At 37.6% G+C, this 144,179-nt stretch overlaps 5 protein-coding genes across 13 annotated transcripts; 2 read left to right on the top strand and 3 right to left on the bottom strand.

The window, feature by feature from the left end:
* The first annotated feature begins 43,091 nt into the window (after positions 1-43,091).
* On the top strand, positions 43,092-48,550 carry LOC117416921 (rhodopsin kinase grk7-a-like). The gene is made up of 4 exons (XM_034028408.3): positions 43,092-43,801; positions 44,235-44,672; positions 46,243-46,514; positions 47,687-48,550. Exons 1-4 carry the CDS (start codon positions 43,199-43,201, stop codon positions 48,018-48,020), a joined length of 1,647 nt encoding a protein of 548 aa, XP_033884299.2. The 5' UTR covers positions 43,092-43,198; the 3' UTR covers positions 48,021-48,550.
* Positions 48,551-55,901: 7,351 nt separating this feature from the next.
* LOC117417279 (sodium/potassium-transporting ATPase subunit beta-3-like) lies at positions 55,902-69,858 on the top strand. Its single transcript, XM_034029307.3, has 7 exons — positions 55,902-56,235; positions 61,627-61,755; positions 63,807-63,905; positions 64,422-64,612; positions 65,196-65,246; positions 67,686-67,775; positions 68,486-69,858. Exons 1-7 carry the CDS (start codon positions 56,127-56,129, stop codon positions 68,654-68,656), a joined length of 840 nt encoding a protein of 279 aa, XP_033885198.3. The 5' UTR covers positions 55,902-56,126; the 3' UTR covers positions 68,657-69,858.
* A 2,580-nt stretch (positions 69,859-72,438) lies between these two features.
* LOC117417278 (transcription factor Dp-2-like) lies at positions 72,439-102,244 on the bottom strand. 6 transcript variants are annotated; one of them, XM_034029303.3, is made up of 13 exons: positions 101,507-102,244; positions 97,603-97,693; positions 96,176-96,242; positions 89,920-90,017; positions 86,653-86,774; positions 84,518-84,565; positions 81,353-81,518; positions 80,494-80,640; positions 78,927-78,995; positions 77,795-77,946; positions 76,800-76,966; positions 75,047-75,155; positions 72,439-74,513 (listed from the first exon to the last, which is right to left on the bottom strand). In XM_034029303.3, exons 2-13 carry the CDS (start codon positions 97,627-97,629, stop codon positions 74,318-74,320), a joined length of 1,368 nt encoding a protein of 455 aa, XP_033885194.1. In that variant the 5' UTR covers positions 97,630-97,693; positions 101,507-102,244; the 3' UTR covers positions 72,439-74,317. The 6 variants fall into 6 exon arrangements, with proteins under 6 accessions (XP_033885194.1, XP_033885195.1, XP_033885197.1 ...); XM_034029304.3 differs by having other exon boundaries at positions 80,494-80,637; XM_034029306.3 differs by lacking the exons at positions 96,176-96,242; positions 101,507-102,244.
* Positions 102,245-104,526: 2,282 nt separating this feature from the next.
* LOC117416721 (putative glycerol kinase 5) lies at positions 104,527-120,469 on the bottom strand. The gene is made up of 16 exons (XM_034028097.3): positions 119,657-120,469; positions 116,540-116,633; positions 115,935-116,010; positions 114,699-114,792; positions 114,053-114,184; positions 113,692-113,767; positions 113,493-113,554; positions 113,062-113,135; positions 112,814-112,874; positions 111,774-111,900; positions 111,328-111,432; positions 111,006-111,100; positions 109,847-109,950; positions 109,421-109,480; positions 108,201-108,334; positions 104,527-107,764 (listed from the first exon to the last, which is right to left on the bottom strand). Exons 1-16 carry the CDS (start codon positions 119,780-119,782, stop codon positions 107,616-107,618), a joined length of 1,569 nt encoding a protein of 522 aa, XP_033883988.2. The 5' UTR covers positions 119,783-120,469; the 3' UTR covers positions 104,527-107,615.
* Positions 120,470-121,717: 1,248 nt separating this feature from the next.
* Positions 121,718-143,760, bottom strand: LOC117417028 (5'-3' exoribonuclease 1-like). 4 transcript variants are annotated; one of them, XM_034028677.3, is made up of 43 exons: positions 143,329-143,760; positions 142,216-142,448; positions 141,958-142,055; positions 141,600-141,709; positions 141,366-141,476; positions 141,065-141,150; positions 140,542-140,629; positions 139,554-139,722; positions 139,328-139,395; positions 139,047-139,178; positions 138,633-138,702; positions 138,422-138,527; positions 138,161-138,250; positions 137,815-137,971; positions 137,575-137,694; positions 137,231-137,400; positions 136,984-137,101; positions 136,779-136,874; positions 136,021-136,124; positions 135,822-135,953; positions 135,238-135,400; positions 134,814-134,927; positions 133,524-133,622; positions 133,164-133,279; positions 132,918-133,064; positions 132,571-132,660; positions 132,081-132,216; positions 131,941-131,997; positions 131,552-131,684; positions 131,140-131,209; positions 129,235-129,448; positions 129,038-129,136; positions 128,835-128,927; positions 128,432-128,531; positions 127,984-128,027; positions 127,558-127,668; positions 125,082-125,207; positions 124,810-124,957; positions 124,427-124,608; positions 124,082-124,195; positions 123,882-123,936; positions 123,444-123,607; positions 121,718-123,224 (listed from the first exon to the last, which is right to left on the bottom strand). In XM_034028677.3, the coding sequence occupies exons 1-43, from the start codon at positions 143,401-143,403 to the stop codon at positions 122,913-122,915; spliced, it is 5,220 nt and encodes a 1,739-aa protein (XP_033884568.3). In that variant the 5' UTR covers positions 143,404-143,760; the 3' UTR covers positions 121,718-122,912. The 4 variants fall into 4 exon arrangements, with proteins under 4 accessions (XP_033884568.3, XP_033884565.3, XP_033884566.3 ...); XM_034028674.3 differs by having other exon boundaries at positions 123,882-123,993; positions 143,329-143,759; XM_034028675.3 differs by having other exon boundaries at positions 123,882-123,993; positions 129,038-129,133; positions 143,329-143,759.
* Positions 143,761-144,179: the final 419 nt, after the last annotated feature.

The raw sequence follows: 144,179 nt of genomic DNA, 5'->3' as shown, positions 1-144,179 counted from the left end.
AAAGTGCTGAAAAAAACAATGTAAAGGACCCACAAAAAGACAACGACAAAAAGAGAACGACTTGAGACACAAGCGCCCTGAATATTTGAATTTATTAACTGTTTATATTGGGGACTATTTGTAAATATCTACGTTTTATTGTTAAGTTGTCATCAAAAGTGTACATACCCCAAATATCCATACACTGGGCTAAGTAAACTTTTGACGATAACTTTTTTGCTTTGTTAAACAGGTGCAGACGACAGTGGACGTCAAAGAAACAAAAGTGTAATATTTGAGTAGATCGGTGAGGATTATTTAAAAAAAAATGCTATTAAAAATCATTTTATACAAAACTATACTTGATTGTGTTTTTCCCAGTTATTTTATTGTAAAACACTTAGTTATTGGTTTAGTTTCAAACACACCCGTCTTTTTGTTGTTTGACTTTGTTTTTATTTAAATACATATTTTGATTGTACCCATGATTAGCTTAAGAACAGTGAATATTTTATTTTTATAACCGTGGCGTGAACTGGGGAGAGCAAGAAAGCACAGCGTTGTGGGTCGAAACTCAAATCCACAATGCACTAATTGTCTGTTGTCTCTCAAACACTGTAGAAAAGAGAGACCTGTGCAACCTCTCAGCACTTTTTGATTAAGTTGATCTGTTACACAATTGTGTTTTACATGCTATTGTTTTAATTATTTGTGGTCCCTGTCATTTTGTTTTTTAAAAAAAGGAAGGAAACGTTTTGAATAATTACAAACAATTTAGATATTGTACTTATATAAGAAATTATTATTATTATTATTATTATTATTATTATTATTATTATTTATTCATTTGCAGTAGTAGTATTTGTAACAAGGCTAATTTGAAGGCTGTTTCTTTAACCACTGGACCACACAGCCTCCTTATGAAAACAAAAGGGTCTTTATTATTACAGTAATAAGCAGCAAATGTATTTATGGTGAAATCCTTCACACAACAAATGGGTCAGGAACAAAGAATAGCGAGTTCACACAGGTAGCCATTTACAACAACAACACGCACACTCTAAGCATCTGACCAATCACACATCACTTATTTGCATATTAGAGACCCGAGATGCGCGCAAGCGTGTGTGTGTGTGTATATTTTGGAAAACAGACATAGTACTGTATTTGATTTGATAGTGGAGAGATCTTTCAGGGACAAAATTCTGATATACTTACAAACTCCTTATTATTTATTGCTACATTTTTGCTATATTTATTTACTGCTATATTTGGATCCACCGGTTACAGTAAGTTTTACTGGGGACCCCCTAAGTGGCTGGGGCCTGCCGGATTATGGTAATGCATTAGTGTTGAAAACATTTTTAGGGTATTTTAGAAATTATGTAACTTGTGAACCCATAGTAAAATGATCAAATGCATCCTAGGTCTTTATAACATTTGTACACATGTTTACATTTGCTGTTTTGTTTACCTAAACAAGGGGCATTTATAACATTCCCTTCCTGTTCAAGCAGGAACATGTGGTGGTTTTAGATCAGATGAGTGACAAATTGGAAGAAGCTTGCACACCTCCAGCTAAAACTGCAAACAAACTGGAATGGCAAAAATGTCTTGTTGAAAAGCGTGACTAAAACATATTAACCAATGAATCATACTTCATTATTTATTGAGAATAATCGTGATACACAGAAACGTTATAAGGAATACAACATTATACAGTGATATTAACAGCTATACATTATTATTAACTGGCATTTTAAGGCTAAGAGGTAGATTTGATCAATCCCTTACAAAAGTTTACCATAGCAAAAGCATAGGAAAGTGTAATAAAGCATTGTTAAAACCAAAGCATATTCGAAAACATGGTAAGCCATGCTAAACCATGGTAAATGCATAGGAAAAAAAATGAGAAAAGCATGGGAAAACTGCAAAAGTAAAGAGCAAAATGATTGTGGTAAGTTTAAAGGATACCCTGCGTTATCCATGAACCATTGTCATTCTATAAAAGGCATTTTTTCAATTGCTTGTAAGGAATTACATTCAAAAGCAGATAAGCTATATAATGCTGTTCTTTGATTTGTATTTTTTTACTGGACTGTCTAATGATTTTACAACCATTCATGATGGCAAGGAAAAAGAAGGAGAAGAAAGGCAGAGCAAATGCAAAGAAGGGGAATCAACCACAGATGTTCCCGTCCTTCTTAGGAGGTTCATGAAAACTTATGAAAAGCATTGCATCCAGACCCAGAGCAACGTCAGCACCGCGATCAAACAAAACCTGCTGTGGTGTATTGAACAAAGGTGATCCACACTTTAACCAAAACAACATTGTATGCAAGAAATAAGAACCCAAATGTGTGGATATTTTGTGCATGTTGACCCTTGGAACATGTATCAAGCTGGCACTGGCCTACCCCTTCCAGACGTTTCACGCTTGGAACTCTAGAAAAGTATTATACGATGTTGGTATGATGACATCAAAACTCTAGAAAAAGAAGGTTCCATTTTGGGTGCCAGAAGTTGTTTTAAACATACCTATGTCATACTATACTGTATGGCACACATGCCAGATTCATAATCATTTATTTATGTATTTATGTTGCTAGTTGCAGTTTGTGCTATATGCTATATTAGTATAGGACCTGATCAGCTGTTTTCAGTTCACAACATATTACAGTGTTTATCATTACAGTTTTAACAAAGTCTGGTAGTGATTATGTTAACTTCACCCATAGTATGCATCACTATCCTTAACTGCCACATGCACAGGTGTTTTCTACATTTTTGATGGACGTTGACAAATGCTAAAACAAGAACTGGACCTTTTTTTGAACCCCATTCATGTTTATAGGCAACCAACAATGATAACACAGAGTTTCACAACTGAGACACATCTTTGCTGGCACATCCTCTCTTTTTAATTTGCATCTGCTGTGGCCAGGGTTCAAAATATGACATACACTGCAAAAAACAATCTTAACAGCAATCAAGGTGAACATGTCAGTCTTTGTATCTCTCACTCTGTCTGAGAGATGCTGTTATAATTCTTTACAGGAGACCATAGTGAAGTACAAAAAAAGGTTTTATATAGAACTTAAAATACAGATTTAAAAAAAAAAAATTAAATTCACTAATCAGTGCTTTTCGTTCACAGGTACTGTGTGGGTTTATTTGATGTCCAGATGTTTCTAGTGCATTGCCAGTTGGATTTTGTGTCTGTGAAAAACAATACTTCTAACAGTATTCAGTTGCTGGCAGTAATGCATAATGTATGAACCTGTTTATTTTTATTTGAATGCATTACTTTAATGACTCATCCTCCCAAACGCATAATAACCTTTTGCAGTACAGAAGGGAGAGTTTACACTAGAGAGAAGATCCTTCTAAAAAAGAATGTAAAAAATAGCTTTCTTTATTATTATTATTATTTTTTTTTGGAAGTGTCTATGCCTTCAGATAAAACTACCTTCAGTTATATAATCATTGGGGTCTCGTGTCTTGTTGAGTAAGCTTTGCAAGCATGTAGAAAACAGTCACCCAGGAATCATATTTCAGTATGAGATAAACCATATAGGACAACATCTAGTGATGTAATTCCAAGAAAGCAAATTGAGTTCCAAGACGGCATTACAGCTCTACAGGTTTAATTTTATTCTAACACATGCATGTTCTCAGACTGGCCCTCCTGTTCTTATATAGATCCTGCTGCAGCAAATCACACTGTACACAACCATACATTGTATGTTCATATCTTCATATTGGAAAAGATAAACCTTGTTCCAGCCACAAGGGGAACTGTATTATTTGAATTATATAGATCATTATCCTATAAGAAATTAACCAATCACCATGACATATGTGTCAATATTCCAGTACATCTTATCCTGTGCAAAGACCATAGCGCAATTCGAATTATTAATTCAGCAGAAACAAGTATACATTTACTATGGTGCTTTCCTGTCCCAGGTCTTGTGCTGAAGATGCCCCTCCAGTTTGCCTTCGACCATTGCTCATGACAATTAGAGATGAGAGATGCATGTTCGGAAAGGAGCTGTGTGCCTGGAACATAACCCTGAACAATCAAGACATTGCAAATCTTATAAGTAACAAGATAACAGTTGTTTTTTGTGTTGTTGTAAATACTGGTAATCTCTGATTTATAAATCCCTTTGCATCTACTGATGCATCTCAGAGTGATTTACAAAGTAGGTGCACATTAAAATGTTACCGCCCTGACTGGGGCCACCTTTACTCTGATACTGCAGGTAAACTTCATACAGAGATGTAGTGTACAATTTGATTAAATCTGTAATTCAAGAAAGAGGCGCTGTTATACAATGATTTTGAGTTTTTCTTATTATCAATATTTTAAAAAGACATTCACTTATTACAGGGATACAGTATTGATCTTTCTCAACAACCTGCTTCCCTGCCCTGGATTTTTGATTTAGTCTGCTTTCTCAATATGAAAAAAAAGAAAAGAAAATAAATTGTTGTGGACAGAAAATGCATCTAATCCCAGGACACCATATGTCTGCAATTTTAGATAGAAATATTACTTGCATGATTTTTGTTTTGATGGAAATCGAATTGCTAACACATTAAAAGAAAACAATGATGTATAATGTTTGTACAGTTTGCTTAAGCATTTATGATCTTGAATAAAAATTCTGAAATATGTGTTACAGAATAAGCCAGGTGTTGATATCTACAGTATATAATTTACATAGAGTTTCGATGCAGCGATCCCCAGAGAGAATTTCCAAACAAAAGAGCTGTGTGCTTTGTGATTCTTCTCTGTGTGAGAATCCTAAAAGCAACATGGGGGTGGGAGAGTGTTCTTACAAACATGTTGAAAGGCAGGAATTTTCACAGTGAGAGACAAAAAATGCAGTATATGATCCAAAGAAAAACCCCAACTATTGGTTATGCCTCTAACTAACTACAGGTTATGTTTGCATTATCCAACACAGAGTTTTGTATTTTTTTAGAGTGTCAAAGAGGGGCTAACTTCAGAAAGCATCTCACTCAGAGGGTATGACAGGAGAAAACCCAGCATTTTGATAATACTGGAGCTGGCTTGCGTGTCTGATCAACACATATTCAGCCACCAGATGGGACAGAGGCAATGCAATCTGCATATTCTAGAATGATAGATACATGTTTAACAACACAGGAAATGCAGAATAGACTTTTAGGATTTTAATGTCAGATTCACATCAGTGGTAAAACAAGGAATGTTTACAGCTGGTAATACAGGGTATTGAGGGAGAGGTAGGGGGTGGGGATGATCCTGTATGTCAGGGCAGTGTTTTTGGAATGTAATGTTGCTAAATGTATCATAAGAGCACAGACACAGGTCAACTATTTAGTTTGTGGCATCAGTGCTTATTTCTATCAGGAGAGGCCAAGGTTGCTGTGTAATGTGGACTTCTTATGCATCCAATGATCTGTCTTCCCCTTCCTCCATCTTTACAGCAATACAAATGGTTCTGCCTCATAGCATCCAAATTCAGGCACATTGAAATCAGGAAACAGAGAAGAAAAATATGTCAGGGTGCAATTGCAGCCTACTGCATAGAAGTGTGACTTAAATTGACTTAAATCAAATGTATTTCCCATCGCTTAAAAAAAAAATCAACACAATTGTAGATTGTAAATTTGAATTCAATATGGGAATATTATAAAAAAAAAAAAAAAAAAAAAAAAAAAAAACTATCCTAGCCAAGTTTAAAGGATTTAATTTAATTTTTAACATAAATACTGGTATGCTGTTTCGATTACATCTGTTATCTGTTAGCAGTCCATAATTGCTACTCTGCTGGGACTATAATAGTCTACTTTCAAAGTGTATCTTACAGTAAATGACATGACATGCACCTGTTTTAATGTGTTAAAATGAAGAGAAACCCAGAGGGTAAATTAACTTTAGCTTTGTTCTTTCTGTCAAAAGAGAACCCCAAAGGAGATCTCCCATAAATACTGAAAATTACTTTATTATTATTATTATTATTATTATTTATTTCTTAGCAGATGCCCTTATCCAGGGCGACTTACAATCGTAAGCAAATACATTTCAAGTATCACAGTACAAGTAATAATACAATTCAGAGCAAGATAAATACAATGACTTTGGTTCAAGCAAGTACAAGTGTGACCAAATACAATTCAATAATACAGCAGATAAGTGTCAGTGATAGTTACATCAGGATATGATTAAATACAAAATACTACAGATTAAACACTTGGCAGATTACAGTACTCTGAAGTACAGGATTAAATGCAGTAAAATACGGGGCAGATAAGAGCAAGTAAAGCGCATTTAAGGAAGGGTGGTAAGTGTCCCAGGGGAAAAACAGAGGAGTTCTACAGGTGCTGTCTGAAGAGGTGAGTCTTGAGGAGGCGTCTGAATGTGGTCAGGGACTGGGCAGTCCTGACATCTGTAGGAAGGTCATTCCACCACTGCGGAGCGAGGGTGGAGAAGGAGCGGGCTCTGGAGGCAGGGGAGCGTAGAGGAGGTAGAGCCAGTCTTCTAGTGCAGGCGGAGTGGAGAGGTCGAGTGGGGGTGTAGGGAGAGATGAGGGTCTGGAGGTAGCTGGGTGCAGTCTGGTCAAGGCATCTGTAGGCTAGTACAAGAGTCTTGAACTGGATGCGAACGGTGATCGGGAGCCAGTGGAGCGAGCGGAGTAGTGGAGTAGCGTGGGCGAAGCGAGGCAGAGAGAACACCAGGCGGGCAGCGGAGTTCTGGATGAGCTGGAGTGGACGGGTGGCGGACACAGGGAGGCCAGCCAGGAGGGAGTTGCAGTAGTCTAGGCAGGAGAGTACCAAGGCCTGGACCAGGAGCTGGGTGGCGTAGTTGGTGAGGAAGGGTCGGATTCTTCGGATGTTGCTCAGGAAAAATCGGCAAGTGCGTGCCAGAGTGGAGATGTGCTGGGAATAAGGGAGGCAGGGGTCCAGGGTGACTCTGAGGTTCTTAGCAGAGGAAGAGGGAGAGAGTGTGGTAGATTCCAGAGGAACAAAGATAGAGAGATCAGAGGAGGGGGAGGAGGAGGAGGGAAAGAAAAGGAGGTCAGATTTAGAGAGGTTGAGTTTGAGGTGATGCGAGTGCATCCAGGAGGAAATAGCAGACAGACAGGTAGAGATACGGGAGGGGATGGTGGAGTCAGAGATGGGGAAGGAGAGGAAAATCTGAGCATCATCAGCATAGAAATGGTATGAGAAACCATAGGATGCGATGAGGGGGCCCAGGGAGCGGGTGTAGAGAGAGAACAGGAGAGGACCCAAGACTGACCCTTGGGGGACTCCAGTTGAGAGAGGGCAAGTTGTGGAGGTTGCTCCACGCCAGGTTACCTGGTAAGTGCGGTTGGAGAGGTAGGAGGAGAACCAATTGCACCGTGGTAACGCTTACAAGGAACGCACCTTTAAAAGATGGGTATAGAGCAAACCCTGGTCTGTTAGGGGTCCCAGAGGACTGGCATTGCGAATCACTGAGGTATGTACCTTTAAAAGACTGGTATAGAGCAAACCCCAGTCTGTTAGGGGTCCCAGAGGACTGGCATTGCGATTCACTAAGGTATGTGCCTTTAAAACTGGCAATCATGGGGTTTCCATGCGGGTCAATTTACACATGAAATGGCGATGCGCGTGCACGTTTGGGAGAATTACTCGTGTAAATCAGGTTTGTGGCCGTAAAAAAACAGCCAAAGTGAGGGATAGGGTTAATCTCATTTACTCGTGTACATGACGAAACACACGGGAAAATCCACTGCCAGTTTTGCATGGAAACCCACATTTCACGTGTAAATGTTAATGAGGGTGTTATTCCTTGATTACACTATGTAACACAATTTTTGTTCCTGAGTAGTAAGTGTTATTTCCTAATTGCTTATGCCTCAAAAGTATAGAAAATGGCTATTATTCCCCACAAACTTTGCTTTTGTGACCAGGACAGTGATATTTTGAAATTTACCTATTTCCAATGAGAAAACGGGCGAATTTGTGTCTTTTCGTTCACATAAAGTCCGAAAAAAACAACATATGAATCCAAATGAACATGTATTTATACTAAAGTAATACAAAAATGACTACAAAAGATTTAGAAGTGAGTAGTTTTTCGAGATTTACGATTATACTGTAAATCACTTTCACGAATCAGCCCCCAAATGTAGTCTCCCATCATGTTCTCGTTATACTGTCCTTGGTAGCGGCGTTCAAAGTCCAGTATATCCTGGTGGAAGTGCTCGCCTTGCTCCTCCGAGTACGCTCCCATGTTCTCCTTGAATTTATCAAGATGAGCATCAAGGATATGGACTTTGAGGGACATCCTACAGCCCATTGTGCCGTAGTTCTTCACCAGAGTCTCAACCAGCTCCACATAGTTTTCGGCCTTGTGATTGCCCAGGAAGCCCCGAACCACTGCGACAAAGCTGTTCCAAGCCGCTTTCTCCTTACTAGTGAGCTTCTTGGGGAATTCATTGCACTCCAGGATCTTCTTTATCTGTGGTCCGATGAAGACACCGGCTTTGACCTTTGCCTCAGACAGCTTAGGGAAGAAGTCTTGAAGGTACTTGAAGGCTGCCGACTCCTTATCTAGAGCTCCGACAAATTGTTTCATAAGGCCCAATTTGATGTGCAGTGGTGGCATCAGCACCTTCCGGGGGTCCACCAGTGGCTCCCACTTGACTTTGTTCCTCCCCACAGAGAACTCGGTCCGCTGTGGCCAGTCCCGCCTGTGGTAGTGCACCTTGGTGCCCCTGCTGTCCCAAAGGCAAAGATAGCAGGTAAACTTGGTAAAACCACCTTGGAGACCCATCAGGAATGCCACCATTTTGAAGTCTCCTATGACCTTGATGCCATCTCAGAAAAATGCAGATATGTATCCACTTAGGCAGCTGGAACTAAACTGAACTGGTGGGCTTAAGGCCCCTGTATTTATACTACTATTTATATTATTGGAAAGTTCTAGAAAGTTCTAGAAGTTACTCCAAGTTTACTCAGCACTGAATCTATCTGGAATGTTCTGGAAAATAGGTAAATTTCAAAATATCACTGTCCTGGTCACAAAAGCAAAGTTTGTGGGGAACAATAGCCATTTTCTATACTTTTGAGGCATAAGCAATTAGGAAATAACACTTACTACCCAGGAACCAAAAAAAAAAAAAAATGTGTTACACGGTGTTATCATGCACAGCTGTTAAACTCAATGCACTGCTTAAAAAAAGAGAGAAAACTGCTATGGTAACGATATAGGGGTATGAAAAAAAAAGAAAAAATTCTTTGGAATTTATCTGGGAAGTAGAATTTACAAAAACATTTCAACTGTACGGTCAAATAATATGAATCAAGTATATAAAATCAGGTTCAGAAGCCTTTTTATTTCATGTTTTCAATGTAAGCTCGTCTAGTACGCCTCCAATTATATTTGTATCTTTTAAAAGAATTTAGAATGCTCTGTTTTAGATCTGTTTAAATTGTTTGATCCTGTGTTTCATTAGAATCTTGTCTCATGGGTCGCAGTCAAAAGGGTTCTTGTCTCAAAGTGAATATTTCACCCTGTCTCTAGCTTAATACTTTCCTCTACAAGCATACTGTATTCGGCAAGTGTGTGTACAGTACTAGGAAGACAGAGCAGAATGATTCAAAATGCAAGCAAAAAGAAGTCAATCTAAAGTTAAAAGAAAAGCACACCCCTTCAGTGAAAAATAACTCAACCACACAGTTCAAACTACATTGGTTTAAAACTAAACAGCAGTAATTATACAGATTGCCTGCATTTTTTAAATGTTTTTAATAAGCAACATTACAGTGCTTCAATGTCCAAACTTCATGGATTTCTTTCAAATACTTCCAAATAGTAATTCATTACCCTTCAGATTTCATTAAGAGACACATTTTATGAAGGAGTTTGCACGACTTGGTGGTGTTGCAATCTTAGTCTAAAGATTTCATTACTGATGTTTCCAAGCTGACTAGTTGTAACCATAATCTTATCCTCCAGACACTTGCGTGTCTAAGACTGCAAGGGTTGACAAGTATGTTGCCCTTAAAGGAGTGCTGAGGTTTGAAAACATATTTTTGTACTTCTTGTTACCACTAGCAATATGCAAATATTTCAAAGACTGCGTTATAACATTGTTACTGTTGTAGTGTTGTAGTTAAACCTCACTCCAATGGAGGGAGCAGCACTTTATCTATAGCCTTGTGTGGCAAAGTGCCCCCCTGTGTGTGTTATATGTTACGTGTTGTGTGTAAATGTTGGTGTATAGGCATTGGTACACGGGATATAAGCGGTCTGTGTTTCACGTGTGTGTAAATTGTATATTTGTATTTAGGCACGGGGATGGCACATCACATCACGTGCAAGTAAAAAGTAATATGTGAGCACGGGGAATTGCACTTTAATTAATTCACGTGCAGTTGTACCGAGATTCCAATTGAATGATTGACTAGCAATCGAATCTCGGTACAACTGCATAAAAGCTGCATGTTTTCACTCACTGGGGGTTGGTGTTCGGTGAGTGGAGAACGGGTTAGGAGACGGAGGGTATTGTAAAAGGAATAATAGTAAAAGAAGCTCACCGTGTTTGTCTGTGTAGTCCGTGTTGTTTGTCTCTTTATTTTGGCTCAAGTGCCGTGTCCTGTTTTTTGTGTTTTGTTACAAACGTTTATTTTCTGTCTGTTTATTCATTAAATGCTCCACCAAACTCCACATCTCTCTGTGTATTCCTTCCTGCTTCCGGTCTGACGCCACCCACTCTGGCCGTCTTTGTGACACGTGGTGTCATCGTGGGATAGCCGCGCCTCCAAGCGTCAGACCAGGAGGGGTCTGGAAAAAAAAAAAAAAAAAAAAAAAAAAAAAGGTCAATGGCAGAAGACGCCATCAAACTGCGGGGCTGGTTCCTAGAGAATGCTGGGCTGGAGGCCCAGTCTCTGCCCATAATCGTCCGGGCCCTGTGGATGATGGACAGTGAGAGATGGGAGGCCTATCAGGAGGAACACACCCCAAACACCTTGGAGGAAGGTGTGGAGTTTCTCCTCAGCTACCTGGAGGCAACGATAAAAGGAACAGCAGCCCAGGTAGCAGGCCCACCAGCAGAGGGTGAATGCCTGCTGTCCCCATCTCCACCAGCAGAGGGTGAGTACCTGCTGTCCCCATCTCCACCAGCAGAGGGTGAATGCCTGCTGGTTTTGCCTCCACAGCCCAAATGGGAGGAGCCTGAGCGTCCACAGCCCAAATGGGAGGAGCCTGAGCGTCCACAGCCCAAGCGGGAGGAGCCTGAGCGTCCACAGCCCAAGCGGGAGGAGCCCGAACGTCCTACGCCTGAGTGGGAGGAGCCCGAACGTCCTACGCCTGAGTGGGAGGAGCCCGAACGTCCTACGCCTGAGTGGGAGGAGCCCGAACGTCCTACGCCTGAGTGGGGGGAGCCCGAACGTCCACAGCCCAAGAGGGGGGAGTCGGTGCGTCCACAGCCCAAAAGGGAGGAGTCGGTGCGTCCACAGTCCAAAAGGGAGGAGTCGGTGCGTCCACAGCCCAAAAGGGAGGAGTCGGTGCGTCCACAGCCCAAAAGGGAGGAGTCGGTGCGTCCACAGCCCAAAGGGAGGCAAGTCGGGGCTTCCACAGCCCTGGGACCCAAGCCACCAGCAGAGGGAAAATGCCTGCTGGTTCAGCCCCAAGAGCCGGAAGGGGAGGGGTTACAGGCTCAACCCCCTGAAAATTTTTGGGGGGGAGAAGGGCAGGATGCTGGTGTCCCCCAGCAGCCTCTCGCTATGCTGCTGAAGGCAGCACGGCGCGCACATGCCCAGCCGCCACAGCAGAGGGAGCCAGCACCGCCAGGAGCAGAGGAGCAGGAGCTGCCTCTGCCTCCGCCACCACCACCGCAAGGAGCAGAGGAGCAGGAGCTGCCTCTGCCTCCGCCACCACCACCGCAAGGAGCAGAGGAGCAGGAGCTGCCTCTGCCTCCGCCACCACCACCGCAAGGAGCAGAGGAGCAGGAGCTGCCTCTGCCTCCGCCACCACCACCGCAAGGAGCAGAGGAGCAGGAGCTGCCTCTGCCTCCGCCACCACCACCGCCAGGAGCAGAGGAGCTGGAGCTGCCTCTGCCTCCACCACCGCCAGGAGCAGAGGAGCTGGAGCTGCCTCTGCCTCCACCACCGCCAGGAGCAGAGGAGCTGGAGCTGCCTCTGCCTCCGCCACCGCCTGGAGCAGAGGAGCTGGAGCTGCCTCTGCTGCCCGTACCTCCGCAGGGAGTACGGTGGCCGGAGCCCCAGAAAGGGGAGCTGCCGGCCACGAAGAAGGGGGATGAGGTCTGGAGACCACTTTCCCCAGCAGCAGTTTCGCTGCAGGAGTTCTTGTGGCCGGAGCCCCACAGGAGGGAGCTGCCGGCTATGAAGAAGGGGGAGGTCGGGGGACCACCTGCCCCCGCAGCTTTTTCGCTGCAGGACGGGACCAGCATGCTGTCAGCCGTGCCACTACCGGCAGGGGAGCTGACAGCATTTCCAGCCATGGGCCCACTGAAGCCTCCCTTCCCAGCCCGAGACTTTTGCCTGGACTGCTGGGTATTTAAGGGGGGAGGTGGCCGTTGAGGCCATGTGTGCGTTGCACAAGGGGGGGTATATGTGGCAAAGTGCCCCCCTGTGTGTGTTATATGTTACGTGTTGTGTGTAAATGTTGGTGTATAGGCATTGGTACACGGGATATAAGCGGTCTGTGTTTCACGTGTGTGTAAATTGTATATTTGTATTTAGGCATGGGGATGGCACATCACATCACGTGCAAGTAAAAAGTAATATGTGAGCACGGGGAATTGCACTTTAATTAATTCACGTGCAGTTGTACCGAGATTCCAATTGAATGATTGACTAGCAATCGAATCTCGGTACAACTGCATAAAAGCTGCATGTTTTCACTCACTGGGGGTTGGTGTTCGGTGAGTGGAGAACGGGTTAGGAGACGGAGGGTATTGTAAAAGGAATAATAGTAAAAGAAGCTCACCGTGTTTGTCTGTGTAGTCTGTGTTGTTTGTCTCTTTATTTTGGCTCAAGTGCCGTGTCCTGTTTTTTGTGTTTTGTTACAAACGTTTATTTTCTGTCTGTTTATTCATTAAATGCTCCACCAAACTCCACATCTCTCTGTGTATTCCTTCCTGCTTCCGGTCTGACGCCACCCACTCTGGCCGTCTTTGTGACACCTTGTATTTTATATATTTGTATATATTGTCTTCCCCAACCCTGAGTGGAACTCTGTTAGGTCGTCGGCTAGGTATGACGAGTTGTGCGTTCTTTTATTGGTCTTTCGGCACCAATGTTGTACTGGACTGTCAGTTGATTAACTGTTGCTCTGCACAATTCGTGTCAGCTTCCTTTGGCCTCTATCATCAATGAGCCGTTTTGACCACTGGCCTGCCGTTGGCTAGATGTCCTTTGGGTGGTGGACCATCCTTGATACACATGGGAAACTGTTGAGCGTGAAAAACCCAGCAGCGTTGTAGTTTTTGACACACTCAAACCGGCGCGCCTGGCACCTACTACCATACCCCATTCAAAGGCACTTACTGTAAATCTTTTGTCTTGCCCATTTACCCACTGAATGGCACACATACACAATCCATGTCTCAATTGTGTCAAGGCTTAAAAATCCTTCTTTAACCTGTCTCCCCTTCATCTACACTGATTGAAGTGGATTTAACAAGTTACATCAATAAGGGATCATAGCTTTCACCTGGATTCACCTCGTCAGTATATTTCATGGAAAGGTGTTCCTAATGTTTTGTACACTCAGTGTGTGTGTATATATATATATATATATATATATATATATATATATATATATATATATATATATATATATATATATATATATATATATATATATATATGTGTGTGTGTGTGTGTGTGTGTGTGTGTGTGTGTATATTTGTTAGGATACTAGGATAATATCTTCTGCAAAGGTAATTATTAGATAGATAATGACCGCAGCTGCAGTTAAGTCTCCTGAGCCTGTGGCTTATTTATTTGTTCTACAGAATCTTACTTAAATTGTGAGGAAGTTCCCTTCGATGCAGTGGCCTCTAAGCCAGAAATCTACCGGATATGCTAAGTAAGCATTTCAATCGGCTCATTTGGGAGGGGGTGCCTGTGAACTACTATAGCAGGCAGTCTCCTAGGAGTTATTGCATGATTTGATTGTGTTCAAAATCAGCAGTTAAACACTAACTTAGATGGATGACTTTGTAGCATACCAAACAAAATACCAAGCAGCCAAGTATCTGTCTTTTTAATAGTAATTTATATCAACAGTGTTTGGAATATTGCTATTGTGCCAAATAAAAAAGAAAATATTTTACACTAACATATTTTTTAGCATCCCTGTGAGGGGCGTTTATGGGGTCTACTCAATTGATCTATGGGACTATAAATGGTACTATAAACACTGCATACTAAATGTCTTGACCTAATTATTATTATTTATTTCTTAGTAGACGCCCTTATCCAGGGTGACTTACAATTGTTACAAAGTATCACATTACAAATTATCACATTACAAGTTATCTCCTCACAAATTATCACATTATAGAATATCATATTATAGAATATCACATTACAAATAAGGGCAAAATATGGAATACAGTAAATAATTACATTTAAGAACGAGTTTGAATAAGAGCAGTTAACTTGTAGTAAAATATTTGCTTATATGAGTAGTCTAGTAAGAGCATGTGGTAAGTATGATAAATGGCTGAGAACAATTTCAGCAATTAGCAATTAGAAAAAAAAGGAACTACAGATATAGGAGTAAAATTAAATACAAGATACAGGAAGTAGTTATAATTAAGAGCAGTAGTAGAATGTGGCAAGGTATGGAGCAGTTCAGTACAATTACAAGCTGATGTAAGCAGTGGTACAAGTGGGTGCCATATAGTCCAGTATAGTTAAGAGCTACCAATGAGGATATTGTCTTACATCTATTTGGTTAGCTGTGGTTTATGCTTTTCTGAGTTAAGTTCGCACGGTAGTGTTGTGCAGAAAAGAAAAAAAAAACGTTTCACCTATAATGCAAATATTGGACTTGGTAAAAACCTACCCTGTATAACACTGCACATGCATTTTCTTGTTTGGAATTTTGTTTCAGCCATTGTTGAATCGATCTACTACTTGTCTTATGCGCTAAATATACTTCATTAATATATATATAATTTCAACATTATTTTCCCCTATTACTGACTATAATGTAAAGTATGTAAAAGAATAAATAGCACTGCTTTTGAAAGATGCTAAAGTTGTGTCACTCTGCACAGTTTCAGCAACTTCCCAGGTGTTATTTGTACAGACACTTGGAAAGGCATGGGAACAAATTCATAACATTATATCACAGTGTTATAAACCTGTCTTCATAATGTTATTTCATTTCCAAAAATACTGAAATACATTTTTAAATATGGAGTAGGAGAGGCTCCATCAGCAGGGTGCTGAATAGTTCCAGATGTTTGTTTGTTTTTTCAAGCAGATGCAGGAAAGGAATATGCAACAAAAAAAACAACAACCTAGAACTCAGGCCAGGATTAAATCAAAACTATGGCAGTGCCATAGCCATTATAAAGTACAGCTTAGGCGGGCTCAGATAAAACCATAGGGGTATTCTGTTTACAATAGGACCTCATTGTCAAAGGGAAGATAACATTACTAGACAATATATTTAGTGATGCACAAAAAAAACGCAACACTCAGGTCTAATGGATTTAATCAAATATTTAAAACATAGATATCAAACCAAATCACAGAATATGTGAACAAAAATACATATCAAAGAATCATGTTAAGTTTTCAGTATGAAACGTGACACACTGTCAAAATGAAAACATTACAAAGTTAGTGTCAGGTATGACCTCCCTGAGCATTAACACAATCCTGGCAGCGTTGACGCATAGACCTGATCAGTCTCTATTGGACTCAGGTCAGGAGAAAACGCTGGCCACGGCAAGACCTTGACATTGTTTTCTTGAAGTCGTGCAATTGTAATCCTAGCACTGTGTGGTCTTGCATTGTCCTGCTGGAAGATCGACACTTCCAGATTGGCTTGCAGGAACGGAAAAACTGTTGCCTCGTGGAATTCGTCAGTGTATTGTTGAGCAGTAAGGTTGCCCTCAATCTGCACCAAAGGTGTTCTTGTGTTAAAGGAGAGTCATCCCCACATCATCACACTTCCACCGCCCCACCGGTTGCCTTGAACAACACAACAGTCAGCATAACGCTCACCACGATGTCTCCACACGCGTTGTCTTCCGTCAGGTCTGTCAAGGGCAAAACGGCATTCATCGGTGAATAAAACACTCCACCACTCTCTGTCGCCACCTCAGATGTTCTCAGACGGCGAGCTACAGTCATTCTGCTGATGCGCGGGTTATTTCTTCCTGGAATTTCTCGTGCTGTAGCCACTGCAGTCTGAAAACGATTACGCAGATGGATCAGTCGGATGTGACGGTCCTGGGCCGGTGTGGTGACCCTCTGTTTTCTCTGGACTAGTCTGCTGATTGTTGAAGCAGAACATCTCATTCTCCGGGCAACTTCTCTCACAGACAGGCCGCCTTCAGTCATGCCAATAGCAACCAGACGATCTTCATTACTCAAGCGGGGCATGGTCGTATCTTTCACTCTTCTTGCATTAATTAAAATCATGTCTTTTCGAATGGCTATTTATACAGATTCTTAATCAATTCATTTTGGCAATTTTAACTCAACTCAAATAGCAAACACTGAGCACCTGGTGTTTTTATGAAATCACATAACTTGAGCTCAGTATTTTGTTATCCCAAGGAACAATACTACTCAAACAATCAACAAACCTATCTGCTCACTATTTAAAATGTAAATAACATTATGTATGTGCCCAATGAGCTATTGATGTAAAACTTAGACTGTGGCGTTTTCATTGTGCATCAGTATGTTATCAGTTATTATTATTATTATTATTTATTTCTTAGCAGACGCCCTTATCCAGGGCGACTTACAATTGTTACAAGATATCACATTATTTTTACATACAATTACCCATTTATACAGTTGGGTTTTTACTGGAGCAATTTAGGTAAAGTACCTTGCTCAAGGGTACAGCAGCAGTGTCCCATACCAGGGATTGAACCCACAACCATCCGGTCAAGAGTCCAGAGCCCTAACCACTACGCCACACTGCTGCAGTTCTTATCAAAGTGTTAAAGACTTTTTAAAATCTGTTTGTATCTATCAGTGAATACTTTTTTAAATGTACTGTTTTGTATGTTTTGAGTTTCGTGTATTGAACTTAGTACTGTCTCTAAATCTTAATGATATTTTTTTATACCTGCAATGATTGCTGATATTGTAGTACAACACATTGTATGTTTGCTAGAATTATGTACTGTATGGCTATGTTTTATTTTCTAATGCATAAATATAAACAAAAACATTATAAGGTTAATTGGGCCAAACAGATTTTCTCAAGTACATGCATGTATTTATGTACGCAATAAGGAATCACAGCTGAGGGTTCGTCAGACTGCCACATGTAAAAAAAACATGTGGTGTTGCTCTGGTGGTGCAATATAATAATAAAAAAAGTAATTTATATATTAAAGATATTTGTTAACAAAAAAATAAACTATATAAATGTCTACATCCTGCATAATCTTGGCAGGCTCAACTGTGAAGTATGCAGTTATCCAGCAATATCTGGTAGGGTATCCTAACCATAGTTTCCAAACCGTTTTTGAGGGGCACAGTTTGAACGAAACTGGTATGTTCATGATTTACTGAACCAAAATAACAAGACTTAACGTTATGTTCAATTTATGACCAACCCAAAGAGGCATTTACAAAATAACTGCTATAACAAGGCTGAGCTTGTGGTTTCAAGGGAAGTTCTGAAGCATATATCATGTAAAGCTATCTTGAATTTTTATTTTATTTTATTTTTTTAACGTATACTATCCAGGTAGTTCAATACCCTGATCCCTTGCAGCTGCAAGGGGGCTAGGATGGCATCCACACATTTTGAAGAAATCAGGGAGAAGTGCTGATTGTAGCACGCCATCAAGGTATGCCGTTAGGAGACCTGACGTGTTTGCCAGTAGCCAAAGCTGAAGGGGTAGCAGCTATCCCAGAGTAGTCGACTCAACAGTGGGCTCGACGGAGCCGGGTCTCACTGGAGGATTACGTCTCTCTCTCTATTTATTTATTTATTGATTTTTTAAAGCTGCAAAAAGCAGAGTAAAAAGACAGAACACAGGTAGCAAGCTGCAAGGTTAGTGAAAGCAGACTACAATCACTAGGTGATGTAGGCTGTTGAAATATATATATATATATATATATATATATATATATATATATATATATATATATATATATATTACAAGGGAACTCCAGAAAACTCGGATGAGAGCTCTTTTAAAGACTCTATCACAGCCCTGGAAAGGTTAGTTATACCTACCTTACTTACCTGGTTGTAAGAAGCAAAAGAGGAAGTGAGCTCCGCGGAGTGACTACTTATTCCCTCGGTAGGCAGGACCGAGGACGTCACTCCCCAGAGGGGCCTATCAGCAGCTTTGACATGAAATGCTCGGTAAATACCTGACCTGTGGCAGGCATATCCCAAAAGTACGGTTATTGGTCATCTTCAAAATGAAAGGGAACTTTTAAAGAAGGGATCTTTGTGAAAACCAAAATCTCTCTACTAACAGTGTTTTGAGTCTCTTTTGATTAGTTTTGACTTTAAAAGTAAAACTGAAATGCCAGGTTTGGTCCTATTTTAATATTTAAGTGGTGGCAGTATTTAGATCTTCCTCTGTTTAGATCATTTGCATAAATTGTAGTATTAGTTTTAGTATATTTTCAAGCTAAAACTATAATCCTTTAAATTACTACATTTGCTGTTTTTGATATTGTAGTCAATAGTTCTGGAGCTGAGGGGTCGGTCTTCCTGTCCATTCACTCATCTGGAGCTACTGGACTGTGGGATTGATGCTTGGTCTGTAGAGAGGCTAGGTAAAGCAATCTGTTTCAGCTCACTGGCCTCGCTCCATCTGGAATACAAGGACTAAGTGCTTGCTGCATATATGAGAATCATTCTAAATTATTACTTAAAACAGTTAATGTTCATTAGAAAGTTTGATGTTAAAATGTACGGTTTTCAAAGAATTAAAACATAATAAGGTAAGTGATTAGCAAGTTAATCACTAAAAAAATGTTATTTGTGCCTTTATTTGGACTCATTTTCTTACCTTACCTTGTGTAAGCATTAGCAACATTATTACTGTCCACTCTTGTGTTATATTTATTGTAGATTTCTCAAATACTTCCAAACTTTTGAAAGCATTCTCAAATGTTTATAAAACCATCGCTATAACACTGTTTCTGTCCTAAGTAATATGAAATATGTTCTAGGCTGTATTTATCCGCCACATCTATACCAGTATAGCTTAATTGCAAGACCTTCTTGGTAGTGACTCAAGCCAACTGTTTCTAAACCATGTTGTTAATTGAACTTTTAAATGCAATTTGGTTTCATAAGTGTTACAAAATATAGATGGAATTCATATAAAGATCTTTCACCCGCATCAATAAAACTGTTGATCTTTTCCAAGCATCCACCAGTTTTTTACTCGTTCATAAAAGAAAACATGACTTGTAATTGAAGTTTTTCCAATATATATATTTTTTTTAACAAATGTACTAGTATAGTAATTATGCATTTAATTAGACGACTGATGTACAGTTTATAAATTGCTTGCTTTACTATACTTTGATACTTGATCCAAGGTAAAATTCCTTAATGGAAAACGACATTGAAATGCAATCCTGGTGTCTGAGTAATCAAATGTTAATGGCTTTGTAATTTAATCCAGGCAAGGATAAGAATATTTTTGAGGACATTATAATTACACATTGTTTAGTAAATTGCATTATAGATGTTTTCTAAAGGTTTTTACAGTGTACATAATGATATTTATAGTGTATATAATGCCATTTAAAATGTTGCTAGATTTTTGCATATTTTCTTCTTTGGAAGATAGCACTAAATAAAATAAATTACATATTTCTGTGCCGTATACCTTTTCTTTTGTATGCATTTACTTTGGTTAGATATAGACATTGTAAATCATGTTGGCTTGTCATTCTTCACAAATAAACTTTAATTCATAAAATATTCTCCAGTTGCCTGCATTTTTTTTTCAGGCAGACCGTTTTGAGCACTAAACTATTAAACCAGCAAATGACTCAGGACTTTTGTTCTACCTTTACAGTTATTGCAAAAATGTCAAGATACAGACGTGTATTTTTTGTACTGCCAAGGAAATATTTTTTGTGTTGTTCTTGAACATATACTATACCCTCCAACCATTACTGGGTCGCAGGCAGTTGGAGGGTAGTGTACTGTAATGTACTGCATATATCATCTCCACCCTGGGAGCACAAACCAGTACAATTATATTGCAGGCTTTTAAGTGTGCAACGAATCAAATGCCAAAAATGCTTTAAAAATGTGGCTGTTTGTATTGATGATATCAATTTGTTGTTCTCAAAATGCTGGTGAACTTAGGACGTAGAAAAGGGTAGCCAGTGTTTCAAAATCCAGTAGTGGCTGATAAAAAAACCCAGGGCTCAAACTCATGGTGTGGGGCAGTTAGCCAGGCTCACAAACCATTCTGACAGGATACACCACTAATAAGTTAAATATATATATATATATATATATATATGTATATATGAAGGATATATTTTCATTCTGAGCCATTAAAAAAAGGCATAATAGCACAGTAGTGACGTCAAAATGTCATAATTCCTCTAGAGGAAAATATACTTGAACCCATTCAACTTTTTAGGCACTTTTAACAAATCTGTTTCTGTGAAGATTTACAATCATCCTTAACCAACAGGAGCACCAATCAAGCGATTGACACATCTCTTTGACTGACAGCGATTCTTTAATATTGACTTAATGTACGTTATTATTATTCATTAAATTCACTTGCAATTTGACACCCTGGCCGACCAAAGCCCCCCCCTCCCGGGAGGCGCTCGGCCAATCATTTGCCATCCCCACTCATGCGCCACTCGGGAGCCCTGTCAGATCATCTACTTTTATAACATAATAAATTGCAAATCCTGCATATGCATTATTTAGTATTATGTAATGCCATTAAAAATTATTACTGTGGTCTCAACTAACATAGCCAAGTGATTAAGGCTGCTATATTTACTTATTTCAAAATGATTTTCATATGTTTCTGGGATAATGGAATAAATGCCATGTACTTTACAAAGCATAATGCTGGTACCATACAGATAATTAAAAGTGGTCTTGCATCTATCTGTTTGAAGCATAAAGTAGATCTCTTTACTACCCTTTCCTAATCGTATCACATGTATTTGCATATTGCAAAGACAGCGCAGTATGTTAATATGTAAGGTTTTAAACTTTCAGCAGGTCTTGTCATACAGGCAAGTTCAAAGGTTAATGTAGACCATATGGTTTAATGTTTTCATTCCCCTGGATATCATCCTGTGTGTATTTCGCATCAAAGATTCATCAGAGGAAGGACTATCACTGTTATATACAGAAGCCTGTATTATGCAAAGCTAGAGGCTGACAAGTTTGATCAGGTGCTAAATGGTTATGAACTTTATCATAACATCTTTATTGCCAGTATTTCCTTTTCAAATATCTATGGGCATTTACATACATTTTCTCACAGATTTACTACATGAATTTTCAGTTTTTTAAAACAAGATTTGCTTTAGTGGGATTTCATCAGGGAACAGTGTGTACACTACTGTACTTCTCTTTCCAATACCTCTGCTGTGGTGGCAACAGTGCTGTTGCTTTTCCAAATCATTATATAAAGTTACATTTTTATTCCAGATTTGGAGAAGAGAGAGTAAAAGGTTTGTTAAATGGTCTTGAGGGAAACAACCAAATGGTCTCATTAAGCCTATGTTACTGTAACCTGCGGCCATCTAGTGGATCCTGGCTGGGTGCATTTATTACACAAAGTGCCATAAGGTGAGGTGGTGCTCTTTTCTAATATTTCAATAAGATCTGTAACATGAATGTTGTATTTTACGTTATGTATATTGATGTTTTAATACAAAATGATTACAATTTGAAATATTCAAATTCCTAAAGGCCATTGAACCAAACGCTCATGTAAACGTTTGCTTGAGATACTAAACCTAAAGTTTAGGACCCTTAGCTGTAATATCAACCCATCAGCTCAGGTTTAATTGTAGATAGTTCAGGTATGTTAGGGTTCTTAATTTTACACACAGCATATATTGTAACCTTATGTGTGGTTATTTATACCCTGGGTTGCATCCTTATTCTTTGACTTGCTTTTTGTTTTCCTCCATCCTCCCCTCCTCCTCCACTAAGCCGCTCCACCTCTGCAACAGTCTCCCTCTGGGGGCAAGTGAAGCTCACTTCACAACCTTAGCAGCCCAGCTGCACTGGCCTCATCCACCGCCAGGAAGGTGAGCCAGAGGAGACTCTGGCCAAATCTATCCAAACTCTTTGTTATCCCATTCTCTCTCACTCAATGTTTCCCTTGGGGGAAGTATCAGTTGCTTCTCCCTCTTTGTATATTTCTTTCTTTTTCAGCGTTCCTGTCTCCCCGCGAGGGAAGTGAAGATCACTACACAGCCTCGGAAGTCCAGCCGCGTAGACCTCCCTCAGTGTAGGCGACCCCAGTAAGCTGGGGAGACTTTTAGACTTCCTTTCGATTCATCTATTGCTCTTTTCTTCATTTCCCCTTGGAGTAAGTAATACTTGCCTCCCAGTTCGGTCTCACCTCCGCGAGCCAAGGAAAATCGTGTCCTCTTTCTAAAGTCACAAGCACATAATCCCGCTTTCAGTCCCCCAGGTTTTACTCTATGCAGCCTTACTCCTGCTCTGCGAACTATTAGCTGGAAGTGTCTACTTTAACTGAGAACATAATGTGATATGTGAGCATAATAATATTATTTTAAATAAATGCAATGTTTAGCTTATTAAAGTAACGTTAAAACTAATTGTACTATACATCTATAACCATGATATAATGCATAGTGGATAATTTGAATAATCTCAATCTAATTACCTGTATGTTAATGGCAATGTGTTACAGTGTGAGGGACGTTAGATTTAATCAGGCAGATAGCTGAATATGCAGAGAATGTGGTAATCAGGAAGCTTTCTGAACAGAATCTGAAAGGTAAAGGAACATTTTATGTCTTTCAAAGTAAATTCCTATAAAATAGCAAAAATCATAAAGTCACTTCACCAGTAAAATGACAGAACTTGCATGTAGGTGTTTGTTTTGGCTCACCATTTTTTTTTTGTCATATTTTACGTAATGTAAATAATTTGTGATTGATGAGGTGAAAAAAAGTTATAAGAAGGAAGTGCTCTATATGTGGAATTGTTTTTCTTCTCCAATCAGAACCTGACACTGAAGTTGCTAACCTTACTATGAAGTCTGAAGGAATAAGCACTGCTGGATCGGGATCCTCAATCCAAAAAGATGAAGGGAAAAAAATGTACTGATTGCAGTGGCAACAATGCCTTTGCTTACGTCATAAACCTAATGGTGACAATCCAGTAGCATTATTCAAAAATCTGATGTTTATAATGTTAAATGCAGTGTATTTAAGGGCACCTTTCTCAGAATACACGTTTCTAAAAACACATTATACATCTGCTCACATATTGAGCAGGACAGCAAGTGCACAGTACATTGTTTTTAGGAATCTTGCCCAAGACAGTAGTTATACAAAAATATGTATTATGTGTGGAAATTAAGATGACAGAAATCTGCACCCCAGTGATGTTACATTTCATAATTGCTTAATAGCTTCTAAATTATCCTTAAATGAGATTAAACAGTAAAACAATTGTCATGTGTTTTAAATTAATACAAGCTTTGGTTTCTGCAAGTACTAGGATTATACAGAAACCCCAGGGTCCACATGGAAATAAACTTAATAGGATTATGTCTGTTTGATTAAGCTTTGATTTTTCATTGAAAAGTTCACGTAGAGTGTAGCCATTGTGGGAGGACCTTATCTTACATTTTCCTTATAATAACTTACACATTATAAACTAGTGACATTATAGGATAGTGATGGGTCTTTATGCAGTAAAGTACATTACATGCAAATTACACAAGTAAAAAGACATGACAATGCATTAACCATGTATTGAAAGCAAGTGTAACACAAAAAGCAAGTTGCCTTTAAATGTTAGCCTTTTTGCGAGATTCGGGGGGCAGACGCTGGGGCCCTTAATTGCTGTCTATCATTACCAATTTCCTATTTAAACCCGAATTACACACACCTTCCCAGTCTAGTGTTTTTGTTTAACAAATGTTCAGACTGCGTCCGAATCGTGACGCAACCTACAACTTGCTTAAGATATGTCGAAACAGCGTCGTCTTGCTTCTTCGTCCGAGTTCGATCAATTAATCTTTGATCCTACCTGCACCGAAGATAGTTCTCGTCCATCATTCTTTTTCTTTGGCTTCAGCCGTATCATTGCCCGTCAACCCTGCGACTGTCCAGTCTCCAGCTCAGCAGCCACGCAGTTCGAAGCGCCGGTCCCATACTCAGTCTCTGCTGTGCCTGCACTATAAAGATTGGCCCGTCACCAACCTTTTAAAAGCATCAACACTCCCGCCGGCAGTGATTGCCTGGCTCTATTCAGTTTATACTGTGCGCAATACCATATACATCCTATCCCGTTTAATGAACAATGGATCATAGCCTTTATTGTCTATGCAACTGATTCTCTCCATCTGGCTCCCGCTACCATTAAAGAGTACATCTCCGGCATCCAGTACTTCTACCTAGCCTAGATTTAGCTTGCAAACCAGGATGAGGGCCAGCCTTTACATATATATGAACACAAAGCAGACTTAGGGCCGCCTTTTCATATCACATGGCCAATTTGGTTACATCGCTCAGTACTAACATGCATGCGAAAGGTAAATAGAAAGGTGAATGCTCTGATAGGCAAGATGGCAGTGGATCAATATTGAAAGGTAATTATTTCTACACCATACAACTTTAATTAGAAAAATATTCAATTAAAAAAAATCTAGCAGGTTAACGTTCAGGTTGTTTCTTTCACATAATATATGAGCTGCAGTGCATTCATAATTAAGCTTAATTTGTCACAATTACTTTTCTTCCTGTTATTTAGTAACTAAACAGGAAATATAAAAACTGCAGGATTGTGGATCTCAATAATGATCTGGCTTAAACACTGAAAATGTATAATCAAAGGGGATTGTGGCAGGATGGCTTGCAGTGGTGACGTCACGGACCAGGAAGTAACTGAACCAAAACAGTGGATGGGTGGGTGAAGCTGAATGCTACAGCGTTCAGCTAATTTTATTAAATAAATAAACAAAACAAAAGATTTGAACAAAACAACAAAACAGAAACCAAAGGGCACGTTGGCCAAACAAATAAACAGCAACAAGTATATCTAACTGTAGCAATTGTTTGTTATATTCTCCTCGCTCTCTCTCTCCGCTACCCGTACTCTCCTCTCTACACTCAACCTCGCAGCACGGACAGCTGCAGGTTCTTATACTCTGGCCGAGGGGTTAACTAGCTGTTAATTATCTTATTACCCCTCGGCCACAGTCTGCACGCATTTAGTAAGGATGCGTGACTGTCAGCTAGTTAAATAATCAGTAGCTGATCAGCCACGCATCCTCACAAGGTTTTTAAATTATAAAAAACAATAAGAAAAGACGCAGCGCTTTTATCCGCGCTGCAAACAAAAATATAAATAATAATAAATAAATATATAGGGGCGGGGCACTCCGCCACAGGGATATACCATTTTGTATTGTAAAGAATAAAATAATAATAATAATAATAATAATAATAATAATAATAATAATAATAATAATAATAATAATAATAATGATACTATTAAGAAGAGCAAACCTGTTTGAAATATGGGTTAAATCAGAATTAAAATAGACTGTAATCTCTAACAGTAATACTAATATTAACTAATCCAAACCAGCTGGGGCCAGACCCTGTTCAGAGGGATGGTCATTGTTATTTTATGTTTAAGTTACTTTCTAATGATAACCTGCAAGGTAGTCCCAAATAAATGATTCCAGTCATTAAAATAGAATGATATCTGCAAGATAGCGATGCATGTTAAATAACCGTTTCAGATAGTTTAATTGCATTTTTGTGCTTGCTTTTTTAATTGAAAGGGAAGAAGAAAAAGACAAAGCTTCCAGAAATCTTGCTGACAATGGAATAGATGGGAATGGAGAGGATGGGAGAACAAGCCCATTGACATTTACAGCAATGCTGTGTCGGTGAGCTCTGTGACCACAAAAACAAAGACCAACCAGAGCTGCATGAAAAAGTAGATCAGCATGAACTACAAGTTTGACACGCAGACAGACAGATGTGCCTCTTTATCCCTCCAGATTAAAAAAATGCTGTGTCCAAACTAAGGTTATGGGTAATATTCCACAAAGTAGCAAACATTTTTTAAAAATTATTATTAGTATTAATACACACTGTAAAAATTGATGCTGTTAGTGTGGTGTCTGTTTAAAAAAAAACGCTTTCCCACGCATGCTGTATTTGGGTACTGTTCTTCCCAATTAAACCATTCCCTAGTATAATTTAATTATCTTAGCTGTGTTTATCTCATTACTGTGTACAGCCTTATTATTTGTGTTTGACAAAGGAAGAGTTGATGAGGGTATATTGGTAATTGCTTCCAAATGTCTTGCTTTGTATGCCTTCAATGCCTCTTCCTCTTCCTAAAATCACAAAATCCCATTAACGTGAATGTTTTTAATTTATCGTACTGTTTATTAAGATAATAAAGTTTTCGGATCACTTGACAGAGATTGATTTAGACGATAACTGTACTGGAAAGCTCATTTTGGAGGCCTTGCAGGAGAGGAAAGAAGCTACAGCCAACGGCCACACAAACATTTAAAAGGACATTTTCTTTACACTGTGCAAACTGTAACATGTGCCTTTGCCACTGTATTTACAGCTAAACTGACTGGTTTGAAAGTCAAAGTTAATATATTACTATTATGTTGCATGTTTACATCAATTTGATGTACTTCACATAAAGAAGAGTTATAATAAGTCCCTTGATATAATGTTACATTCATAATTAGTATATATCTAACCCTTTACATTTTGTGTTAAAAGTTTCGCCAGATGGTTTTTCCAAGGGCATTATTCAAAGTAATCCTTGAATAGTTTTCCCAAGATGATGTGTTTATTGAAAAGGATTAACCACTACTGCTCTCTGAAACTAAATATGCGTTCCCAGCATTGGTGTCAAGAGGCAACAGAGAGAATGTAATAGAACACCATATATGCATATCAATAAAGCAAAATTTCACATGGATAAACATGTGCTTTAAGGTAGATAAATAATACAATTAAATGTCCTCAGTTTACAGCAACAAAATGTTGACCATTTTCTGTGTAGGGGTGATATTAAAATTGTACCAAGATTTTTTTTATAACATTTACTTTATAGACAGTCTTAATACATTAGTTATATTACCCATAAACCAAACGGCAACTGATATAAAGTATGATATTATGTTTTTTTATGATTTAACCAAATAAAAAGTAATAAAGACGTTTGTTTGCTTTTGCTTTTACCTTGGTATCCATTGTAAACTTTTATAAGCTTATAACTTGTGCATTTATTTTAGTGGTACATTCTTAATAATTTATAGAAATATGTGGCCTAATGCCTTGTAAATATAAATCAAAAAGGTTTATGGAGAAAGGTATACAATTAGACTGCAGATTAAGTGGTTTTAGAAAATAACCTGAATTAAAAGTTACACATCACATTCTTTATGTGTGAGTCACTGATTCTAGGTCTGGAATTAGATTAAGTTTTATGTTGAAGGGATTGTATGGAAATGTAAGCTTTCTTTCAATTATACAGTGGCACCAAATATTATCCAGATGCTTACCCTAGGTTTCAGTATTGTATTCCAAATATAAAAAAGCCAAGAAAGTAATGTTGAAAAAAAAAATCTTAATAAAATGTAAAAACATTTAACTTTTAATTGAAGATTATCAACCATAATGAATGAAACAAACCAGGCTAAAAAAAAAAAAATTATTTAATTTCTTCATGAATGAAAATGATTCATGAATACGGCTCACCAAATGAAATACAACAGTTAATGAATCACAAGGGACTCCATTTAAAAGAAATGCATCATCTTTTGATAGGTATTTTCATGTATCCATTGGTAGCTGTTTGCAGAATATTCCCAGACATTTAAGCTTTGATGCAGACCAGGCTTACAGATAGGATTTATAGCCTTGGCTTGTGAGCAGGCATGACTTTTGCGAGTAAATACAGATTAGTTCAAAGTTAAAAATAAATACGCCCCACCTCCCCCACCCCCAACCCCACAAACCCCACATCACCCCCACCCCGCTCCTCTATAGCCTGCCAATCCATTCCTTTCAATGGTTGATTATATTTTCAGTATCAATGTAATAATATACAAAAAATCTCTTTACATATCAACTTGCAGTAAATGTAATTTACGGATTATAAGACCAGTACTGAAAATAAACAGTTGTGCTTTCCTGTAGGTTATAAGACTTTATCCTTTAGTGTGTGAATCACATTGTAATTACAGTATCATTCAGCAAACCCATTGTAAAGAATACAGTAAGTAGCTGCCAAGATTTTAATATCAAACATAAGGTGGTTTTCCATTGAATTTGCTCTTTTCACCAAGAGTAAGGCTAGCAATGAATTGTGATGCATTAAATTGTTATGTGAGGCATTTTTCCACCCATGTAACATATGTAGTAGATCTCCTCCTAGCAGCCAATGATTTAATAATACTGACATAGGTGTAAGACACGTACTTGCCTTTAGAATACAGAGCTTGCTCTTTAGTTAAATGGTAATATGTTTGTTTTTTTACCTGTGAAGTCAATGGTCTGCATCCAGCCAGCCCACTGTAATGGCTTGGCATCTTAGACCACTGAATTGAATGGAAAGACATTTTTATTACTTTGTATAAAGTAATAAAGACGTTTGTTTGCTTTTGCTTTTACCTTGGTATCCATTGTAAACTTTTATAAGCTTATAACTTGTGCATTTATTTTAGTGGTACAATCTTAATAATTTAAAGAAATATGTGGCCTAAAGCCTTGTAACTATAAATCAAAAGGTTTATGGAGAAAGGTATACAATTAGACTGCAGATTAAAATTCTTCCCCTACATCAAAGCATCTAGCAAGCAAACACATGATATTATTAAGTAACTTAAGCTAAGACATTACTAGCCGACAGCCAAAATTTATCAGAAAATAAATCATCAAAATAAACATTAAATATTTGCTACAATTACATTTAAATATTTTTGGCTCAAGTCCTTTTAAAACCCATAAGTTAATTGGGTTAATTGGCATTGAAATAAAAATGGTGCATTGCTGTGTGGTTCGCAGCAAATCACAAATAGACTGTGGCTCACAGACGCCTGTAGCTGTACTAGCTAATTTGATCCAGTATTGTCATGCATTGGGCAACAATAAGCCCAGAAGAGCACAATACCTATTAAGTGGTGTGTAAGAAAAACAACAGTTTGTAAACCTCCAGCTTTCTGTTGGCAGTGCTCTTCAACTGTTTTCCCTCGAGATACATCATCACTTTTCCATGACAACCTCTGCTAAATTTGTATTATCTTTTTAAACTCCTTAGGAAAAATCTTATGAGAACCCCTTCTTGTTGTTAAAATGTAAACACCTTAAGTCATTTATAGAAATAAGGTTATGGCCAGGTGCATCAAAAAATAATCCTGAAAATGATCAGCGCCTCCCCACATGCATTTCTTATAATTTTAATGTTCTCTCTGCCTCATTTCTCCCACGCAACTCCACTGCTCCGCTCACTCCACTGGCTCCCGATCACTGCTCGCATCCAGTTCAAGACTCTTGTACTCGCCTACAGATGCCTTGACCAGACTGCACCCAGCTAGACCCTCATCTCTCCCTATACACCCACTCGACCTCTCCACTCTTCCTGTACTAGAAGACTGGCTGTACCTCCTCTACGCTCCCCTGCCTCCAGAGACTGCTCCTTCTCCACCCTCACCCCGCAGTGGTGGAATGGCCTTCCTACAGATGTCAGGACTGCCCAGTCCCTGACCACCTTCCGGCGCCTCCTCAAGACTCACCTCTTCAGACAGCACCTGTAGAACTCCTCTTTTCCCTCTGGACACTTTATCACTCCTACTTAATGTGCTTTACTTGCACTTATCTGCTCCCTATTTTACTGCATTTAATCCTGTACTTTACAGAGTACTGTACTGTAATCTGCCAGTAGTGTTATTCAATCTGTAGTATTTTTGCATTTAATTGTATCCTGATTTAACTATCACTGACACTGTTATCTGCTCTCATATTGAATCGTATTTTGTCATATACTTGTACTTACTAAAACTGAAGTCATTGTATTTTATCTTGCTCTTAATTGTATTAATACTTGTACTGTGATTCTTGAAATGTATTTTTTGTTTACGACTGTAAGTCAACCTGGGTAAGGGTGTCTGCTAAGAAATAGATAATAATAATAATAATAATAATAATAATAATAATAATAATAATAATGGATTTGATTTTAACTAACTTTGAACATAAAATTGCATATATAGTATCTGAACTGAATGATACAAATAATGTTATATCTTTGCCAAGCACCCTGGCGTTTTTCTGTGGTTTTGTATTGCTGAGAAACACTGATCTAGAGACTTAAAACCCTTTACAGGGCCAGCTGCTTAGTTTGATGGAACGAGCAAACTCAATTTCAGCAAGTTAAAACAGGGCATATATTGGTATTTGTGAAGTGTCACTTTTCACACTGCTGGTTTTGTGCCAGGCCATACCTTTCTGTTCACAAAAAGTCCCTATGTGAGATATTGAATGAGTTCAAATAGTCAATACAGTCACTGGGGGGGAATAGCCCGACTAGTATTCAGACTCTGCCAGTTAGTGAAACAGCCTGTCATCTTGTGGTTCTATACAGTAGTTTACATCATACCTACATTGTACATCAGGATTGTATTTTCCTATTTTATTTAATTGTAATGCCTTGTTAACATGTTCTATATATATAGAAAGTAAATGACAGATGCCTGTGTGGTCAGCTGAGAATGAAGAAATACCGTTAGTAGTCCAAGAAGATGCACAAATGTTTTACAATTATATTATTCAAATACAAAATTGGTATGTTTGCAATATTATAGAAAAAAAAGCATTTTAAAAAAATTGTTTTTTATATATATATATTAGAAGAAAACAAACAATGCAGTATTAGAAAAGATTTATTGACATACCGTATGATTTATTTAAATAATATGTACGTTCTTAACTATTTCTCAATACAGCTGTTAATAGAAATAATTGCAGATCATGTGTGTTGTGTTGTTTTTAACGTAGGTAACAAAAATGTTAATAAGGTTCAGCAAATAATTTCTATTATTTATTGCAATGCATAAGAACATAAGAAAGTGTATAAATGAGAGGAGGCCTTTTGGCCCATCTTGCTTGTTTGGTTGTTAGTAGCTTATTGATCCCAGAATCTCATCAAGCAGCTTCTTGAAGGATCCCAGAGTGTCAGCTTCAACAACATTACTGGGGAGTTGGTTCCAGACTTCCACAATTCTCTGTAAAAACAATGCCTCCTATTTTCTGAATGCCGTTGCTTTCTCAATGCAAGATGCATTGTAGGAATAGACAGTGCTGTATAAAATCCCATGATGTACTGTATTATTTCCATTATGACGTTGTACTGCCGAAACGACCAAGAGACAGCTGAATTAACACATGAATTACACTGAATTATTTCGGCCCTGAAAACATTAGCATTTCTGTCATGGAAAAGACAACAGTGAGTACTGCACACATTGTGACTAGCCTGTGCAGCAAGTCGAAATCGCCAGATAAGCAGCTGGAAGGTTAACGTTTCTTAAAAGAAAAAAAAAAGGAAATAAACCGCACACTTGCAATCCCTTTAAAAGAAACACATTTATATTTAGCCAACGATTATCTTCAAAATAAACCATTGGGGATAAAGGTGAACAAACAAATATTTGTTTTCAGTTAATTATTTTCTGTTTCTCCACTTTGACCGTCTCAAAGCAAGACATTCCCGGTGTTAGGCAGATTTCTGTATTACCCGCATGATTCCATGCCTGTGCAGATACAGTTTTTCAAAGCTGGATGTGTGCTTGATATTCTTGTGTCCGAGTCCCGCTGTGTTCTCAAGCACAGTCATTTAGTTTGGCTGCAGTTTGCAACAAATATTGAAAACAAGAACAAACAAATTCTGTAGCAAAATCAAACAGCCCATTTAACAACACTGATTTTCTACAGTACGCTCAGCCTCCTGTGTTGCTCAATACACGAAACCCTTGATTAAAAGTAACCTTATAAAACTGTATATTTATTTAAAACACTGTGGCAGTCTGGCTCGCAGTGGTGTGGTGGATGACGTCACGGACCAGGAAGTAACTGACTCCAAAACAGTGGATGGGCGGGTGAAACCGAGTGCAAAAGCACTCAGCGTATTTAATAATAAACAAACAAAATATTTAAACAAAATACAAACAAAAGGGCACGAGGGCCAAACGAATAAATAAACAAACAAGTAAGTGCCGTGCTGGATAATCCAGCACGTATTAGCAATTGTTTTTTAAATGTTATTCCTTCTCTCCGCTCCCCGTACTCTCTACTCCAACACCCCCAACATCAAGTGCAGAGAGCTGCAGGTTTATATACTCTGGCCGAGGGATTAACTAGTTGGTAATTATCTTATTATCCCCCGGCCAGAGTCTGCACGCGTTTGGTAAGGATGCATGACTGTCAGCTATTTAAGTAATCAGTAGCTGATCAGCCATGCATCCTCACAGGGTTTTTAAATAATAATAAAAGACGCGGCGCTTTTACCCGCGCCGCAAACAAAAATACAAATAATAATAAATAGGGGCGGGACACTCCGCCACACATGCCCCCCCTTGTGCGCAGCACACATGGCCCCAACGGCCACCTCCCCCCTCAGTCTTAAAGTCCCGGAAGAGGGGGAAGCAAGTTACTTCTGGGGGGTGGCCATGGTGGAATCTCTGGCACCCCCCCATTCTTCGTGGCCGGCAGCTCCCTCTTCCGGGGCTCCCGCCACACTCTATCCTGCCGCGAAAGTGCGGCTGGGGGAGCTGGTCTCCTGACCTCTCCCCCCTTCTTCATGGCCGGCAGTTCCCCTCCGTGGGGCTCCGACCACATGATCTCCAGCCGCGAAAGTGCGGCTGGGGGAGCTGGTCTCCTGACCTCCCCCCCTTTCTTCATTTCTGGCAGCTCCCTTTCATGGAGCTCCGGCCATCGTGTAGCGACCCCAGGCGAAGCAGGATCCCTGGCGACCCCAGGTGAAGCCGGACCCTCGACGACCCCAGGCGAAGCAGGATCCCTGGCGACCCCAGGCAAAGCCGGACCCTCGACGACCCCAGGCGAAGCAGGATCCCTGGCGACCCCAGGCGACGGCAGCAGCAGCGGACCCTCGGAAGGCGACGGCAGCAGCAGCGGACCCTCGGAAGGCGACGGCAGCAGCAGCGGACCCTCGGAAGGCGACGGCAGCAGCAGCGGACCCTCGGAAGGCGACGGCAGCAGCAGCGGACCCTCGGAAGGCGACGGCAGCAGCAGCGGACCCTCGGAAGGCGACGGCAGCCGCAGCGGACCCTCGGAAGGCGAACTCGGGAGGGGAGCCCCTGGCCATGGAGGCGGCAGCAGGAGCTCCACTTCTCCCTCGTACCCTGTGTCCTGTGGAGAACAAAAGGCAGCCCCAGGCGATGCAGAACAGCCATCCCCAGGCAATGGCAATGGTGGGAGGGGAAAGCAGTCCTCCCACAGCGGCTGAGACGGAACCAGCAGGTATTCACCCTCTGCTGGTGGAGCTGGGAGTGGCAAGCAGTCCTCCCACGGCGGCTGAGGCGGAACCAGCAGGTATTCACCCTCTGCTGGCGGAGGTGGGAGGGGCAAGCAGTCCTCCCACGACGGTTGAGGCAGAACCAGCAGGCATTCACCCTCTGCTGGTGGAGGTGGGAGGGGCAAGCAGTCCTCCCACGACGGTGGAGGCGGAACCAGCAGGCATTCACCCTCTGCTGGTGGAGGTGGGAGGGGCAAGCAGTCCTCCCACGACGGTGGATGTGGAACCAGCAGGCATTCACCCTCTGCTGGTGGAGGTGGCGGAGGCAGAGGCAGCTCTTGCTGCTCTGCTCCTGGTGATGGTGGAGGCAGAGGCGATGGGGCGGATGCTGGCCACTCAGAGGGAGGCTGTGGCGGTGCTGGCTCCCTCTGCTGTGGCGGCTGGGCTGGTGTGTGCCGTGCTCCCTTCAGCAGCATAAATAGAGGCTGCTGGGGAACACCAGCATCCTGCCCTTCTCCCCCCCAGAAAAATTCAGGGGGTTGAGCCTGTAACTCCTCCCCTTCTGGCTCTTGGGACTGCAGCTTGGGTCCTAAGGCTGTGGAAGCGCAGACTTCCACCTCTTGGGCTATGGACGCACCGACTCCCCCCTCTTTGGGCTGTGGACGCACCGACTCCTCCCTCTTGGGCTGTGGACGCACCGACTCCTCCCTCTTGGGCGTAGGACGTTCGGGCTCCTCCCACTCGGGCGTAGGACGGTCGGGCTCCTCCCACTCGGGCGTAGGACGGTCGGGCTCCTCCCACTCGGGCGTAGGACGGTCGGGCTCCTCCCACTCGGGCGTAGGACGTTCGGGCTCCTCCCACTCGGGCGTAGGACGTTCGGGCTCCTCCCACTCGGGCGTAGGACGTTCGGGCTCCTCCCACTCGGGCGTAGGACGTTCGGGCTCCTCCCACTCGGGCGTAGGACGTTCGGGCTCCTCCCACTCGGGCGTAGGACGTTCGGGCTCCTCCCCAGGCTGTGGAGGCGAAACCAGCAGGCATTCTCCCTCTGCTGGTGGAGACGGTAGCGATGGCTCCTCTCCCTCTGATGCTGGAGACGGCAGCGATGGCTCCTCTCCCTCTGATGCTGGAGACGGCAGCGATGGCTCCTCTCCCTCTGATGCTGGAGACGGCAGCGATGGCTCCTCTCCCTCTGATGCTGGAGACGGCAGCGATGGCTCCTCTCCCTCTGGCGCTGGAGACGGCAGCGATGGCTCCTCTCCCTCTGGCGCTGGAGACGGCAGCGATGGCTCCTCTCCCTCTGGCGCTGGAGACGGCAGCGATGGCTCCTCTCCCTCTGGCGCTGGAGACGGCAGCGATGGCTCCTCTCCCTCTGGCGCTGGAGACGGCAGCGATGGCTCCTCTCCCTCTGGCGCTGGAGACGGCAGCGATGGCTCCTCTCCCTCTGGCGCTGGAGACGGCAGCGATGGCTCCTCTCCCTCTGGCGCTGGAGACGGCAGCGATGGCTCCTCTCCCTTTTGTGCTGGAGATGGCAGCAGCAGGGTCTCTCCCATATCCGCAGCCAGGTAGTTGAACACCATGGCTGCGATGTCTGGGAGGGAAGCTGGGTGGTGTTGCTGTTCCCAGGCCTCCCAGCGCTCCCCATCTCTTGCCCACAGGAGGTTGATCACTGCAGGGAGGGCTTCCTCATAATCCCTCCCCGGCTCCACCAGCCAGTCCCAGACTCCCTCAGAGGAGAGTGCATTCGTCCTCTTTGGAGGATGCAGGTCCTCCCTCACTGGACGCTCTGGCTCCTCTTTCTCCTGCCATGGAGGGGGTTGGTCGGGTGCTATGTGACCCACCTCCCCAACAGCGAAGCACCACTCCTCACCTTTCAAGCAGGTGGGGCAGACGTCCAGCATGGTTGAGCTACAGTGGGACCTGCGACCGGCCCCACGCTGCTGTAGCTGCTGCTTCCTCCGTCCGCTTCTTCCCATATTTTTTTTTCCCCCCAAAAACACACAAAAAACACTTTGAGAAAAAAAAAAACGAACAAAAAAAACGAGCTTTTCTTTCCTGGTCCGGCTATTGGAGGCGTTTGTTTTGTCCCACGCAGGACACCATATGTGGCAGTCTGGCTCGCAGTGGTGTGGTGGATGACGTCACGGACCAGGAAGTAACTGACTCCAAAACAGTGGATGGGCGGGTGAAACCGAGTGCAAAAGCACTCAGCGTATTTAATAATAAACAAACAAAATATTTAAACAAAATACAAACAAAAGGGCACGAGGGCCAAACGAATAAATAAACAAACAAGTAAGTGCCGTGCTGGATAATCCAGCACGTATTAGCAATTGTTTTTTTAAATGTTATTCCTTCTCTCCGCTCCCCGTACTCTCTACTCCAACACCCCCAACATCAAGTGCAGAGAGCTGCAGGTTTATATACTCTGGCCGAGGGATTAACTAGTTGGTAATTATCTTATTATCCCCCGGCCAGAGTCTGCACGCGTTTGGTAAGGATGCATGACTGTCAGCTATTTAAGTAATCAGTAGCTGATCAGCCATGCATCCTCACGGGGTTTTTAAATAATAATAAAAGACGCGGCGCTTTTACCCGCGCCGCAAACAAAAATACAAATAATAATAAATAGGGGCGGGACACTCCGCCACAAACACACATTTTAATTTTATTACATGTAAGTACTGTTCAGAAACATCAAGCGTTCACGTATAGCGATCTTCATTTACGCAGGCGTCAAATCTAAGGGGATACAGAATACTATGGGGATACAGAAATCTGCGTAACACGGCCGCCTCCCCTCATCCTACGGATACCTACTGAAACTGTAGCAGGTGCCGGCTGCTGCATCCTTGGTCGCTGTCATACTGACAGTGAGACCTTTCCTTTGGAGTGCCCATATACTCAAATAAAGGGTGTGTAAGGCGTGCAGCATTTCACGTGCTATGATGACTGGCAAATGAATCAATTAGCTCGCCTTATTCGTGCATATTATTATATTAGTGAACAGAGCGCGCACGCCTTCCTTTTTGCGCGCAGTATGTGTTTCTATTACCACGCAGTATTTCAGGTAATTTACCACCGTTTGGTGCATGAGGCCCATAGTCTCCGTCATTTTTATTAATTTTTTTTTCTAGAGTAAATACAATTCATTGTATTGGCTTATTAGTTTATTAATGTTATTGTACTTGAAATGTGCAAATAATTGTAGTCTATGTGTAATTATGAAACAAAACAAGTATAACTTTGTATGCATGTACATTAAAAAAAAAAAAATTTATTAGTGGTATCATGAAGAAATTCCATGTCAACCTTTGCAAACATCTATCAGTCCCATATTTCTGAATTAAATAGTTTTTCTGAAGACTGTGTGCCTGATCTCTTTGTGTAACTTTATTATGTGACACATGAATGATATAAAAATTGCAACTTGATTGTTCTGTAAATCAATTCCTCCTTCCACGAGACAACACCACCACAAGATATAAGTAAGATACCTTGACAGCATTACAAGCCCAGGGAAAAACCAAGGACCAATTTGGTATGCTAGGTATTACCAATAACCATATAAAAAATGTAATCATTCAAGAAGCTTTCCTGGTATTTTTTTTTTTTTTTACCCAATTTGAAATGTGCAATTCGAATATAACCTTACTGCTGCAAGCCACGTACCTATGAGGAGGACTGAAAAACAATAAGAAACCTTTTCGTTTCTGCTGTCAAGCCAATCCAATCCTCTTTTCACCTACTGAACCTAAGCAACTGATGCATTAGGCGATTGATCCCTGAAAGCAAGGTCCCAGCCTGGGATGTCTCTGTGTAAGTATGGTGAGGGAAACTAGTCCCACCCGATTGTCCTGCTAAACACAGCAGGAGCGCAAAGACCAATGCAACACTAAGTATAATGTTTGTTCCAAAATAAGAAAATGTTACAGATGGTTTGCAGTTCTTTTTTTATATTAAATGGAAATAATCTGACATATCTGTATTCTAAGTATAATTACTGATGAACTGTCATTGATGTGATGTATGACAGATTGCAAAATGTGTAATTAATTTATGGGCTGTCCAGCAGTGTGGAGTAGTGGTTAGAGCTCTGGACTCGACCAGATGGTTGTGGGTTCAATCCCCAGTGGGGGACACTGCTGTTGTACCCTTGAGCAAGGTACTTTACCTAGATTGCTCCAGTAAAAACCCAACTGTATTAATGGGTAATTGTATGTAAAATAATGTGATATCTGTATAATGTGAAATAATGTATAATGTGATATCTTGTAACAATTGTAAATCGCCCTGGATAAGTGCGTCTGCTAAGAAATAAATAATAATAATTATAGAGGACATGTTTGTACTGATTACTATTATGGTAAACTACTGGAGCTTGAACTTTTTTTCCATGACAAATCATTGCATTGTTATGGTTTTGTAAGCATATTCTAAGCCTATTCCTATATTAGATCATCCTTAGATCAAAGTCTGTCGCATTACATGCAATAAAGATGTGCATTCAACAGCAAAGATGCAAGTGTTTACAGGTTGGGCTGCAATTGAGGACTATGTTGTGTGTTCTTTAATCATGCAAACAAATTACTATTAAAAACTAATTATATTTATTAAGCACAACTCTTGTACATGTTACTTTTTTAAATTGACTTGACTTTGTTTCTTCGTGTTTTACCTCAAAGTAAAGTAGTCTTCAGTCTACAAAGTGCCCCATTTGCTGACTTTGAAATGGTTGCCTTATCATTTTACATTTACATGCAGTCTAGTGGTTGATATAGAACATTCTTCATATGGTATGGTCTGAATTTGTACCGCTCTAAGTAACTCCTTGAATACACACCAAAGCGTTTGTTTAAAATGCACAGTAGTTTAAGACAGACTAAATTTTCCTTTACTTTCAAAGTTGCACACCTAGAATTCTTATTTATTTCCATGGCTGCAAAGATAAACACTGTCCCAAATTAGGGTGAAACACAATATAAAAATGGCATGTATGCTTTAATATAAATAATTACTGTACATGAATCTCAGAAAGTGTCCCCAAAGCTTTTTAATAAATTGTTGCTTGGATTACTTCTAAAGAGACCGAGCAATATAACCTCAGGTCATTTGTCTTCAAAGGGTTTTCAAGAACCTCACTTGACTCGGATTAAAATAAAAAAAAACAAAAAAACAAAACAAACAAAAAAAACGTTTAGTTTGTTTACCATATGACAAATGTAAACCATGACTATTGTCCCAGGCCTACCATGTATCAATGGATTGGTTTAGCAAAGATAATCCTTACAAAGAATTGTATACCAAAGTTTCAATCTTTGCTAAGTAGAGTTGGTTAGAAAACACTTTGCAGAATGATACAGGGGTAGATACAATCACCAAATGTAGAAATACATTTATCAGGTTCTCATCATAGCCTCTCCAGTTTTGATCAAAATCCAACTGTATGAACCCAGAAGTGCTGATAGAAGTACATCAGTCCCTTTTGCACAAACTAGCACATTAACTGTTGTCAAGCATCAGCCAACCCAAAATCTAACAAACAGTTATTTCAAAACTAATTGAATGTCATACTGTGTCTAATTTGTGGAAACCATTATTGGTGGCTGTACCAAAAGTACATCATAAAATGAATTGTTCCATCGTAATTTCAGGAACTACAGGAAACTTTAAGAAATGTCAACCTGCTGTTCACAACGCCTTAATAATTTATTTTTTTTTAAAGGTTCTTTTTTGGAAGTTGTTTTTTTGTTTTTTTCCTAAGGGACGGCGGCATGAATGTAGCACAGTTTGCATCAATGGCTCCAAGGCAAATTATTTTGTTTGAACTATTTCAACACTGCAAACCACATGTCTAGCAAAAAATAACAAAGCAGTAAACTGATGATCTAATATACTATGTGTATATCTATGGCTGTTTTCTTTTTTTTCCCCCAGTATGGAAACTATTTAATTATCCTAGGGTAGTGTAACTCTTAGTGCTGAAAGACTTACTGAAATTGTACCTTGTTTTGGGCAGTATTACTTGACGTTTACTATATAAATGTTCTGAAAACGGATTGTTAGAATGTGTGAAAGCTTATTAATATGTTTTATTGTTATGTAGAGCCAACACATCATTTTGTTCTAACTGGAACTCCGTGTGATTATTACAGCAGCCGCCCCTGGTCGTTTCTGGTAATGAATGTAGAGATCTAGTAGCTTGATCCAATTGACTGTTTTCTGCCAAAAACACCATGTGACTCTGTCAGCAACGGTATCTGTAGTTTTCTAGAATATAACGCCGGATTTTTTTTTTTTTTTCCAGCCCTGCTGGTAACCTGAGAACCTGATGTAATTGTCAAGAGCATGTATACATGGCAAAATGATTTTGCAGTGCGGAACACAACGTGCAGCAATAAACTTCACGGAATTCACAATCTTGTTCACATACCTACTCTGTACAGTGCATAATATGAATAACCTAATTGCAGCATAACATTTACATGGTCTAACAACTGTATTTGCAAAACGAAGAAACACAAAAGTATGTAAATATTTGCTTATTAGCCTAGTTTTAATATCTACCCTAAAACGTTGGTACAGTATAACATCTGCAACTAACAAAAAAACGAGGTATTGTCCTGTAGTGACTCACAGTTACGCGGTGGATTGCAAATCAACCCTTTGCTTGTATGCAATACGTTGGTTCCCCACAGAGGCCAAAATGCTTAATTGCAGTAACTGCACGTGTTATTTGTGTTCACGCTGGTTATGCTGAAGAACTCGCCTCTTTGGCATAGCTGTTATTGTTTTTGTTTCTTACAGTACCAAATTAATTAAAGTAATTTGCATGCTGGGCTACACCATACGCTTCATGATTAAACAAGCCTGTGTGTTGGCTGAGTATGTTGCTATTATCTGTGAAAATAATGTACCAGCTATGTTCTTAAAAAGCCACCAAAAAGGATTGCCCATGTACAGTATCTTGTTTGCAGCAAAGTGCTATGTATTAAAGTCATTTAAATGCAGTCACCAGATGAGTGTAGTGGGAGACCCCCAAGTTTCTTCAATCCTTTTGTGTGAACCCATAAAAGGTTTTATTAGATCATTCTTTTTCTACACTCATCTAGCAGTCTGTGTAAAACAGTGCAGCTTATTACACTAAACCAAGTACCACAGGAGGTAATGAGAGCATGCAACTGCAGAGCCAATATGAATTCGAGTGATCAGATAAATAGTAGCCTGCTTTACCTCTGAATGCAGAGCAAAGCTACTGGAAGGAAGGAGGGGCTGCAGTTGGCCTTATTGATTTTTGTAATCTAGGAGCCTATACATAAATTAGGCAATAGCAGGTTTATTCCTCATGGCCTAAGAATGACCAGCTAGTGATGTTTTCTGGAGTCATTTTAATGCTCTAACTGGCTATTACCTCATCAGACAAGGCATACAATATTGTATACTGTGGACCGCCAAGCATAACATCTTTAAAGGAGTTGTTTTATTTTTAGCTCAGTCAATCTGTAGTATCTGCAATGTTGCCATGACATCATTTAGGGTATCTATACTGGTCTTTTGATAAATGAATACCACAGTAATATTTTGAACACAGTCACTTTAACAGTAAATACATTTCAGTATTATTTGTATATTATATTGTAGCTCTTTATGTAGAGGTGGTGCTCGTTGTTTCTTTTTTCTTTTTTGTTTTACAGAACATATTGTACCAGCATTAGATTTTATGCATTTCTATATTAATGCTAGTGCATGCTGTTGTAGAACAACTTTCGCATATAAGTCAGCGTTTAGAGAAAGTTATTTAAAATATGAAAAAAAACAACATTTTTGTATACTACTGGACGAAACTTTCTATACATATCGCTGAAAGACAGTAAGCCATGTTTGTTATGCACAGGTGGGCAGCTCCGTTCCTGAATATAATACAGAACATTATTCTACTCCAACAAACTGGCTGCTACAACAGGTCCCATCGCAAGACAGTGATTCTTTATTATGTCAAATTCAATAGAAATGCAGGAATGTGGCACTTTGATAAGCAGCTTTGTAAGTTGGCATTTCTATTGAGTCCCAGGATGAAGCAGCTCGTCTGTCATGTGTCTACAGTGCTTTATATTAAAAGGAGATTGCTTACTGCGATCAGTTTAATCTGCATCATCTAATACTGTATCCCTGGCACTGGCTGAGTTGTGTGCTGAGGTTTGTTCTTTTAGATTCAAGTTTACTTATTTGTTTCTGCTTTATAATCATCAAAAGAATACTGGAAACTCTATGTCTCTTCATATCGTTTAGAGAGATTTGTAACTGTCATAAATCTCCAGTATTTATTCAAATGTGATGTTCTGTACTGTACAGTGCTTCGTTTTGGTTTTCAGTACAAAACCTAGCCAATATGTTACAATAGATCCAGTCAGCAAACCTATTTTGTATTCTGTTGGTTGGTTGATTTAATGGTTTAAGGACATTGATGTGTAATGTTACCAACACGCTGGCCGATTTTTTTGTCATATTATGTAAAAAAATGAAATACCTCAAGAAGAAAAGAAAAATGTGCATTGTTGAGATAACTCCCATAATAATGTACTGGGCAGAACTCACATTTGGTGGTAAGGCTTGTAAACTCCTTAAACACAAACTGATTTGAATTTCTTTTGACACACCCTAAAAAATTTCATGTTTCTGCAATCTGTGTACCTGCAATAGGAACATTATTTCAACACTACAGGGTTTTAAGTGTTAATCATCGTGATTATGTATTAGCCAAAACTGGCCTAGATGATTTAATTATATATAGATTCATATTATTGGGCCTATATTCATTTACACCATAGTAGCCTTATATATTTACAGTAAGCTTACATTATTGATATTTGACCCCTGTGTACTAAAAGGTCAGGGATTACTGTTGAAGTAGTTTTAATGTTATCAGTTGTATTTTGTAATATTTCCTTACATAATAGTGACTTGCACTTTGTCCACATGTGCTGGCCTACAGCCGGCAACTAAACATAGAAAGTTTAAAGCTCCTTAGCAGATAAACCTCTTATAAGTTACTTTCCGTGAGTAGAACACCTAAAGATACTTAGCGAAAATCCTTCTGAGGTATTTAATTCTAAATGAGTAATTACTTGAGTGCCAGAGTATCTCTTGCTACCACAGCAGGCTTCAGATCCACTCAGTGCTCCTCAGAGTGGTGGAAGGATATACAATACAGCCAACTTCAGTGGCTAGAGAGATTTTACAAAAGCAGCCAAGATGTGTGACATGGGAGGTCTGGACAATTTGATAGCCAACACGGCTTACTTGCAAGCCAGGAAAAGCGTGGATGGCGACGCCAAAGAAATGCTAAAGAGGCGCAGGAGCCTGTCCCTTCCCAGCCCCGATCAGTGTGCGGAAATGAGACAGAAGATCTGCGTTGAGTTTGAAAGTGTCTGTGAGCAGCAGCCCATAGGGAAAAGGTTTTTCAGACAGTTCACGCAGACAGTCCCTGAGTATCAGACTGCTGTCGCCTTCCTGGATGAGCTGAATAACTGGGAGCTGGCAGAGAATACCGGGAGAGACAACCTGCGCCAGAACATTGCCACCAGCTTCCTCAAACCGGACTCCAAGAACTTCATCTCTTACATGAGCGGAGAGGTAGCTGAAAAGTGCAAAAATGTGACTGAAAAAGACTTTGAGGAGGTCATGGCACTGGCCAAAGAGGAGACCAAGAAGTTTCTTATGGGCAAACCCTTCCAGGAGTTCCAAAGTAGTGGCTTCTTTGATAAGTTCATGCAGTGGAAAGTATTCGAACGGCAGCCAATTACTGAGAAATATTTTTATGAGTTCAGGATTCTGGGGAAAGGAGGATTTGGAGAGGTAAGATTTCTCTGGTGTTTGTATTCCCCAGTACTTGATTAAGCCTGTATCTTCAGTCTGACAGCAATACATGCATTGTTACAAATATGTTATAAAAGAGGAATTCAAATTAGCAAATATATTTTCCACTAGTATACAGATTGATTTATTTATATATTTTATATCTTGTTTTCCTAGGATCTGGATAGTGGGTCAGTTTCCTTTCGAGGTTAATATTGTTAACCTACAGTACCTAAGCAGTCCCTTCAAGTTCATTAACATGAAACTAAGAGTAAGCTGTAAAGAACACCTATTGCAATTAGACATGAGATTCATACTGCTAGGAAAGGCATCGATAAAGTATACGATATCACGAAGGTAGGTTGCATTGTAGTAAAGCAGTCTGAAAGCTGTTGTGTAAGAAACCTGATAGCTTTATCTTGCTCTATTCCAGGTCTGCGCTATCCAAGTAAAGGTTTCTGGACAGATGTACGCTTGCAAGAAACTGGACAAGAAGAGATTAAAAAAGAAAAAAGGAGATAAGATGGCCCTGCTGGAGAAAGAGATCTTGGAGAAAGTCAACAGCCCCTTCATTGTCAAACTGGCGTACGCTTACGAATCCAAAACCCATCTCTGTTTGGTGATGAGTCTCATGAATGGAGGCGATCTGAAATACCACATTTACAACATCGGGGAAAGAGGTATAGAAATGAACCGTGCCATCTATTACACAGCCCAAATAACATGTGGCATCTTGCACCTGCATTCAATTAATATAGTCTACAGAGATATGAAGCCAGAAAATGTACTTTTGGATGACAATGGGCAATGCATGTTATCTGATTTGGGTTTGGCAGTTGAAATTAAAGAAGGAAAACAAATCAACCAGAAGGTAAGTCGAAGAGCAGTTGCACCACAGACGGTACAGACCTGATCTTAAACCCGAAGGATTTGCCTTGACTAAAACCCTTACAGTCGATTCATAATACAAAGTGACAGCTGGTTAAGGATTTTACTAGCCACTACTATTCTGTAGCCACCAATATGCTGTGTTTTCTTGGCATTGTAAGCACATCGGAATGTCTTCAACATTTTTTGTTGTAGTGTCTCGGCAGTTGACATGAATTTATAATCACTATAAAATTAAAAATCTGAAACAAAACCGAATGAAAGTGATTTACAGAACAAATAAATTTTGATTAAATTAGCTCATTTTCTAGTTTGAATTGGAACTTGTATTGTGGTAAAGCTTCATTTAACTGGAACACTATGTAAAATTCATAACACAAAAAAGGCTACATACTCTCAGTAGCACTTTTGTTAAACTTGATATTAACTTTGAAAACTCATATAACATACACATAAAGTATTCTAGCAGATCCACTAAGCAGTATAAATAAGAATACTTTAAAAAGAAAACTGTAAAAGAAACTGTTTCACTTATTGCTCAGAATATTTCCACAGGCAATAGGTGCTAAAATGTACCTTAAAAGTTATAGCTGTTTGAGGCGAGCCACTGAAACAAACTGTATGCTCTAAATATACTGCATCTGTGTAATAGGCATATTGAAGAACACATTACATCAGAGCAGAGCTATATGTACATTTCCCATGCAATTACTCTTTTTTAGATTATTATTATTTTTTCTTTTACATTTAATCGAATTAACTAATGCCCGTCTATAGTACAAGCTAGGCAGGTCTAAGGCATCGCTGGCTTTGTGAACGTAATCTTCTCTAGAAGGCTTTACACAAATCTGTTTGGATGAAATACTGTGAAGGGCGGAGTCTTCATTACAACAATCTAGGACTAAAAGTAACAGCATGAATTATAACTCAGCTTGCTTTGCATCTACCTTAAATATGTTGTCACTGTTAAATTAATAAAGCCAAAAAGTTGTTGTGATTTAACTCCCCTAACTCAATATAAATAGTGTACAAAATAAATAGTACTGGATGTGTGTAGCAATTTGTCATGCACAAGAATGGGTTGGGACATAATCCCTGAGCTAAATTGTATTGTCTAAGTACTCAAGAATATAGTGAAATGTGTACCTGTTTTATATAAGCCACATCCCTACAATCGCTACCAGTTTTTTTGACCTTTTGTGGCCCTCTTCGAACTTTCCATCAATGTTTAACTTGAACGTGGTACTGGATTGGCCACTTCCTCTGCTGTTTTAGACTAATTATGTTTTAGATACCAACAAAATAATGTCAATATGATAATATACGTTATTGCAGGAATTTACAGATGCTTCCAATATTTTGAGGGTTATTGTATCATATTTTAAATGCTTTTTTTTACTCTTACTGTTGCTGTACAAACATATGCTGCAGGATATATTTCTCAAAAGGTGCTTTCATTTTATTACCATATCAATTCTGGGTCATTAAATGAACTTTTGGAATGCTATATGGCACAGTTATGTGATATGTGTTATCTAACTTTGCTGAATTAGGCTGGGACCAGTGGTTACATGGCTCCAGAAATCCTGAATGAAGAGAACTATACCTACTCCGTGGACTGGTTTGCCTTGGGCTGCAGTATCTATGAGATGATCGCCGGCCGGACCCCTTTCAAGGATTTCAAAGAGAAAGTCAATAAGGACGAAGTGAAGAGGAGGTGCCTTGAGGACGAGGTGAAGTTTGAGCATGCAAACTTCAATGAACCCACCAAAGATATCTGCAAGCAGTTCCTGGTCAAGAAGGTGGAGGAGAGGTTAGGATGCAGGTACAGTGTGCATGATGATGGTCAGAGAGCGTAGTCATATCATTTCAAATGAAGGCTCACCTGTTTAAAGCTCAGCTGTGTGGTGCGCAGGGTGTCACGAAGTAGACCAGTCTTCACTGGCTGTAGCGCTCCCGTGGGTTAGGGAGACAAAACCACCCAGTGAGTTCAGAGCAGACACCTGCATGGCTGGCCTCCAGAGGTCGGTAGCTTACTGACATCTGCTCTTGTGTTCCTGGGTAAAAAAGGAAACTGGCTTGGTCATGAGATCGGAGAACACCCACTGAACCTTCAGGTCACCATGTGGGTAATTGCTGCGGTGAGGAGAAAAGCGATTGGGCATTCCAAATTGGGAGAAAATGGGGGGGGGGGGGGGGGGGGGGAGGAAGAATTGGACACCCTACATTTATAAAAAATAAATAAAAATAAAGCAACTTATGTGTGACCCAATTATCTGCATACTAATTCGACAAAGTATTAGGATTGGGGGACACTATTTAATATAATTTGTACAGCTGTACTGTAATGTGTTGTCCAGCAGGTAGCAATGATTAATATACATTAATCATTGCTAATTATATAAGTGATTATGCTATTACTGACGACTGCTAGGTCTGCTCTTTATTTTAGAGGTCAAAAAAATATAGCACTGTGAAAGATGATGGATGAACTGCAGTCCTCTTTTTGGTACTGACAGGCAAGTCTATGTCTGACAAAAACAAGAAGACTTGATATTATTACTGTGTTAGGTTATTGGTCTGCTTTTCTTGTTTAGTGCTGTACCAGATCTGCTGGAAAGTGTAATAACACAGAGGGCATATCAAAGGCAAGCATAATAAGTGTTCAGAAGAACAGACGTAGCAATTAATGCAACGGCGGACTTTTAGCCAGGACTGTGGAAATACAGGGTGTCCCTTGTAATAGAACAGGGCAGTAATGCAGTGCAAAAAAACATTCATTGCACCAAGTCTCTTTTTGGTTGTGATGTAGTACAATTCCTCATGCAGATATATACTGTGGATTGTATATTCAGTTTTATAATCAGGAAAGGTCTTCCCTGATTAGGAGAAGGGTAGTTTGTCTCATATACATCATATACATTTTGTGGAATGTTATATTTACATGGTATCCCTGCATGGTTTCTTATTTGACTATATCTATTTTTTGTCCTCTAGAGGAGCAAATGATGACCCGAGGAAGCACCCATGGTTTAAATCCATCCAATTTCATCGTTTGGAAGCTGGTCTTGTAGACCCACCCTTTGTGCCAGACCCCTCTGTTGTCTATGCAAAGGAGATTGGGGACATTGCAGATTTCTCTGAAATACGAGGCATCGAGTTTGATGACAAAGACAAGAAATTCTTCAAGAGGTTTGCAACAGGAGCCGTCCCTATCCCCTGGCAGGAGGAGATGATTGAATCAGGCCTGTTTGATGAACTGAACGATCCCAGCAAGGCGATGGCTGCAGATACTGGGGAAAGCAAATCAGGTGTCTGCTTGCTTCTTTAAAAGACAGAGCCTCAGTAAAGAAGGACTGACCACCACCATTTAAAAAAAAAATGTTTGCAGTTAGGGTTTGTGACGAAGACCCCGTTCAGAAAATGTGTGCGACAGCTTGCTTGAGTTTGTTTGTCTGAGCCCCCCAAAAATTAGCAATGTGCTTTACAACAGGACTTGGCACTGCTGTATTGAATTGTGTAATGCATAACTCGAGCCAGCAGATGCCACCAGAAACTTTGGCTTCCCTAAGCTATACTCCCATGCAAATGATGCCTTTTTAACTCCTTACCTGTCTAGTCGAGAAAGCAGCTTCAGAAAGCATCACACTGACGATATATGTTGACTGCTGGAAAGCAAATGTGTTTGGTTACACCAAATGCTTCTGTCAAAGGCGTTGAATGTCTAGTAGTTAATCGTATTTCATAGTTAACAAGCTGTTGTGTGTAAATGGACAAAAGTGACTTCTATTGACAGAGTCCTTCCAAGCTTTTAAACAGTGTTTTCAGAAGTGCTTTAAAAATAAAATATGTTTGTAATTATTTAATGTGTTAAATATATGTATAAATACATATTTTTAAAAAAGGTAGTTTTATTAAATGGGATTGAATACTGGTATGCATTTATTTACAATAGTTTTATAATAGTAAATGGTTTTGAGGAGAACTTTATGAATTGATTTTTTGTGGTTATGACATTGTAATAGGTATTTCTGAAATTCCATTTGAACCTGGATAAAATGACTTAAAACAATGTATATATATATATATATATATATATATATATATATATATATATATATATATATATATATATAGAGAGAGAGAGAGAGAGAGAGAGAGAGAGAGAGAGAGAGAGAGAGAGAGAGAGAGAGAGACTTTTACTGTGTACAGTATATAGTTCTATTGTCTAAGAAATCTGACAAGCACCTCAGCCAATGCTTACCCTATGATACATTTTTCATTTTGTCTATTTTTAAAGTAATATTAGAATGCATTCTTGACTAAAAGAAAAAACGCAAGCATTTTGTTTTCAAATGTCAGCAAAATGTGAAAAAAAACTAAACCTGTTCCTTAAAAAGCAAAACTTGTGTAAGTAAGATTTCTTTTTTTATACCGATAACTTTTCTGCTCCCTCAAGTTCTATGTAAAGTAAGACTCAAAAATATAGTTTTGAAAGACAAATAAATTGTCTAATAATTTAGGAAACCTTCTGGATCCCAAAGACCACACTTAAGCAATCAACACCATTAGGATATCGACCTTCAAAAGCTAAAGATCAAAAAGGAAGGAACCACTTGTTCACAAATAAAACATTTGTTTTTTAGCCATGGCTTATAAAATGTTTGCACATGTAGTTGAACAATGGTTGAGTTTCCTCCTGTGATTCCTGTTTGGGATCATACCTACACTACCCTCTGCTTTGCTTCTCAAGTGTGACATTAAAAAGACTTGTACAACCATAGGCGGTAGACAAAAGGGGAGAAATGCAACTGTGCTGGACAATCAAAACCTCTCTTTATAAACCTATAATAATAATAATAATAATACTTCAATTGTTAGAGCACATTAAAGCGCTAAAAAGAATAGCAACATAGCTAAATGCAGTCCTTAACTTTGTGACTAAGCTCTAAATCAGCTGCCAGAGATAATGTCAGTAGGAGGAGGCCCTTGTGTTAAAAGTTCAGGGTCTACAATTATGTCCACGTTTCGAAAAGCTAGTTATCAGCTTTCTCACGGTTACAGTCCATATATATCTCAAAGAGCCAGCTGCCCAACGCTTCGATATGTTGTACATGCCTTTCTCAAGGGAAATATATATGTTTCGTCTGCACTTTGTAGTTCTATTTGTAATTTGCATCTGTTGATTTTACCATGGCTGCACTCCATCATCACTCAATTAGTGCTATACTTACTACTTCCTTAGACAATTTTTTTTAGAAGTATTTGTTGCCTCTGTTTACAGTCGTAGACACACTTAGGCTCACCAAAACTCCTGGACAACCAATTGTCCAGATTTCATTTATCCACATTTGCTGAGGATTCCAAAAGAACATTTAAGATAATTCTTCTGATACTTTATTTACTTCCCCAGCTACATTCTATGTAATGAGGCCAATATATTTCTTTCAATAAAAAATGCAGGTGGAAATCTAGTTAAAGAAATGCTAAATTAAATGTACAGTTCTTAGAAGTCTATGGGACTGTCTCCTGAGCTTTCCCGACCTCATGTTCCCTATCTTTAATTGGTCTGAAGCAGTCGTCACAATATATCCTGTTTTATCAAGGCATTGAGAGTTCATGCCTTATTAGCTCTGCAATGCAATTGCATTAGCCGCTGCATCAGAAAGGCTTATACTGTCACCTTTACGCATTCAGAGCTCCATCATAGAGGAGTAAGCATGAGTGTGTCGCCAGGGGAGCATTCCATTCACGACTACGTGGACTGACTCACAGAGGGACATCAGGAATGGTCGTTCCATTTACAGGAAATATTGTTCCCTTTTAGATTTGGACTTCAAGAGTATTAAATGGCTTATATTAACAAATTCTCAAGCAATGCACTATACATATACAATGCAATATAAATATGCGCACACACACACACACACACAAATTAGGGTAATAATTCAACAAGGGACAAAAAAATGTTTTTTTTTTATTTTATTGAATGTAAGTGGACAATACTAATATATGACATTTTGGATAGTTTAATATAGCTTGTAGCAGCCTCCAGTCACTAGAAATCTTGTTAAAAGCTACTGTGTAGATTTAGATTACTCTGGTAAATAGTCCTTTTCATGACATTTCTCTGCCGTTTGTTTATTCCCTGCTCTCTGTGAATGTCTAATATTTATACTCATCTGTAAACACAAGATAGTTCACAAGATCCCATACAGTAGCTTCCTAGTGTTCCTACTCTGCAATTACTTTGAACATTCCATTTTCTAAGGATGGAAATAACATAAGATGCTGCCAGATTACACATTCCTACTTAAATGCAGGAACATGTCACAGTCTTTGACCTCTGTTCTATCTATTATCGATGTTAGGAGAGTCCAATCTGAAGGAGATCTGAAGTTCTGAATCTGCAAACAGAGGGATGAATAATACATTCATAAATGAGAAGAACTGAAAAGCAATGGGAATAAACCATGTGGACACGTTAAATCCATAAACAGGGAAGACAAACACAAAGAAAGAAACAACTTCGAGGAAAAAAACTGTTAAAATCATTACAGTGGTTTTGTAATCATTTTATGAAATCTGCCTGGTTTTAGTTCATTTTTCTTTGGACGATATTGAGATTTGTTTCTGTTAAATAAAAAAAAAATTAAAAAAATGATTGAAAAAAAAAATGATTATGATTGACCATTTAGCACCCAAATACTTTAAATATGGTACAGGTTTCAATGGTCTCTTTAAAAGCCTACTTTGCAAAAAAGAAGTGTTATTGATTATTGCCATGACTTCTGAATAGGATAAAACAGCAGGACCAGTCCTGATCCTACAGCTACCATGGCACAGTGCTACAAATACATTAGTAATAGGAGCAGAGATTGCCTTGCGTGTGACAGCTTCAGGAAATTCCAATGCTGGTCTATATGGCCATTAGACAAGAATGCTTTTCCAATGTCTTTGGTCCTGGGTAGCTTTGGATGGAGATCCCAAAGGTTTCTGATCTCCTCATGCACACAAGTACAGTCATGCCAACTCAAACACCACGTCGATAAGCATGCCATTTTTGAAATTCATGATACTGCTCTACATTGTTGTTGGGTTCCTTGGCCTAAACTACAGGTCAGAACAGCTGGGTTATATTTTTGTGTAAGTTAAGTATGTCATATATACAGTGCCTATAGAAAGTCTACACCCCCTTGAACTTTTTTCACATTTTGTCAGTGCCTCAGAGTTTCATGCATTTAAATGAGGATTTTTTTCCCCCACTTATCTACACACCATAATCCACACTGTTAAGGGGAAAAAAGTTTTTATTGAAAAAAAATTATATATTAAAAATACAAAACTGAAAAATCATAACTGGATAAGTCTCCATCCCCCTGAGTTAATACTTGGTGGAAGCACCTTTGGCAGCAATTACAGCTGTGAGTCTGTTGGGATAGGTCTCTACCAACTTTGCACACCTAGATTTGGCAATATTTGACCATTCTTCTTTACAAAACTGTTCAAGCTCTTCCTTGGGGAGCGCTGATGGACAGAAATCTTCAAGTCATGCCACAAATTTTCAATTGCATTTAGGTCAGGGCTCTGACTGGGCCACTCAAGGACATTTACCTTTTTTGTTCCTTAGCCACTCCAGTATAGCTTTGGCTGTGTGCTTTGGGTCGTTGTCATGCTGAAAGGTGAACTCCCGTCCCAGTTTTAGCTTTCTTGCAGAGGGCAGCAGGTCTTCCTCAATTCTTCTCTGTACTTTGCTCCATTCATTTTCTCTTCTGTCCTGACAAGTGCCCCAGTCCCTGCCGATGAGAAACATCCCCATAACATGATGCTGCCACCACCATGCTTCACAGTAGGGATGGTGTTCTTTGGGTGATGTGCTGTGTTGGGTTTGTGCCAAACATAACGTTTTGCATTTAGGCCAAAAAGTCCCATTTTAGTTTCGTCAGACAACAAAACTTTTTGCCATATGTCTACACAATCTTCTGAGTGTTTTTTTGCATACTTCAAATGGGATTCAAGGTGGACTTTCTTGAGTAATTTCTTCCTCCTTGCCACCCTACCATACAGGTCAGATTTGTGGAGTGCTTGGGATATTGTTGTCACATGCACACTTTGACCAGTCTTGGCCAAAAAAACCTGTAGATCTTGTAAAGTTGCCATTGGCCTCTTGGTAGCCTCTCTGATTAGTCTCCTTCTTGCTCGGTCATCCAGTTTGGAGGGACGGCCTGATCTAAGCAGGGTCTTGGTGGTGCCATACACCTTCCACTTCTTAATAATCGTCTTGACTGTACAAAGGATATTCAAGTCCCGATCTGTGCCTTTCAACAACTTTGTCCCGGAGTTCTTTTGAAAGCGCCTTGGTGCTCATGGTTGAGTCTTTGCTTTGAAACGCACTTCCCAGCAGGAACCTACAGGAACTGCTGAATTTACCCTGAAATCATGTTAATCACTACAATTTAACACAGGTGGAGGCCACTTAACTTGGTGTGTGATTTTGATGGTGATTGGTTACACCTGAGCTAATTTAGGATTGCTATTACAAGGGGGGTGGACACTTATCCAACCAAGCTATTTCAGTTTTTATTTTTAATTAATTTTCTACAAATTTCTAGAATATTTTTTTCCCTTGGAAGTTGTGGGGTAGGATGTGCAGATAAATGGAAAAAATAACTATTTTAATGCATTTTAATTCCAGGCTATAAGGCAACAAAAGGTGAAAATTTGGAAAGGGGGTGTAGACTTTCTATAGGCTGTATATATATGATATATATATATATATATATATATATATATATATATATATATATATATATATATATATATATATATATCATATATTTTGTTTTCTACATATTATACCTACATACATAAAAGTATGAGTTCGCTTTTATATGAATTCATATAAGGCAGAATATAAAACATATATTCTATGTATGTGCTGCGTATATTTTAAATTTTACATGGGATTAAAAATAGAAAAAAGAATTGACCCTTTTTAATGTGTCTATCTTTGTATGAAAGTGAATATACACACACACACACACACACACACACACACACATATATATATATTCAACATTATAATCTTGTTTTTCATGTACAAAGTATTGTTTTTTTGGCAACAATATGCAGCAAAATGTAAAATGTCCTTATATGAAAGATATTAAACATAAAGCTTCTGGGTTGGAATTAAATTAATTATGCAAATGAGATTCTGGGCTGCTGCAGATAGTTCAAAGAATTTGCAAATGTCACCATTAATTGTATATCATTATCCAACAGCTACACAGTCAGTACCAGTGTAACAGCCTGCAGATTCCAGCTGTCAGCATTTGTACTGTTGCAGGACAGAGCTCACTAGCAATTACACAGAATCTAAAGATGACGGAAAAATTGATTCTCACAGATCAATCTGGCCTTTGCACTTTTCACTATAGTCATTAAAAAATGACTGTTCTTTTGATTTAAATATACTCATCTTAAATGCTGTATGGTTACACTAGCCTGTCACAAATTAATACAAATTAATAGTAGGCATGCATATAGTTTAAGCCAATCACTGGATGAACTTTTATAAGCAAAGCCACATTGATGGCTCCTGAAAGGTTATGGCCAGTTCATCATAGAACAACAAAAGTGCCTCGAGGTTACCGTGTCATATCACTGTTCAGTCTATCTGCATAGTTTCAAAAAGCTTTTACCAATCTAAAGCATTTAAATAACTCAGATGCAGCATGAACTGATTGTGGCCTGAAGTTGCTGTGCAAACTGAGCATCGTTCAGTTGCACACCACAAATGGTGTCAATTCAGGATTTGTAAACTTGGTTGCTTTTCTGCAAGGAGAATCCGCCCATAATCAACAGTCATCAGCAAGCACATAAAGACTCTGTATGTTATTCTCCCATGTTGCTTCTTTTGTTTCGGCCGCTCAGTGAAACACTGGGAAGCCGAAACGGGAGTCGACCGCTTAGAGCCTGGAGGAAGGGCTGCCCTCAGCCACGGATTCCCTGAGGTTTCCCCCTAAAAAATTAAAAATATGTGAGTAGGGTGGTTTTCCTTACCTGAGTGCTGAGCAGTTCGTATTTAGTTCTGTGTGGTCGGGCTGGAGAGGCTGGGCTCTTTTTCCCCCAGCGCAGTCACACTCTGGGGGAAGGGCCGTGTCTCAGCTGCTCATCTTCATTAATTTCTTCAATATTTGGGGGGTAGGTGGCAGTGCGCCACTGTGGGGTGCGGTAATCATTTATTATTATTTTCCATTCATGGTTTGGCGACCTCGTCTTTTTGGGGGGAGGTGGCCCATAGCCACTTCCTACCTCCGGCACTGGGATGCATGGAACTGTTCATGTTTTTACAGCCGGCCTCACGCAGGTAGCCGTCAAGCACCCACGGACAAGGCCTCCTGCCAAATTTATCTTTCACTCTGGCCCTGAGCGCCCATCACAGTCATCGGGCCCTGAGTGCCCATTGCAGTTCATCAAATCATCTGTAATTGCAACCATTCATTCATTGCAGATCCTGCAAGCTAAAAGGACTGCCTTTCCTTTCAATCCCATTCCTGCACTGGTCTCAGAAGGGCATCTTGAAATCATGTCAAGCCAAAGCACAGCCCACTGAGCTCAGTATAACCTTTAAAAAAACAAAAATGTATCCAATGTTTTGAGAAAGCTGGGAGGTAGCAGTACAGTATCTTGTGGTTGTTTTTGTATTTTGGCCCAACAGAGATTTCATACATTAATGTTACCCTTCAAAATAAACGTTGCATATGTACCAGCTTTATACAGCCAGAAACAAAACTGAATGGTAATAACTCACTGCTGAAATAGGCCTAACAACTTTCAAGATTTACCTTTTTAAAACTGAGAAATACATTTCGCAAATAGAGTAACAGGTTTTGCTGTTTTCATTATGAATTATCCAACAAGCTGAGATTCATTAATTAGGGGAACCCTCCTGCAAATGGCCCCTCTTCTTTCTTAAGATGACTGCTCCTTCGCCTATCTTCAAGGGACACATTACTGATGTTTGAGAATATTTACACAACACGTGGTGCAAATTAAGACTACAGTACTCAGCAATGACTACGGTTACATTCCTGGGAAACCAGTGTATAAAACAGACCGTACTCAGTCTCCTGATATCACATTTTGACTTGAGGGTCTCCATCCAACAGCTCTAAACGCGCAAGCCAATCTTCCCCTCTTCAGTGCGACTGCGCAACTGCTTCAAATACTCTCCTTTGAGCTAAATAATCTCTATTCGGTTTGCGGTGACGCTGAGGAGAGGCGAGACCTGGAGCAGCGTTTGGTAAAAAAAACGTCAGAGAGCCTTGTTATAAAACATCCCCTTTACAAAGTCGGCTTCATCATTCGCTACACATACACACATATTATTCCGTTACACCACATTGCCAGAGGTCCCTGATAAACCGAACCAGCCATGTCGAACAAGGAGGAAAAGCCCGCAGACCAGAACCAGTCCACCTGGAAGGATTTTATCTTCAACCCGCGGAGCGGCGAGTTTATGGGGCGCACAGCCAGTAGTTGGGGTAAGGAACCGGCTATGGGAAGGGGGATATCGGTGGTGGGGGAGGTGGTAAATACAAAAAGAAATGTACTTGTTCTTGCCACATCAATCGCCTAGGAAACGAAAAATGTCAGATAATTCATTCATGATGGGCTTACTGCGGCTGCTTAGTGCAATGTAGCAGCATGCGTGACTTTATTATTAAAAACAAAATGTTTTTTTTTGGATGTAATTACAAATTATGTTTAAATACAGAGGCTTGCGCACATTGTTGTTTATTTGCAAGTTCTCTTAAATTGTGTGTCGTACAGATGTTTCTTTGCAGGTATAGTATTCTCGCGTCAATTTTTCTTTATATTTGTTCTGTTTTGTTGTGTTGTATGCTGTCAACCCCATTCTTTCTCAAGTACGAGCTTCCAATTTGTGACATTTTTTGGAAGTGGCTGGTTGATTGTCGAATTTTATTATTATTATTATTATTATTATTATTATTGTTATTATTATTATTATTATTATTATTATTATTATTATTATTATTATTTAAACTGGTATCCTGAAATGGTGACTATTCTTTCAGACAAGTGGCTCCAGACTAGTCATATCATCCGAATTATGCTTTACTGATATTTGTAGTAGCTAAATCAGAATAAGGCAGTGATTCGAGGTAATAAATAAATATATAAATACATAAACCGATGTAAAAATGCCATGCCTAAAATAATGCCCTAGATGCTGTTGTTAATCGTAATAAAAGTACAAAAAAATGTCATTTTGATCAATGGACATGAACTATTTTTTTAGTTTCGTTTAGACTTATTAAATGCAAGTTATGCAATGTAATGCAATGTGACAGCAGCTTGACATCTCGGGGAGAACCAATGCATAACAGGGTCTGTAGTCCGTTATGTTTTCCTTTGGCAATGTCACATTTGTTGCATTTTGTAAAATTGACCGTAGAGTTACTGGGATACTATCGATATTTTTTGCATTACACGATACTCGCAATTAATTAAATGATAACCATATATTTATGATAATAAAGAGTACTAGTAGGCTTAATTGATTCTCTATAATATATAATAACCGACGTATGCACAATAAACTGTAAATCGTTTCCCACAATATCTCTTGATTTTATTTCTTTCCACCGAAAATCGCAAATGCAGTGTAATGTATATAGTACTTTTTTGTGACAGATTCTTGTTTTTTTATTTCTAGTAATTCATCAGTGCATCTTGACACTGGTCACTGAAATTCCTGCTGCTGTTGAAAGTGAAAGGGAAAGGAGCTGTGCCAGAATAGGAGGGTTGTTGCTGGGTGAAAAAAGCTTGGCTTGTAAAAGCCTTGTTGTACATGTAGAAAGACCTTCTGGTCTTGCTTGTATAGGCAACTGCTGCATTTTGCCAGCCTCTTTTGACTGTTGGCCTCCACATCAGGATGAGCTGTGACGTGAGCCCCATATTAATTGATTTATTGATTTCAGCTCCATTCAATCCCACCTCCATCCAGTTCCACCATTGGTAGTTTTTTGTTTTGTTTTTTTTAACCCTTATAAAAGTTTGCCCCCGTAAATTAACCAGTATTTTTGCAGTTTCCCCATAGTTATACTATGCTTTTCCCATAGTTTATCCTGGTTTCCCCATAGTTATACTATGCTTTACCATGCTTTCACTATGCTTTATTCCACTTTGCAATGCTTTTACTATAAAACAGTTTTAAAAGGGCATGTCCGGGCTTTAAATGTTAAATATAACCCTATCTTGCTTATCCAAGCCCAATAATAAATCCAGTTCCCAATTTTCCCAAATTCCTATGTAGTTGCCCAAAGATGGGTATTTGGATTTGCCCTGTATTTGGTCTTGTTAAGATGAAGAATAGAAAATAGAGTTGTCTTAACAGATTCAGATAATTCTCAGCCTCACTTATGTTTTTTGCCATGGAACAATGAGCTACACCTTCAAACGCCTTTGATTTCAGTCCTAGGTAAGGTACATAAGGCTGCACTTACGTCATATAAATCACTGCTATTGATTGATTTTGCTACTTCCAGCAATTACTTTAACTGAGTTAAAGTAATTGCTGTAATAGGAAATAGGACAGTGCAGCTCCAAATATCCCAAAGAGATTCACTTTCATTTTGGTATTAACATCTGCATGACGTGCTGGTTAGAATCACTATGCTTGTACTGGGCATTCGCTCACATGGTGTTTCTTTTCAAAACAAGAATCTTCTTTGATGAGTAGTCATTTTTATGACAAAAACATTCAACAACCTTCCAACATGGGCAGGTGGAGTGCTTGTTGCCAGTTTGCCTGTTTTATCTGAAAGGTTGCTTGCTTACTTAATATCTTGGTATATGGTACCGGAATATCAACAATCAAGCTGTTACAATATATATTTTGTAACTCAAAAAATTATGGAGATAAACTGATACCCAGAACCTCTTTAAGGGTCAAAAGAAAATACCTTACTTGGGAGGTAATGAAATGAAGGTATTATACCAATTTTACAGGAAAGCTGATTATTTTACAAAGGTTACATTTTAATATCTCTGTTTTGCACCACATTTTAAATAATAATAATAATTCATGAATAAAATGGACCATACATGGCAGGTATTGTGTATGTCTGCATTAGAGTGATTGCTTGAGATATCAAGGCCTGTGAAGACAGGGCTATGGATGGGTGGTACGATCTGTTTGTTCATTAATCATAAGGGTCCCAAATGTGGATAGCAGTCAAAAATAGAACATTGACACTCATCAACCAATAGAAATCTCAATGTAAGACAGACACAAGGGTGGTAGGGTGCTGTTCTCACATTGCATCAGTGGATATGCTCACCATCTGCCTGGTACAATATCGAATCCTGGAGAACAAAACCATATACATGCCTGGGACATCCCAAAGCTACTGGAAGCGGATTCGTGGTTGGCATCAATGTTACATGGCGAAGGAGTCTGAAAAAAAAATAAAATAAAATAAAACTATGAAGCATTTCAGGGGTGTCTCATCTGAATTCACTTCCATATTAGTATTTGTCTTGAACTGGTACTATCGATAAGGTTGAGTAGCCAGTTGAGGTGAGGAAATCTTACTTTATGGGTCCAACCATTGGTAAATGGTTCATGCAAAAAAAATAATGACCTAATTTGATGGCAGGGATTTGAAATAGTGGGACTAATGGAAGAGAAGTTCTTCCAGGGAGGAAATCTAGGGAGCCTCATGGATATTGCAGTAGCTTGAGTTTATGCATTCTAACACCATTACAGTTTCCATGCACTGATATTTAGGCTAGATAGTTTGTATTAATTATTCTGTTTGCAATTAATTGTAATGAGGAACAGATTAAAACAAAAATCTGAACTGATACAGTTTTATTTCTACCATGCAATAGCAGTGTAAATCTAAAACCTGCAAAGGTTGGCTTTTAATAAGCAGGGTGAAATTAGCATTCCTGTTTTAATGGTTGATGCTACCCCAGCAGTAAACAAATAAAAAGAGCTCTGGTTAAGGTGATGGTGGTATTTGAACATGAAAATGGTAAAAATGTGTTCATGAATAAAGTATCATTCCTTTATTTCATATGAATGTATATTTCCATTCATGCAATTGTGTATCCTATTTTTTGTAATTTAGAAAAATATGTAGAATACAGCTCTAAATATTCCTCCGTTAGCATTCTTTGTACTGCAGCATCTTGTCCTCTCCCACATTCTATTCTTTGTACTGCAGCATCTTGTCCTCCCCCACATTCTATTTATAGCAACCATGTACCTTGGAGACCATAAGAAATGCATCTATAATGAACTTATTTCCTCAGAAACAAGCTAACACTTAATATCTGTTACATGAAAATAAAATCTTTTCCACTGATATGACATACAGTATTCTCTCAATAATCCATCTGGTCATAATTCTAAGTAGGAAAAGGGCTTCTATACTTTTGTGCTTTAGAACAAATGCAATTACAATTAAGGTTAATGTAATGCACTGACTATGCTGAATAGAGTATTATATATTGGTATTGTATATAGATATTTAACAGGCATGTGGGGTTTATTTTAATAATCTAAGCTAATATAAATGCCTTTGTTTTTAACACATTACTACATGCAATAACAGGAATTCAGGTTTATATAATTTAGGTATGTGGTATTACGATCCGCCACACTGGTGTGTGAAATTGTATTGCCCCCCAAGGTGATTCTTGTAATTCTATTCTGTGACGTTACATGACGTGTTTTTCATATAATGGCTCTGACGAAAGATACTGACATAAATTTTTTAGGCAAATACAGACAAATACAAATACAAAAATGCAAATACAGTGTTATAAAAACTGACTTGACTTAAGGGCTTGTCATAATATTGCGTTTGCATGGTTGCTTTTAAATAAAGAAGGTACAAGAAAGCATGAAATCTGAATCTTTTGTTTTCTTTTGTAATAATCTGATCATCCGCATCTACAGTAGCAACTTTTTGCTGCAAGCCATATCTCAGGGCATTTCCTTTTATCTTCAGTTACCTTGACAACCATTTGGATTGGTGCAGTATGTGTTAATCATCACACTACTATTTTACTATGCATCTAATATGCTTATACCATGCATTTTCCATCTGTTACCATGGCTAACTAAGACAGGTTTACCATTCTTACCAATATTTACTATGGTTTCAATGGACACATGTTTTACTGCAGTTGATAAACCCATAGTTCCTTATGTATGATTGTACAGTATGTCCATTTGCTTTTTCACATACGTAAGGCTTAGGATTATAACATGCCCCCTGTGTTTAACTGAGATTGACTGAGCTGAGGTACATATGTTGTATAATGCCTACTGTACTTGTTTAATGCTAGTTTTATACCACATTATTTTACTTTGTTTTATTCTTTGCTTTTAAAATAGTGGTAACAGTACACCTTTGTGTGCATCTCATTTCTGTAACTGGTAGCATGAAGTCCCCCGTGAGCATGCATGCAGAGCTTGTAATGGATTACCTGTCAAAATAGGGTCAAATATGCATACATTTGTAGGCTAGTACGTGTGCAATAGGTGAAAAATTGTGTTTTTCTGTCTACCTCAAACATTGCACATAAATAGCTAGGGAGATAAGGGTGGGTAATTTTACATAGTGGTCTTGTATGTGCAGTATTACATTATAGATCCAACTACTTCAAAGTGAATAGTCTGGATTGTTTTATGTTTGTTACACAATAGAACATAAGGTATTGGAAGATGCAATTAAATGGGTAATGGAAACACGCAACCTAACTAAAAGAAGCAGCTAAAACATCACTGATATGGTAGTATGCATTTTTGCTTTGATACACTGTAGGGGTATAACATCTGAGATGAAGTTCATGTAACAGAAACTGAAAATGTATATCTTTCTCTTTTTTTCCAGCTCTGATTCTTCTCTTCTACCTAGTTTTCTATGGTTTCTTAGCTGGACTCTTTACACTCACTATGTGGGTCATGCTTCAAACACTGGATGACAATGCTCCAAAGTATTGTGACAGGGTCCCAAGTCCAGGTAATGTATGCATATTTGAAAATACAAAACTCATTCAGTAGTAAGTACAATACATGCATGATTGCACTCAGTGACAAAATGGACTGGGGCAGCTACTTAATGATCAGGAAGGATCTTTGTTCCATTGCACACTGGTGGTGTCCCACAGCGTAACCGGGGCACATCCAGTCCTGACAAGCTGGCACAGTAGGAGACTCTTTATCCTGTGCCCCAGGGACATGTCTAAACTTGTGGCGAAAAGTAAAATTGCTATGGTGTGAAAAATGAAGTGCTGTAGAACTATACAAAGAAAAAGCAAGGTCAGGAAGAAGGAGAGAACTGCAGGTCAACACCTGTATCAAAAAGCCTTTGAGGCCACTTTTTTAAAAGGACCCTGACCCTGCAGAATTTTGACCTTTAACAGGAAGAAGAGAACCACACTATTTTAGTCATTTACACAGATGACGAGAAAAAAGTGTCATTCCCTATTGCCTATTTATATTACCCCCAATGCTGAAGCTGAAGCTTCCTCAGACAATCGTCTGTCTTGTCTAGAAGGAATTAAAATATTTTTAATCTGCCAACTTTTGTGCAGTATTCAGCTGATGTTAATATGCCTTTTGTTACCATAAAAAATGTGCCTACTTGTTTTCAGAAGCAACACTACCTCTTCTGTGTCACAGTAAAAATGACAACCTTACACTGTTCAATTAAAACCTGCAGTGTGAAAAGAAGGGGTCGGCTGACAGCACATGCTTTGGAGGATAGCTTGTGTTTGTCTTCGCCGCACCCGAGTCAGCACGGGGTTGGTAGCGGTGAGTTGAGCCTAAAAATAATTGGCTATTCTAAATTGGGAGAAAATGATAAAAAAAACAATTACTGACTACTTATTATTATTATTATTATTATTATTATTATTATTATTATTATTATTATTATTATTATTATTAATAATAAAAAAATAAACTTGGAGAAGGGAAGGTTTCCCAGTGCTTGTAAAATCAAAACCTGAATCATGAATTGTATGCAGGCCAGGTATCCTTTAAATTTAACAAAAAAATAATTCTGACCAAATGGGCTCCTACATTACAAATGTAATGTTCTTGTACAACAGGAACAATGATTTAAAACCTTGGTTTTAAATGTGTAAATCCGGTCATACAAAAAGCTACTGTTTCCCTAGAACAGTAATGAAAGGTAATGAAAATAGAACTGTCATTTGAATTGTTTCACTGTTGACTTCAAGGTGGTGAGGGAAGGTGTTTTCTGGTAGAAAATTCTAGATGCCTTGTAAATGCCGTAGCACAGCCCTTCGAAGCCCGATGCAGCTTTCTTACTTGTGAGGGAAAATGCTGGTTTTCAGCTGTGTGCCAGGAGAGTTATCTGACTCTTTCCTGAACCACAATAATGTTTGTATATTTTCCTCATTTGATATTTACTCCTGTTTCCCTTTGGATTGGTGCTTTTCAATAGATCCTCGCTTTAGTGGTGGTAGTTCTGATCATACCTTTGATTTGAATATAAGGTTAGAATATAGCTGAACATTTACTGGTACCTCAAATAATTATTTTTTGTAAAGTACAGTTACCTTGCCTTTGCACATTTACAGACCCTGTCAGTGTTTTACCATTTGGAAATATCTCCAGAAATACCTTCAACAAAAATAATGTTTATTCTTAGTACCAACTGTTTTAATCTCTCCCAATCCATAATGATACATAATTGAATAAATCCTTGTGCTCACCGCTGATTCGTGATATTGAATAGATCTAATTTGCTGAAGCTTCTTACTTTACTATAAATTACACTGCGTCAGACAGTTGTCTTTATTCATATAGTCAAACATTTCATTCTGGCTTATTCATACATTCCCCCAAACTTAGGTATTTTGCAATATAAATTCAATATGCTGTATTACATACAGTGTTAAAGTTTATTAGCATTTGGGTTTCTGATCTTGCCATCAGCAAAACCACCTGTAATTGGAGACTTTGGCTCTGCATGTAAAAATATATACATAAAGTATAAACAGACATAGCTCTCAAGACTAACATGTTTGTTCTTTATTGCAGGGCTGGTAATCAGGCCAAAGACACTGGATATAGTGTATAACAGATCTGACTCCTCAAAGTATAGCCACTACGTTCAGCATCTTGAGTCATTTTTACAGAGTAAGTACCAATTGTAATTTCAGTGAAGGTAAAGGGTGTACTGTAAATATGTATTCTATAGCTGGGCAGAGAAGTCAGTTGGGTGTAATGATTCTAGAGTGTGTTGACAGTAGATTTCAATGAAATAAACGAAATGCAATTATATGGGGATCTTTTTCATAGGAGGGCTCTTTATAGAAATTCCTAGTAGCAAACTTTAAAGATTGAAACTTATCTGATATCCATAGCTACCTTCATGTTATAATAGTAAATGATCAAATCACAGTATTTAATGTCTTTTACAAAGACCTATCCAACTTGGATCTGGGATGTGATAAATGTGTGGTATTTTGGGTCTGTGGGTGCAATTCATATGTTTTCTTCATTTTGCTAGTTACAATAAATATTCTAATTCGTAATAATTTTTTTAGTAAAACCCTATTTCGGCGTAATGCAAGATGAAGTCTGTGAATACCACTATCATTAGGCCCATCAGTTAGGACCTTACTATTGTATTCTTTTTATTTTCTGTTGCAGAGTACAATGATGTAGATCAAGATAAAAAGCAACCATGCGTTTCTGGGTCCTACAGTATACAAGATAATGAGACACTTCCCAAAAAATCGTGTCCGTTTAAACGCAGTCTGCTGGGACAGTGTTCTGGACTACGTGATCCCAATTTTGGCTATTCCGAGGGAAATCCTTGTATACTTGTGAAAATGAACAGAGTACGTATCACTGGTTGCTTAGAATACTTGGAAGACCTAAACAGGCGGATGTAAATACTGCAAGTGTTTAAGCCCATATTGATCAGTATTATTGTGCTTATAAAATGCCCTATAAAATATAGTATGCAAAATATTTATACATTTTAAATATATCAGTGTGATGAGGTTAATTGTTATATGTAGTTAAACACATTTTATTAAATAGATTTGTTGTAGACATTTTTACAAAATGCATATGATATTTTGCTCTTTAGAAACCTATTGTCCCTACGACCTAACAATTCTAGTTTGTAAAACGGCAGGTATGCCCAGACTGACAGCTGGCAGTAACAAAAACAGATAAGACACCTTATCACTTGTTTGTCTTTTATATGTATGGGAAGCCTAACTCTCTCACACCCCTGGGGGAATGTGCAGACTAAACTAAATCAAATCCAATATTTGTGTGGGAATGATTCTTCTATTTCCAAATCTGTTCTTGTTCTCTGAGGTCACCGTTGCAGTAGTTTTAGTGTAGTATTTTTGGTATTTAAAATTAATTTAAAAAGTGTGTGTTTCCTGTTTCCCTCCTCTTTTTTTCTAGATTATTGGACTCAAACCATTAGGGGATCCTTTTATCAATTGCACTATTAAGGTTAGTAGTTTAGTTGTTCCAATTCAAACCCAGATGAATTGCCAAACATCTTTCATTTAAGTTTTATACATATTTTAATTGTTTTGTGTGGCCTAATTTTAAAATGGAAATGCTTTAAGTTGTAGGAATGATGAAAATCTCTCTCTCTCTCTCTCTCCCTCTCTATATATATAAAACATACTTATGTTCCACTATATTTCATATTCCGTAAATATTCTTGATTATGAGGATTAATACAATGCTATATGATATTTGTTAGGTAAATGCAAGCAATGATATTTCAGTGATTTTTGAAATTTGAATAGATCATCAATCTAGGAAACTATCAGGCTCCTAAGGAAACCTTTATAATAACCTCATACCAATATAGTCATTTATAATAAATGTTGGTTTTTTGTAATGTTTTTTCAGTTTGTTCCCCTTGTTCATTATGTCTGTTTTCACTTGTGTGTTATTTTATTTCTCTTTATTTCTGCTGCAAATAGAGCCTTAGCCAGTTTTAACGTTGGTGGGTAAGATACAAGTGCAATGTGTGTCCTAGGATTCTGAAGTTGCTACATTTTCCTGAAAGAATGTCCAGCAGCTATGCTATTTTAGCAATGCTTTGGTAGAACTTTGTGTAGTGCAGTGTATTTCTTTACAGCTTAACAGGCATTTGTATTATACCTTCTGTTCCTCAATTAAAGCCGGTGTGATTGTTTTCACATTAAGAAAGATAGTCAAGTACTAGGCCTATGCCACTAGATAGACTAGCTACTAAATTACAGAAAACAGAAAACAAAATGCATTGTTGACTTACTTAGTATTAGCCATATTGGTGCACAGTTTAACAGCCACCAAATGTAACTTTTAACCCCCCCCCAATTCTGCCTAGTTATTAGAACTGGTTATTGTGGTCAATGCAGCATTGCCTGAACTATTTTCTCAAGCCATTTTCTACTGATAGAAATACAACTGCATATAAAAAAATAAAAAAAAGCTGTTTTCAATTGTCATTTTTTGTTCAATACATGAATTATATCGGATATGTTGGAAGGTATACAATAAATGCCTTTAGCCCTCCCCCCCTTGAACACTGTGTTTAAAACAAACCTTTTAAAACATATGTGCATAATACGAAATTATGCTAACGATTTAAGTACCTGTACACATACTGAAATAAACTGTAGTCTTACTTGCTGTTCCTTCATTTCTTTACCCTTTTTATATTATTTAAATGTGTTTTGTGCTCATTCCTCATGCCATTGTCACTGGGTTATTTCTTCCATAGAAAATAATTAGAATCCAGTTATTAGATATCAGTGCTGGATTGGGTGCACAGTAATTAGTGTTTAATCTGTACAGCAGATATTCAACTCTGTTGGGCAAGCTTTACACTCTAATCTCCACACTGCCTTACTGTCCTGTGCTTAAACTGACATGTTTGGTTCCAGTCTGTGCTTCTTTTACTGCTGTTATGGTAATGTGGACTAATCTCCACTGGCATTTAAGCAGGAACCACAAAAATGATTCTTCTGTTACCAGAACTAAGGGAGTGGGTGTTACCTGTGATGTAAGGCTGGCACATTCCATGCTGAAAGCAGTATTTTGTTTTCAGTTGCACCTTGCATTTTAACTGAATTATGTTATCTTTAATGGTTTATGTCACATCTGGGGTAACCACATGGTGAAGTAAGTGCTGTTAAGGATGGTTGAGCTGGGGAATACTAAACATGAACATTTCATAGAAGTTTATATAATCAGTAACCACATTTACTCTGTGTAAGTAATATACTCATGAACTATATTAGGCTGCTAAGCTTTTGCAGAGTGTTGCTGCAACTTGAGCATGCATTTGATTGTTTTGGTAAGAGATTATTCTGTCTTTTTTAATTCCTTAAAGACCAGTCTTTTGCATTGCAGTATTTTGCTGAATAGTGCATATAAGCAGCTCATATTAGATCATCAGCTCCTGAACTGGAGATTTAAAACATATCTGATAAACAAATGCACAACATAGTAGCACCTAATCAGTCTGTAATGGGATTTACAGGTTTAATACAGATTGCCAGGGAAATGGTTTGCAATTTATTTAATATATGGTCTTTAAAGAGTTAGAGACTGTAACCTGTAATTTTTTTGCCTTTTTCTGTTTGTTTTTAAGTAACCTAACAGCATTACATGCATATTGTAGATAAGTGGTTACTGTGCAATCATTTATAATAGAGATTAACAAGATTCCACATCAATGTTGCTGCCTGCAAACAGTAACAGAACATGCAAGCATGGCCTTGTCCTCACATTAAACATATTTACAGTAGATGAACTAATTGCTTTGTTTGCAGTGTTTATATTTTGGAGTTTAGCTTAGACAGGAATTGCTAGATACTTGAAATAAATGGACAAGTTTTATGCATGCATATTCAGAGTATTAATGAGCTTTCTTTCATTTCCGTGCAGAAAGAAGGTAGCGATTTTAATATGGTGTATTTTCCTGCAACTAAGAATTTCGATCTTATGTACTTTCCATATTATGGAAAAAAAGCTCATGTAAGTATTGCCGTTTTATTCATTATCCTTTTAGCTTGTTATTTTTGCTGCACATAAATAGATCTTGTGCAGTACTTTAACTGCAAATATAACAGTTAAGGATGTTTTATATTTTAGAGACATAGTTTTGCACGATTATTTAAATATGAATTTATAAATATGAAATACAATTCTGTTAGATACTAAGACTACTAACTACGAATAATCATGATATTAAAGGTCTTACAGAATCTCATTAGAATTTTAGAATTGCATGATAACTTTTGAATAGGATTTATCCTCCTTGTATTTTTGCATTGTCTGTACAGTACAGTACATTGTTAAGTGTATGTTTGGGAGAATTGCTGTTAAGCCATTACATGAAATGTTTGTGATTACTTAGATTAATGAGAATTTGCCTCTACAGTTGTCTATCCTTAAATATCACACAGTAATCCACAGGTTTTTGTGAACTGTAATGTCATATCCCATATCCAAGAGATGGATTCCTGCTTGAGCAGTTGAGATTGGAATTCTGGATTCTAGGTTGCCATCTGATCTATCAGTCCTGGAAACAACATAGTCTGAGCTTTAACCATATTTAGGCAGGCTACATTTTCCTATGGAAACTGCTGTAGGCATCAGAATAGAGAGTCTGATTTGCTTAGCTTGGTTATACACCCTCAAGGTTCAGAATGAGAATGTGAGAATCTGTTTCTTCTTTGTAACAGGAAACATACGTGCAGCCTTTGATTGCTGTAAAACTGATGCTTGAAAAGAAAGATTACGATAATGTAATAACATTGGAGTGCAAGATAGAGGGATCTAGTAACCTGAAGAACGATGACGAGCGGGACAAGTTTCTGGGACGAGTGATTTTCACTGTTAAAATTACTGAATAGCAAGAGCTGGAGGTCTGCATGATGCCAACATTGTTTTGTCATTTAATTTTTATCAGCTGGACCTGCCATTCTAGGACATAAGACCACTTTGAAAGAGGGATTGGAGTTAGGTGGCATTCATGGTAGCATGATGTGCTTCCAGATGTTAGTTTTTAACCCCTAATGTGTCGCTGCCTGCCTTGCCCTTGCCTTTGCCTGCCCCCCCCATCCCTCTCCCCCACCTAGCCCCTTCCCTGTTGGGCCAGTACATGAACATATTAAGACATTGTGTCGTATTAGGGACCTGTAAATAGCTGTACTTCAACCATTTAATAATGTGGTCTTTTTCCTATTGTGATGTGGATTTTATCCCCAGTGAGTGTTGCTTTTTGTGCTGTTTTTATGTACATATTTAATGGATTTAACACTGGTTTACCTGTCATATTTCACAAGGTCAGAACATTTAAGGGATCAAATTAAAAAATAAAATGAAAGAAAAAAAAAAAGGTACCTGGCCAATGTTTTAAATGATTTTATAACCTCTGCAAGAATATTTATTTGTGCAGATGCCTTAAGACCTGTATGGAAAAGAAAAGAAAAAAAAATCTTAAAATAAAAGTGATTTTAAACAAAAAAAATTCCATTTGATATATTAAATAAAATAAAATAAAATAAATAAATAAATAAATGTATTGTAAGGAGATCACACAAAGGAGTTTATTTATTTAAATTACTTAAACAGAGTAGGTTCCTGATACAGCAAAACTCAAATGTAAAAACCTGATGTAGACCTCATTTCAGTACCATTTTTATTGTTAATATGTGGGTCAATATTACTGGTTATGGCTTAAAAAGCTTTTTTAGAGTTTCCATTCCCACATAGGATTTATTTTAACTGCGATTTTGTTTTTGTGACTAGGTCAATCTGTTAACGCAAACAATGATTTAATGCAGATTGATGAGTCTAAATGTCTGTATGCTAATTACATTTGAGGTTTAACGCATGGTTATTTTGAACAAAGAACACTAGGGATATGGAGAAAGAGACAAATAGCCTCACTGATAGAGAAGTGGACCTTATAGGAGTTCGGTGAGACCTTTTTTTTAAACACTTTGTGACTATCTTTCATTGAAAAGTCTCAGTTTGGATTAATTTCCATTAGTTGATATGCTATTTATTAATGTATGTATTTATTTATTTAATAAAATATTGTTTAGCTACATTGTTTAGTCCTAGCTCGGTAACAGTAACAAAATAAAAATGATGCATTCAGGCAAATCAGGCCCAACATGCAGAAGAGGCAAGTGAGTCCCAGCAAACAGTATTTTTTTTTCATCATTAATTCATGAAACATACAGTAAAGAGCTTAACACCAAATCACAAAACATTCTTTGAAGTGGTATTCCTGTGTATGAAAAAGCATTAGTTTAAAAAATAAATACAGCCAGAGCCAGTAAAAAAAAGCGTGCTTTATATATTGAGAAAGCTTGGAGTCACTGGGTTGAAACTACAATCAAGCCACTTATACATGCTTTACATCACTGCTATTTTTAACTGTTGTGTGTTGGCTGCCACTTCACTGTTGCTAAGACCCTGTAGAAATGAGAAGAATACCTGCAGGGTCTTCTCCTTGTTAAACAATGAATGAATGATACATGTAAATCCACAAGATTACCAGATAGTGGGACAGTTCTACTTAGATGACATATAAGCCAATATGTCCTGAATTGGGAAATGGACATCTTAAACTACTCATGAGACAGCTTTCATGACTGATTCATTATGAAATCTCAATGTCACACTACAAGGTGGTTAAGGTACCTAGCCTAGCCTCGCTTGTGTCTAGTCCTCTTTATTCTTAAATTGAAATACAGTACTGAATGTCATGAAGAGGGACACTATAGCTGTCATAGAATACAAACAAACACAAATATAAAGCACTCTGATGTTGTTGTGGTGTGGCTTTGATATTGTGCAAATTAAACTTTGTTAATTTTAATCTTCTTTAGCGTCATTTTAATCTGTTCTTTTCAAACAGATTTCACTTTAAGCAGCTTTCTACTGCATGATTCACAGAGATTAGCAATGCCCCAGTTTATGTCCACTTTAAAAGTAAAATATGTTCTAGTTGCACTGCAAATAATGTGCACACTTGTCCCAAAATCTTAAGTTTACAGACTGGACCTGCCAACCAGATGCATTCAGGTTTTAATATATTTGATATCCTTGACATTGTTAACCTTTAGAAAAACATTATTGTTTGTAATTATCTTCGACGAGGTGTTCTGTTAAAGGTTAATCAGTGTCTTCACTGGTCTTATTAAAGAACTGCATTATGGGGCTCCTGGCGCATCCAGTAAAGGTGCTCCGCGTGGCGTGCAGGATGTGCCCTATAACCTGGCGATTGCAGGTTCAATATCATTGCCGACCGTGATCGGGGGTGGCGCACAATTGGCCGAGTGCATAGGGAGGGCTAGGTCAGCAGGGCAAGCCACGGTTCACCGCGCACCAGCAAACCGTGGCTGACAAGCCGCCTGCGGGTCTGCAGTGTAGCCATTCAGATCCGTGTTGTCCTTCGGCACTATAGGTCTGATGGCTTCGCTGTCGATCCGCAATGCGAAAAAGAGACGGCTTGGCTGGGACACGTTTCGGAGGACGCGTGTCAGCCGCCGTTTCCCCGAGTCGACCGGGACTAATAACACAATTGGCAATTTTAAATTGGGGAGAAAAATGGGGTAAAAATCATTGGCAACAACTAAAATTTAAAAAATAAAAAAATTAAAAAAAATGCATGATTACAAAAACAGTTCTCCAGAGCAGACACAGAAATCAACTAAACAGCAAACCATGCCACTACAACCGTGGTACTCAATTGTTCCTCTTTCAATCCATTTCAGTCCGGGACTGCGTTCCATCTGTGTCCTTAATTATTGAATTGAGCATCCCAGATCCCATATATATAATTAAACTTGTGTAAAATGGATATAAGAACTAAGCGAACTTACTAAAACTGAAACCAAATTGAAGAAACCGATGGAAGACTGCTTTAGTAAACGCCTTGGAGTGGTGAGAAGAATACATACCAAACCTATTTTTTAACCCTGTCTATGACACACATCTCTACAGTAGACTTGGTTTCACTTACAACTAGATATCTAAACTATCATGTCATTTTTAATTTTTCACTTTACCCGCATCCCCACACAAACACACTAATTTTCTTCTATCAACATAACTCACCTCTTTTGATACTTTTATTCCCCAATTCTCAAGGGCTCTGCATGCATAAGCTGTCATTGCTTGGTGGAGACCACAAAAACTAGACTAATTTATCAGCCCATGGAAGTAATGTAACTTCAATGTCATATACAAAATATTATGATAATATGTAAACAGTGTATAACATACAATATGCTTCACACTTGGGAGGTAAACGGTACAAAAGGGGGCCCAAGTTGATGTCTGGCTCTTTCAAGAGGGGGAAAAAAACACACACACACACACACACACACACACAGAGGAAGGCACAAGGCCCACTGGCTTATCCTATAGTTTGGTAAATGTTTAACAACCACAGTGTCTCTAGCTTTTATAATTCTTTCTACAAAATGTCCTCTTTCTGAAGAAAACCACATGAACCTGCAAATACAGGCTGTGTACAGCTGCAAAGTTTATCAAGGCCGCCAGGGTACAAAAAAAAAAAAAAAAAAATCAGTAAGCGCATATAATACAAAGCCCTTGTCTGGCTAGCTGTGTATGCACTTCAGAAATCCCACCTGTAGCACAACACAACTCTGATGAATTAAATACAGTACAGCTTTTATTAACATGGTATAAAAATAGTGTGAAAAAGAAACGGGCTACTATTTACAAATTAAGCCAATGAAGATCGTTTTTCCTACTAGTGCCACCATTCTGCAGTGTTCATTAAAATAATTTGCTGACCAAAAAAATTGAATTAAATTTTCTTTTACCCATCAGGGGTGTGAAACCTTCCACTGCAGCTCTCTGTTTCAATCATGTTATACATTTTTTTTTTTCATGTAAACTGGACCAATTAAAACTGCATCAAAGCCCTAAAGTATTTACTTTTTTAACTGTATATAATAAACCTGAAGGGGAATGTCCAGGACCATAATTGGGCACCCAAGCTCTATATGGATAGGTTTAACCAGGATGTGCCAACTTGCTATTAGCAAGAAGCAGTCCACTGGTTGGCAACAATATCGGTAGAAACTAGTTACTTAGGACTCCATTTCCTTCAAAGTCCCATAATGCATTGTCACACAACTACCATCAAATGGATTCCCATGGGATCACTGTCAAATATGACATGACATTGTTTTGAATACCTAATAACATTTCACAGAAAACAAAATACATTAACTACATAAACTAATCCAAAATCAGGTTTGAAAAAATAAACTTCTGTGCCACATTACTGGACAGAACTTATTATTGTTCTGTATTATTATTATTATTTTTTTTTTTTAACCATTTCAGGTCAACATGTAAAAATGTGATTTATAAGACTGATAAGGAGTAAAGAGGTGTATAAATGTGCTAAATACAAAAATAACATCATATTTTAAAGGAAAAAAATTATATTATACATTTACATTTTTTGCAGCAGGTACACACACATGAATTTTGAAAAACAGCAAATCTGTGCATTGTTTCTGAGAAAAGCTTCTGATCTTAAACAGTTTTAACAGGGAACAAAAGAAAAAAAAAAGAGAGGGGGTAGTATAACATGTATTGGTTGCCAGCTCAAAAGAAAAGGCAATGGGGTACAGGAAGGTCTGGAGTTAGCATAAAAGAACAAGGAGGAAGGAGGGGAGAACACAGCAAAACCCTCCAGATTAAGCTTCACCTTTGTATTTTAATTAGTTTCACTCATAGCTGCATAACTATAGGGTTCTTTTCACACACTACAGACTAGTTAGCTCAAATATTAATCTGACACATACAAATAAAAGTTTTCAACTGATAACAAAAGAAATACTGTAAATATTATATTCATTATAATATTAATAAAATCCTTTTTTTTTCTTTTCTTCAAATGGTTGATTTTCTTTCTTTTTAAAAGGAAGTTTGAAGCCCCTGGTTTTGGGATTCTTGATCTTGAGTGATTTTTCCCCCTCATTCTTTTGTTTAGTTTTTTTGTTAGATAATATAGAAGATTTAAGGGAGGACACAAGAATCAAACAATAAAGCAGCATTAAATCAGCACAAAAATAAAACATAAAATAAAAAAGATTCTAGGTCAGAATTAAGAAGTCAAAAGACAGTCAGGTAAATGTTCCTTAAAAATACTTATACAACTACAAACTAAACAGAAGACTCCACAATCTGTCTCATTTTGAATGTAAGGGGAATTATGAGAAGTTTATGACATGCGAATACCAGATTTAAGCCTTCAGGAGATATATTTAGGTTTGTCCCCTTCTGCCCACCCACCCCTGTCCTCTAACTACAGGAGCAGTTTGGTATTTGCTTGCCCTGATAATGTCCTTACTTTCTAAATACTGCACTTTAATACTTTTACTATCAAACCGCAGTCTTTCAACTATACTGTGAACACATAGCTTTCAAAAGACGACAAACTGGGAATGGTGACAAACAGCTTAAAATAAACCAGAAAAGCAGCTTAATTTCTTCTTCCCAGTCATCTTCTCTACTTATTCTGGAGACGAGGAGTCTTCATCTTCATCTTCATCCTCGACATCATCGTCATCGTTGAAGGAGCATGGCGTCTCTCCACGCGACTCTGAGTAATGGGATGTCGTTGTGCTACTGGACTGACGGCTGCTGCGGGTCAGGCACTGTCCGGTTGTTAAGGCCACTTCAGTGTTGGCACAAAGTTCTGGGTTTGAGCTGTGGACATAACAAAAACAATCTGGTTTAGGAAAAGAGATATAGGCACCAATTCAAGTAGACAAATGCCTCCATCGGGTGAAAAAAAGCAAAGCAAAACCAAAAACAATTTTTAAACGTTCAAACTGAGCTAAACAGTCTATACAATTAAGAACAATCTAAATAGAGCAGAAATAGTTTGGTATTTATATAACAGTTTGGCCTAACAAAAAAAAAAGTATAACTTGTGATGGTTTGTGTGGGGAATTTGTTTTACTCAGACTGGCGTACTAATTATCTTTGAATCCCAGAAAAGATCATTGTCCGCTAACCAAAACATTAAAAAAAAAATTTAAAAAATCCAAAACCTATGGAGTACTGTAGTAATCTTTATACATATGTGCACTAATATACAAACGTAAATGTTTGGTTTTTAATGTCTAAAACGTAGGGAATTAAACAGAATATACACACCTGCATTAATAACATATAGATCTGAAACAGCAAAAGCTTTTAAGGGTTTTCTTTGTTGAAACACCTGTTAAAAAGTGTACCTTATATGAGCTGTGGAGGCAGTGCTTCCAGTGACCAAGGCTGTCAGTGTCGGTTCTGAATTACCAGTAAACTGGTCGTGATTTAACCAGGATGGTCCAGCAGTCATGCCTAGCGAAATAAAAACTTCTTTGTCAACACATTTCCAGCTGTCCCTATTTCAGTCTAGCAAAGATCCATGAATTATAATCAATATGCTTGCCAGAAAAGGATGTGCAGATTTTTATTTCTGCCATGTATCCTCTTGTGCCTTTATGCTGTCCTAGTTTTATTTTGAAGACATATCTGCTGCAGGTTGAGTTACCTGATGTTCAACACCAGTTGAGATCAGAACCTGTGTAGTGGAAACACAAGAACGCAGATGCATCTTGTGATGAACTGCATGGATGCTAAAGCATATGGAAATAATTACATTACCACTGCAGACTAAACCACTATAAACACTAGAAAAGTGCTCCTGCTGCAATCTCTACAGGTATGGATCAGTCCCAACAGTGAAAAGATAACAAAACTAAATCTTTTTTTTACCTGTTTTTTTTTGCGCAATCCACCCCTTTCTTTATCAGAAACTATCTAGAATAGACCAAACACTTTTGAGAGTTTGAAGAATGTATGAAACTCAGCTGTAAAGATAGTTCTAAGTGAACAAAATGTTCGAACTAAATGCACAGCTGCAAGGAATGCTGCTAAATAGATTTTTTTTTTTATAACTGAGAAAATGTCACAGTGTGTACTTGATAGTTTACATAAACATTCCCATGATTTTCTCTCTTTGTTAGCGTTACAGCAAGCACAGCAGTTCTGCTTATTGAAGTAATCCTCATCCTACCATTAGCCTCACAGTAATACTAGCTGTTTTAATGGACTTGTTTTCTAGCAGGGGATTTAAAAGCGGATTTTCAAAAACTGTGTGCATGAGCACCCAAATAAAGTGAGTACAGTAGCTCCCTGTAAGTGCTGAATAAAAGCAAATCACTGCCAGCCGAATGGAGAGAAGCAAGAGGGCTTAACTTGAATGTTAATTAACGATGTGTTGCAAATGGTGGTCATGGAAACTACAAGAAAGTCTTCTGCACCCTACCAGTCTGCAGAGAAAATCCAGCACAAAACGGCACGTCTGAATGGGTTAAGATTTATAAAGCTGGTCCTTATTTTTGTCATTGCTATGTATTCTGGGCTTTGTTTGAAAAACTAAAAACATACACATCTTGCACCACACCTACAGCATGAAGAATAGCACATTATAACAGCCAATGCATGACTTCAACAGGAATGGAAAAGTAGTTCCCCAATCAGGCATTTTCACTGCAAGTGACCTACATTTTCAATATGTGGAATAATTTCTTGTAACAAATGCTGAGCTATGTTTGATCAAATTCATACAAGCAGTGTTTGCAACATATTGTCTTGAAATACTCAGGAAATCAGGCCAAAGCAGGCAGAGTAACACATTTTTTAAAAGTTTATTATTTATTTTTTTTCATATAAACTATGCACCAAATTAAATTATTAACTAACAAGACCACCTAATAATAATAATAATAATATTAAAGCTAATATAGTTAATAGTACAGGGATGCATTGCAGTCTCACCTATTCCAGGTTTTAATATAAGCCAGCTGTGTCTTAATAAATTCTAAGATCAAATAGATCAAACTGCTTTGCAATGGGAGTCCTATTTCCATCCCTGTAGTATATTAAAAACGGTATGGAATTATTCACAACAGTAATAAAAAAATAATAAAACATACCAACCTGTGACATAGCTTTCCAAAGACTTTGGCACCAAGGATTTTGCAATTTTCAGGTTCTCTGAAGAACATTTTCCAGACTCCAAGCCAAAGGACATTCCCATCCGTTTGAGCACCTCGATATCATCATGAATCTCAAACGTGTTGTCAAAATTAAAGAGGTATTCACATCTACATTGAAATAATGAATGGCGGTTCGGGACCAGTCAAGCACACTAGCTTGAGTAATACAGTCATTTTTCCAGGTTGACATGCCAGAGTGAAATGTGATTTGCATTCTAAACTTAAGGATAACATTAATTATGGGGCTAAACAACAACAAAAGCTGTACATCTGATAATATACAGTACACAAAACCAATTATTCTTCTTTATAATAGTTTGTATCTGTTTTTAGCAACGTCATTATGCTCATCAGTGGAGGAAGTGCCTTTAAAACACAGACACATCTTATGTATACACACACCGTTTGCTGAAAACCAACGCCATGGAAATTAAATAGCAAAGTTATACATAATGTTTGGAATATAAATAAAAATGCAATATTTTGTAGAATGTGACTTAATCCAAACTCCAAATGTTCTTTCATAATATGTAACTTGTGCTATTAAAAGCAATTTGTGGAGCAGTGTGGAGTAGTGGTTAGGGCTCTGGACTCTTGGCCGGAGGGTTGTGGGTTCAATCCCCAGTGGTGGACACTGCTGTTGTACCCTTGAGCAAGGTACTTTAACCTAGATTGCTCCAGTAAAAACCCAGCTGTATAAATGGCTAATTGTATGTAAGATAATGTGATATTTGTATAATGTGAAATAATGTATAATGTGATATCTTGTAACAATTGTAAGTCGCCGTGGATAAGGGCGTCTGCTAAGAAATAAATAATAATAATAATAATTTCTTTGGTATAAATAGCATTTAATATGCAACACAAACCAATACGGTCAATGCCACACACAAACACATGTTGCATAATACTGGCGGATAACAAGCGGTTACTCACTTGTCACTAGAGATGCTGCAATCAATGACAGTGCGCACGCTGGTGTTGAGAAGGATAAAAGGCAGCTGGATCAGAGAGTTTTGTGGCGGAGGACTCTGGTTCTGTTCCTCAGACCGTTGGTTTCGTTGCACCAAGTTCTTAAAAGCTATTTGCTGTAGAATTAATTGACCACAACAAAATACATGTTACAAAAGGTAAGCCACACATTTAAAAACATTAAAATGGAAAGAAGCATTGCTAATAATAAAAAAAAAAAAGTGAAATCACCAGTTTGTCCAAAAATTTCTTTACACAACATTTTTCTTTTTTTTTTGGCATAAATTTGGATTGAACTGTTTTGGGCCATATATTAAAGCAAGCAAATGTTCAAAAAGGAATAAAACAGTAGTTGGAAGAAAGAAGTTTCTTGCATTTTGTATTTATTTTACCCTTTCCAGTAAACTGCCTTTGCACTTGCTTCAAAATAAAGCATCAATAGTTATGAATGAAGACTATAGTTCCAGAAAGATGAGAGCTACATGTGAAGAGAATCATGCAATGAAACCCACTCCAGCGCTGGGTTCAATTCCATTTTTTCAGTTCCAATTCTAATCCCAATTCCCTTTTAATCAATTCAAAATTCCTATTCCAATCATTTACAACAAAGGCTTTATTGAGCAAACAAATACTGTACACAACTTAATGAACTTGTCAAGTAACCTGATAAAGCCTATGGCATAAACCTCAGTAAAGACCATGCAGTAAAACAGAATAGGAATTGGAATTGTATAAAAGGGAATTGGAATTGTATAAAAGGGCTGGAATTGGAATTGAAAAAAATTGAATTGACCCCAACTCTGACACATTCTATTGTGAATCCACTACGTTATAAAACAGATACTTCAACAGCTGAAAGGAAAGAAAAACCCTTATGTGAGTGGACCTTATAAATGAGTGCCGGTAAAGACAGACTGCTAAAGACTTCCTTATTATATTATTCTTGCCAAATTCAGGATGTATCATTAGCAAGGGGTTAAAAAAGTTCCTGTTTTCACCTGCAAATGAGAAGCTACCTCAGGTCAAGTTTACAAAGTTCTAGCACTCATGATGTATTTCACATTACAAAGGCGGCTTTTCTCTCTTTTTTGTTTACCTGTAATATCAGTTCTTGTAGCTGGGACCGTTTCTGTTTAATTCTCTCCATCCTTTTCTGTTTTTCCAACTGAAATAGAATAAAAATGGACACAGCTCAAAAATGTGTTTTGTAGGTTAGATCATATTAAATAAAGATGATGTACAGTACTCAAGACATACACAGAAGGACAGGTTTCTCCATGAAACAGGATTTACCCCACGTGTTGTATGTGATAAAAAGTGAGAAGAACAAGGTGAAGGCTGACAAAAACCGTACTGTATGTATCCCTGTGACAAGGCAAACAAAACTACAGGCCAATACATGATTTTTGTTCTCCAAAATAGCCATGCCAACTAACAGTGTGAAACCCAGTATGACTTCTTTGGCATTATATAATCAGATAATTGTACAGTATCTTGGCCGCCTTATCAACTTAAAAAAATAACTTTAAACTGTAGCACTTTTTTTAAATAAAGATATGCAAGGCTCTTCTCTTTTGACATCTTGGTTATATTGTTATTTGTGGAAAGGAGGATAATAAAAACCTGTCTATATCAGCTAAGAGCTAAGTATACAACCATCACCAATTATTTAAAAGCTTGCCAGTCCACCCACTGAAACAAACAGTTAAAGGAGTCGTAAATTATTCTCTAGAAGAAAGCTACTGACTTTTCCCAGTCCCTCATTAACAGACAGTCAAATGTCTTCAATGTACCGTTAAACGTCCTTCACAAAACAATGAAACAACGCAGCGCATACATAAACTAATCAGTGTTTCGGATATTCAATAGTATGCTGATACATGCCCATAAAAATCTTTACACCATTCTATGTTCCAATGACGAAAAAATTGCACTGGGAATCTAGTGAGGTCATAATGAAATTAAAACTGCATATCTACGAGAACACGTTTATGCCCAGCCTCCTTCAGTAGCATAATGCTTCAAATATCATGGGCAAGGATCTCTCAAGGGAGTGTCTGGTTTTAATTAAAATTATATCTGCTTCAGTTCTCTGACTGCTTCAATCAGGCAGCAAACAAAAGGAGTAGGAGGTCAATTTGACGCAATGCTCCCAACTCATTTTTATCAAAACAGGGTTTAAATTATTACAAATAAACAAATACATCCATACATAAATACTAGGCTTTTATTTGTTTTTTGTCAGCTTTCCCCATTTTTTTTTAGCAAGCGATAACTCATTAAATGAGTCCTTTTGCATGTGGATAGACGGCTCGTCTCTAGAGCAATAGCCTCAGGATAAAACGCTTCATATTTTTAATATTGGCCCTGTGGTATTGCATGCCAACGGGATCAGTTCTGATTGCAGTAACTACACTAAAATAGAAGGGATAGACTGTTTACAGTTGTTAACTTGCTCTGCATCTGATTCAATTCACATTACAACCATTGAGGGAAAGGAACACTGGGTTGTTTAAACCTCTGTGGGAGAAACACACGCATCAAAGACGACAAAAAAAAAACGATTTGCTGTTTTTTTGGCTTTTTTTTTGATAATACACACATATATATATATATATATATATAAACAGGATTTCATTACAGGCAAACACAGTACTCCGTACCTCTAAATTCTGACATTCCTGAGCAGAATTTGTAGGGAGCCCAATCCATTTTATTTCTTTTTTCTCCTTGGAGATAATGTTCATAGCCATGAGTACATTCAGAGCATCATAAACTCTGCGCCTAATGTTTTTCTGATCATAAACCTGCTGGGGAAAAACAAAAAAAAAAATTACAAGCAAATATAACAAGCAATCTAATCAGAGCAGCTTATACCAGATTAATGGCACAGTAAATTTTCAGACTGTAAGGCTTTCACAATCATTAGGTTCATTCATGGTGTCCAGTTTTTGTAAGTATTTCTGCTGCTATTAATTACCATTTCATCCTTTTAGCAGTTGGTATACTGCTATGTAACAATGTGATCAATTTGCTATTGATTTTTGAAGTGATCAATTAAAATGACAAAATATGCAATCATGATCTTTGTACTAAAGCACATATACTTTAAATAATCCAAACTAAAAGCAGGCAGTAAGTTTCCTTAGATAAATAGAAAGATAATCAGATATATTAAACCTCTTTTTATAAATCTTTTTTTAATTATAATTTAAACATTCCAGAGAGAATAATCAGATTAATTATCCACAAAGCCATTTCAGTCAGTCAGTCATTCTGTAGAAGCAATAATGCTGAAAAGTATTTGTTGGGGTCTTTCCAGAATTTGTTGGGAGCTCAACACACAAATGATTTAACCCTTCCTTTTCCTAAATAAAAGAATAAATAACATTTTAAAAAATCAGCAGAGAGGCCAGATCAATACATTTGGAATTCTAAATATTTTGTTCAAATGTTACTTAGCTCCATGCTGAACAAATCTCAGCCCCAAATACAGGAAGCTACACTTAGAATTTTACTTACAGAATCAGCAGCCAGGAGGCTGCTTGAGTTGGTGAACTCAGCGACAAGTTCGTCTGCCACTTCATTGTATGTGGTGGTTCCTTTTTTCTGCACCTTTTCACACACCTTCATTGAAAAATGTCTCAGTCCTTTCCCATTCTTTTCACCCACCTTTTTCATTCTTTTACTACAGGATAAACAAACCAAAAAAGGTTTAATATACAATGACAAATCATCAAATGCCGACGTTAGGTGATGACAAATTGCTTTGGTCCCTACAGGATGATGTGCTTAATTAGATGCTCCTTCTCTTATCTAAGCAGGGTCAATAAACAAGCTTATATATATTTTTCTGTTGAAACCATGAACAGTAAGATCGGCGGTACAAACAGGAGGAACATATTCATTATAATTTCATTATTATTTGTTTATTTAGCAGATGCCTTTATCCAAGGCGACTTACAGAGACTAGGGTGTGTGAACTATGCATCAGCTGCAGAGTCACTTACAACTATGTCTCACCCGAAAGACAGAGCACAAGGAGGTTAAGTGACTTGCTTAGGGTCACACAATGTGTCAGTGGCTGAGGTGGGATTTGAACCGGGGACCTCCTGGTTACAAGCCCTTTTCTTTAACCACTGGACCACACAGCCTCCTATAATTCATGGGATTAAACTGGTATTATTTTAATAAATATGCATCTCTTAAAAGCACCAACCAATATTAACAGACCATTACTAAACAGCTCTAAAAGCATGCTGAAGTGGATTATTTACTCAATTATTATTAGGCCTGCATAGAATTACCCCCCCCCCCATCAAGTCACAATGTAACTTGTCATTTCCACTACTGACATGCTATACACAATTATTTACATCTCATTATTCACAATTATTAATATGAATGTTTCTGCTCCTCTGACATGCTAATCAATGCACATGATTATTTTACTTTAGATCAATGACCTGCAAATAGCATTCTCCAACAGCCAAGACAGAAAATGCTATCTCGAGAGTACATATAAAAGAATAGTCGGTGCTATGCACATAATTTAACTTGGAAATCCTTTATAATATGTTTACAACAATATTAAAACAAAATCAGAGCTTTACTTTTAATTTTGAAGGAACTTCTAACTCAGTAACACTATAGCTGTTAATCTGGTGATGGGAGCCAAGAATCCATTGATCTCTATTAAATCAGGAGTTCTTAGATTTATCAAACTGCAGCAAATACAGCGTTTGGTGAAAAGGGGACACATTAGTTGAACTAGGTTGAATACAGCATCCGTGATTTATAGGTACAGCCAGCAGAAGCAGCTCCCCTACAATGAATCAAAAAGGATTGCAGTAGTTGCTAGGTGGCAGGCAAACCTTTCCAGCTGTCAAAAAGAATTACTCCCACATTCCCAGTCTGAAACAACTTGGAAGTAATGAATGAAGGCAAGCAATAAAATGGCGACCGGGAGTGCAAGGCAACGTTCCGAGGAAAAAAAAAAAAGATAAGGTTACATATGTGCTGTGCCTGCATTTATATGCAATGCTGAATTGTGGGAGCAGCAGATATTGTAGGATGAGGGGGTTCCCTCCGTCTGTGCTACCCCTAAAGGTGCAATAAAACAATGACAATTTCATATGCACAGCATCGTTCCTGACCATTAATGGCTTCACAAATCAATAGCAAATCTCACAGCACAATTCTTACTGAAGCCATCCGTTATAAATGTCATTCGGGTAAGAAACAGGTGTCTTAAATCAATCTAATATAATGACTGTTTTAGTAACTCTGGATATATTTACAATGCAACACCTTTGAATAACTGTCTTCCTTTATCTTCTTTTAAAATTATTTTTTAAAAATAAATAAAGCACACAAATCCTTTTTTTTGGTAATCTTTAGGGCGCAACAGTCTAGAATTATTCACGTTCACATCCGTCTCCCCCTCCCCCCCCCCCCATACACTATCTCTGTTATACACAAGAAAGGCCTAAACATGCCAGCCATTCAGTGGATTTCACTATAGCCATTTTGTACTTAATCTTTTTGATCAGTAGCATTTGCAAGACTCCTAGTCAAAGACGCCAAGTTATCTGTTCTTGTTAGACAAGCATTAAAACTAGTTTTATTTAGAAAGATTTATATAAATGCAAAAAGATGTAGGCTTATCTCATTGGCCACAAGGGGTAACCCCCCCCCCCCCCCCCAACTTCCTCCTGCGTTTTTTTTTTTTCACAATTAACAATCACAGCCATTGTTTCGTATCATGACAGATGCCATTTTACAGTTAGACCAATTAAATCACTTTTTTTAAACCAAGCCTGTAGCTTGAATAGAGGACTGTAGTTCAGTCTTTAGCACAGTTCATGCACATGGCATTCACCAAAAAGAACAAAGATTAAATTTGCTTGTGCGCCAAGATGCACATTATCTAACATGGTGGAACATTTGCACACACAACCTTGGGCCTAAGCAAACGTCGAGGAAATTAGTGACTGTCCAAAATGTTATATTTACTCTGTGGCGTTACACTGACAACACCACAAAAAAGTAATCCTTGCTATAACCATATAAAAAGATAAAAGTACTGCTAAGGAACCTGGCATTTTGCTTTTTTATTTGTATAAATGCAACAAATGTAAGGTGGTGCAATACTGGATGGTATGGAGACTGAACAGCTTCCCCATCGCTTAGAAAGGCTCCCAGTGTGTCAATCACCATTTATGTGCACCAATATTAAAATCAATAGAATTTAATCTAACTGGGGGCAATATAAATCTGATATGCAAAACAGAGAAACTCATTACCTAATGAGGTCAAACATGCAGCTTAAAAACAAAAGATCATTTTAGTACAGAACATGATTCAAACATCAGGGATTCAATTAAGATAATAAAGCTAAAATACTGCGTTTTGAGCAACACATTACATTTTAAATATGAATTACTTTTTTTGATATATATCTTCAAAAAAAAAAAAAAACTATAATTTGGATATGGCCTGTGCTTAAGTATCCACTGTTGTGTTTATATGCAAGAAGGATACTGACCTCAGAACAAACCCAGCTAACAGATTAATATGGACAGGCCATGGTGCACAAGAGAACCCAATATCTGTTTACATAATCATTTTAAAATGCATACCTAGGAAAAGACAGATAAGATGCTTTAAGGCAGAGGAGTCACTTACCTGTCTGAAAAATCAGATTCTATAAATTCATGAGTGCGCTTTCTGACCCTATGACATGAAGAAAATGCAATATTAGCCAACCTATTTTTTTCTTTGTGACTTTGCACATTACTCTTATTTACTTACTGGTATTATAGCTTCCTTGGAATGCTTTTTATTACTTAATGTCTGTTTAACCAGAAATAATGATAATACATATATGATAGTAACAATAATAAACAAGTTTTAAAATAAACACCACACAGGAATATAGCTCGATTGACAGAAAGTATAATTGGGAGGGAAAAAGCAATTAATGGCCTAAAAAGGGATTTGTCCACCAACACACCGATGATCACTCATCCAACTCGTCCAATTAACTGTAAAAGCCCTAATTTAGAAATAGTAGGAAATGTGATTTAGAATTAGGAGAGGTGTTTTTTAAAGGGGGGGGGGGGGGGGGGGGGGAACAGCTGAAGCTTATTAAATATTGAATTTCAAATCTATACAGTGTTTATCATTACAATAAAAAAGAAAAGAAAAACAGGTTTTCTGAGCCCAAGAAAAAAATAAACAAACAGATGCTAAATTTCACACACACAGAAAAAAAGCCCCTCAAAGATTAACTGGATTTCTAATGACAGAAAATGCACACAAAATATTTGTACATGTTTTACAGCATGGGACTACCACTAATTGTAGCATAAGTGGATCAAGGGTGATACACTACATGCTGCACCAGTTTGTTTCAGTTTTAAACATGGTTTAACCACAGGAGTTTCTGCTGACAGAAAGAAACACATTCTTTCTGCTTCACTCGAGAGCAGACAATTTATTGCTCCCAGTTCTTTTCTTGCAACTGCAAAACACTTGTGTTATACTTAGATGTTACTGCTAAATAGATTAAACATTACATATAAAAGGGATATGAGAAACAAATACATATAAAACAGGATGGTTAGACCAGCAATGTACCCTGGATTGCACTGAACTCAGCAGAACCAATTCATCAATTCATATCCAATCTACAGATGGGTGCAATTGAAGGGATATGGGATACCAAGATGAGGTCACAGGACCCATTTGACAGCATAGCTTTTTATTATTTTTATTTGTTCGTTATAAAAATATCAATTAAAACACTTGGGTCTGTTGCTGAATCTTCACATTTTCAATTGACCTGGCCTTTGAACATGTTGCTATCACAGTCATCTCATGAAGCATCTTCTAATGGACATGGTAAAACCCCTAATTAATTTGTGCAAAGATAACATGGCAGTAAATAGAGGTCACTTAAAATCCAGCTGCACTTCAAATGGCGACAGAAGTCTTCACCACAACAGCCTTCCTAAATTCATTCCTGTCCAGGTTATTTCAAATCAAAAAGAGTTGCTAATCAATGGATATACCCAGTTCATAAAAAGAAACAAAAGGGGGGGCGTCCCACATACCAGCATAATGTCTTGTAGTCGGATTTAAATCAGAGGCATTGGACAATGTGTTGTTAGCATCTGTGCCCTTCTGGTTTGAAAGATTACAGGTTGTTGGACTTTAGCTGAACTTAACAAATAGCTTGGATGTGTTTATATAGAGCAGCCTGTACAGAGGCAAGGTTAGAGATCAATCCTCCTGGGTATCACCTACAGCTGCTTGATCCCTGCGCTCCAACTAGAGAGAAGATGGCTGCTGCCAACAGCAGAATAATAATCCAACAGAATTACAGCTCACACACACACACACGCACGCACACACCCACACACAGAGTTCTACTCATGAACAGAAGAACCGAGGAGGAATGTTCATTGACAATTATAGTGAATATTATTTATTTTAAAGTTATTTGACTGAATACATTTCAAGTAATTTCTGTTTTACAACATACCAGACTGTCAACTGATCTCGTCACAAATAGACCTCTTCATAGGGCAATATCCTTGATTACCTGTATTCACCTGACTCTTTAAAAGTTACCCAAATCCTTGTAATGCAAGTATTTCATGTGATGAAAGCAAACAAGGGAGATGAGAGGAAACCAAAATACAGTATCACATCAAACCACAAGCCTAAAAAATGCATCCATTATTAACATAATAAAATATATACAACAGCCGCTGTTTATATGAAAGTAGGGAAGGGAACACAAGGCAAGAACTTACCCAGGAACCCACCCTGATGCTTCTGTTATGTGACTCTGGGTAACCATTGTTGAATTGGGAGTGTATGGACTCCCAATGAGAATGTTGCCCGAGTTCTGTACTCGCTGAGGTGTGCTTATAATCTGTAAAAGAAAGGCAACACAAAAAAAATAGATTAAAAAAAATAAATGAAAAAAACACAACATGCTACTAGTATTGAAAATTTGCAAAACCCACAATTTGGGAGTAATTGCTGCCATCAGTTTTTCTATTTATTAGATTACACATGAGCGGTATCATTTTAACTGAACAACAAAAAATTCCTGGCACATCCATTCTAATTCCACATCCTCTCTGATCCACCAATCACATCTTTTAAAATCCAGTTCACTTGGATCAGAAAGTGGGTGTACAGTATGTACGTAGCTACAGTAGGTTATATTGTCCTTTGTGCTCTTAAATACAGATGCTTTGCTGTATGTGTGAAGGCATTAAGTGGCTTCTGATGGCTTATGGAACCCATTACATAAGGGGCCAATATGTCATTAGCAGCTAAATCCATATCCTAATATGCAGACATGCTGTTAAATGGCTTAGTTATAGCTAAAAAGATTTAATATAAATTCAATCAGAGATCTGCATCATGTAGCCTAGGAGTAGTAGAAATAGCCAAGTGTTTTGCCAGGTGATCTCTCAGACTGCAGCTCGTAGGACGACACAGAGCCTGTGAATGATACTACCTTCCTCTACTCTACTGCATTAAAGGGTTGATATGCAACTTAAAGGCCCTTAGAAAATGTGTGTAAATCATACATGTCAAACAGGAGAATTACACAGCAGAACCCAATTACAAAAAAAAAAAAACAACAACAACTATGTGGCAACATACTAAAAATACTGTGTTGTTTTCTCTCGGTGTGACATAGTTGGTTAAAAGGCTTTACATTCTTCCCAGGTGAATAGATTTAGTTCAACCAAAACCAAACTGTCAAAGTATGATTGCAATTAGGGAACACAGTGGCTGAAGAATGCCTAAAACACTGATGGGATTTCTGAGGATGGATGCTATTGCTGTACTGGTGGTGTCTTGTCATCACAAAACAATATTTCTCTCTGATAGACCAAGCATGGCATGAAAACACATGATCTGTACAAGCTTATATATAATGTAGTTACCTTTTAATGCCATAGCATGAAAAGTGACTATTTTATTTGCTTATGTGCCTTATTTCCTTCCAGCAGTTAAGGGGTTAAGTGACAGAAAGTCACTTCTACTTATTCATGATAAGGTAAAACCTAATTGTTCGACAAACAGCTTCAACCAAATAAAGTGTGATTGCATTTCAAAAGAGGATTTGCATTGCAGTTACATTTCATTCCAAAAAGAAGAATAGTAATGGATTAACAAGTAAAACATAAAACACATAAAAATAAGATTTACAGGTACAGGTAGTTAGAAAATGAACCGTTTTTAGATGACTTGGTGTCACTGATGTTTGAGAGCTTATACTTAAGCATTTTATCTAGTGACATACTGCCATCTACAGTGTCCCATGAGAACTTCAGAAGATAAAAAAGGCTTTCCTGCCGTGTCACTGAATATAAAACATGACCTCCACAATGTAAACATAATTTCATGTCAATCTGTTGTTAATGGAGCAGTTTCCTGACACAAACATGTATTTGCACTGATCAGAAGCAAGAATGTATCCCCCCCGAAGGTTTAGAAGTGTAGCAGCATGAACTTAAGTCATGTGTAAAATAAATAAATCACTAAACATGCCTGATGTGATGAAGGAGCTGACTTGTGCTACAGTTCCTATTTTTGGTAAATCAGAGTGTGCTTGACAGAGCATGCTAACCGAGGCTGTGGGAAATGCCCGAGGAGGAATACGATTCCCTCTTCTAGGAAGAAAACTGAATTTCAGAATGTTGGTATGAGGATTCGTTTTAAGCTCAGTGTCAGGACAGAATGTTCAGTGTGGGGATGCTGCATTAGATTATGCTATATTTTTAGTTATTAATCTTTATTATTCTATGTGTGTTTTCATTTTTCGGTATTGGGGCATCCAATTAATCTTAAATTTCAATTGTAGCATAAACAAATACTACTACATTAGATGTTAAAACTACATAAACATATACATTAATACATTTAATTTAAAAAAATCTATATCTTGAGGTTGAAAACAAAAACAACATGCTGGACATTTGCTTACAGTTATAAACAATAGACTGCTTTTAAATAGAAGAACTACAACACCAGTAATAGAACTGAATGGCAAACAGATTTGAGTTTCAATCTCCATAAAGAAACATAGCTTGCTCTTCCCATTTGCATGCATCAGTTGTTAACCCAAAACTGAATTATCAGAAATCTCCCAGAGATTAGCACTGGCTGCTGTTCAAAAGAACATTTGCATAGTTTTAACAGTAAATTATACAGGCTTTTAAATTGATTAATCCAAGCAATTCCTTTCTTGACATGCATAAGACAAGTGCAGAGAAATACATTCTAGAGTGAAGGTGCATTAATAATCTGTGTCCTGAAGCCTAATACATGCCAAAAACAGTAAGGCGACACGCTTCCAATATCTGCTGGGAGAGTGAGAACAAAAAAAAACAACACATTATACACATATGCCAGATAGACTGAAATTATTACAGGATTTTTGGCGACAGCTGATCTGGACAGATGCCAAGAAAAACACAAATTAAAGCAGCAGTTTGAATCAGTTTGTACAGTTCTACTCGTTTCTTTGAGAAAAGGGAAGGATGCTATGCCTGCCTATAGTGTAAACTAAACGGAGGGAAGAAATTTAGCACAAGAAAGTAGCGATAGATAGGATACTGTAGATGGCACAGGGTCACTTCGAGGGCTGTTAAACAGTAACTATTTTACTACTGGTCACACGTTGTTTAATTGGGTCATAAAAATGAAAACATCACTTGAGCCAACAGTGGATGATCTAAATACCACCACTGTTTAGATAATTAAACACACAGCCCTTTGGATACCAGCATTATAAAAAATCAAATATCTACTGTAACTACATACAAGTCTCTTCAGACCTGCCTTAAATAAATAGCTAGGATGGATCCCATTGTGATGATTTAAATGACGAATCTATTTAGATCCACTGCAATTTATCTTTTGGGGTTTTGGTCCTGAAAAAGAAACAAAGGGAAAAATATATACATTGTGACGTGTTTATATTAGTATAGACAGTATCAGAGTTAGCTGGGCTCAACAACATGTTAAATGTCTACTTTACATTATGAACTTACCATTTGGGGTCCCACATTCACATTTATTGGTGCTAAAGTAATCTTTGCTGAGGAGTACAAATTAGAAGAAACTGGGACTGCAACCACTGAAATATTGCCTATAAGAAATACAATCACAATAAAAATGAATGACAAACAAACAGAGCACAAATGAAAAGCCCGTCAAATACACAGCCAAATTAATAGTGCAGCATCTGTACGACAGTTAAATTAAGAGGTTAAGTATTAACTAAACTAATCAGTGTTTGAGACAAACATTTTTAAACTTCTTATGAGCAGGGGCAATACCTGGATGGATGAAGGCTGGTTAAATGGAATCATACATAGCTGTGTACCAACTATGAAGACAGTATCTCAAAACGTGCTGCATCATGCAGAAAAAGTCACAACCTCAATACGGCAACCATATTTGGTCCAAGGTCTCCAAATCACTTTGCATGTAGAGTTTACATAAACCTGCAAATATGCAGTCAGTACCTCAGATGGTCTATATTGAAATTTGAGGCTTACAAAGTGTGGTGGCAGCTGTTTTCTAAAACTACTGCGACAAAATGACCTGGAGAATCACAGAATACAGTTGTGTACCCAATACGTTGCCAGAATCTTATGTTAAAACTTACCACAAAGTTTGGTTTGGTATGAAATGGTCAATTTACAATGCAGCATACTTTCTGTTAAACTGTGTATTGGGGGTTGAGGGAGATTTATTGTTAAAAAATAAATAAATAAAAAGGCCACTAACACACACAATGGAAATCGTATTACTAGACATATCAGATTTCAGTTCATAAAAGGATAGCCTATCCCAGTGACAGGTGGATTGGGCACCTGTACAGAACACACCATCTGGTTTTGTGCATTCCATCTGCTGTTACTGAAGTACTGTATGCATTCTGTATAGTTTTGTGTACGTGAGAATAATGCTCCAGTTCATACAGTATGACGAAGACCTGCAATGTTTAACTCATATTACATACTGATTCAGAACATAGTGAATACATGCAATTAATTTTTTGTTTAGCACACTATATTTTGAAATTTTAAAAAGCAACCAACAGGAAAAAACTTAAATCATGAATTCTTACTTTTGTAATTCTTATCTAGTTTATGCTTTGGCACTTTAATTGAGAATTGTTTTTCAAAGTCATTGTACTGTACCCTGAGAAAGCATAAAGCAAATATTAATCTTTCCTTCTGCATATGCAAAAGGTGACCACAATTTCAATTGGCAACTCACATTAAAAATGTATGCTTTTTATTGAACCTTCTGAACAGCTACAACAAAGAATGCTTTATCATACCTTTTTCCAATCTTATTATATATTTTGTTAACAAAATTTAAATTGATAGAATCAGATTGTCCCTTGTATGTAAAAAAAAAAAAAAAAAAGTGCTATTAAAATTACTGGCAACAATTGCATCAATATTCTTGTTCTCACTATTAACTATTTAGTGTTTGTACACATTTTTATTTGTATTCTCCCCAAATCAACAAACTCTACAGTATGCAACACAATTGATGCATGCTGTCATAGAAAGGTGTCAAATGAACTTTGCCATGGTTGTTTTAGTAGAATCCACAGATATACACACGTTTCTACAGCAAATTGTAAATAAAAGAATGAATGATGCACATTTCATTAATATTTTTTTTAAACCTTTTTTTTATAACACAGTAAATGGGACCCACACAATGTGTATTAAAGGTCTTAAAATATATGAATATTTGAATTAAAGAAACAAAATCTAGATCTTATGGAACATATCACTGCTATATGACCTGCAGGTATCTGTAGCCTCAGCCTCAGCTCTACCCTAAGCTCTTACTTGCCTTAGTTCTATAGGCATACATCTTTATGAACCACTAGGCTTCAATGGGTTCTTACTGCAAGTGCGACAGGTGCTTGTCTGAGTATGCCACTACAGTACAGATATAATTGTAAATGTTTTTATTGCCATTGTTTTAAGTCCTTGATTTCTGCACTGTTACTGCTCGTTTAATGAATGACTATACTACTTAGCTACTTATCTATTGGGCTGTCCCGTTGAGTTTATAGTATGCAGGCTTACAGTATAGCTGGAAATTAACTTCACCTGCTTCTGAAAGTATGCCAATCAAACTGCTTTAAAAACAAGCAAAAAAAAAAAAAAAAAACATTCACTGAATTGTTCACAGGACAACCACACCTGGAGGGAGACATTACATAGGACAGTGGGCAAACTGCATTATGGGGGAAGTGTCAGATTATAGGTTTGGATAGGGGTGTCTTAGCTATTTGGAGGGAAGTATGTAGGTGCTTGTTGGGGAGTGGGGGAGACTATGGCTGAAGGTTTGCGGTGAATGCACTTAAGATTATGGTTGGGTGACTTGTGTGATGAATGCATATGGGATGATGAAGGTAAAAGCCTATTACGGTTTGGATGAGCTATCAGTTGGGTTATGGGATATGGGTGTGACACAGTGATGGTGGGCTATATGGGTTAAAGAGTGGCTTTGAGAAGATGAGAAGGAGTGAGGGATGATAGGAAGCTGTTCCTGGAGTTTGCGGGTGTGGGATTTACTGGCTGTGGGTGTGTGGAGAGTTGGGAGTGTATGGTTTCCAGCTGTTAGAGAGGGGCGTGGGTGGACATGGGAAGAGCATGTGTTTGTGTGCATGATGGAGGTGGTGGGGTGTGTGGAGGTGGGTGCAGTTGTGGGAGGACAGCTATCCTCCTGCACTATGCACTGCTATCCTTTGCATGCTATCTTTTTCATACAATCATTCATAAATTTTGTTTTAAGAACCAATACAAACTTTTCGCTGAATGCATTTCAGGCAGCGTTTGTTTTGAATATTTTTCCCACATGTAAAAATGTCAGTATGGTTGATAACAGCGGAAGCCCCAAACATACAGTATTATCCCCATGTTTAACTGAATAGTAAAACATCAATGTGGTAGAAAAAAAAATATCTGGCCTGGTATTGCAAGCCTGGCTTCTCTTTTACAGCTATGCATTGGAGTGGGCAGCAGGTTACGCAGATCCTCAACAAATCAACAATATTTTTCTTAGATAGATTCAGATAACTTCTCTCGCTGGTATTTACAGCAGGAATGTTAATGATAGGCTAATACATAGCCTGTCTTGTTCTATTATGCAGTATGTTGTTTAACATCTGCACTTTCAAACCGGTCTCCATCAAAAAGCTTTTAATGAATGCAAATCACGATATACAGCTGCACTGTACATTGCCAGCCTGTAAGGTAAGATGAGGCTTTTGCAGCTTTGAACAACATGACAGCATGCATTGTTTACAACACAGGTTTACGCAGCACCACTTTGGTTTTAGATACTGGTCTTTCCTGCCAATCCCTCACTAACACAATGACAGCCTCTGCCCTAAGTGGCAGACACTAAATGTGTCCCCCACACTCCAGAACACAGTGCCTGATAAAGCCATAAAGCAGTGGAATGCACCGGCCCCTTTATGAACAATGACTAAACATTATAATACATTGGACCACCATTCCAGAAAGCACACTTATGTATTGGCAAGTACTGCAAACCAGTGTAAAAGAAATACAAGTTATATTAAAAAATAAAAATATTGATCCCTGTACTTAAACCAACTATAAATGAGCATCATTTATTGGGTATCATTAAACAAATAGTATATTTTTTTAAGATGCGTTTTGAAAAAAAAAAAAAAGTATATTAGTTTTGTGAAATTAAAATGATCAAATAAAACCCAAAATGTATCTATTTTCTCATTTGATACAACTCCAAATAGAAAGCACTTTGTAGTACCAGTACTGAAAACAGTTTTGAAGACTCAGTAACTTAAATTAGAAACTTCTGTACTAAACTGACTTCACTCTAATATTTTTTTACGTTTCAAAGCAGCAAAGAGGTTGAATACAAAAACAACATTTAGCTTTGTTTTTTGTAACAATGTTAGCATTTAAACCAAGTGAATAAATCCTGGATTTTGCTATTTGCATTACTTTTTTATATCACTTCAAATCCTACACATGTCCCCCATCTTATGAAATATCTTATTTTATCTGCATTGTCCTCCATTTATTTTAGCAACAAAAGTAAGCTAACTTTGCCCCTCCCCCCTACACCATGCAGTTTCTCAGACTGAAACTTCCAGTATGGTTAGAATCTAGCATGGCAGAGGCTGTTTACTACTTGAGAGACCTAGGATAAGACAAAACAGAACCAGCAGGAAATACGCAGAGCAAATGCAATGCAATAATCAGGAGAATTAAAAAAAAAGAAGAAGCTGTAATTTACCTGGGCTAGAAAACCATGCCTCTGACTCCCTGCAGGACTGACTATACACTCTACTGTCTTTGTTACCATTCAATGGAAACTTGAGAGTTAGTTAGGCATTGCCAGAGGAGCTCAGAGATCATTCACCCACTACCCAAACAAAGTCTGTACAGACATCATGCATTCGCACTCAGTGTCTTTACAGCCATGCCGCACTGCTTGTTCCCCAAAGTCAAAGCAATTCAAATGAAATGATTCCAGTGACAATATGAACCCTCATGTCAGTTCCTCTATTGTTTGCTTTGGTCTTGCTGAGCAGAAGGAAGTGTACCCCTGAAAACAAGTGTTGTACTGTAGTGCTTTCTGAGGATCTCTGTGTGTGGAGCCTTTCAATTGAGAGATTAAAAATACTGTACTGCTCATTTTGGCACATATTAGCCCTAGAATGAATGAAAAAAAATAATAATATTATATATCACAAACACAGAAATTACAAATTATATATATATATATATATATTTTTTTTATCTAACCCTATTACAATGAGGAGAGAAAATAAATGTGTTATATTGTCATAAAAACCTCATAGCACTAATTCATAATAAAACTCGGAGATGTAACTGAATTAAGAACAAAGAACCAAAATTCATGTTAAGGATTTCCACATACATACAGTATACAAACAGCTTTTTTAGATTGCCACACATTAAAGAATAGTTAACATGTCTTATATTTAAGACACCGGCCCCTGAAATGTACCTATTTTTTAAATTCCAGGAGTAGCTTATTGATATTAGTTAGCTTATGAACTCTAAGAAAAAGATAATACTGCTTGTTCTTATGAGTAAACGTATTCTCAACTCATAAAGCCAAATGGATAAAGGTGTCTGCAGAATGCATTAATAATAATAATAATAATAATAATAATAATAATAATAGATATTGGGACCAAAACAAGGAATTAATTGGAATTCTTTTTGGACAATCATGTTTGTCACACATCCTGAATACTAGAGACCATTGCAGGGAACAAGTGATTAAAATATTGATGTGCAGTCGTTAGAACTGCCCTTTTTCCAAAAAAAAAAAAAAAATGAACAGCTTTATTTGAAATGGAAAGCATTTTTTGAAGAGATAAAAAAATGGAGCTCCGTGTCTGACATGCAAAGGAAACTTGGGTCAGTGCCTGGGCAAAGATAGGAATCTTATCCCAAAAGACATGTGTAGCTATTTCATACAGAAGAGCCTCAGAAATACTTTAAAATGCTGCTGACACTACATTCTCCATTTAAGGCTGTTGCAATTGGGTACAACTATGATTTAATTTCATCAATACATTAAAACACATGAAAGTAAACCGAGGTTGTGTAATTCTATGAGACATATGCAAATGAGATCTATTCAACAAGTGAACTTCACAAATGTGAGTTGATAAGTTAATATCAGTAAAGTGATTTTAGACTGTTGGAATCCATTCTGCAAGCTTGCTTCAGCAAGTTTATGAAAAGGTACCTGAGATCACACTAAATACTGGCTGCAGTCACAGTGAAGCTAAAGTGAAATACAGAATGCCACACAAAACATCACGTGTAGTCTTTTATACTGTTTAAAGCAATCTTTACGATCTTTATATCATTTTCAGCCAGCATGGGGGACAATGTAGAAATACCTTTACAATCTAAGGTAAACAATGACAACTTAAATGGTGTGGATTTTCCATTTTCCTTTTTTTTTTCAAGTTAACCCTGCAAATATGCTATCTTAAAATGTTAGAAAGGCTATGCATTTTACTTCAAGAAAAAGGCTTATTTTTCTTGCACAATTCCAAAGAGAATCACAGAATACAGTTGCGTACCGAAATGCAAAATATCTCTATCTTCTTAACAGCAAATACGTCTAAATAACTGATGGTTCAAACATTTTAAATACTCTTTCTAAAGCACTGTTCCTCCTATTTACTGTTAATTCTTAATTATAATGCTAAATGTTCTTACTTACTTCTGGCAAGGTTTTGGTTCTGGTCTAGAAATGCTTTCAAGTCTCCATTGATGTTTGCTATTCCAACCTAAACAAACACCAGTTACACAGAAATACAAATTAATGTTTGTTTTAAAATGGCACATCTTACTACAGTCAGGGTGCTGTACTGCTCTCATAACATGGAGATGCAGAGACTACACAAATGTCATTCCAATCGCTACTCTGTTATGTTGTTTAAATTGTATTGTAATTGTAAGGATGTATATGTTCTCTGCTGCTTCTGCTAAAAGCCGTCTTTAAATGAGTTTATGTATCTTAGCATGGTTTTCTTTTGATGAATATTTCAATGAAATAAAACAGCATAAAAGGCACAGCAGCTACCCATGTTTGGAGATGACAGTGGCAGGGTTTCGCTCGTCTCTGGTGATGGGGTTAACACTTGTGATCCGGGGGAAGGGAAAATATGAGAATGACTGCAGAGCTGTCACTGCAGACTGCACAGCTGGCTGCTAATTAGCTGAGGGTTTGGCAAGCATGGGTCACAGGAAGCACAGAGGAAAGACTATTGCCCAAAGTATGTATGTAAAAAAAATCAAGAGACGGCGATGTTACACGTCTTGCTGGATGCCTCAGACTTGTGGTTATATAAGAGCATTAAGCCACCATGTATTATTACTCAAGGTGATTTTTCTTTTTATATAAAAACAGACATTACTTTAATTCATTCAAATGGGATAATAGCCAGACTTGTATATGTCTGTATTCTTTTGTCCAGCAAGATGCATCTGTCAATGTAACTTCTTCAGCAAAACTTTTTAAAGAAATATGTATGTAAAAAACCCTCAGACAACAAAATGGACAAGATCTAGCATGTATACTAATCTGTAAAATGTAAATTTGAATGCAGTCTGCAGTGCTTGGTACTATTTAGTGTCAGAAAATCCATGAGAACTGCTGTAAAAAAAACGGTTACCCATAAATAAAGCAAGGATATGGAGCAATAGAGAAATGTTACCGAATCAGTACGACCAGTCTAGAAACCCTACTTAATTTATAACAAAACTAAATCTGTAGAAAAACAAAAACGAGGAAACAATATTGTAAGACTCTGTGATTAACTGCTCAATATGGAAACCATTTGTCTTTAAGGGTGCCAACAATACAACACTTTTTGACATGGCATCCTTCAAATCAGTCAGCAGCTTAGCATAATGGCCAACTGACTATCAGGATATCAATTAAGTCTAACCTATTAAATACAAATGTAAAATTAAAATGCGTAAGTAATATCACACTTTATGTGCTTACATACAAGAAAAGGTTATTTACATCAGCCTAGTTTAACTGTTAGGATGTGTACAAGATTATGCTCAAACAGTAAGATTGGTTGAAGTTGTGCCTTGTCCATACACAAAATCAAAACCTGATGATTAGTGTTTACTTACAGTCTTTGCCATCTTATTGAATGCCATGTTATGCAGCTACAGAACAATCTTTTGGCACCAAAACATTGAAGTATCACAAGCTTGATATTTCCTGCAGAGAATACACAACAAATTAAATGAGCATATATTATATATAATAAAATTGTGCTGTATTTCTCATTTTAACAAAAGTAGTGTATTTGAATTAGCAAAAGCACTCACTGAATACAATACATATTTATCCTGCATAAACATGTTGTCACATTTTCAAAACTAGTTGTGGAATGAAAGCTGATGATTAAAGCTGAAGAAAAATAAATAACAATGCATTGTACTGGTTCTGGTTGAATATAAAGCAATGCAATGCATCTGCTTTTGTAATTATGAGCTGGAGGTAGATTCCCACCCTTCCCCCATTCCTATTCCTCACCGGATGTTGAATCTATTCAATTTCTGTAGAATGAATTAGAATCAGAGGTCATGACACTAAAGCTACAACCTGCATCCCCTTCATGGACTCATCCATTGATTTGCTAGAAGAGGCCGTGGAGAGGATGCTTTTGGTCTCAAATTGCTTTCGATCATATACAGCGATTTGTTAAACTTTAGTTACATCCATACATAAATACTGTAAGCCTATATTCTACTTAATAAGAGCAAATTTTGTGGGAGGTCAGGATGTATTTCCATAAATCACAGCCCTGCATTGTTTTACTGAACTGTAAGCAGTTCAAATTAAAATGTACTACATTCTCATTGGTTTATGCAAATTAACCAATCAGAAACCATGCCACATGTTGTCTTAGTAATGTACTCAAACTGGAGTGAAGAGCGCTGACCTGGAACGTGCAATGCAGAGTTAACAACTGCACAAAGCATTCAGCCTTCAGACTTGGGAGGTGGTGAAAACAATTGCGGTCTTCATCCCATTCCATGAACAGCACACTTCATAAAGCTTAGAAAACCATGCATGCTGACCTCACCATCTGCCATGACCTCTTGCTACAGCTCAAAGGAATAGGCAGATGGCTTGGATTCTAATATGAGACTTAATGCGGCTTCTATCGCCAGACAGCTTTTATTTAAATATTGCTATTTTCTTAATGAAGAACTTTCCCAAAATACATTAAGGGCTAAAATAAAATAGTAGCATATATAACCTCTACAAATCTAAAAAGGGATGTTGTTCTATAAAACATGCAGACACTTAGAGAAATGTTTTCTTTTTTTTTTTTTCTTGGAGTAAAAAAATCCTTTCATTAAAACACCAAATACATGTTTTCATTGTAATGATCCGCAAAGCTTTTGGGAAAGACAGCACGTGGTTGAAAAATGTCAGATTTTAGTTTTGTTTTCAGAATTGACCTTACACCTGATTGATACACCACTAGAGCAAGTGGTGACAGTGCTGAAAAGCAACAAATACCATGTTTCTTAGTGTATGACAGTGGAATTCTAATTGTGAGAGAATTGCCTGTTTACATATGCGCTCAAAGTAACCTGAATACTGTTTCTTTCACCTACAGTAACATACCTACCGTATTAAGAATATACCTTTGATTTTGTTGATGCAGTTAGTATTAGTCAGTGTGTCAAAGAAACTACTGTAGTGTACTTTTGCTACATGCCAGACTGTGATCTTTGTGAATACACTTACCAAATGTTACAAGACTTAAGCTGCTAATTTCTTAACGTGCATGTATTTTGTAAATATGTCCTATTACAGTGTCTGCATAGGAAGATAACAAAAATCCAATAACAGCAACAAAGTTTGGTCCTGTACATTACATCACATGTAATTAAACACTGCTCTACAGGCAAGAAGTAAATGTGCATGGCTTTTTTGTAAGGGATGTAAAAACTCTGAACAGAATCAGCACTTAAATAATAATGAACTGATTGACAGATTCTTGTAATTTTTAACGTATCTCAAATAAATCCTGCTGTAGCTGACACAATACTTTTAAAATCATGTTTTAGTCTTAACCCATCAATATCTGCAGAAGTGCAGAGTGACAAATGCTTAAGAACACCTGTCGCACATATGCTGCAACACAAGTGTCTCCGTTTTCAGGGCAGAAACACTCAGGGATTACTCAGGCTGTTTGTAAAACCTAAACAGATGTCTGCTCAATATTCATGAAGTACAATCTACAAAACCAAATTTTTCATAACAGCTTGCTGTGCTATATGTAATTTGAACAGCTCTTAAAGTGGTTATGTAAAATGTTGGTATAAATTATTTCTGCATTATTTACAAGTCAACACAGAGATGCACCCTCTACAATACAGAGGGAACCCATGGGGTTTGTGGCAAACATTTGTGAGTGCCAGTGTCCCAGTCACAGACTTCAGAATAACCAATGTGTGACCAAGGGTGGATGGGCTATTGTTCCCCGATTTCAAAATGTAAAAAAAAAAAAACACATTTAAACTACAGTGCAATGTGTGCACTTAATCTGCTATCCAGCTCGGGAGCCAATCAGTTAAAAAAAAAAAAAAGAATATTTATATATATATATATATATATATATATATATAACAATCACTAATCTACTTACAGCTCCTAATTACAAAATGAGATGCATTGCATTGCTTTATATTCAACCAGAACAATGCAATGCTATTTATTTTTCTTCAGCTTTAATCATGGTTTCATTCCACACCTGGTTTTGAAAATATGACATATTTATGCAGGATAAATATGTATTGTATTCACTGAGTGCTTTTGCTAATTTATATATATATATATATATATATATATATATATATATATATATATATATATATATATATATATTACACACAGTCGCAGACAAAAGTATTTGGGCAGTTAAAAAAAAAAAAAAAAAAAAAAAAAAAAAAAAGAGAAACCATGCTTGAATACTGGTGCTGCATATAATCACGGTAGATTTTCTTAAATTTACATTTGCTAGAGGGCAACATGCATTTGCTGCAGAGATTCGAGTAGCTGCTCGGGGCACAGAGTCCATTTTAATGGGACTTAAGAACTTTTTCTTGTTGTCAACATGCTTCACCAATGTGCTGGAGGCCTGGGTAATGATTTAGGTACCTGAACACAGAGATGACCCTGTGCTTAAGATCACAGCAGCTACACCTGTGTGCCCTACTGCCTCCAGTTTCCTACTAACAGTAGGCTTGGAGATGCCCATTGTCACAGAAACAATGTAAGCATATTACCATCTCACTCTTTTTAAATCCTGCCCTAAAGCCAGGCTTCTTTTCAACGATTTTTTTCTGTTTCAGCATGCAGTACTTGCTCCCTCTCAAACAAGACATGCAAATTGCATTCAAAATATGGTCATGGGTGAGGTAGCCCACATTTATCCAAGTTTTGCATAGAGGTGTGTGTGATGTATAACTCTCAAAATCTGTCTCATGTCTGCCTACCTTATCTGAAACTGACCCGCAACAGAGACATTGAGATATATAGATAGATATATATATATATATAGATATATATATATATATATATATATATATAGATATAGATATAGATATATATATATATATAGATATAGATATATATATATATATATATAGATATATATATATATATATATATATTAGATTACTGTACAGTTCAGGGATGTTACAAACTAAACAGTGACTGGAGGTAGGTATTTCATTTTTTTTTTTTATCAACACGTCATACTGTACTGTACGTCACGAGTCTGCATATCAAGTTGCAAATGTATGTACCAAAAGTTCCCCTTAATCAAATTCTGCAAACGTCTTCTCTAGCTTGTTTTACAACATGTATTAAATTACAACAATGTGCCAGTAAGTTTACAAAAAAAAATTCAGCATGGTATTATGTGACATTTATTTGACTTCCACTAAAATACCTAAACAAATAATGTGTTGTAAATAACAATAAAACAAAGTGAAAACAAACACTTACCATTTGTGTTGTGTAAGAACCAGGTGACGCGAGGTTAAAAGTTACTTCCAAAACTTGTCCAAAGAGTTTCGTTTTCTCAATGCGCAATTCTACATCTACGTTACACAAAATCTAACTAGGTCGTCTTACGCTTCTTAACAGGCTATAATATTTAGAACAGAAATGTCCCAAACTATTTAAAATTAAATCACAAACCAAAACCTTCAACGCAAGATTATCCACGTGTGCAATTAAAATAAATTTAATTTAACTTCCGATTACATTCGCTATAACTGGATAATATAATTCAGCAGCTTGAGTCAACAACGCATAATTAACTTCAATTCAAGCCAGCCTATTTACAAAACACGTTTAAATTAAGAACATTTACTTGAATGTCTAAATACAGAAAAACATTTTAAGAAGCACTGTTTTCACCCCCCAAAACAATGTTTTTCTCATCATTAGTTTTGCGTTAATTATCCTTTCTTCTACCAATAACGCATGTTCACAGCTACATAGATAAGCAAATATTCATAGTGGAGCTGCTGTAAACGAGTTATGAACAAATATGCCTCCTGTTCAAAGAGACGCTATAATTAAGTTCTGTGAAGTTCAAGTTCATGTTATTAATGATAACTGAAAGAAAAACAAGCTCCCCCTTCTCGTCTCTTCCTGCCTGCACAAGCTCCGCACACAAGCTTGGCGGTGGCTGCCAGCTATCGTCTCTGATTGGACACGCATGAAGGTGATGTTAGACGCCAGATGGAAGCAGATTGGGTGTAGATGTGTGTGTATATATATATATATACACACACACACACACACACACACACAGAGCTGTGCAAAAGTCTTAGATATGTTGTGTTTTTCTTCTCTGATGCATTATGAGCATCGACATATTCACTCAAAGACTCCACTAGTTTTCTACTATTATAACAACCTTGCATAAAGAAGGTAAAACATTGCGTGAAATAGCGTGCATCACACAATTTTCAAGGTGTGGTATCCGAAGCATAATCAACAAGTACAGAGAAATAGCATCTGTAATTGACAAACCCAGGACTGGATAGACAGAAGAGCGTTGAATTAACAACAGAACTGGCAGAAGGCACAGGTGTCGTTGTCCATCAGATCAACAGTATGAAGGTCATTCTTGAAATAAGGACTTAAAGGATGTGTAAGAATGCAACATGTCTAATACTTTGCACAGCAGTGTGTGTGTGTGTGCGTATATATACACACACACACACACACACACTTCTGCATTATTACTGTAATAAATTGCAGTGTCATTTATCATTAGGACATCAAATATTGCAATAGCATTGGACCTTAAGTTACGATAGTTGTATCAAAATGGAGAAGTAGTTTCCAAGATATACATTAACTTTCAACAGCTCTGTGAAAAAGTTAATCATTGTGCTGCGAAATGCCAATGCAGCAGTTCATCACAGCTGGAGTGGTCAAGATATAGGTAGTCATGTATGTTTTAGCAGGCGAATCCCCTTGGAGGATAAATATATTGAAATACCTCTTGAAGCTGTGCTGCTGAACGTAGAAACTTCTGTGTTTCGATGTCTCAGACGTGGATAGCAGTTAACATAATGTACTACATGAAAAATGACCTATTTTTACCAGTAGATTTCACATGAGATCTCAATGTTTTAATTTCTGACTGCCAGAGAAAAGTTCCAGTCTGAAAAGGTCATAATGATTCATATCCACATAATACTGCCAAAGCTTAGACTCATAACATAGGGATGCACACACTTCAGGAACTGGGAAAAGGCACACTGCTGTTAATAGTTTAAGTGCTACAGCTGTCGAGGCTAGAGCTTATATTGTCTGAGTTATTGCTATGAGTTCATACATATCAGGGTTTTGGTGTTCCACTCAGGAATGTGTTATACAAGGTGTCTGCAGGTCGGTTTCAACATCCCAGAGAGGAATGAGAATAGCAAAGGGGTGGTGTTGTACATTCCAACTTCAGCTCTGTTCTTGTTGTGGTGTGGTCTCTGCCACCCTTATATCTCCAGTGCTGGCTGTGTAGGGCATATTTGCATGAGTGGTTGTATTGTAAATACAGTACAATATGGACATGTTCTTTTCTGTGTGAGTGGAAGCAAGAGAAGTGGCACTCAAAACTATGGCAACTACACTGGCACTATATTACCACAGCTTTCTAATAATGGGCAATCATTAAAGAATTTTCCACTCGTCTAATTTCTTATATATTTTGTATATTCTCGTGCAGCACAACAAATGGCTCTTAAGTGTGAATATTATTGTCGTTTAACTGTACAATTACAGCAGCTGGCACTCTTTTTGGGATGTATAATAATGAAAGCTATTTCCAAAGTTGGCTTATTGTTTGTATGAATGGAGTGCTATTATTGTCTTACACATCCACAGTTCCTGCAGTGGTTCGCAGCAGATCTATTCAGTGCAATTTACTGAACGGATGTTTTCTGACTGTTTGTGGTTCTACCAGCCTGTAAACTGTCAGGACTCTGGTGTTAATGCACCTGCTCTTCTGCAAAAGTGTGGCGTGGAATCATTACGGTATGATAAGCATCATGATCTTGGCCGTAACTAGCTATGAGGACAACGAAGTTATGTACCTGGTTATTTTTTTGCATCATATATGCTGATGCTCATGTAAAAATTCTGGTAAAGTATAAAAAACTTCATTTTCTGTTGGTTTGCCGTGTAATATATATTTGGAGGTTGAACAGTAAATACCAGACAGTCATATAAATACTGCAGCTATAGCTTGAAACCTAAGTTTGACCTCGGTAGAATGTCAGCTCTGGTTATGGCCCTGATCATGATCTTACTGACATTTGCACTGTCCTCCAGTCTAATACCATGCTGTGGCACTTGTTAGGTTCTGGCCCTAAAGGAAATGTGCCCTCTAGTGAGACACCTATAGCATTTCACTTGGTGTTCCTAAAGTACTGTATCCTAATTGTTTTGACTTTTATGAAGAGCCTGCTTCCCTCATTTGTTGAATAATGAACAGAGAATACAGTTTATATTATACTCAGTTTATTTTTATTATTAACATTCATTTTAAGGCATTTTTGGGCTAGATTAGATTTAAGCAATTTGACCTTTTTTATGACTTGAGTCCCCTGTGTTTTCTAAAAATGAGAAAGTTGCCTCAATATGTAGCACAATACTAAAGCACAACTTTCAGCAATACAACCCATTTGTATTAATACAGAAATGCATTTGTAAACATACAGTACAATCAATAATACACGGCTCTAGAGTACCATACACGAGCATGATTCTCATTTTGTTCTGTAGCTCTCTTTGATATAGTTAACAGATTTAGCAGATGCAGCACTTCTTATTACATTTGTTCATATATATTGCACAATACAGTTTCCATGGTTTGGACTGCTCATTGTCATGTATCTGAAGACAGATGATTATCTATTCAATAATGCCCCATCCCCCAGTTCTTTATCCATCTGCCCCAATACTTACAGTACATGATTATATATACAAAGAACACAGATGGAAATGTTAATGCAGTATGTAAAATGCCCATGCAATAGAGAACACTCCCATTCACTGCATTCAAACAGGTCTTTCAAGTTGTTAAAGAAAAGGTTGGTTCTTATTTCAGTTTCATTACCAGGTCAGTAGATTTTCTAATCAGCAAAAAAAAAAAATAGTAACCATGTTCTTTTCCTGTTGTATGACAAGAGATATACACACATATACACATTATATATAGTTTCAAACACACTTGATAAAGGTATGTTAAATATACCGAAACGTTGGGAAGTTGGCTCTTTGAGCAAAAACTTATATATCATGTCACTGTATATACTCCTGAGTTGACACAACAGTTGTGTACCATTTGACATGTACATATATGCAAAGATCTAGTATACAGTAATCTAGTATACAGTAATTGTGAAAAATATAATCTTTTACCTGATAAAAGTTTACCACAGTATTTTTGCACAGTAATATTGCAGTTTTCCCATGGTTATACTATGCATTTACCATAGTTTATCATTTCTTTTAAATATGCTTTACCATTCCTGTCTGGGTTACATTTTGTAGGTGATATTCCCTATAAACTGATTAATCATAAGCAACCTGATTAATTAATTGCATGAAACATTAATAAGACGTTAAGGGCAACATTGACTATACGGTGTAAAGGGTTGTGTGCTATAAGCAAAGAGAGACTCTCAGGAAGTGCCATAGAATGACCTGGAAGCACCTGGCAGCAGCAACGGAAACTGTGCTAACAGCTAACAAGAGGTAATCACTGCTCCTTTTAAGAAACACAGAAAAGGACATTTCACATGAGCAAACTATAGCAGGGAAAAGTTGTTAATATTAAAAAAAGCTAAGGATCTTATGACTGGAATTATATACCTTATATTAAAACTCAAAAGTAGCTGTAGACGTGGACACAGCCTGAGAGACTAAGGACCTTGGGGGGGAGAAGCGGAGAGGCCGTGTGCTAGGGTGAGAGAGATACCCTGCTATGCATCAACAGGGACTGTTCAGACAAACACATCTAAGTCTACTGGACTACAAAAGGTCCAAAAGATTGTGTTCGGCCATATTGGTGGTTGAAGAATTTAAAAAGAGGACTGTGTTGTTGATCCCGTTGGGGACTGAAGAATCCTTGTGGACCGAACATCATAGGACGATTCAACTAATCAAATTCTACAACCAGATGGCTACCAAGTCAGAGTTGCCCAGGACTGTTGAATATAAACTATGTTACATTCTCCACATAAAACCTAATTACATTACATATAGTTACACTGAAGGCTAATTGCATCACTGGTTAGAGTTACATAGTTTGTGAAAAGTAACTTTTAATGAACCTTGTTAAGTAACTATGTTATTATTATTATTATTATTAATTTCTTAGCAGACGCCCTTATCCAGGGTGACTTACAATTGTTACAAGATATCACATTATTTTTTACATACAGTTACCCATTTATACAGTTGGGTTTTTACTGGAGTAATCTAGGTAAAATACCTTGCTCAAGGGTACAGCAGCAGTGTCCACCACCTGGGATTGAACCCACAACCCTCCAGTCAAGAGTCCAGAGCCCTAACCACTACTCCACACTGCTGCCCATGTCTGCACACAAAGAGATTTTAAAGTAAACATGCTATTTGTAGACAAGTATATTGAGCTAAGCTATGTTGAAAGTGTGGTGCTAGTAGTTACCTCAGATGCACAGCACACACTTCATTATTATTGCTGACTTTTGAGATTTCTGTTCTTTAATATTTCTGTATTCAATATACTGCTGCTGTTAATTTAACTTTCCTTGTGTCTGGTGTGAGTGTTCATTGTAAATCCTTTATCTCTCCAAACTTAAATAATAATGGAACTAACCAACTTATAACATATCAAATAATACACTAAAATCAATTGTTCCTACAACTTACATACTTAAGAAAATTGCAATAAAAACGACAGCTATTATGACTATCCACAAAGCAATAATGCTTCAATTGAATACTTTTCTGGAAAATACAGGATCATTACCATGGGCTGCCTTTTATGGATATTGTGAAAATAGTAACAACTCGTTAATTTATATTATAGGTTTACTCAATATTTGCCCTTAAAGAGTTTAACTGGTAAAGATTTACCTAAATAGGAATGCACCACTTCACATTAATTAGACCCAAACCTCCCCAGTTTCATGAAAGAACATGAATTTCCATTATTACACTCTAGCAACATTGTGGCTTGCAGACTGCCTACAATTTTTCAACTCTTAGTTAACTGTATCTGTTGTTCTTTTGGACCTGATCAATATTTAGTGTTAAGACAAACTACTTTAAAAAATGCATTTTGTTTAGTAGCATTTTGTATAAAATATCCAATTTTCTTTTGATCTTTTAGAAATGCAATTTCTTAATGTTTTCTTAAGAAAAATAATTGCACAGATGAAATATATAATATCTGTATTATTATTATTTATTATTATTATTATTATTATTATTATTATTTATTATTAAAAGCCTGCACAACTGAATTGGCAGAATGTGTTGGCATATGTGTGAGACTTGTCACTGACTCACATTCAGTTAGACTACAATAGTCCTTTCTGATCACTAAAAGTTATGGTTTGCTATACCAGTGCATTGAGCGTGTCAAAGCCTTTTCCCAGTGGTCAATGACAGGTTTGTAGTTTTTCCACACATTTTGAGGGTAGAAAACCTTTTCTGTGCATCCTAGACACTTCAGTTCTTCCTTGCTACTCCAGAACCCTGAACAGCAACAAGAACAAAAATCTGTTAATTATCTTAGTTTGGGAAACAGCTTGGGGGCTATAAAAAGTTCAGAGCGCATTCGTTTTCAAGCAATGCCCTTTTTAAAAACCTCTTCTTCCTGAATGTTAACTATATAGCATCCTTGCTCACTGGAATGTGCGTCTCAAACTTTATTATACCATTACTCACCAGCAGGTGGCAGTCAAACGGCTAGAATCAAACTTTCAAGTTTGGGTTTGCAGACAACTGTTTAGCCAAAAGTTCCAATATGGCAATGCTAGGCGGTTATGAATGGGTACACTGAGGACGAGGTAATTCCTCCCTACAGCTACAGAGCTAAGAGTTCTCATTAGAGCTAGGCTGGGACGGAATGCCTGGGAAATTCCAATATGCCAATTGTATAATAGATCCATGTTTGAAACCCTGTACGTACCAATCCCCAGGCCCGCAATGAAAGCAGCCCCGAGACTTGACATATCAAAATGTCTCGGCCTATTGATCTTCCTGTTGAAAAGATCGGCTGTGAGCTGCATGACAAAGCTGTTGTTGCACACGCCTCCATCAACCCTAAGGGAGAGAAAGGCAAAATCAATCTTCAAGCTGCATTGTCCCACACACCATGCTCAGTTTGACACCAATATAGAATTAATTGCTGTCTGTTTACTACAGAATTTCATTGTTTTGAGTGCTGTGGCCTCTACTTTATTGCTGACAATTTATTTTTATTTTTTTCTACAGGGGAGGGCTATTGGGACGCAAAGGTTGAAAAAATATTTCAAATTGTCACCTTTCAATCGGTGTGGCTGACGCAGGTCCACATTATAAACACATAAGCATAACAATAGTGTGTAACGTCCAGATTAAAAGGCAACAATTTGTTTTTAATTGAAAGCACTTTGGAGATTATACACACAGCACAACCTAATTGTGTGATTTAAAAGTTTAATCGGCTTTCAATTGACATGTGTCGGTTCAGTGAGACCTTAACTGAAAATTATTCGGAACCGCTATATTCGTCCCATCCCTAATACAAGTCCATGCAAAACCCTCACATACATTTTTTGTTGCTTTATATTAGAGAAGACATCTTCTAAACCTGTGGACTGGACTGAAGTGAACCCAGACTCGGACTAGATATTGTCACATGATAGCCAGAGTATTACTGAGAGGCTTACAGGGCTGTACAACCTTGGACAACCTTCAGAGCTCTTGCATGCAAGCACAACCTTAAAATCTCTTTGAATCCACTGCTTTAGATATTATTAAACCACCTCGACTAACTCCCCGAGCAACTGCTGGAACTTTCCTCGTCTGTACCTGCTGAGCAGGATTATGAAAAAGGTAGTCAGGCTGAAGTAGATACACTAAAGCCATTTCAAAGAAATATGGGAAGTAGTCTTGGTTAATAATGCTTTTAGTATAATATTTTTTAATCACTTACTATAGCAAATTATAGATATACAGAAAGACAGATAGACAAATAGATTTATACCTGCTTTATGTAGTTACATAAAATTAGAAATCTCCATCCAAGCCAAATTTGGAATAAAATAATTTTAACTTTACAAATACGCCACAAATAGTACACAGAGAAAATAGGAGAATTACATTGTGCTTACCAAAATGTTATTAAAAAGATAATAGCAAACATACCTTATATTTGTGACTGGAATGTTTGTCTCTTCACTCATAATTTCGTAGAGCTGCTTATTCCTATAAAAAGAACCAAATGTTGGCTATGTTCAAACATTTATTTTTACTTTACTTTTAATGTTATGGTACGATTTGCCATGCTATTTTTCAACTGTGTGCATTTCTTGTGTGCATTAAAAAAACACTTATTTCCACTTATTTCCACAACACAAGGGGGCGCAGTGACTCCATGAACTAAACCTCCTTCAGGTACTGTACACATGACAGAACATACAGCAATTCCAACCTGGATGTGTGCAGCTATTATTTTTATCATCATCTCACCCACAGCAGCAGCATTGTCGTTTGTCTTATTTTCTACCCAGGCTGCACCTCCTTAACCAGGTGCCCTTCAAAGTTATCAACTCATACATTAAAAAGAGTTACCTGAAAGCTATGGATTCCAGGATGGCTCGTACGAGGTGGCTTTTAGTTGTCGAAGGTTTCAAGCCCATAAAAGAAGCACAGGCATGGGGGTCATTCAGGGGTGCCTGAAAAGGAACCCAAGTTTTGAAAAACAATACCCGTATATTATCTTATTAGGAAGTTTTCAAAATCAGAAGTAAAATAATGAACAAAGCAAAAATCCTGACTTACAGAGGAGAGAAACAGGCAGCACACAATAGGAAAGAAAGAAAGAAAGAAAGAGGTAAAAATTATAGGTGTCCTTCCATTTAAACGCTGCTACTTTTCCAACTTACATTTTGTATTCAAATCTAGAAGCACAAGACAACAGTCTGCAATTGTGAAGGCAGATAAATTTATTTCATTGCCTTAAACAGCTCTGAATACATACTGAAATGCCTTTTCCAATTCTTATTTAAAATTACACAACATAGGCTTCAAGGTGACAATATGAAGCTTCCTTCCTTCTTCCTTTGCTTCTGAGATCAGAGATTTGTAGGAGATTTCAAATTTACAACACTTTAACGGCAACATACTAAAATAAAATATTAAAAAATTACAAAAATACTGTTTGATTTTCATGTGACTGTTCTAGACAGTTGCTGGGTTTCTTAACAATGAACTAAGAAAGTTTCAAAAGATATCAATATTTATCTTAAACAATATGTAAAAACAAGAACGTTTACTTGTTTCGACTAGAAGTCTTTCTCAATGTCTTCAATCATTTAAATAGCTCCTGAGTGACAGATGCGTGAATAGGGTCTGGAAATGTACAGTAAATATAGCCAGACTGGTGTCACAGCCAGCCAAATAATAAAACCCAGTTTACTTTGTCACCATTCATCTTCACTCCTGCTGCTACCTTTAGCTGCAGCGGCAGACGATTCACACCCAGTTACAAAAGCATGTATTTCAATATATATCTTTTCATTTTCTATGAACCTGCTACTGCATTCATATTTTTGCTGCACCCCTTAACCTAAAATTGAAGTTCTAAATGACTGTAAATTGCATATACAAGGATCATAATGTTGCATGTACAGTTAACATATTTCATGCATCTACTTATTGTAATACTATCAGTCTTCACAGTGTTACTTTGTCACAGGAATTTTATTTTCATGGATAGCGTGATTTTCACCTGCAAGCCACTGAAAGATGGCACAAAGCAGACTCCATCAGCATCAGGCACACTGTTAGCCATGGCTTCTGTCTCTGCAGCGTCTGAGAAGAGATCTGTACAATAAAAACATTTAGCAGAGATGAGAACCAATACACAATGTACGTAATGAAGATATCTTTTAAACTGATTGGTTTTCCTGCCTCATTTGGATCTTGTCAGAAGCAGACATGAACAATACAATCTCAAAATATTAAATAAGGGAGTGCACAATAATAATTTCACTATATTTGTGAATTATAATTTACACCAGACAAATATACTTTTTAAAAAAAGCCCTTACCCAGTCCTTGTGCCCATTTAATGGCAGTGCCTGTGTCAGCTGCATTGCCCTCAGCTAAATACACAACTTCCTGTCCAATTTTCCAGCCAACTACTGGATACAGCCCTACATAAAAGAAGATATTGCAGCATAGCATAGCAAATTAAAAATATCAGCATGGCAGTGTCAACCCTGATGATTTGGGGGAAACACTTTTCAAAAAGCATGAATGTGTTGCCTAACCGTAACACATTTGTTTGCAACAATATACAAACACTACTAAGTCATTAACATGGTAATAACCTGTACTTTTAATGTATTACAATTTAAATTAGGGTTTAAGCTAAACCTAGGATCATAAAAAAAATAATAATAATCTAACACTTCGTAACAGTGGCTGTGGCCTGGTTAATATAAAGCATGAACCAAATTATATTTTGAAAAAGTCCAAAGTTAATTCTGTTTACCTGATATAGAGGTATGAGGTTTGTTTCCAGTATTAATGTTAATGAAAGTGCCTGTTCCCATGGTGATTTTCACATCTCCTATGTCAAAGCAGCATTCTCCAAACATGGCGGCCTGCTGGTCTGCAACCTAGGAATAAAAAAGGCCTACCAGTTTTGAATTATCTTCAGTATTAAATAATACACATTAAAAATACAAAATGGCATGTTAAATATTTACCACATGGTGGCAGGACCACACTTGTGAATCTGTGGACTGTAGAGCTCAGCTCTACCACATTAGCTGCAAGGACTGTCAAATACATTTTTGTAAAGTTCATTAAAATTCATGTGAGCAGTCTAAAGCTGTAGCCGTCAAGCAACTGCGGGCGATCATTTATTTATTTATTTATTTATTTAAAATAATTTAGTCGTCGCCAATTAGATTTTATTATTTTCTCCCCAATTTGAAATGCCCAATTATTTTTAGGCTCAGCTCACCGCTACCACCTCTGTGCTGACTCGGGAGGGGCGAAGACGAACACACGCTGTCCTCCGAAGCGTGTGCCATCAGCCGCCCGCTTCTTTACACTCTGCAGACTCACAGTGCAGCCGCCTCAGAGCTACAGCGTCGGAGGACAACGCAGCTCTGGGCAGCTTACAGGCAAGCCCGCAGGCGCCCGGCCAGGCTACAGGGGTCGCTGGTGCGCGGTGAGCCGAGGACACCCTGGCCGACCTAACCCTTCCTCTCCCCCGGACGATGCTCGGCCAATTGAGCGCTGTCCCCTGGGAGCTCCCGTCCACGGTTGGCTGTGGAATAGCCTGGACTCGAACCGGCGACGTCCAGGCTATAGAGCGCATCCTGCACTCATTTAAATAAAATATTGTATTTATACTAATCACAGCTGGATGATCCATTCTCCAGGATAGAGGGAAAAACATGACATACAGTATGGTACCAGCGTTGAAATGTGTATGTATGTTTGGTTGTTAGTAATTAACAGTTAACAGTTAAAAATAAATGATTGCATTAATAATTACTATTTATATAAAAGTATACTTACCAAGGACATTATTGGTATAGGCACACCAAAGATGCTGGTATCAGTTGAGCCAAATTTATGACTAAAACAAATTAAACACCTGTTATTGTTCAATTTCACAATCAAAAGTGGTGGTTTATTAATAGCACCACTGAATACAATGTCAAAACAACAAATCCCCTTTCGCACGGGTTCAGCAGTTCAGGACGGGTATGTAGATTTGATGTTGCTTCAAATCATTTCAAAAACGTTTATGAATACGTCCATACCTAGTGTTCTCCACAGTAGGGAATATTGACAATGGCAAGGAGATGAGACAGCACAGACTTCCACTCCAACACATCTGAAAGGAAAAGACAAAAACACTGTTGCAACTACAACTACGTTACAGTAAAATCTGTCGAATCCAGCCCCTCTATGAACAGGCAGTCTGATCAAATCCCAATTACAATGTGTCAAAGTGTTCAAATAGTTTATCATTGCTACCTATTTTTTTTTTGGGGGGGGGGGGTACAGTATTAGATTTGACACTACCTCCGTAATCCAGCACAATGTTCTGGTCCCAACTGATGCTGGATTAGACTGGTTTTCTAATTTCTAGTTCTGTAACTGAAACCGTATTGTTACTACTGTACCAGAGATGACTTTAGAATTCGATGGCATGCATCCTGATTATGAAATAACAAAAAATGTACATTACCTGATAAGAATCAAAAATCCCTGTGGCACTTGCATTTGAATAATCTGTAGCATGAACAGCACCTGAAGTAAAAAAAAAAAAAAAAAAACATGAATTAAGCAGCCCCTTCCAGACAATACACATGCACAGTATTATACTATATACAGTATTATCCCTCCTAACTGTACAAGTATTTTAAAAGACACATCAGTTGAAGAACCTTTGGTGAGTCTGTACAGCAGCCAAGTGTCAATTGTTCCAAAGCAGCAGTTTCCTTCCTCAACAGCTTCTTGGACCTTAATAGAAACACAACAATTTATGGTTAGAAAAATCATTTTTACAGGCATTCGTTTTTTTGCTAACACCTTAGTTAAATGTATATACAGGCAATATAAAACAGCAAACACCTAAAAGCACCAGCACAGTCGAAATACAAAGGAGAAACAACGGTTCTTTTACAAACCTGCGATTCTTCTACTGCACTACCAGCAAATTCTGTCCATTTGTATTATTTATTCATCCATTTCTGGTTTTGAATTTTTCCACTCAAGAGAACAAACTCAATTTTCCTTTTTTTTCACCTTTTTTAAATTCTGCAATGCCCAGGCCAAGCGGAAAGTGACATGCTGTGTAGAAAATGTGATGATACTCGCAGCCAGGAACTGTTTTCTCCTGGTAATGAAGTGCAAAACTTTAGATGAACCGTGGAGCGCCTGATGACAGAGGATAAACAAGAATGAATTAAAAAAATAATACTGTCAGCGCGGGTCTACAATAATAAAAGTGCATCAATATTTTGTTATTGTCATATATCAGGAGGCTGTGTGGTCCAGTGGTTAAAGAAAAGGGCATGTAACCAGGAGGTCCCCGGTTCAAATCCCACCCCAGCCACTGACTCATTGTGTAACCCTGAGCAAGTCACTTAACCTCCTTGTGCTCAGTCTTTCGGGTGAGACGTAATTGTAAGTGACTCTGCAGCTGATGCAAAGTTCACACACCCTAGTCTCTGTAAGTCGCCTTGGATAAAGGCGTCTGCTAAATAAACAAATAATAATATCAACCACTTACAGTGCATATATCAGTTTGAGCCATTCCAGTTTTTTCTGCAAATCTTAATTAGAATTGGCCTGCTCAAAGCATAGTCTCTGCTTTCCAGTAAGAGTCCTGTATTGCTTGCCTGCAGTGTGTTTTCTGCCTACTCTTTGTTGTTACACATGCTAGGCCTACCTTCATTGTGAAAGAATTGTTCCACGATGTGACAAGCTCAGAAGCTCGACGATCTTGCCAGCTGATGAAGTTGTGAAATGGTTTTCCTGTTTTCCTGTAAAGAGGTCAAGTAACGTCAAGAATGTGAAATCTGTTCACTGGTGGGTGGATCATCTTACTCACAGTGCATCTTTGGAGTAGGAAAAGAGGAATTTAGTTTTAATTTAGAAAAAAAATCTTTACTTCCTTCCTAGTTTGTGAATTTGTATCTTAATTTTATCTTTCAAATGAAAATACAGTCATGAGAACACAATCTGAGAATGGAAGATTTTTACTATAAATAACTGGGATGAAATCATAAACTGAATGGCTGAATTCTCTCTAAGATTGAGCAATTTGGGGGGTTTCTGTTAAGATTGTTGAATGCTCTATGTTGCACAATCCGTGCTCAAATTGTTCCTACAGCACAGTGTTCTGTGTTGCTTCCGTCAGTACACTTTTGCTGTAATTTTGAGCACATGAAATCCAATGTGAAGGTCATGCCGGGTATATCTTCTTTTCCTATTTGGACCTTGGTTTGTAAAACATGCTGCATATGCCAATGACACATTGAACTTGTTTCTTTGTACATAATGGTTAGGGAATGTGTTTGCCATATGTTGGAGAACATGTAACATAAAGTGATGTCTGATTCAACTCTGGAAAGGGCCAAATTCAGACAAATTGAGTGTTTTTTTTTGTTTGTTTTGTTTTTTAATTTAGTAGTCGCCAATTATATGCTCAGCTCACCGCTACCAACCCTGCGCTGACTTGGGAGCGGCGAAGACGAACACACACTGTGCTTCTTTTCACTCTGCAGGCCCGCCGTGCAGCCAACCCAGAGCTACAGCGTCGGAGGACAACGCAGCTCTGGGCAGCTTACAGGCAAGCCCGCAGGGTGTTAACTTCTTTAAGGGTGTGTCAACCAGGTGCTGCACATTTCTGACTGGAGTGATGATGGGCTAATATTTATATATACAATGCCTACTGGAGTGATGGAAAGCGAGGATGGGCCAACTTATACATATGCACGTCTATAGAAATGTAAACTAGACCTTAATTAATTTGAATCTGTTTGCTGACTGGGAAAACGACTCTGTATATTTTGAATAAACCAAATTAATATTTGAAGAAAAGGACTCTGCATTTCTTTGCATCTACTCACAACTACGAAATCTTACATCACCATGTGTTTGTTATCCTGTGCGCAGTACTTACCTGCTCCATGTAGTGAAAGTTGCTCTCTGTGTTGAAATGCCTAGGGCTGTGATTTGTTTCATCTGTAGCCCTGCAGCTAAAAAAAGAAACACACATATTACATTTGGAGATTTATTATTTCAAGATTGTTATCCACTCCATATACCCAATTCGTTTCCCAGTAGGTGATGTATGTTCCCTTAAAAAGAAGTTTACAGTAGTAACCCATGGTAACAGCATATCAAAGTGCAGTAAAGTGAATTAATGTACACTTAAGTACAGGCAACTGCATTAGTCAATATTTATACTGTAGGCAAATATACCACTTGATTTTATCACATTGACACATCTGTGCCACGCTACCAAAAAGCCATTTCTATTTCCTGCTTGTTTAGAACACCATTTATAAATTGAGAGGACTGAGTTTGAAGCTCTTTTTAGAAAAATATAAGGACAGTTGGGGAGAAGATTGATATTTTAGGCTACAACTGGCAGTGGGAAAGACACAGCATGATATTTCATATCTATAAGGTAGAGACACCAGACAGTGTGAGACATTAAATCAATAGGTGACCGTGAAGACTGTAATAATAGCTTCAGCAAATCCGTGCCCAAGTAAGTCTTACCTTGCACTGCAGCCTTTGCCACAGCGACAAACTGCAGCCATAGCTCCTCTGGATCCAGCTCAACCCACCCAGGGTTTGGGTACAGAAGACTAATCTGACAAAATACATTGAGAAGCAGGATTATTTTAATGCAAATGGAAAAGCTGTGGTAATTTAATATGGCAACTACAGGGATTGCTTCCATTCTCTTTGTACTTGTGTGTGTTGAGTTACAAAGCCAGCATCGAAACTCAGAATTCAGGTTTCTGAGTACAGGATCTTTTGAATCAAACTGATAATAATGAATTAAGAATAGATATACTCTTGAACACCTGTTGAATTTCTAACTTTATAAATCATTTATTGACTTTAAAGAATAATATAACACTGCTGGTTAGAGTAATATGCTTGATTATTGTATCTGCGCCAAACTTCAACCTACTACTTAACCATGCAGAAAGCCACATTAAATAGACTAAATCCTCAGGCAATCAAGTGGTGCACAAGCATCATAGGACCCTTCAAAGTATTTCAACTAGTGGACAGATTTGTAAAATGGATAAACTGTAATTAGGAAACTGGATCAATTCACTTAGCCAGTTTGGAGCACTAGCATGCATTCCCACAGTCAAAAGCAACAATGATACATTGAATTATGCGGTTTGTGGGATAAGAGAACTTGCAGGAGTTGATTTCTGTCCTTGAAGAAGTTGATTTCTAATCCTGCAGATTAACGAGTACATTACCCTAGTGTTTTACAAACAGACAGTTACGGTGAAGGCATATCTCTGTTTATCACAGCCAGATCTGTTCCAATTTGCAACTTAGAAGCTGAGCCATCGGACAGGGCACTATTGTTTCACAGTTCATTTAGGACAGGGAATGTTCCTGATGGCTGTGATTATACAATGCTGATATTTGTATTTTTTTTATTTGTATTTTCTCTAAGGGGGCTTGTTTTTGAATAGCAAGATTATAATATGTATAGAAATAAGTACTGTTGTAGTGAAATGCTCTTATGAAGCTGTATGATTTTATTACATTCATAAAACCAAGTCGGCACTGAACTTGGTACCATTCCAAGCAGTAAAAAGAAAATCTCACTTTATCACTGTTGTTATCAACATTGCTCTCATCAGTGTTGGAGGACCCAAGTGAACTGTGTGAAATCATTTAGGTACTGTATGGTATCTTTTGCCCTATCAGCTGTTTAAAACTGTAACCCTGTTCCGCTGATATAGAAAGTCAATTCTTCCTGTTTTTATGTGTGTATCAATGTCTCTCGTTGGGGGCACCAGTCTACCCCTATGGACTATTTTAAACCAAATTAATACAAAAACATACTTGCCAGCAGTCCCTATATGGTCGGGACAGTCCCGGGTTTCCTAGCAAATGTCCTGCGTCCCGATGCATAGGAAGAAAGTCCTGATATTTACCCATAGAAAAAAATTAATTTATTCTGCACAGTGGAGTTAGTGAAAACCACACACTGTGCTCTTTGTGTGGCTGACACATCTGCTGATGACTAACTTACCAGTATAACAGTTTTCAAATGTTGGCAAGTATGCAAAAATAAATACATATAAACTATTAATTCACGTACAATGTTTTAGGAGGATTTTACCACTGCAATAGTTTGACACCAAGTCCAACAATGACCCATTGTCTGAACACAATGCACAGTTCAAGTAAATTGTACTGAGAGAGAAAGGCCTTTTTGCAAAGTAGCTCAATATTTCTCAGAATACCCTCAGTTGCCAGGAACCATTATCAGTGTTCAGTATTTCTAGCAAACAGTTGCTCAAGCTTTAATAACATTTTTAGTATTTATACAGCATTTTTTGCTTATTAGACATTTTGTTGCATCATAGAAAATGATGGACTTTTATTAATAAAAATATGTATTCAATTATGTTATCGTTGATGCTACTGACAGACACTGGTGACAATGCAAAAGTGTATCCTTGAATAGAAAAAATAAGCCCGCTGCATAGCAGTTCAATCAATTCCAGGTTTTATATTGAGAAATCACAGCCACAACTATTAGTTACAAGCTCAAATTAGGTAGATAATAAAATCTGAAATGGGTCTTTTGAGCGTGGAATGGGAGTCTGAATTCCATTCTTGTGTATTCTACCACTTTGGGTTTTATACAGGGTTGCCAACTGGCTCCAGAATCTAGGGACACTAAGGCATGGCAGGTTTTTTAACTCGCCACTAAACCACAAACGAATTGACGTTAAATCAACAAATGGGTGTGAATTGAGTGAGCGGCTTCAATAAATGTGTTCAATTGTTTAATTGTTGTGGCAATTCTATCCGGAGAGCATCATAACATGTATTAAAATCATATTGCTTGAAATGTTATATGGTAAACACTATGTATCAAAATAGTTTAATTCTGTCGTTATAGAGAATTATGCATTCACCCGCGCTCTTTCTAGTTTGGGGTTAAGTTTCTATTGAGTAATACTTAAATTTCTGCTTCGCACAGTCCCGCCCCAATCAGACAAATACAGCAAATCAGCAAGCTGTATAGGTCTGATTGATGGAAATGATACAGGAAGTAATTCTCGCCACCAGACAGACATGTGTGTGCTTTTAGTAATAGTTAGCAAAACAATACATTCCTTTAGCGACAGCTCATGCAATTTATACTCAAGTTACATGTTCAATAAAATCAATTAATTTGCGGTTAGAGAGATGAGTTTAAAAACCTGACCTGACTTCAAGTGTCCGTAAATTCTGAAGCTTGTTGGCAACCCCGGTGTTATAGTACCTGATCGTAAAGTATTAGTATGCCATTATAACAAGATATTTGCAGCACCAGAAATATTAATGTATACATGAAAGTTCTCGATTTGATAATGCTGCTTTTAATATTGCTCGAGGGTCTTCCAAACAGCCCACTTTCGCCTTTCCACACTTCCACGCCTTGCACACATTGACACCAGTGCAATCCGACTGAACATTCCCTCCTGACTAACTTTATACTTCAAATAGGCTTCTGCAAAATATATTAGTGCGCTCACCTTTTGGGGTAGTTATTACTGTACACGTGTTCTTCTGATGTATTAATAAACGGTCACCAAGCAACGACATCCTTACGCACTGTGAGTTTAAAAACAAATTATTTACCTTTTCACTGCTGGAGCCTTTAATATTTGCTTCTTTATCGTAGACGTGACCTCTGATGCTCGTGGTTCCCACATCCACGGACAAAATATACAGGTCTTTCATGAACCCATTTCTCGGTGAACCCATTTTACTGTTGCTATAAAACACTGTTTAGTAGTAAATCAGTCGCACGCATCCCAAGACAGTCTCTAAGTAGTTGCAGTGTTTTCAAGTAATGTAGTTTTAAATGAAAGGGTAGCGTCCGGCTGTACTTTGTTGTGTATATCTTTAGCAAAAAAGTTAAACATGTTCAGCTTAACAGCAAAAAGTTGTGACTATGTATACATGCGGTTCTGTTACTTTCTGTAACTATAATTTCAGGCAACAGCGACCGATCATTTTTGTTTTCATTAAATAATGTCACCGAACATGAATGGCAGCATTTGCAGCGTAGTGCGCGTAAGTATGACATCAACCTTCCAACAAAACTCTGGAATCTCACAAGACAAAGTCCTTCACCACTGCACCTGGACAAACAAAAACCATTTGATTTTTTTTTTTTCTATTATGCATATTCTTCTTTGGTGATGATGTAAAATGGAAAACGATTTCTTGTACACGCCCTCGTGTTTTTATCCAAATGTTCCCATTCCGCAAATATGATGCATTCAATTATTAATATTAATGAATCGCATCCGTCCTTCTCCTAAATATAAAGAAAGTTATATTACTATCCACAGAAAAACTGTCCACTCCATTATTACTTTTGTTATTCCTTGCGAGACTAATGAACTAAAGTAGTAGTAATACGTCACAAATCAGTTGATAAAGGGGAGGGTACATGTCTTAAAGAGACACATCTTTTCAGAAAACAATGTGACGCGCTTCTACAGCGGTAGAATTTGGATTTTGAATGGTTCAGAGATACAAAACTGGTGAATCACACATTTGGAACAAATGGTCAAGTACATGAAAAATGGCTAGACTAAATAAACTACTATGCAGAACTGATCACAAAAGTGTGCACGTCTTACATGCAAATATACAAACCAGGCTAACTTAAAATAGTCTGTGATTGAGGTTGCAAATATTGAATTGCCTGTATGCTGGAACGTTATTGTATTAGAGTTAGTAAACATCACCTGATACATTTTCTAGCAAATGTCAATAAAATAAAATACATTTTTAGATTTTTTTTTTCAGTATATACCAATGTATTTTACTGTTCACTATTTTCAGTCTACAGATGCACAGTATTTTACTGGATGATCTCACAGTAGTGTGGTCCATTGCAGGGTCAAAGTCACAAGTTCACATGACGTTTAAATGGAATGCTGATAAACTTCTAATTCATCAAAGCTGAAGCTTTTAAATAGTGTTCTGTTCTGTGTAATACGTGATTGCTGACATTTCATGAAAACACAGAATACATCCCCAAATGTAAATAGTTACGTGCAAGTGGATTATTAATAAAATACTGTATAAATGTGTGAAATAAACATACTAGCTCATTGATCACATATTGTAAATATTTTTTTATAATAAATTTAAACAAACAGGTATTTCTAGCTTACAAAGCTATACCGTGTATTGAATAAACATTCGATCAACGTTTGAGGTTCATCAAGATCAGACTACCCTGTGCTCAAATGAAGTGTAACTGCTTTACTGGTGTTGCTGGGGTCCAGCAGACCCCTGCTTTCTGCTTTTGGTGCCTCCCAGTGTAGTCTAAGAGATAAAAACCACAAAGCTTTTTGTATTATTGTGTGAAGGGATGTCTTTGAAATCAGATGTGTGATATAAAATGTACAATGATTAGACAAACACACAGAGTGGTAACAAAAGTTGTATTTGTTATTACATTTGTATTTACATCCCAATTGAAAGTGCCACTTTATTTTGATGTTACCAGCTCTTTTACATAGTTTATATATATATATATATATATATATATATATATATATATATATATATATTTTTTTTTTTTTTTTTTTTTCAATTAAAAATGCATAACAAAAGTTACTCTTTTGCCACCTGTGCATTAACTAAACAGCCTTTGTAAAAGCAAATTAAGCACATTAATTAAAGCAAAAATATTTATTGTTTTTGAAAGAAAAAGTAAAAAAAAAAACATGTATTAAGTCTCCTTCCAGGAGGAGAGGTTTAAGAAAAAAGTTAAAATTCAAAATTACAAGGGGTGCATCTATTAACAAATAAGGTCTTAAAACAGCAGCCTTTTATAAAATACCAGCACTTTACTTGGGATTTAATTTAAAAACAGAACAAACCCCCCCCCCCCCCCCCCCAAAAAAAAAACATTTAATCCACTCCCCCATGGTTCCAGTGTAAAATTAAATATGGCAACGGTTCATATACAGAACACTGTAGAAATATGAAAAACTAATAACACCACCACAAAGAGAAAGGGGGACGCTGGAGAACATAATGTAATTTATGACACCGACAGATATCGTTAACAAAGGCAAGCAACAATTCCAGATCTAGACTTCAAGAAAATATTCTGCTTCCATGTAAAAATTCCACTCCAGAAATCTGCATCTGTCGATTTAATTTTAGTAGGCCACTTAATAAACCAAAAAATGACTTTTAAAAAAAATTAAAATCTTGACCCATGTGCAAGTACTGTGTCGGTCATCAATGGAAGTGTCGCACAAGAGCTGTTAAGGCAATACAATGATCAGAAACTTAGAAGTACATCAGTCCCCTTGTTTGTGGGCAGACCTAGATCATAATTCATCTTGGGGTCTGCAGGACTTGAACTATTAGGCTCCACTTTTTTAAAATTCAGAAACACATTGAAACCTTTAAAGCAACTCTAAAACTGATGGTTTTGTCGATTTAAAAAAAAAAAAAAAAAAAACACACACCACATACAAGCTACTAGCAGCAGTTGGATTAAAATAATGGTAGTAGCAAGCGTGCCACAAATTAAAGACACATAAATGATCTTCAGCAAAACAAAGGCTTAATTCCCAGACACAACAAGTGCTCTGCAGTGCATTTACTTAAAGTGTAAATGTGATGATTACATTTCCGAAAACAGTGAACGTGTTTAAAATTGCCAGATGAAGTATACAGTGATAATAAATTGAATGGGTTGTGGAACCAAGTGATTTCACTTGGAAAAAATGATAGTTTTCAACGTAACCTGCCTGCAGTCCTTGTTTACTAATAAAATCACAATGATAATAATAATAATAATAATAATAATAAAACAAAAAAAAACACATACGTAGCCCAGTTTCTAACACAGTTATTATTCAGACACTTTTGCTGCATCAAAGTTTACTGCCAGTTTTCTTGGTCTCCGTTTAGCGGAGGAGCCTGGTGTGGTTGGATTTGGTTTCTGTCTTGGAGTGGAAGGGCCCTGCTTGTCTTTGTGTTCCTGAGCAGCCAGTGAAGCCTGAGGAGAAGCTACAGGGGCAGGAGGAGCAGTGGTCATCTGGGGAGCAACGTCCGCTGCTTCAGACTTCACTGCTTGTTCGTTTTTCTGGGATCTCACATACTGAGAGTTATTATATTCCCTGGTTTCGTAATTCTTCTTGCCAGTGGCTCTTTTCTTTGTGACCTGAAAATGAACATATCTTTTTTCAAATCACCAAAGAACATGTTTTGGTGTACACATTTAGAAAGAAGACTGTACATAATTATTTCAATACAAAAGTTTAAAATGTAAATATTGTAGGAATGGATTTTAAAAAATGACTGGGAAATCTATATTACAGTACTGCACATATTCTATCTGTTCGTTTCACTATAAATTGTGAGATATAGACATTAATCTAACCTGCAGTGGCACAAACTGGTTGTGTGTTCCAATAGGCATGGTAGAAGCTGGATGTCTATTTCCTTGGTATGGGCCCAGATAGAATGGCTGTCCATGGACCTGAACTGGAGCTCCCCAATGCATTGGGCCATAACCATGGGGAGTAGGGTGCATCATTAAATTCCCTGTAAATCAATTTCAATGACAGTTTTACCTGTGGCATGACGTAATCTTCATTTGATTCAGGTTTGCCATTGCCTTCATCACATCTGGAGAGATATTGTGCTATATTTACAGTATGCATTCAAATGCAAATCTTAAAAACGCAGGGATGTAAAGGAGTTATGTGTTATACTAATTCCATGTACAATAATCCTAATCCTGAAATCCCGATCCTTACAAAATGTGGGTAATATTTTATTTAAAAAGAGTATTTTCATGAAACACTGCACAATTTACCAGGGAGCTGGCCAAAGACAGAGGGGATAGGGCCAGTCGGGAGAGCAGTTCTGATCTGTTGAAGAGTTGAGAACATGTGTTGAGGCAGAGGGAACCCGGACCCAACAGAGCTCTGTATGTCAAAGGAACAGAATTAACGGATTGACAGGCTAACAAACAAAAACACAAAAGTTGTTCAAGAGGTCAGTCAGTTTCCTTACCAGCCGCTGTAAAGCAAACAATGCAGCTTTTTCTTTTGCTTCATTTTCCGATTGGCACTGAGGTCCATGCACTAGTAAACCACTTGACAATTTCACCTGACACACAGTCATACCCTGTCATAGAAAACAAAAGATTAAAGCAAGGCCAGTTTACCTCAACAAAAAAATGTATCTCTTAGTTACACTTCACATCACATCAGTAGTTAAATATTTACTAAAGAATAATATGCGCTATGTAATGGAAAAGATTGCTTTCCGAGGAAGCCTGGTAAATTTTAAGTACACTATATTAAACACTTTAAAAGTTCTCAGCGATGGCTAGGATACAATTTTGTCTTGGTTTACCTGCGGCGTTCTAAGATAGCCGAATTCTGGCTGTGACATTCCTAGGCTGGCACAAATGCGGGACAGCTCCGTTACCACTGTAGGCACTGGGGGCTGGGGAGGTCCATGGTGCTGGACAGAGGTCTCTGATCCCTGCCCATGCTGTGGGGCTCCAGCTACATGAGGATTGTTGATGTGGGCGGCTGCATGCGCAAAAGGAACATCAGTGACTTAACGAAAACAAGATACAGACATTGCTAGTACGGGCTCAAATTTTTAAACATAGTTCAATTTACTTGTAATAGTGCAAGGAAACAAATAGTTCAAAAGAAACAAAAGGCCAATAACCATAGGATGAAAAACCAAGAAGTGGTTTTATGTATTGGTGTCATAGACATAATTACCAAGCTTTTTGGTGGATCTTCTCCTAGAATGGTGAGCGGTGGTATTGGCTGGGTATGCTGCCTCAGTAGATGACTGCTTGTCTTTATCAGCTGGCACAGAGCTTGAACTATCGATCTTTAACATCTCTTTAAGCATTAGCGTCCCCTTCTGGAAAGATAAAAGTTGATGTACTGTCAAAAGTGTGCCTTATGCAGCTTTTGAAGTGCTATTGCAAGATCCAGAGTCTGTGGAAAGTCAAATGTCTGATCGCTGGACACCTTTTTACACTCACCATTGCAAATGACTGAGGAGACAATGGCTCTTCATTCGACAATTCCTCTTTGGTCTGAGCTGGCTGGGCCTCATTTCCTTTGGAAATCTTCAAATTAGCTATCAACTCTTCAAACTCAGTGGGTGCCTGAAACAATTGAAAGATCTCTATAATGCCTGTACGTTTAAAACGTACGTACTCATTTTATATCTTAGCTTGCAAAGGCAAAAATGTGATTTACTTGGACTGCTGCTATGTACAATGTTAGGCACTGCTGTATAAATAGTGTTCCTCATTTTCGTTTTTTATTTTTAAAAACATTTCCCGGGAATTTTTCAGGGTTTATTTTGGAAATATTAAAATAGGAATAAAATTGGTAAAAACATGTTTTAATTTAAACAAATCGGGATAAAATACATCTCATTATACACACTTTACATGTGAAATATGAGGCGTAGCAGTTCTGGTTTCTGATTAAGTTTAATGTCCCTGACATGTATGATGAAGCATAATCTGTGTAAGTCAAGGCCACATTTCCACTGGTAGTTAGCTGATACTTTGTGAACGTTTGGGCAATCGCTGTGCTGACGGAGATAGTATCTGCAGAAGGTATGAACGTGACATCAGCACAAAACAAGCCAGGTCTCCTTGAAATCATAAAAAGAAAAGAAAATTGACAGAACTGGACGGTCCAAGCCACCGGGAGACGCATCAAAAATCACACTGGACATTTCCATCAATGCGTTCCATAAGTTTACTAAAAGTATCATTATTTTTTGTCAAATATTTATGATTAGATTGTCGGCGTTAGGCAGTGTTTTAGATGGAGAGTACTGTCGCGCGACATCACCAAAACACCTCTGCAAAAAACAGTGGCTGTCCACCAAAGCACAGCACTCTGACAAACTCTAACACAGTCATTCTGCATTCTGTTTTATTAAAGCGCGTGTAAAAGCTGCATAAATGGATTGCTTGTCTCTCAGTTCACTTTCTTGTTTTAGTTTAACCCTTTGCGGTCCATTGTTGGACTGGGTCTGACATTGCAATTATTCCTCACAGGTCCTTTGTCGGACTGGGTCCGACATCAATATAGCAACGCAATAAACGGGTGTTTAGTCGTTTTATCTCCGGAAAAAGCTGAGAAAACCATTCAATTGCCGAGTGGGAGCGACAGGAGCCGAGACAAGTCGGGGGAAAAAAAAAAAGGCGTATTTCATGATTAGTCATACATGGTATCAGGTATCAGATAATGGGGCGTTCATAGTAAACAAGCTGGCTGAGTGCGTCAGCGCACTGAGACTATCATGGACATTTGCAGAGCTTTTTTCAGATGTTATAGTAATAAAATAATGACTTGGATCGCATTATTGAGGAGTTTGGTGATAAAACGAGTGATCCGGAGATGATCGATCGGTATGTACGACTATTATTATTATTATTATTTATTTCTTACATAGCTGAACGCTATAGCAAACGAAAGGGTGGGGAGGGGCTGGAGATGCCTAGTGTGTGCTTTGTTGATATGCAGGGCCATTTAAACCCGTTTGACTGTGAAAAAAAATACTTTTAAACAGTGCGTATAAAATTAACTGCGCGTGTGAAAATTAATTAGACCTGGCGTGCCTGACGCGCGATTAATAAATGGACCGCAAAGGGTTAATGTGTCACTTACTTTAAGAATGTTCTTTTATTCTGTCAGCGCAAACATGTACCTCAATGCAGCAGTATTTGCAACACAATGCATCCTCTGCCTCATCTGGCCCACTTCTGTTATTTGTATACTTCGAAACATTAGTTTTCTTTTGAATATTCATAAACTGATTTATGTTTTCTCCCTATTGTTTTTTTATCAAGCTAGGTACTATGCCCAGCACCTGCCACAATAAAATCTGACTTTGGCCATTGGCCAACAGAATCAGGTGATAATGTGTTTGTGAAGCAACAGAGAACCAATCACGTGTGACAAAGAATGTTATTTGATCCTCCAACATCTAAGCGTATGTGCTGTATCCTAGGTCAGGGTAGGGCTGCTTATTACAATGTGAGAGTCAAAATAAAACTCTTAAATCAAAATATTGTGTATTTCTTAGAAAAATAGTACCGTGGAAATACTGAATAGATGACTAAAAAGCAGGTATAAATCAGTAAAAACAGTTTCAGTTAAAAAAAATAAAAAATAAATAAGAAATCCTGTAATTTTTCGGTATATATTTGGAATATATCGGAAACGCGGCACACCATGTATAAGCAATTCTCTCTCATACAATCGTTTTTCCCCAAGCTTCTGGGAACTACAATGAAGGTACTGAATTAATAAAATAAAAAAGAGATAAACACATTGAATTAATTTCAGTAAATCCCAAGAAACAAAGAGCCGTATCCATAACGCAGTATATCAGTAAGTATAATGCAGTCCAATGTTGCATTTAACACCGCAGACAGTATAACAATACCTCTGACTGCTGTACCTGTAGCCCATTGGACAGCAGGCTCTTACCTTCCTTGAAGGAGTGTGCACTGAGCCCGAGGGATGGGCAGTAGAGTCTGCATTATAATCTTCATTCCGTTTCAGGACTCGGATATTCTGCCTCTCACTGCCACCAGAACTCTAAAATATTAAATACAGTAAGTATACACCCACCCTACAACCTGTTCAACAATCAACTTATTTCCAGATAGATTCACTGCGGTATACCAATAGTCTGATAGACCTTTACACAAAAAATACATGTGTATTAGCATATATTTTAACTGCTGCAGACACACATTACAAACTAACAGATGGAAGGACCCTAGTGAGACAGTCAATGCACTTTCATTCTACAGCTACCTCCCACTCAAATTACAATCCCAATGCAACTGTATTCCATATGGTGTTAAGCAGAGCAATCCCTCCTACAGGTTTATTTTGGGCTATGTTCACCTGCTCTTGGGCTTCATTCTGCTGACTCCTGACATCTTCTTTGACTAGAAAACAAAGTTCAGGGAATCTTATTAGGAATATGTATTTAACAGAATGCAGGTAGAGACTGGGAGTTTTAACTATGCAGTTTTCAAATCATACCAGTAAATATAAAATATCTATTAAACCAAAGACGATAAGGCGTTCTTGGATTGTCACGTATCTGTTCCTGACAGTACAGTTGAAGTGGATGACGCAGTGACAGTTACACATTTTTTTTTAATCCTTCTAGCCTTCAAAATGATGAATACATTTTGAATGCATAACGCTGATATTACTGAATTTTTTTAAAGCTACATATCTTTGTTTGTAATTCATATGCAGGATAACGTAAAATTTGAGAGGCAGAAAAGTTGGATACAAATTAAAATTAAAAAATATTCAGCCTGCAAAAGTCAATTTTACTTACATTTTCTTGAATACCCCTGCTGGTCTAGATATTCCTGTTTCTGTCTCTGCTGTCCCTTAACACTGTTATGGGATTGATGTCCTGATCCATATTTATTTGACTGTAATAGAGAAGAAAGATACATAGTTTTTTTTTTTTATATATAATCTTTTTATTTTAAATTTAAAATTTTAATATTTTATTTAGTGATTGCTGATTATTGTAAGGATCATTTTATTTATACATTACTATACATGATAAATTATCAACAAAGTTCAGTATTAGGCATTCAAACTGTACTATGTCACAGTACTTTACAAAGTACTGGAAGACTGTCAATTAAAAAAATACGTGGTCCCAGTGAAACAATTTATTTTTTATTTTACCATGCATATATTTTTGCCAGCACCCCTCTGGTACTTACATTCTCTTGCCAGTGCTGTGGAGGATTGTGAGGGTTCCCTGAACCCTGCAATGACTGCCACACATTTGAAAACTCATCCTCTTTAGCATGGCTCTTTAAAATAAGAGGAGAGTTTGCTATCAGGCTAGCTTACAGAAACTATACAATTACATCAAAAAGTAAAATGCTGGAAAAAACACAATTATGAGTAACACAGTTACTACCTTCTGTGCAGTCTTCTGACTGAATGCTTTCTGTGGAGAGTGCCGGTTCGCATGGTTTTCTGCCCTGAGATCATAGTGCTGCTTTCCACCATTCAGCTGCTAAACAAGGCTTTTTGTTCAGTACTTGTTTTTTTCATGATCCAGGTGTCAATGGGTTTAATATTTCAAGAGGACACTTGTATGCTTTTAAGACTTACCTGGGTGGGCACAAAAGGTGAACGTGGAGAATGGTTGAGGCCTCCGATCTGCACTTTCTGAGCGGTTGCTGAGTAGGTGCTGTGCTCGGAAGCAGACGCTGGCTGTGGTTTCACTATGGCAGTCAGTTTCTGAAATCCGTTTTCCAGTCGGCTACCATGCGTCAGATTAACTAAGGCACTTGGTGGGAGTCGGTATCCCCGGCCTGGAGAACACCTAAAGCAAAAATCATGGGTTTAATATTAACAGTTAAAATCCTTTAAAACAGTAGGTCCTGATGGGCTGAATAGCAGGGCACAAAATAACCGATGCAGTGCCCAAGCTGCTTGCCACAATGCCTCTCAAATTAAAAAAAAAAACAAAAAAACACTTAGGCGTCAGCTGGACCGTTCTGTCACAATTCAATTTAATCTCGTCCTGCGAGAAAATGACTCACTATCATAATGTATTATTGTTGCCATTCTTTCTACTGTGCACCTCCCAGCACTAAGCCACGAGAAAGACGTACTGTATCATTGGTGAATGACGGGCAAACGGAGGGATTGAATTGTGACAGAACGGGCTTAAAATTGCAATATTTTAAATTCACATTCTAATTCCATTCATGTCTTCAGCGTATATATTATTTGCTAATTTATATAGACAGTTCAATGACTGTTGGTGTTTTCTAATCCGGTGTTATTCCCCACAAAACACCAACACTAAAAATGAACACACAATAGGAATACTGTTAGTTTTGCTCAAATTCTTACCTCCCAAAAAAACCCAACAACAGCAACTCAGCAAGTAGCTAGTATGACATGGTTCAAGTACCACCTCTGAGTTATGAAACGAGTAGGCTAGATAACATACCGTAGAGAACAAAACACAATCTTGAGAAGTGCATTTGCTTTTTAACAAGCAAAACGTGTGCTTTCACAAAAGGGGTTAGAATGTGATGCTCACAACAAAATTGAAATTGTAAATCCTTTGCAGCAGTAAATTTCAAGAACTGTGAAACTATATAAAGTCTCTCAAATGTAAACATCTAACATTATGTATATCCAGCTGTTAATTGTTGTGATGCAGAGCACTCTCCATTGCCTGACAGTTTTTATTTCGATTTTATTTTTTTATTTTTTTTTAAAGCCGCGTTGTTTGTACAGGTTTTGTAACAGCAAACTACAGTTGCACAGACACTGCAGACCTAACAACTAATTTGACCACTATCGTTATTAAACTCCAGCCATGGGTAAATCTTCAGTCAGTCTGCCTGAAAATCTGTCTTTTTTTTTCTTTTCCTTAACTGACATCGCTTATTTGTGCTGTTGTATCACTAAGGCTGTATCTAAGCCTCTAGTCTAAACTATGTATGTGGTGTGTGACCAAGTTTAGTGAAAATACCATGAATATTTATTTTTTCCCCAAATCACCCTTTGTATTTTTTCATTATGAAAGTTGATGTTGTTTTTAAATGTTATTTTTTATACCATTGTATTTTTACAATAGAAAAGTGACCTATATTTTATTTTTGTAATATAACAGGCTCTTTGTATTTCTTTTTGTTTTATGAATGAGTATGAAATCACCTTGGTGCCCTTGGGTTGGATTTATGTTTTGCCTTTTTGCCCCCTAGAACTGCCGGTGCCCCTGAATCTTCACGCCCAATGAAGGCAATATTGCCTTGTTCTTCATGAACCTTGACTTCATGCCCTAAAATAGGGATTATTTTTTTTGTTACCGTGGACAAATACCTCCTCTTGCTATCATGTATTGTCAACAGAATGCCCTAGAGCTGTTTGCGAAAGGTGTGTTGGCATTTCTAGGCTGCTATGTTCTGAAGAAAACTTATTTAAGTGTTGGAAGGAAGTTGTTTAACCTTTAAGAAGTTTCAGTACCATTAAATAAAAGTACTGGTTGTCACTTACCTTATTGTAAGTCCACCTGCAAATTCTTTATCAAACAACACTTCGTACAGAACTTCAGCTTCTCTTTCAGCTGTGAATAGATAATTGCAGCAAACGATTAAATAGTAAAAGATAGAATAGTCTTGTAAGAAAAAAATCGAACATTTCTAAAATAAAATATGAACTACTTTACAAATGTATCTTTTCAGTGCTGTTTTGTAATTTCTATACTCCAAATAAAGGTAGTTGGGGGTATATAGTGGAATGCTTAGATGGGAATGGAATACAGCTGTGGTGATACTACACCAGCAGTGTCCTGTAGTGCCTATGGACAAGCATTAGCGACAATCCTGAATTACTTAGTAAGGTACAGAGATAAACAAACATTCTGTCCTAGTATGATGCAGATAAGCTATACTGCTCAATCTCTTACCTCCTTTGATTCCTATCACAGTGCCTCGGAGCCCCAGAGGAACAGAGAAGCTCTCTCTGACATTCACAACCCGGTCGAACAAATGATACTCGGCGTCCTTGTCAGGAATCACTCCATGGTGCTGCTCCAAGGGCTGCAAATGAACAAGGGAAGAGTTTTCAGAGCAAGTTCAACATATGACAATTGAGAGAAGTACACAAGGAGCTTTGACAGTTTATAAAAATCGCCTCTAGATGGCCGTTAAACATTTTTTCAATGCAGGATTCTGAAATACACAACATTTAATTTATACACCCTTTCAATTGCAGTGGTGCTTGTTAAGAAAATTCAGCATATAAAATATGCAGCACAAAATTATATATAAAAATACATTTAAAAAAAGTACTCACTCTAAACAACAAATGTGGCTTCACAGTGACTCTCACTTTCTTATTGCTTCTTGTTTGCTGTAAATTACAGAGAAATGGTTAAACAACTATATCCTAGCACTACTTCTTGGACACTGATTTGCTGGTTAAGTGGCACTTACCTTGCACTTTTCCAGTTCTTCTTCAATCTTCTCCACGATCAGTGTGTCCAGTATCTGCTGATCACAGGAGGCTCTGGATGATGAGCTAACTGCATGCGCCTTCAGCCAGGCTGTAATTTCATGAACCCTTTCTGCTCTGTTTTTCAAAGAAAATAAAAGAAAGAATGTTTTTTCTCCTCTACTTTTGTTTTCCTAGCCACAGCTATAAAATATTCTATAGCTGCAGGTACCAGAACAAACTTTTAATTCAAAATGATTCAAACTGTTCCTTAATCTCAGTACCTGTCTGAGATGTACTGATCAAAGTGAAACAGTGCAATAGAATGTAGACACTGGCACACTGATCTGCCTCAAGACTGACAATGCAGGACACCCGAAAGCTCTACAATGAAGAAGCATTTTGAATATACAGCCTCTAATCCTTGTTGCTCTGTTTGAACAGTGTACTACCGCCTTGGGAAGTTTTATTATTTCTCTGTAGTTTACCTACCCATTCTCTTCCTCTCCAGGCCAGATATCATCCTCATAGAACACGTCATCGTGACTGTTTTTGGAAACATAGCTGAAAACTTCAGGGAACCTGAAAGAAAGTAATTCCATCTTCATTAGGATGCAATTTATTATAATATATATATATATATATATATATATATATATATATATATATATATATATATATATATATATATATATACACATACACACTGAATACACACACACACACACACTGAATACACACACACACACACACACACACACACACACACACACACACACAAGGTTTGTGTTTAAACAAAACTTAAAGGTTAATTAAATACAACACACTCTTTTACATACCTTTCCACATACTCTGCCAATAGCTCTTCAACAGCAACTGAATACAGCCATTCGTTCCCAGACTTTTTTGTATACCCAGGTACCTCTTCATTTTTCTTGTTAAACTTCAGGTTTAGTCCAACGTTAACTTTCTGTTCTCCATGTTGGCTGATTTAAAAGTAAAAAGAAATTCATTATAAAAGAGCCAAGTGAAAAGGTGTGGTGTCATTAACGACAACAAAGCTTTTGCTCAGTTCAGATACTTACTTTCTTTTGGAACCTCTCCCAATAAAGATACTTCCTGAAAATCTGGAGACAAGGTATCCAGTGATTCCAAGACGACTTGCCAAAACATACCCGGGGTTATACCTTACAGAATATTTCTGTAAAGGGGTAAATAAATTGTATTAAGCAGTTTTCTACTGTTTCACAGCTACATAGGCATGGTGTTTATCTAAAAGATTATTCTAAATGTCAAACTAGGTTCACCAGGACATAAAGTTTGGGGTACACCTTGTGATTGTGACTGATCGTGTGGGACTGTCACCAACCATACCAAGATCCTGTTTCAACAGTGTCAGCTGAGGGGCAGTAACTGAAACTGAAGACAGTATGTAGGGTACTTACATGCTGGTTCTGTATCAAGGCATCAAGCTGCGGTTCACAAGGAATGGTGAAAACAACCCGAATTCTTCCTTCTCTGATAACATCAGAGGACACTTGTGTCTGTAAAAACACTCACTTTGTAATGCAGAATATACCAAAAAAAATCACTACATTGACATGTGATTTCCATTTCTCTCTCTATATACAGTGCTCCCTCGCTATAACGCGGGCCTCGGGGGACACACAATGTTATAACTGAAGAGCGTTATAAACTGGGGAGGGGCGCGCCACGGGACACATAACACACATCTGACTAATACAAAATAACTCCCTCTCTATAATGCACATACAGTGAAGCAAAAATGTAACTTTCTGTGAATTAACCATGCATAAACCACCATGTAATCAACGCTATATTTTTTTACAAAAAAAAAAGGGCAACATTCCCACTTATGGATCATTTTAATTAGCAGTTTTTAAACTATAAATTGCCTGGCTAAATGGCGGTCTGGAGTTCAGTTCGAAGCGACAGACAAGCAAACCAAGTGTGATAAGGAGAGCGGGTCGGGAGAGGGGAAGAGGGAATGGGCTCGCCCCAGGTTCGGCTGCCGGAGCGGGGCTGAAGCGAAGCTGAAGCATCTCGTCTCCCAGAGAAAGCCGCAGCTCCTCTTGCAGCAAAAAAGTAAATACATTAGGAAAGATAACCACGTAATAGGCCTAATATTTATTTAGTTATAAAACGAATGCTGAATAAGATGTCTGTGTTATAAAGTGCCAGCGCAGCTTTTCTTCAGTTCAGATACTTTATCAAAAGGGAGAGGCAGAAACGGAAGCAAAAAAGTAAATACATTAGGAAAGATAAATATTAGGCCTATTATGTGGTTATTTAGTTATAAAACAAATGCTGAATAAGATGTCTGTGTTATAAAGTGCCAGCACAGAAACTGAAGTTAGACTGAGAAATTGTTTACAGTTTGAACACCTGTACTGTATTTACTGTAGAAATACTGCATGAATCACTAGTATAGGGAATTGGGGGACATGCTGTAGGAGCGTTATATCCGAGGCGCGTTATAACCGAGAGCCTTACAGCGAGGGAGCACTGTATATATAAAAACACACTTCATCATGCATACTAGTTTTCAAAAACATTACAGAATCTATTTTAACCTGTCTAAGACATGGACGATTACAAAAATTAAAATGCATACAAAAATAACAAACACTCACAGTTTATAAAAGGTACAATTTATAAGATACTATACTATTTCTTATACTGATTATTGCTTAAATAATGGATATTGAACAAACCTTGCCCATGCATCCATAATATGGATTTCCAAGCATGAAGACTGTGGTTTCAGGAGAGAACAACTCATCAATTGTTTTGAAATGGGAGAAACTAGAATCAAATGATACAATATCCTGTTTAAAAAGGACAAAAAAAGAAATTATTTTTTTTTAAAGGGCTTTGTATATTAAAGAACACAAAAAATGTATAAAATGTTCCCTGTGCTCCTGTCATTATGCTTACTTCGTTACAACAGGTGCACTTTTAAACAATAAACTGCACTTACCCTCATCTGAGCTTCCTCTGACCACCTTAAATACATGTCGCTTGCAACCTGACACTGCAGCAGTGCCCTATACTGTTCTACATCTAGTCCAGGAATTTTAATCCTTCTCGATGCCTTTTGGGATATTAAAAGACCAAGCACAGTTGGCGTGCTATTACCTTAACAACAGCTTGGTAAACAAAAGGAATAATCTGCTTCGACCACTGCTTCTCCAGGTGAACTTCCCCGTTCTGATTCAACATGTACTTCCGACCCGTCAGCAGCTGGGCAAAGAGGAGCACAGCCGTTTCATTTATAACGATTCCTTTTCTTCTGTTATAACTATGGTGGGGGAAAAAAAAAAAAAAGAGCGCACAACAATAATAGTTAAAAACTGTTTCCAGCAGAGCATGCAGATGTCATTAATACTACCGTATTAGCAGTAGCTTGACTGTTTAAAAGTACCGAAGCGATAGAAAAAAAAGTGTTTCAAACAAAGTGGAAAGTTGACAGGAGTCTAGTTTCTCACATAGTTCAATGCATAGACGTTTTAATTAAAAGAAGAACATAGTTTAAAGTCACCTAGAAATATTTCAGTACAAAACTGGCAGGACTGTGGGACACAATCTCAAAATGTGCATGTGCAGCGCAGAGGTTTTAATTCACAAAATTTTATTAAAACTCGTAGTGTATCCCAGTTACACAGAAGAAGTGATAAACTATTCGATGTGACAAGCTTGCAATAAGGAGGGACTTCACTTACAATTCTGAAATGCCTTGCACTTCTTTTAGCCAAGTGTTCTGTTCTTTGTCGCTCAGGTAAACCACTTTTGTGGGTGGAACCATTTTCCCTGTATAAAGCTTCTGCTCCCCAAGTGGCTCCTCCAAAAAAAACCTAGAGAGAGAGTCTCAGTTTAATAAGAGCAGGTTGGACACAATGGCCACAATGCAATCAGACTTACTTTGTTTCTCCATCAGAGACAGCAACAACCCGAGCTTCCTCCAAATGGGGCCAGTTCACAAACACAGATTTACCAAGGACCAAAGACGCAACATCCTCACATCTCTATAGAAAATAAATACATTAATAAATAAACACATCAGACTGATTCTGACAGACATGGTGGTACAGCATTTATGGATATCAATTTTACTATTGAAATATATGCCCTGGTTTTGTGTTTTGAAAGGAAGATTTTCTCAACAGCGGATGGTCTATTTAGTCTATTTCATTCCAGCTGAGGTGGACCAAATTCTGAGGAGGCACTTCCTCCATTTGCGTTACACATGATGAAGAAAAGGGTTTAAAGGGTAAGTCTTTTCAGGGAAAAAGAGAGCTGAATAATGCCGTGGGTGAGAACATGTCTAAAGCTTGTAAATACATTCATTTGAATTACATTTACCCTATTTGTTCTACATGTACAGCATTGGCCAAAAGTTTTGCATCACCCTATAGAATTAACTAATTTTGTTTCATAAAGTCGAATGAAACCTGCTGAATAATGTTATGTTAAGATATTGAAATACATAGGGCTTTGTAGTTTTCCACATGGTTAACAAACAAACAGACAAACTGAAAAATGTGACATTTCAAAATCTAACATGAAACACTGTACTACTATTATGGCTTCCGGTAGACACTTGTGATATCATTTTGGTAGTTTCTTTGATTACATGAATGTCACAATCCTAACATTCTAGGTGATGCTAAACTGCTTACTGGCACATCTTCATCACTAGGCATGATTTCCAGCATCATGCTCTCACCACGACTGCTCTGCTGGAACACCTGCACACTGTTCTTCTTCTTGTAAAACTGAGAGAAATGATCAAAACAGAAAATAATGCATCAGTCTGAGATGGCAAAAACGATGATTAAAAAACGGTTTTGCATTTGAAGAAAATCCAAAATTCAGATAATCTACCTTGTGTTTTATATGCTTCAGTGTAGGGAAGCCACAGAAATACATGTCACTGTTACAAACTTTATTTGCAACATAGGTAAGATCTACATGCCAAGCATCCATGGGTATCGTCTTGTACCTAAAAGACAAAATATATATATAATGTATAATAAATTACTGAAGCAGCACAGAATGCATACTTTAAACCAGATATTTTATTTGAACTGGAAATGCAATGTCCGCAACAAAAAAAAAAAAAAAGCATTACCTTGCATGACATTTCACAAGAGGAGGGAATTTGTCTGGCAGTGGTGAGGGATACAGGAATTCTATGTCCTTATCGTAGAAGTACACAGCACACTCACTGTGCCGATTTCTCTTCTTTTCATCCATGGTCAACAACTTGCTATTGGGTTCCATAGCGGCCAGTAGGCGTTTCTGTAATGACAAAAAAGGATGCACCTGAAGTTACAGTAACTTTACATGCTAAACAAACTAATTACATTTTGAAGTTTATAAATCTGACTGTGGTAACTACTGGCGGTCCACATGAACGCGAAACAGCTTAAAACAAGACAAGCCCATGAGAACACTGAAATCAACTACATTTACCTCATCAATAAATGGAATCAAAACCACAGCCTCCCATTCCTGCTGCTTGCCATTCAGATCCGTTTTGAAATCAAGTGGGTAATATTCTATGATAGGAGAGTCTTCTGATATCATTAAGTCCTAAATAAATAAAAAAACAAAACAAAAAAAACACACACATGTACATTTGTATTTTATTAGATTGGCAAACAATAGAGTATCTCTTGTTTTAAGTAAAGAGTACATTTTATTTCTGCATACCTGATAGCCCTTGGGAAGCAGGTCTTTACTGGCTGCCGGGAGGACTCCAAGCAACTGCTCAAAGGGCAGGAATGGTTTTCCCATATCAAACAGGAGCTTCATCTTGCTAAAATTCCTGATATCTGACAGGTAAGGTGCATAATGATAAGGATAATACCTAGAATGAAAGAAAAACTAAAATAAATGCACAGGATGTATACAGCGTGGTGTTTCTACTGTTAACGTTTTTCCATCTGATGTTCCACCATTCTTTTTATTTTTTATATACATTACAGTAATAAAACTCATTGTCATATTCTTACCATGAACTTGGACCCACTATTTCGCATGAATAGGGAATTCTTACCAGCTCCAGGACTGGACTCCATGGTAATAGTAGTGCAAAATCCACTGTATGGCAAGGACATAACACTCTGCCTGACCAGCCAGGAACTCACTTGAGAAAACAATTAAAAACAAACAATTAATTAGGCAAATCTAAACTTGTGCTTGTGTCAGAGTACCAGTACACATAAAAGCATTATAAACCAATTTTATCTCTAACAGTAAGCTGCTAAGAATCTACTGCTTAGTTTACATTTTTGTACAGAATACTATTATAACTTACTCGGATACTACTTCAACACCCATTTTGGTCATGTAATAGGACCTTTTATATTGTCTGAATTCTGTCTCAAACAGGTCTTCATCCTCATGGTCATCATCAGGGAAATCTAGTTGATTAAAAAACCAAAGCAGTAATGAAATGGTTGTTTTCAGAAGAAAGATCAGGAAGAACACAGACAAACAAAACGTTCAGTTCACAGACACCCAACTACCTTTGGTAGGAGCGCCATCAACTTCTTTATTTCCATCCAAAGCAGCTAAACAGAGAGAATCTACCTGTTTCTCAACAGATTAAAAAAAAAAAATAGCATCAATATGCAAACTATATTTGAGACTTTTCAAGCTACTAGTGCAAAATTTGATAAACAATTGTTAGTTTGGAATGTCTTTACTGTTCTGGGTTCTGAAGCAGTTGCTTCATCACCAGAAGCAAGACTATTGTTTCCACCTTCCAGTATAGTTCTTATCTTAAATAAAAAGAAAATCACACAATCTGTGAATGTAAAAAATAGAAGACTAGTTTGACAACAGGGACTTTACAACTGCTTTAGCAGAACGAGTAGACTGAAGTGTGACTGGGTTTGTTTTTTGGTTTAGACATCTGCTTTCAAATGGAGTGTCCCTACCTTCTGCTTACGATTCCGATTTCTTTCTTCTTCTGCTGCAGTACCTGCTGCCTCATTAAGGTATTTATTGCCCACCTTACTCTCAAACCATTTCAGATCTACAAAGACTTCATTGAAGTGTTCACGGTCATACTGTAGGAAAATATATCAATAGTCAAGAACCTTAATTTTAACAATAGGCAAAAAAAATGGAAAGACTTTATGCTACCTGGATTACCCATGTAGATACATCTGATTTAATGGACAAACAAACAAATCTATAAACAAGGCCAATAAGTTACCTCTGACAGTTTTTCAAGATATTTCTCAAAGTTCACCAGGTTTAGGTTTCCATTGTCATTAATGTAGCCTGATAAAAGTAAAAATAAAATCAGTCAATGCAATATACAAAAAATTAAACAAATCATAATATAATACCGTGCATTTACCAATGAACATCAAAGTATATGATTATTGTTGGTAAAGCAGTTAATCATGGTATTTTGGACCTTAGCAACAACTACTTACCCTCCAGTTTTGGCAAGACACTAATGTAGGTTCTGTAGAGCAGTGGCAGTGCATCATGGTTGATATGGAAATGAGGTAGATGAGGTATAAAATCATTGCCCACAAGAAACCCCATTAATACCCAGTCGTCAATTATCCGTTCAAGGTCATACTCAAAAGAAATTTTACCCTGCAAGAAAAGATAGGTGAGAACAAGGCTTGGTTAGAAGCAAATTCAAACACTCAAATTTAATGGCAAGGATTCATTCATTTTCTGTTTCCAATTATGGTTTTTAATATATATATACACATATATATATATATATTTTTTTTTTTTTTACAGAGTACAATCTCCTTCAAAAGAGATTCTGATATAAAATTTAAAAAAAATAGATAGATAAAATCAGTTAATTCTAGAATTATATACAACTGTAAATTTTAATGACAAAGACCATAAGAGGTGTGGTTATCACAGCCTACAGACCAGTGACCAACAATAAGTAAATGCACAGCCCAGTCTTATGTATTCTACTGTATAAAGTATTGTGGTTAGTCCAATTAAAAGGGTAGAGGTGTTTGGTCGGGGCATTCCACTGCTGTCAACCCGTCATAATTTACAGGTCTTTTTTTAAATGGTATGTTTTACAGAGATTATATAATATATGGGGGTATTACGAGTCATTACGGGACTATGCTCGGCGAAAAGAAACAGGGATAAACTCCTATTGCACAGCAGTTTAAAGCTTTATTAGCAGTGAATAGGTAACATGCTTATGTGTATCTTATTAAACCCATAGTAAAACCAGGAATGGATCAAACCACTATGCAATGGGAGCCTTTTTCCCATCCCTGAGAAAGTTTGAATCCAGCATGATGGAAACTGATATCACATTGAATTGAAGACATCTTCTCTTCTGCTTTATCAAGCTAACAACTCTTCCAGAATAGTCAAAAGAATGCTCTCTACATATATATATATATTTTTGCTCACAAGTTATTTTGCACTTACTCGCACAGCTGAAAATTCATAGTCAATATATTCTCTCATTAGTGACAAGTGCAATAAGTGAAATGTCGTTTCTTCCGGGGCAGTAATTCTTTAATGAAACAAAAGGAAAGAAAGTTGATGTTAAACGCATTCATAATAAATGCATGTGAATTTAAGAAGTAACTCAAGAATGCACCACAGCTAAATCAGTAATCTCTTTATAACTGCCTACTTAATAGATTCATACAAATTAATTTTACATACTAGTATTATTCTATTTTGCATTCAATCATTTATTGTTTTGCATCTGAATAATCTGAGCCTGAATGAACCCAATATATGGGTTTGTGTGGAGAAAAGCGCAAACGCTTGTTCTTGAATCGCTTCAATACTAAATTAGACCTAAACTGTAGTTACCTTGTATATGGGTTGTTAGCACCCAACTTCTCAAACCAATAATTTATTAATTTTACAATCAGTTTGAGCTTTACCTTAAAACCATATGTTAAGTTACTACTAAGATTGAAAAAAAAAACAAAGGTACCTTTTCTGTGATTTTTTGCCACCAAAACGAACTTCCTCTCTTAGAAGACAAAAGTGTGGCTCATGGCTTGTTAATCCAAGCATAATCTGTACAAAGAAAAAAAAATCATCAATATGTAAGGATAATGCCACTTTCAGTACACAATGTTTGAATACCATTTTATGGTGTTAAACTACTATAATATTTAATTTTAATCTGTACAGAAAAAAATAATCGTTATTTCTATCTGATAATATCATTACCGCCCAACCCCATTCTACAGGTTTTACATATTAAGAGAAAATAGAGCAGTGACACATACCAGATCAGCATCCAACCCATAAAGACAGTGTCTGGTATTGGGGTCATGATCAGGCTTTGCTTTTTCTGATCTAATGAACTCCATGATTTTGTGTTCTCCTTCACCTGGAGTCTAAAACAAATGTATTAAAATCAATACCATCACAAGCAGTTTATCTGAGAATTTACTGCTCCTGTTTAACATGAGTCAAAACACACATTATTAACATCTTTATTAGTTTTGAAAAGTACATACCTCATGACCTGACAGGTAAACATGCACCCCCTGCCATGATTTGTCTGTAGAAATCTTGCTGTTTACAAAATACTTTAATTGCTCTTGTAGCCTGGCCATGAACCCAGTCCCTGAATTGAAAAAAGTAAAGCAGATTATTGGGTGTCTGGATGACCTCAACACTGGGCTAAAAATAAAGGCAATATGATAGCAGACAACAGCATATAGACTGTGTACTCTACAGTGACTGTTCCTCACAGGCAGACACCTGCAAAAGCTTATTTACAGTCAATGCCCATTATTAAGTTGGTTAATAGGGATACTTCCCGTCAATAAGTATTAAATGCCTCCATTAGGTTTTCCAGCAACATATTCCTACCTGGGGTAATGCAGTTAGAGTCAAATCTGGCCTCTGTAGGAAGAGTCTCACCCTTTTCTAAGGCCTTCTTGATTTTGTCTTCTGCTTCTTTTGCTGACCTTTACATTAATACAAAATAAATAATAAACAAGGACAATAAAGTACACCTAAAGTATGCTACTTCTATAGTGGTGTATTATTTGATAAACTGACAATTTATGGCATTTAATTTCTTGCAAATGATGCCATCTACCCAAATGTAGATTATATGTGTATTACCTGAAGCGCCTCCCACGCTGCTGGTTCATTTTTGCTCTTGGGGCTACACCATCAACAGCCATAAAGAAAACCTTCATGGGCTTAATGATGCGGAAGAGCACTTCCAAATAGTGGAAAATATCTGCAAATATTTTCTCTTCCGAGATTCGAAAATGCACATCTTCGTCATTTGGGTGAGAGCACTGATGGATGATACCGTTCATATCCAAATACAGGTTATCAAACTCTGGAATCTGAGGAATAAAAAAAAAAAAAAAAAAGAAACAAGTTACAATATAATAGACGACTGGGCACTACAGTAACATGGAGAATACTGCATCAGTCCAACCCCCCTTAAATGAATGAAGGTCAAGTCATAGGACAACAACAATACGCTTCACCAGAATGAGGCTTTCACTTTGATCAAAAGAATGAATGTAATTGTTAGTTTTTAAGCCACAGAGGGCATTGTATCATATGTGCAACACCAATGGTCATTACACTAGGGTTAACCGTTCTCAAGATAAGACTCTTTACCTCAGCAGGGTTGTTGCACATCTGGTGTAAAATTATCCATTACTCAACGATAGTCCTGCATACATATTATTTATTGAATAATTTAATTACTACGTTAACTGTTACTCTTGTTGCAATTATACCGTGTAAACCGCTTTCAGAAAAACAATAATTCAAGTTTAAATTGTACATTTTTTAAAAAAATAGTAAATAGTCAGTACTAAATTACACGACGAATGTACAACGCTGGTTTAGCTTTCTCAAATTGAAAAACACAGATAAAACGAGTAGTAGTAATACTACTACGACAGTGGGACTGCATTCCCCACTTTAAAAATAATATACACACATCAACTGACGAGTAATAATAAAAAGCGAACTTTTTTAAAAACATTTTTAAATAGCAATAAATTATAAAATAGCTCTGGGTATATATTCTCTTAACGGAGGCAACGCTCACCTTTTTTTCTTACGATACAGACCACATGAAAAACAATTACTACTGACAACAATACTATTCATGATACGGCAAAGAAAAGTTAACACAGTTTTGGAAACATTATTATTATTATTTAAAAAAAAAAAAAACCACTAAAAGGCCTGCAATGCTGCTCATACCTGATGTTCCTTGACAACTTCACTTAGGCAAGGATATCGTTCCGAAATCCACCGGTAAAATTTCGGTACCCCCATCTTTAGCAGCAATTCTTCTTACGTGCCAATAAAAATAAAAACCTTTTTTTTTTAAAAGGAAACTATCGAGTTTCAATCAAAGAAGCTATTACTACGGGTTTTTTTTTCTGTATCAGCAGGAAGAAGTCCGGACGGTAAATTCGACTTCAGTGACGTAACACAAACAATCCGTTCCTATAATTACACCACTAAAATAAATGCACTATAATTTCATCGACCAGTTTAAATAAATCTCTCCACAAATCTAATAATCTATACCAACTTAAAACCATTTTGGATTTTAAATATCTATTTGTTTCGTTATGTTCGCGTGTAACAGATATAATGTCTCTCCGTGCTTTCGAGTTATCAAAATAAGGTTCCTATGATGGCTAGCAGATAAGTAGAGGCTCTCCTCAACATTTTATCAATATTTTCTTGTTTTACTACAAATACACAGTGGAAAATATTTCACTGGTATATTAGGTGGTTTTCTTTACATTTCTATTGATCTTGCTGTATACATCACATCCGTAGAAGATTGGTACATAACTTATTTCTATAGTGTTTATGTTCTAGAAATGTATTTAAATCTCCGTTTAAACTGTACTAGAAAGCGCAGCAGCTCCATTGACAATGGTTTGAAAAGGACCGCTGCTGAAATTTGTCCATAGGGTTATTTCTTTGTCTTTTTTACACAAATGATGCAAACATTGACTACTTTCAAAGACAGGTGTAGTGTCATAAAGTGGTACATCGTCACAATGTGGTACTCCTACCAAAACGTGACCCGTGTA

Source organism: Acipenser ruthenus, chromosome 12 (genome assembly GCF_902713425.1).
Source record: "Acipenser ruthenus chromosome 12, fAciRut3.2 maternal haplotype, whole genome shotgun sequence".
NCBI lineage: Eukaryota > Metazoa > Chordata > Actinopteri > Acipenseriformes > Acipenseridae > Acipenser > Acipenser ruthenus.
The sequence above is the reverse complement of the archived record's forward strand: the minus strand, read 5'-3'. Positions and strand labels throughout refer to the sequence as shown.

Coding starts and splice junctions, on each gene's coding strand:
- LOC117416921 (XM_034028408.3), top strand. CDS start 43,199: ATGTGTGACATGGGAGGTCTGGACAATTTGATAGCCAACACGGCTTAC. Junction 44,673..46,242: donor GAAAACAAATCAACCAGAAG/GTAAGTCGAAGA, acceptor TTGCTGAATTAG/GCTGGGACCAGTGGTTACAT. Junction 46,515..47,686: donor GAGGAGAGGTTAGGATGCAG/GTACAGTGTGCA, acceptor TTTGTCCTCTAG/AGGAGCAAATGATGACCCGA.
- LOC117417279 (XM_034029307.3), top strand. CDS start 56,127: ATGTCGAACAAGGAGGAAAAGCCCGCAGACCAGAACCAGTCCACCTGG. Junction 56,236..61,626: donor GCGCACAGCCAGTAGTTGGG/GTAAGGAACCGG, acceptor CTTTTTTTCCAG/CTCTGATTCTTCTCTTCTAC. Junction 63,906..64,421: donor TCTTGAGTCATTTTTACAGA/GTAAGTACCAAT, acceptor TTTCTGTTGCAG/AGTACAATGATGTAGATCAA.
- LOC117417278 (XM_034029303.3), bottom strand. CDS start 97,629: ATGGCATTCAATAAGATGGCAAAGACT. Junction 90,018..96,175: donor GAACCAAAACCTTGCCAGAA/GTAAGTAAGAAC, acceptor TATTTCTTATAG/GCAATATTTCAGTGGTTGCA. Junction 80,641..81,352: donor GCCTCCTGGCTGCTGATTCT/GTAAGTAAAATT, acceptor GTTTTTCCCCAG/CAGGTTTATGATCAGAAAAA.
- LOC117416721 (XM_034028097.3), bottom strand. CDS start 119,782: ATGGGTTCACCGAGAAATGGGTTCATGAAAGACCTGTATATTTTGTCC. Junction 114,793..115,934: donor ACTTTCACTACATGGAGCAG/GTAAGTACTGCG, acceptor ACCTCTTTACAG/GAAAACAGGAAAACCATTTC. Junction 108,335..109,420: donor ATTCCAGTCACAAATATAAG/GTATGTTTGCTA, acceptor TCTCTCCCTTAG/GGTTGATGGAGGCGTGTGCA.
- LOC117417028 (XM_034028674.3), bottom strand. CDS start 143,403: ATGGGGGTACCGAAATTTTACCGGTGGATTTCGGAACGATATCCTTGC. Junction 137,695..137,814: donor TGCTTCCCAAGGGCTATCAG/GTATGCAGAAAT, acceptor TTATTTATTTAG/GACTTAATGATATCAGAAGA. Junction 133,280..133,523: donor CCTTGATACAGAACCAGCAT/GTAAGTACCCTA, acceptor ACCCCTTTACAG/AAATATTCTGTAAGGTATAA.